Source organism: Schistocerca nitens, chromosome 9 (genome assembly GCF_023898315.1).
Source record: "Schistocerca nitens isolate TAMUIC-IGC-003100 chromosome 9, iqSchNite1.1, whole genome shotgun sequence".
NCBI lineage: Eukaryota > Metazoa > Arthropoda > Insecta > Orthoptera > Acrididae > Schistocerca > Schistocerca nitens.
Genome location: NC_064622.1, coordinates 364,744,487 through 364,888,665, shown reverse-complemented (window position 1 = coordinate 364,888,665; position 144,179 = coordinate 364,744,487).

The window sequence follows — 144,179 nt, the reverse complement described above, 5'->3', positions numbered from 1 at the left end:
TTATTTTCTTCGTAAAGATGTTTAGACATTATTTATTCTGTTTTGTTTTAATGATCATGTGTGAAATTAATGTTTCAAGAACTATTCTCATTATTTTATTTATTTACTTATGTCATAATTCCTGTAACACTGATGTATATGTCTATTTCTATTCTTTTGTAAGGCCTGTATTACTAAAAATGTTATCTGTATTGTTATGTTTTTAATGATGTATTTTGTACCTTTGTAATTGTATTCTTATGTTATAACATTGTAATTGACACCAGTTCATCATACTATTAACTTGTAAGTTCCATTTCACTGCACACGTTTCTGTTGGTCATAGTATATGGACAATATGTGATAAGTAGGGACTGTCAGTGGTCGCACGTGTGTTAATAATTCAGCAAGGGACTGGATAACAGCATTGCTGGTTCTAAGGACAATTCCAGAAACTTTGTGAGTGCACAAGTGGTGGTTTATGGACTTGCTATATTCTCTTCAAGACTCTTCGATGGTGATTGTGCACCTGCACAGTCGCAACAGATGGCTGCTAGCTATCTCTACAAGGACTACAGTGGGTCTACACCTTTGATGACTCACCAACACCACTATTTCTACAAGGACTGCAGTGGGTCTGCACCTCTGGTGGCCCACCAATACCGTAATCTCTAACAAGACTGCAGTGGTCTGTTCTGTGATGACCTACCTACCAATATTCCTCAAAACTTCGACTGACTCTGCAGTGGGTTTGCTCTGTTGTGGCCCATTACCTGTCAGCATGTCAAGAATCAGCACTGTCTTTCCGTTGGAAGGACAACACTACTTCTTCAAGACTGCATGGAAATCCACTACTTCCGTGTGCATTGTCTTTTACTGCTCAGACTTTGAGAAAAGAAACGGCAGTTTTACTGTGATGAATGATCAGGACTGTCTTTAAAGACTGTGAGAAAATTTTCGCTTTTGACCAACATTGTATTAATAAGCGTGTGCATTTGATATCTTTCTTACTGTAATTATGAAAAATTTTTTCAAATATGTATTGGCCAGTGCCCAAAACAATTTGTAAAATTTTTTGTGGGGAGCATGGGGGCTATGTAAGTAGGCTGTTTATGTTTTCTTATTGGCAACGTTACGTAGCGCTCTGTATGAAAATCACTGGCTGTGCTGTGTGCAGTCTGTGGCTAGTTTGCATTGTTGTCTGCCATTGTAGTGTTGGGCAGCGGCAGCTGGATGTGAACAGCACGTAGCGTTGCGCAGTTGGAGGTGAGCCGCCAGCAGTGGTGGATGTGGGGAGAGAGATGGCGGAGTTTTGAAATTTGTAAGGCTGGATGTCATGAACTGCTATATACATTATGACTTTTGAACACTATTGAGGTAAACACACTGTTTGTTCTCTATCAAAATCTTTCATTTGTTAACTATGCCTATTAGTAGTTAGTGCCTTCAGTAGTTTGAATCTTTTATTTAGCTGGCAGTAGTGGCGCTCGCTGTATTGCTGTAGTTTGAGTAACGAAGATTTTTGGTGAGGTAAGTGATTTGTGAAAGGTATAGGTTAATGTTAGTCAGGGCCATTCTTTTGTAGGGATTTTTGACAGACAGATTGCGTTGCGCTTAAAACATTGTGTGTCAGTTTAAGGACAGTCATGTATAATTGTTCTAAGGGGACGTTTCAAGTTCACGTCAAATCAAATTCAGTGCATTCTGTGAACGCAATGGCATACAGCCTCTAACTAGTGCACCGTTCCATCCACAGTCAAACGGCGTAGCGGAATGTATTGTCAGAACCTTCAAGTAGCAGATGCTAGCTGAACATTACGCCGCCCACACTAGGGATCAAGCATTGCAAGTGTTCCTCTTCTCCCACAGTTCGCATCCACGAGACAGACCATCGCCGGAGGAATTGCTTCAAGGCTGCTGCCATCAGACGCTGATACATCTGCTCCACCCTCCTGAGCGTCCGGTCCCGAAAGAAGGCCACATGTATTCCTTCAAGCCGCATGATGATGTGTTTTTCAGGGTTTTTAGCGGCAGCAAATGGTGGGCACGAGGCGAGATCCTTCGTCGACTTCGCGCATTCATGTATCGCATTTCAGGCCCAGGCTTATTGCAAAGGCGATGTCACAATCAATTTCGCCACTGTCATGTGCACGGTGATCCTTCTACATCCGTTCCCCCAGATTCACGGACCCCGAGGACAGCGCGGCCACAGCAGCTCTCATCGGGTGCCATCACAGCACCATGGGACGACTCTGTGGATACGGAGCCTTCGAACCTTTGCCTCCTCTCGTCCAACCGATGGAGCTGGACCCGAACAGGCAGCAGCGGCCGACGCCCTCTACATTTTGGTATGGGCCTCAGGAGGTGGACGCGAACCCCTCTGGGCGCTTTCCATGGGACCTTTTCACCAGAGGGATTGCGGGGTACGACCGGAAGTCTGACGTCCCATGCAGCCACAGATTCACAGCTTTCGGTCCATCAGAACGTCCACGCTCCTGCCTCACCCCCCCCCCCCTCTCCTCCCTCACCCAATTGCGTGTTCCGTATACGACGACGGTTTCTCGCTTTGGAGGAATGTTAGGGCTTAAAGTCAGCGCTGGCGAGCCAGTCGGGAACGACAGACAGCAGAAGGCTGTAAGAATAGGTGAGCCAATCGTACACTGTCGACCTCCCTCAGGACGACAACGCGACAGCAGTGGCCCCTTCGTGAAGACAATATAAGCGCCTTCCGGAATTGTGGCAGCCCACTTCGAGAGCATCTTCAACATTAGCCTCTTCATTAGCCGACCCACCGTAGCCTCGTCATTAGAAATCTCAGTGTAGCTCAGTCAGATATCAGCAGTCACTGCAGTTCAGTTTAGAGGCTTTTGTTAGTAGAGGTCTCTAGGACCAGAAGTTTTACACGTGTTTGTCTTTTCTGAAGAAGACTTTGTATGTCGCCCTTTGCTTGCGACACATATACGTAATTGAACTTGTGGGTGACCATGTATAAAGGACTACAAGAATTTTAAGATCAAAGTTAAGCATTTTCACTTGTCTTGTAATAATAAAACTCACTAATACGAATTCTTTGATTGTTTGTCTAGAAAACCGAGTACGCAAGATTCCTAGACACTAGACAATAGAGATGCTCTGTTAAAGAAACTGGCAACATTGTACTTGCGTAACCCGAATTATAGATTTAGACAACCGGCACTCGAACAAATCTGCGACAGTTTCGCTGTCCGAATCGGTCAGAATAAGAAAGATTACGGAACGTGTCAACGTCCACTGACGACAATTTTTCTCTCTTCATTTACGCGGATGGATTAGGAAACAACATCATCAACTTGTGTATGAAACGCCCACCTTAGTTCACCATAAATTCTCATGAGTGCTATATATGTATACATAGATGGACATTTCAGTCATGTACTCTTATTGAACTAAGTTCATAATCCTACGTGTAAGAAGTGAATTATTAAGTCACGATAGTGCACATAACACTTGCAGTGGCTGCGGTGAACTAATATTTTCTACTAAAGACAACGTATTACACATAAAGACCAGGTAAATATTAGCGTGCATTTGAAAGAAGCCAACCACATGATATTGTTACTTTCGGCAGGGGAACAGCAGTGTTTTGATGTTGTGAATCATGTTCGTTACGTGACCATTTTGTTTTACACTGACCCCAAATCTAAATGAAGTGGTTTTTACCTTCGTTTGACTAAAGCCTGATCCGGATTAACACGAGTATCTGTCGCTCGTAATACGGCGAATCTTCCACGCTAATTGATTATGAGCAGTATCCATCAGCCGATATTGAAACAGAATTATAATTTAATGGCGCAACGTGCGGCAATTAAATTGAGAGATTGGATTACGTTGCCACGCCACAGGATCGTCCGGCTGTCTGTAAAACTTGCTCGTTAAAACGACATACGTTTTTTGCTATTAAACTGTATATTTCAAAATTAGATTTGTAATTGTTCTCGATGCGTAACTTTTAATGGAGTAAACCGGGAAATAATGACTCTCTTCTCGGAAACATTTTTGGCAGTGAAACATATTAACCTATTTCCTGTAACTGTGCACACCACGTCTTCATGTACTGTTAGCAAATTTTATTTTCACATTGAGTTTTATTCATCACTCCAGAATGGCAGCGAATAATAATCAAAACTTCCATATTATTCATATACATATCTATACGGGATGAACGCCAACTCTAGTGACAAAGCTACGAGTGATATTCGGCGATACTACACGAGAGTTCTGGGAGAAGCGACACATGGTGTCCTGTGGCTCTGAATAGCACAGCAGTAGAACAATGAGTTATTTCGTTTATTTATCTAGCTATCTCTACTTCTGTGAAAAAACATTCACACCATTGGAAAGCTATGTATTATACGATTATTAATTCTAGGAATACCATGGGCGTGTGTGTGTGTGTGTGTGTGTGTGTGTGTGTGTGTGTGGAGGGAGGGGGGAGGGGAGGGGGCGTGAGAGGGAGCGCTTTCTGTCCACCTTACGAAAATATTTTGATTTACTCAGCTTATATTTTAAAAATAAAAAATTGTTTATTGTTTTTCGTTAAATATTCTACCAGACGACAAATGTGTTTTAGATTTTGCTTATGTGTTTTAGATTTGCTTAACAAAGAAGTTTAAGTCTCAGTAGCTGATGTCACTTTTTTCTAACTAATGGCGTATTCAGTACTTGCAGGGTTCAGGGGCCTACTTACACATCAATATCACTTTAAAATGTTGGTTTACAGTAAAATTCGACAACAATGAATGAAACTTTCACCTCTAATTCTTTTTTCATGATCACACAGTCGGTAGGACACGTTACTGAAACTGCGTTGATATTGATAAGAATGTGCTACGCGGTATTATCATGTTATAGACCCCATTTATTCATAAGTACCATTTTCAAGAGTATGTTCGTGACAACTCGACTATTGTTAACGAGTTTATTTTCCTGTAATACTTTTTCGGCTGGACATAATGCGCGTTACGGAAAATGCCTTGGTACTGCTGTGGTTAAAGATGTACAACACAAAATACTTACTGCAAAAAACACTCAAACGAAACAAGTACCACGTTATCACAGTGTAATCTATCATTCAGGATGCCGTCTAACGTGATGACGGCGGAGTGTACAGCAACGTTGTCAGAAAAACCATACGGAGACAGAACCGTCTCGGGCCGAAAACGAGTTTGAGGCCCACGAGCAAAGTGATCATAACAGTGGTCAAGAGCAAGTCGCGTGAATCAACGAACAAGTTTATAACCAAATAAGACACACTGAGCATACCGCCGACCGTTTCAGTGTTGTGCAGATACGATAGGTGGGGCAAAACTCATTGCAACTATTTCTTTTTTCTTAAAAATGTACATGCGGATCACGAACTGCAATATGTCGCATGGAAGGTGTATAGGAATTGCTTGTATTTAAATAACAGATGGCTTTGTGATTGCTGGTAGTAGCCCAGAGTGCGCTGCGAAATCAGTTGTTTGGTTAGCGTCATGTGAGATGGAAGTAATTCGTGTTGAGCAGCGCGCACACTTCAAATTAGCCATTCTGCGAGGGGAAGCGCGAGAGAGTGTCACCGTAAATTGGTGGTCCCCTTGGGAATAACACCCTCCCATATCGTACAGAAGCGTGTGTCAGGAATATTTCAGCAAGGACGTGTGGTTACCAATGATCAGCAACGCTCGGAACTACCTGCTCGTGTGTTTACCGACGTGGCAGAACGATTAACCAGCTGAACATGGGAGTTCCGGTCTTCCGCAAATCCTCCACACGCATAAAGCCCTACTCCGACCCATCTTCTGCTATACCAGTGTGGCATGGACCTGCTTCTCCTTCATTGTATCGTGCCCTACAGATCCCCGAACATCATGCTCTACGTCTAGCCTTTCGAATCCACTTACCATCCCCTACTGAAGTCCTCTACCAACTTATAAAATTCCGCTGCCTACTCCTCCATCTTAAATACCTCTGAATGTCCTACGTTACCCGAAAACGGGACACTACCCACCCCTTGTTTCAACCCTGATCATTGGTTCTTGTACTCTTACACGCCTCTATCAGAACATTGCCCCAACACTAAACCTCCGCACCCTCCACATTCTCTCCCAACGAAACGTTAATCGCCTTCCCCTACCCGACCATGAAATCCGCCCTGATATACACCCATCCCAACACATCTAGCTCGCTTAACGAAAACTCCGTACCCAAAGACTGGAAAACTGCACAAGTCACACCAATATTCAAGAAAGGTAGTACAAGTAATCCTCTAAATTACCGGCCCACATCATTAATATCGATATATAGCAGGATCTTGGCGCATACATTGTGTTCGAACACGATGAATGACATCGAAGAGAACGGTTTACTGACACACAGTCAACATGGATTTAGGAAATAACGTTCTTGTGAAACACAACTAGCTCCTTACACAGGAAATGATGAGTCCCATTGACAAGGAATTTCAAATTGATTCCGTATTTCTAGATTTCCAGAAGACATTTTACACTGTACCACACAAGCGGCTTTTAGCGAAATTGCGTGCTTATGGAAAATCGTCTCAGTTATGCGACTGGATTCGTGACTTATTGTCAGAGAGGCCACTGTTCATGGTAATTGACGAATAAACATAGAGTGAAACAGAAATGATTTCTGGCGTTCCCCAAGGTAATGCTATAGGCCCTCTGCTATTCCTTATCTGTATATACAAATTAGGAGACAATCTGAACAGCCGTCTTAGGGTATTTGCAGATGATGCTGTCGTTTATCGTTTCGTAAAGTGATCATAAGATCAAAACAAATTGCAGAACGATTAAGAAGCGACATCTACATGGTGCGAAAATAGGCAATTGACACCAAACAGTGCCAAAGGGAATCCGTTAACGTCGGTTACAGGATGAATCAATCAAATCTAAAGGCCGTAAATTCAACTAAATACCAAGGAATTACAATTATGAACTACTTCAGTTGGTAAGAACACATAGACAAACAGTGCATTTTATTGACAGAACACTTAGAAAATGTAACAGATCTACTCAAGAAACTGCCTACACTACGCTGGTCCGTCCTCTTTTGGAGTACTGCTGCACACTCTGGGATTCTTACCAGATGCGATTAGCGGAGTACATCGAGAAAGCTCAACTAGCATCACGTTTTCTACTATCGCGAGATGGGGGAGGGAGTGTCACTGACTTCGAAGAGGATTTGCAGTACAAATCATTAAAACAATGGCGTTTTTCGTTGGGTCGCTATCTTCTCACCAAATTTCAATCACCAGCTTTCTCCTCCGAATGCGAAAATATTTTGTTGACCCCACCCTACATAAGGAGAAAGGACCTCCATAATAAAATAATGGAAATCAGAGCTCGCACGGAAATATGACTTTCTAGATAGAAGAAAGAATTGAAATTGCGGATGCATACGTGAGAACAGGTTCGATGAAGCAAACTCGTGAGATTTTCGGTGTCAAGTTTCCAGATGGAGGACTACCAGCAAAGAGAGCAGTACAGAGTCCACATAAAAAATGGCGCATCTGCAGACGTGTGCAAAACGTAAAATAACAAACAATTCCTTCAGATTACACACCAGAAGTTACTGCAGACATTTGCCGATGAATTATCCGGGAACATAAAGGTCTACCCGTAAAATGGCCCAACAGGTGCATGTAAGTAAGAGGAGTTTCCAGCGGATTTTGAAAGCTCTTAATTTCAAGCCATATCGTGTAACAGTTGTTCAGCAGTTATAGGAGGATGATAGTCAGGAACCGGTAGAATACTGCACATGGCTTTTGAATAACATCAAGGATGATTTGTTAGAGCCTTCCCATTATAACATGTGTGATGAGCATGGTTTCATTTTTCTGATCATGTGAATACACAGAACATGATGTGCTGGACAACAGAGAACTTTAACACCGTGTGTCAGCAACCACTCCATGACGAAAAAATCGGCGACTGATGCGGTCTAACAGGCACACACACCACTGAACCAATATGTTTTGACACCTCCTCTCTACATCGTTGCATATAAAGAAATGTTTGATACATTTTGTGCAGAACCCACTGAATATGAAAGACAATACTGCACCTTCCAGAAAGATGGGGCAACATATCAGACGTCTGAGACATCCCCGATATGAGTCCATGATATTGTCACTGAGGAATGAACTGTCAACAAACGTTTATGGCTGCCACGTTCGCTGCATCTACCAACATTTGGTGTTTTCCTGTGGCGACACTCGAAGAGCAAGGTCTATGAAACTAATCCACACACAATACAATAACTGAACGGCAACATCGGCTGTGAAGCTTCCGCCATCGATATCTGAACTTTACGCCAGGTATACATGAATATGCTTACAGGGGCAGAATTGTGTATTGATGGTGCAGGGGGTCGCTTTCAACATCTTCTATAGATGTATTTTTCACTGCATTTTTCACTAAATAAGTGGAACGTCCGTTTCAGATCTTCGTTTCTGTAATTTTACTGCATTTCTTATCTGTTTGCTAGGGATACTTTCATCTGTACCTTCCTGTACTTACTAAACTGTATAAAGGTTAAAAAGATACATTTTTATTACTATTGATCCATGGTTGTATGAAAGCAATAATAACATAAGAGTATACACAATGGAACACAATTGATTTATTCACTAATTTACCTGTATTCACACTTGACTGTAGACATAAGAAAGGTGGAAATTGTTATCATGTGATACAAACAATACTAACTGAATGGCGAAACTAATGTCATACTACCCAATAAATTATGTAAAACAAAACTACTTTCGTACAAGGTAAGGAAATAGGAGCCATATAGTATACACGCTGAAGTTCAACAAAACTTAAACTTACTACCACCTATAAGACTCTCTCACAACAGCGAAACTGTTCGCATTTCATCAGGAAGAACCACAATTAACATGATTTCTACCTAGAAAAATGACTATTGCAATCCTGAATACATGATTTTTCTGGTAATGCCTTCTATGCAGAATGTGTTGATATGAAATGTGATACACAAATATCACATACTTCGAAGTGATGTGCCTGTGATATTGCACTCTGAATGCTATTTGATGAGCCTGAAAAATACCTGGATTGATTTTAATTACTGTTAGCACATTATCTTGTAAATTTTTACTCTAGATGAACTACAAGGATACTCGGTGTCAGAACCAAACAATTTAGTTACTGAAATCTACAATTATGGATGAAGGGGTGTGAGGCGAAACGTTAGGGCCCATGTACCAAAATCTCTCATTCCCCGTCACTACCTTATTGGCAGAAATACCTCTGAAATAGGTAGGCCTTTGACAATCGTAATTTCAGTTAATTACATCACAGATTGAGCAAGATACCAGATCTGAATAATAGGACAATAAAAACAGGCAGGCCATTATTAAGAAGAGTTCAGCAATCCCGAATTATGAAACAGCTCTTAACTTAATTAAAATGGAACAGACAGGTCTTCATAATAACAGCTTAAGTCAAGTAAAATTACCAAATAGAAAACAGGCTGGCCTCCAGTAATAACAGTTTCAGTTAAGCAAAATTACCAAATTGGAAACAGGCAGGCCTTCAGGGATAACAGCTTCAGTTAAGCAGAACTACCAAAGAGAAAACAGGAAGTCCTTCAATGATAATAACTTCATTTAAGTAAAATGACCAAATAGAAAGGCAGGCCGCCTTTAACAAAAGCTTCAGTTAAAGGAATTCACCAAACAGAAAACGGGCAGGCCTTCAATGATAAAGCTTCAGTTAAGTAAGACTACCAATTAGAAAACAGGCAGGCCTTCATGAAGTAGTCAAGAGTTTGAATTGCCTTCTCACAAGGGGCGCACCAGAAGGCTTATACGCTGGTGGCACAAAACTACACCAAGCAGGTAGGTCAAGAAAGATTACAGCGAGAGGACTGGCTTTCCAAGGCCCTTTTCATCGCGTGGAGACCCGCAAAAGGAATATTAACACAGCGAGGTTAATTACATGAAAGCAACAATAACTATCCAAACGGTATATCCGCGTTACTGCAAGATACCTCCTCTACAACGACGGCGAAATACCCGTGAGAAAAGTAAGCTGAAATCACAATTACATAACCACAGCAATTGCAAATGTTGAGACGCAGGCAACTCCTAAGCCAATACAATTACCAGAGCGATGACGTCTCAAATGCCCGAAAGTATCCCTAAACCGACAACCGCTCGTATTACAAGAGAAAAGTACTTCTTTGGTGTTCGGAGACGTTTCGTAAGGAGAAAGGCTCACACGCAACCATCTAGGTGTGTATTGTGTATTTAACCGGGGACCTAGAAACGACGGAGGGCTTCGTAACCATGTTGGTACTGTTTGACAACGGGGGACTGGCTACAGCACAGAAGAAACACTATCGTTCCGGCTAAGGAAACACAATCGGGTCACGCAGTTTAAAATATACTCTTAACAAACGACCAAGGCCAAGGAGAGGTGAGACTAGGATAGAGATATTCCAGATACGAGTTTTTGATTGTGTTTCTGAATTCATAGAGTGGAAAAAAAACATGCAAATGGTATTTGTGGAAAAGAAAAACTTGTTAAAAATTTATTTAATGATATACGTATTATGACCACTTTCATGTAGCACATTTTGAAAGAAATTTACACTGCTTGTGTGTGAAATTTTTCATTTATCTCACACAGCCATGATTTCGGATTTATAGCCATTCTCAATTACATGTTCAAGTGTTAAACATGTCTGACCTTTCTATAAGATCACAAATGTTGCAGACAGGTCAGACAGACACTTCAAGACTGTTGGGATGGATGTGGTTATGTACGATATATTACGAACACACCTGTCAAATAGCCCATTACGATATTTACACTTTGTCATGAGAAAAAATTGTTTACAAATAACCTTTAGATATATTGTGGAAAGTAGCCTAAAGGACCTTATTCAATCTCATATTCTGCTTCAGAAATGCTTCACAGACTACTGAGTTATATAGAGGCATCCAACAGGAATACGGCAATGGACAATTGTTGCACAAGCTGTTCCTTGGTTATGTCATTATTAGGAACATGGCGTGCGAGTGTTGGGACAGATAAACGAGGAATTGTAATTATCGTTGCCTAAATAACATCAAAGACCCGATTCCTCGTCCCCCTTTGGCTGTAAGAAGGATGTGACAATGGTTTCATTCATGTCGAAGAAGACAAGGCGATTCTCACGCTGTAAACTATACATGATTCAGGTACTACCGATGAAATTTCTCGAAAGCCATATATTTAGATTAAAATGCCGCGAAGGTGTTCACTGATACAGCCAACTGATTTATGACACATATTCTGTAGCACATATAAAGAGAAGATCGTCTTCAGTAATCTGTTTCACTCTAATGGATATTGCGAGCGTCAACAGCCAGATCCTTTTGTAATGAAATGGAGAAAATCTAGGATTGGAAGGAGTTTACTAAAGAACCTTGCTTATGGTCCCATGATATAACATCTGAAAGAGACAAAATCCCGCGCATATCCAAAGATTTTTTCTTAAAAAACAAGGACTCTGTGTTATTTGTGAAATGGCCAAGAATGTGAACACAACAAAAAATGGTACCCCTGTCAGGGTTTTGTTTGCAAGAAGTATAGGTTACAAATGTGAAAATAAGTGAACATGACTTGTCTGCACACTGGAACCAATCGTGTGTAGTGGGTGAAGCACTAGTTTTCCGTGCCTGTGAAGTATGAATAAGATAGGGTGTCTCCTCTGGGCTGCCAGGGAGGTGTATTTATTGCGTCTCTTTCTTGAGATATTCTTGCGCCAACTTAGCAGGAAGACTGCCTCAGTCATCCAGTCATAAGTTTAGGTTCTTACAGTGCTTATCTCACTGGGCTTTATCTGTGATCGTCGATCGTCAGAGAGCCCTGCAGTGTGGAGATCAGCCTCTGGGCTGTACGATGAAAGGTGGTTACACTGAGTCACAGCGCCAGAGATTGCGCCAAAGAGTTTTATTCTGCCGCCTCCACTGGCAGTGCTTGTTCAGAAGTTGTGGTAGTTAGTGCTTGCTGAGAGGATGTTGATAGCAGTACTAGTTGTGAGCATGTCGTGTGCAGTTTTTCTGATGGGCTAGACAGCCGATGCTGTTCGAATGGGGATGTTGTAATGATCAGAGTGTATTTTTCGTCAATATATATGAAGGTAAAAAAAACAATTTTTTTTTAAATTTCCTAACTAACAATGCCTCTTGGTCACAGGTTCAGTCAACAAAGCATCTGGCTTGTGTCCATATATTAGACAGTAATTCTGGTTTCTATGTGCAATTATAGTATTTCAGTTGTTTTTAATTACTTGAGTGTAAATTGTATTTAAAATATCTTGTCTTATTGAGGAAGAACCGTGCCAGATGTGTACGTTGAATCACACTTCCACACACAGAACAGCTACACTTGTGCCTTGTTGTTTCGTAGCTTTCATAGTTGCTGGGGACTTAATTAATTAATTGTGTTAACGGAAATTTCGTTTCATTCTTTGTTGTTATTCTATGCAGTCAGATTGCGGAATTATACTACTCAGGGCCAACCGGTTACGAGACTGAGTAACCGGACAGACAGCTACTAAAATTAAAAATATTTGCATTATATATAATTAAGCCCCCATGCACGTGGCGACCGCTGCTTCGGATCGTCCCTTGGAATTTTTTTGATAGTAAAAATAGCAGACAGTAGTATTGTTGTAGTAATTTGTAGTTTAGTAATTGTAGACTATATTGCATGTGTAGATTTGGTAATGAATATTTGTAGTTGTCTTGTCTTTCTTCTAATGGTATTTTTGCAGAATTTAATTTTTGATGTCTTGTATACGCGTTTGAAAATTTTGTGCAATTATGAAGATTTCAATTGTTCGTTAATCGTGTTTGTCGGAAAGCATTTCGTGTGAATGGTATTGCTGGAGATAAAGTGTCATTGTGTGTAATTTTCGTATAGTGACGTGTTTTGTATGTTTTGTAAATGATTACGCGATCGATGAAAAAGGCAAAAATGATGGATAGTGAGAATGACGAAATTGTTAACATGGTGAAGTCGCCAACACAGGAGAACAGTATAATGAATAATGAAGTTGAAAACAATTTAATAAGTCGGGAAAATAGTCCGTAACCAATTCAAAATTTTTCACAATTAAAACATTTTCAGAATACGAGATTAACGACAGAAGACTCTGGAATGGTATCGAACACAGATAGCTTTACAGCTTTGACGGACGAAGTTGGTTTTGCGGGAAATGTTAGGGGTGAAAAGAATTTCGAACCAGTTAATATGGAGCAGTTGATGAGTGCAATATTTAATTTGGGATCTGAATTAAAAATAGTGGGATCACAGTTACGATCGGAATTTAAAACAGAGATGGGAACTTTGGCAACACGTTTAGAAACTGATATGGGAACAATGGAAACACGGTTAGACTCACAAATAGGAACAATTAAAACAGAGATGCAAACAATGGAAACAGTTAGACTCACGAATAGGGACATGTTTCAAAAATATGAAAGATGAACTAAAGAAAGAAATTAGAGAAGAAGTACAACCGATTTTGAATGCTCACAATAATAGATTAATTTCAATAGAAATCAGACAAAAGGAACATGATAGAGAACAGGGAGAAAGAGATTGCGTGGTAGTACAAAAATTTTCAGAGTTAAATTTACAACGTGCACACGATAAGGAAGAAATATTTGAAAGAATCGAGGAATCCGTACCAAATGACAGAATAAATAACCTAACACAACAGTATGAACAGTTAACTACTAAATGTGTCAATACTGAACCAGAGTCGCGACACTTACGGAAGACGTAAATAAACAGAATGAACAAATAGGTGACTTATCGGAAAGAGTTGAGAATATTTCGGATAAACTGACAAGTCTTAGTTTAAATGGGGACAGAGATTCAGATGATACAGCTCCATTGCCATTTGCAGAAACCGAAGAGTACCAGAACATAAATAAACAGGTTGAAAATCAGGGAAAATTTAATGAACGCGTTAAAAGGGAATTTGAGGCATTACGAAATTAAGTCAAACAAATTGAAGGCGAAATCGTAGGAAAAGACAGTAGAAGAAATTTAGAATCACAGATAGCAGCGGGCTTTGAAGAAAATAATTTGTTTCATTTACGAGATACAACAAGAGAGGGCAGGGTGCGCGAACTAGACAATAATCGACATTCGGACTGGGACAGACGCGGTAGGTCTTTGTCGCCACGAGGCGAAAACTTCGACTTTAAACACTTTTTAACTGTTCGGAAATTTAAGATCTTTCGCAATTCTAAGACTGACATACATCCATGTTCATGGTTAGATCAATTTATGTACGCACTTCCACCAAATTGGCCACTAAGTCACAAACTGGAATTTATGTGCGGCTATTTATGTCCTCAGGGGATTCGCTACACTAAGTGAATATATGCCGTAGCGTGCACAGGGCCCCGAGCCGTAGTGGTGCTATTTCCCTTTTAGTTTTCTGCACCGCTGCCTACTCTTTTACTATTCTTTGAATCTATCAAAACAACTCATCAACTTTCAATCTATCTAGAGAAGGAGTCAATCACTTTAAGATATGGATTGCACATTACTGTCAGTTGCGTAATTTAAATTTTCATTTGGAACGTAAATACTCCAGTTGCTATAGTATGTTGTTGTCAGGTGCGCTTTGTCTGGTGTTTCGACAGACATTTGTTTAAAGCATAACAAAATTTAGGATTCATTATTACGTATTTTTGCAATAGTTGGCATTACAGTGAACTTGGAAAAATCTGAATTTGGTCGTTCTCAGGTGAAATTTCTTGGTCATATTATTTCTACAGAAGGTATTCTTCCTGATGCAGAGAAACTAGATGCTATTCGTAATTACGCTGTTCCTACTACAAAACGTGATGTTCGTAGTTTCCTTGGTGTCTGTAATTTTCTTAGACGCTTTGTTAGATTGGACGATTTAGCCACACCTCGTTTATGTGAACTATCTGGAAAGAATTCTAATTGGTGTTGGGATGAGGAAGCTCATTCAGAATTTGAACAACTCCGTGATGCTTTAGTTGCTGCTCCACTTCATTCACATCCGGATTTATCTAAAGATTTTTGTTTGGCGACGGACTCATCATACAAAGGCCTAGGTGCACACTTATTTCAGGAGATAGAAGAAAACAGCGTTGTAGTATGGAAAACTATTGCATTCGGAAGTCGTGTTCTCTCTAAATCAGAAAAGAATTATTCGATTACGGAACTTGAAGCTTTGGCTGTTGTATGGGCTTTCACAAAATTTCGCATATTTTTGTATGGCAGACATACTAAGGTTTACACCGATCATCGAGCTCTGGAATTTCTTATGTCAACAAAATTAACTCGTGGAAGATTGTCACGATGGGCGCTGTATCTACAGGAATTTGATTTTAGTATTGTTTACATACAGGGTTCTTCAATTATTATTGCTGATGCTTTATCACGTGCACCTATGGGTTTGAAACTAAGTGCTGAGGAGGACTGCAAAGAAAACAATTATTGTTTGATGTATACTCAAGGTGTTGCGTTTGAAAATTTTATTTCGTCTTCGCTCCAGGACATCGCTAAGGAGCAAAACAAGGATCCAATCTGGAAGGACATTAAGGAGAAGTGGAGGAGAAAGGAAAGCGTAGCGATTAGATAGTATTATTTATTTCGCAATGATACCCTTTTTAAACGAAAATCGGTCGACAACTCTGTTTGGTTAGTTTGTATCCCTGATGAGTGGGTTAATAAATTGATTTGGTATACACATTTCCAGTTATGCACACTTTGGTCCCAGAAAATGCTTTCATAAATTACGAGAAATTTACTACTTCAGTAATATGAAAAAACGTATTCGATCTGTTCTTTCCAAATGCAAATTATGTCAAAAGGCTAAGCCGCCAACTCTTTCTCACAGAGTACCGTTGTTTCCTATCATTCCAGCGAAATTAAAGGAGATGGCTGCAGTCGATTTGTTCGGTCCAGTGGTTCGTTCTACTAATGGTTTTGCGTAGCAGTGGAATTGACATCAAAATATGTGTGTTTTACACCTTTACGCAAAGCAACAGCTCTTGCAGTATTTAATACCTTCATCAAATATTTTCTTAAAGAAGTGGGTCATGTTGATAAGGTTATATCAGATAATGGATCACAGTTTCGCTCTAAAATTTGGCTTCGTACTCTACGGCGTCCTAAGATTAAACCAATATTCATTTCACTTTTTCACCCTCAATCTAACGTTTCAGAGAGATGGATGAAGGAAATCAATAAATTGTGTCGACTTTATTGTCATCAGAATCATAGAACGTGGAATCAGTATCTTCATATTTTTCAAAACATTCTGAATGAACTCCCTAATGATTCAACTTCTTTACCGCCTATTTTGATATTAAAAAATAAAGCACCGACAAATCGCATTTCTGAAATCGTTCCTTTTCAGCCTTCACGGAAACTGCGGCATTCTGAAGTTTTCAACCTGCCTCTACAAAATATTGCGTCTGCGGCTGCTAGAAGAGAGAAATCAGCTAAACGTCCTGGTCGTTTAAAAACCTTGTCAGTTGGTCAAAAGGTGTTAATTAAGTCTCATCGTTTGTCTCACAAAGGAAAGGTCTAGTGTCGCAAATTTTTTCTGCTTTATAACGGTCCATATAGATTTCGCAAAATTATTCATGATAACACTGTCGAAGTAGAAACTCTTAAATCTCGACGCTCTAAGGGAATACATCATATATCGAACGTTAAAATTTGTGTGGAATGACATACTTTTGAGAAACTAACAGTTATACGTAAAGACACGGAGAATGCAAGGATACCGCGCCGTGTTCTGGCGGCGGCACATACTCAAAGCAACTGTCAAGCCTGCGCGCTGCACAAGGCAGTCGTTGACCGCAAACAATTACTTCCTACATCACGCGTACCTACAGCTGATCGAGCGCTCAGTGCGAATGCACTGACAGCCGCAAACAAATACATAGTCTAACTTCTCGGATTAAATTCAGTATAAAGCTATAGTGACTTGATAAATTATGTTATTAACGTTCAGTATTTTTCAGGATACAGTTGTATAAAATATTTAAGAACTTCAGGTAAATTCTGTGTGTCCGACGTTAAGAGGACTTGCTATCGCGAAAATTTCAGGAAGAATGTAATTTCGAAGAAGAAAGTAATAAACTAAAAAGGTAACTATTAATTGAGTTTATTTTTCAGGAAACATATTTCCACTTAGGTACGTACTTTAGACGTAATTTGTTGCTCGCGATTACGTGATTTATACTTTGTGTTAACTGATTTTGAGAACGATTGATTAATGAACAGGGTTGTTACTTGTGTATATTATGCATCGCTTGGCTGCTATGCTTTTTCACTGATGTCATATTTTTTTTATTATGTGTCAGTTGTGCTTATTTATTTAAATTATAATTGTCACCTGATTAATTGTGCTGACTGTGGTTATGTATGTAAGTTATACTTTGTGATTTATCTGCTTGCGCCTTCATGTTTACTTATTAAGATTACATATGAACATTTATTTGCTTACGCTGATGTGATGCTAATGACCTGTTTATTATGTAAGACACATATTTGCTGCTTTGCGTATGGATTGCATATTTATAAATTTCTGTTTGTTGTCATAACTACTCTTTAATTTGGTATATAGAAATGCTGATATGCGGTGTACGAACATGGAGTTTAAGTCAAACTATGGTATTAATTATAAATTGTTTGCTTTGCAGAGCCTCGTTATAGGGATTGTGCTGCATCCACTTGTTGACATTCTGGTCTCTACTGGTATATTTACTCTCTATTGCATGTTTTGCTTACGCTCAGTGCCTTATATTTTAAGGCAAGAAAATGAACTACTATAATGCTACTAACGACATTAGTACAATAAACTTCATTGGAGTCACATGAGCTGGAGATTTTATGAAAGCTGTATAAATTTATGCTAATAGGAAGGAAGCTAACGACATGACATAACAACACTAGGTTTAGACCATTGACAGCTATTACACTGCATTCTACGTGAGCAATTGAAATAGCAAGTGACACTTGACACAAGAAATACTCCACATGTTAGCTTCTGTTTTGCCATAATTCTTGAAGTGGTGTAAAAACTGTGAAATATTATGATCATTCACACTCCGTACTCGTACTTACTTACGGAAAGTTATTCAAACTAAAGGCTGTTAGAGGTCATGTATGCATTTCCTTTATTTAATGATGGACAAGGTAACCAAAATGTATTTTATAATTCATAATGAGTAGAAGATTTGGGTCAGGTGGATTACACAGAGGTTGTGTGTGGACATTGTGTCTTCGGATTGTATGGGATTATGAATTGAAGTTTGCACTAGAATTTTATCTGTACTTGTTCGAGGAGACTGACTAGAGGAATGAGTTGTTATAGAAGTGAAATGATATTGGCGATAAGGTTTATGTGTATCGACATATTGAAGAGGTATTATTGAGGTATTGAGATTGTGTGAAGTTGGTGATTATTGGAGTTTTGGTGGACAAGAGGTAAGGTAAATGATACTGATGATAAGGTTTATATGTATCGACGTAAGAGGTATTATTAAAGTACTGAGATAATGTGATGCTGATGGTTATTGGAGTTTTGGTGGACAAGAGGTAAGGTAAATGATATTGATGATAAGGTTTATATGTATCAATGTAAGAGGTGTTATTGAAGTATTAAGATTATGTGATGCTGATGATTATTGATGGAAGTGAAATGATATTGGCGATAAGGTTTATATGTGTCGACGTATTGAAGAGGTATTATTGAGGTATTGAGATTGTGTGAAGTTGATGATTATTGGAGTTTTGGTGGACAATAGGTAAGGTAAATGATATTGATGATAAGGTTTATACGTATCGACGTAAGAGGTATTATTGAAGTATTAAGATTATGTGATGCTGATGATTATTGGAGTTTTGGTGGACAAGAGGTAAGGTAAATGATATTGATGATAAGGTTTATATGTATCAATGTAAGAGGTATTATTGAAGTATTAAGATTATGTGATGCTGATGATTATTGATGGAAGTGAAATGATATTGGCGATAAGGTTTATATGTGTCGACGTATTGAAGAGGTATTATTGAGGTATTGTAACAACTGAAACAGCTTCTGATACCAAATGTAACAGTTGTGTTACTAAAGGTGACACTTCTGTCACTAAATGTAACTGGGCTTTCTCTTTTGATGCAAGTCAATTGTCAGGATGAGCATTCCAAAGCATTCTGTCAGGGTGAAAATATTAAATAAATTAACTTTTCTCTCTTAACAACATGTGGGCAGGGTGGGTTCTTCCTTGGCTCGGGTATGAGGTCGAATGAAACATCATTTTTACATAAGATAACTTTTATTGAAGATTCGTACAACTGTATCTTACGGGATGTTCTGGTTCGGAGAGCGGCAGCTGTGTCGTTTGTGAAGTCTTCTGCTGCGGCAGAGGCGGCGGCGGCGGCGGCGGCGGCGGCGGCGGCGTCTGATTACGCGTAGCTTTGTGTATCTCGTGTCGCTGTCTCGCCCAGTTGTCGGGAGACGCGCAGCGCGAGGTGGCCGGTTTAATTATTGCGAGCGAAGTCGTGCGTCGGATGATACCTTGGGAGTGGCGTCCCAGTGTTTCTCTTTTCTATGCGGCCGCGTGTGTTGTGCGTCGACCAGCGGAGCGGCGCGGCGGGGGAAGGCCAGTGTCCCGGACTCGAACCACGGACTCCCGCTTGCCAGTCTTCGGCTGTCAGGTCTTCATCCCAGCTCACAGGTGACTACTGATGTGAGGCCGTCTCCTTCCCGTCCTCACGAGTCACCCGGGTATGTAAAAACCAGACTTCAAATACCTTTTAACTTCTGTCTTCTGGCGCTACGGCGGCTGCTTGCTATTCCATTACAGCGGCGGACTTGGTTCGTCTGTGCATGATGCAGACTCTTCTTGCATGACGGTCTTCAGCACCGAAACTGACTGAAAACTACTGCTACTCTTCTTGTCTTCCTTCGTCTCTCGTCTTCGTCTTCGTCTCCGCCCCCGTCTCCGTCTTCGTCTTCGTCTTCGACTTCATCCGACTTCCTCTGACTTCATCTGCCTCTCTCTGGCCCACTGCGTCTCGCGTATTTATTCACTTCAGTTTACTGGAGGTGAACGACTTCACGGTCATTGCCTCGTCTGTCACGTTGGAAAGCTTCTCGAAGAATCTTCTTAACGTCGGTCGTTGGCTCTTGGAATGTAGGTGAGGGCCTTTGATCACATGTGACGACTGAGAAACACGTGAGCCGGTCATTGCCTCTTCTGTCACGTTGAAAAGCTTCTCGAAGAATCTTCTTAACGTCGGTCATTGGCTCTTGGGATGTAGGCGAGGGCCTTTGCTCACATACGACAACTGAGAAACACGTGAGCCGGTCGGGCGATGCCCTGACGGCTGAATCGACAGCGCCCGCTTATGTGGAAGTTGCTGACTTCATGGTCATTGTTTCTTCTGTTCTGCTGTTCGGCCCGCTGCTTGCGAGTATGTAACTCTCTAAACTAAACCAAGTTTTTCATTTATATCCTACTTTCTAGTTCACTTTGATTTCACTGATTTATTTACTTAAGTACCACTCAACATTCCTCCACCCTTCGGAGAAATTCGCCCTCGAATTTACCACTCAACATTCCTCCACTCTTCACACGGCAAAAGCACTAACATAAGCAATGAAAACTCTCGACTTAGAAGATTACACACGCTTCACATTAAGTATGTTGAAAATACTTTATCACTTTACTAAAGCACTGTACGCTCATAAATCACATAGTTCACACATAAATGGTTATAATAAGTGTAAGAAACCTTGATGACAATGAATAAACAAAAATAGATTATTCACTTAGAAAGTTACATAGCAACACCTGTTTAATCAACCCTATACTAATGCAAGAATATCTATTCTACAGTATTGTTCATTTTAACATGAGTCTGTTTAATAAAGAATGAAGTACAATAAACAAAATTAATACAGTAGTGCTCAAAAGTAACCACTGAAGTACACCAGTTAAGAGTGTGGTATCCAGTTAACAGGGATTTGATGAAGTGGTATATTATTATTGGGCTTCTTTTTTCGTCTTAGATAAAAGAAAACTGTACAAAGTAGAAACACCAACACAAAGGTTCCAGATATACCCGTTCCTAGCATTATAATTTTAGTTTTGTGTTCACCTTTTAATTTTAAAACATGTTGCATCATAACATTGGCATCAATTTTGCCTTGCTGTGAGTTTATGAACATATCTAATGACTTCAGAAGGGAACTGTCAAGGGAGTCATTGAGGTAGGACAGGTTTTGTGTAGGAAATGCTTTGCATGGCGTTTTCTGAAAAAAGCAAACAACATGGCTATGAACCTACCAACCTAGTAAAAACAAAAACAAAGAAAAGAAGGAATACATTGTTAACTACAAGATCTACATGTCTCTACGTTCAACTTTTCTTTCTTAAAAAATAAACCATTATAATTTATTAATTATTTACATTTGTGTACTGTCCACAGTCTACTAAGATTCAACTAGGACATTCGCTCTCTTGGTCGAAGATTGTATGGTGCCATGTCTGTATGTTGTGCTGGCGTGGCCACTCTTTTTCCTTTTCGGGTACTTCCTCCACCCTTCGGAAAAACAGACACTATTGTTGAAGGAATTACTTCTGGAGCGCCCTTAAAAGGTTTTAAACGACTTGCATGGACAATGGTAGTTCGGGTGGGCAGTTGCAATTTAACGTTGACTGGTGACGTGATCTCAATAATTTGATAAGGACCTCTGTAGTTTGTTACAAATTTCTTCGTTTTTCCTTTAGCAATGTAAGGAGTCGAAACCATAACCCACTGACCGATTTTGTAATTTGGATATTTAGCTTGGGTATTACCTAATATTTCCTGTCGTTCCAAAGCCTTTGTATTAGATTTTTGAACCTTTTTCCATACATCCTTCATCATTCGACTGAAATCTCTTACTGTTTCTCCGACTTTTCCGTTTTTCTGCCTGAGTACATCAAAAGGGGACGGCATTTTTCTGCCATAGACCACTTCATAAGGTGACATGCCAGTTGCTTCATGCGTTTTGGCGTTGTATACCGACACGATTATTGGTAAATACGTATCCCAATTAGAATGTTGTTCATTAATATAATAACTAAGCATCTTGCCAATTGTCCGATGAACTCTTTCTGTGCGCCCGTTGCACTGAGGGTGTAACGGAGTTGTGCGTAATTTACGTATTTTTAGTAAGTGGCATAGCTGTTTCATTAATTCAGACATAAAATTAGATCCCTGATCTGTGATAATAGCTTCAGGTACGCCAAATTTAAGTATCCAGTTGTTAACTAAAGCTTGGGCAACTGTATTTGCTTGCTGATCTGGGAGACTCACCATAGCTAGATAGCGTGAAAAGTGATCTATAATTGTAAGGACATACTTATTACCAGCCGGTGTTTTATGAAATGGCCCGTAGAGATCCACTCCGCAGATTTGATATGGACATGAAGCCTCGGGGAGCCTCTGTAAGGGTATTTTTGAACGAGAAAGTTCAGCTCGTTGTGCGCACGCAATGCAATTACGAACGTACTGCGCAACATCCTGCTTTCTGGTTTGCCACCAAAATCGCTCTGCTACACGTCTTTCGGTTGTCCGCTGTCCACCGTGTCCTTCAAGGATATGATCGTGGGCCTCTGCCATTATTTCTTGTCTAAGGTGTTGGGGAACAACAACTCGCGGTCCAAGTTTTGTTTTACGGCATAATACCCCATCTTCAAAGCAAAATTGTTTTTGAGTTGCGAATTTTTGCGTTCTGTATCCTGATCTTGTGCCCTTCTCCAGTCCTCAGTATCTCGGCCTGTTGCTTCCAAAAGTGCTATTTTCCGACTTAGGCAATCTGCATTCGTGTGTTTTTTGCCTGGTTTATGGATAACTTCGAAATCCATTTCGGAAAGACATAGGGCCCAACGGGTGAGACGACTAGATGGATCCTTTAATCCAAGCAACCATTTTAAAGCTGCGTGGTCTGTAATGACCTTGAATTTCCTACCATACAAATAGCATTTAAAGTATTTGATACCATAAATAACACTTAACAATTCTTTCTCCGTTGTGGAATAATTTCTTTCTGCCGTTGTTAGTTGTCTCGAAGCGTAGGCTATGGGGTGTTCCGCGCCATTAATATTCTGACTCAAAACAACTCCTACTGAATGACCACTTGCGTCACAGGATAAAATAAATTCTTTATTATAATCTGGGTAGGCTAATACTGGACTGTGTGTTAACTTATCTTTAAGGGTTTGAAATGCTAATTCACAATCTTCAGACCAATGAAATTTTGCACCCTTTTTCAATAATTGGGTTAAGGGTCGGGCAATTTCAGCAAAATTTTGAACATATTTCCGGTAGTACGATGCGAGACCAATGAAACTTTGTACTTCCTTAACGCGTTGTGGTGTTGGGAAGTCCTTAACTGCCGAAATTAATCGAGGATCTGTTTTAATTCCTTTTTCACTAATGACATGCCCTAGGTATGTAACCTCTGTCAATGCAAAACTACATTTTTCCATATTTAATGTTAATTTAGCTTTTCTAAGTCTCTGAAAAACATTACGCAGACGCACAGCATGTTCATTAATGTCTTTGGAGAATACAATAATATCGTCTAGATATACACAACATTGCTGAGTTTTGAGTCCTCGCAATACTCCATCGAGTAGTCTTTGAAAAGTTGCTGGTGCATTTTTCAAACCGAAAGGCATTCTTTTAAATTGCCAGTGGCCTCCAGGGGTAGAAAATGCTGTTTTATGCCTATCTTCAGGTGCAACTTCCAATTGATGATATCCGCTACGTAGATCGATTGTTGAAAAGTATTTACTGTTACCCAAACTGTCAATGATATCTGTAATGTTTGGAAGAGGATAAACATCTGAGATAGTTTGTTTGTTAAGGTGTCTGTAGTCACAACAAAATCTATATCGTTTCGTACCGTCGGGAGACTTCTTTGGAATAATTACAATATTTGAATTATAAGGAGAATCAGAATATTCTATAATTCCATCTTTTAGATGCTGTTCTATAAAATCATCCAGTACTGGCTGTAAGTGATGCGCAACTCTATAAGGCTTCCTATAAACTGGGGGGCTATTTCCTGTTGGGATCCTATGCTGTGTGATATCTGTTGCTGGCAGTGGACCTTCTGCATTAAATAAATCTTGGAACTCAACTAAAACTGCTTCTATCGTGTCTCTATCATTTCCTTTCAAATGCTCAATCTTCTGGCGTAATGCGGTTTTATAGGCGTCTGGTTTCTGACCATCGTTAATATCTGACCAAATGAAATCTTCTTCTTCAAAAGTACTGACTGTAGCTACTAATATTCCCTTATGCAACTCTTTGTCCTCCACTCCGAAATTGTCAATATGTACCGGTACTTGTCTTTCTCCCTCAACGTCTTGAACCCGTACAACACTTCTACGTACAAAACAATGTGATACATCTAATTCCTCATTTTCCTCTAAAGGCTCTATTAGACACACTGTATCTGTAGGTACCTCGGGGTCAACGGTCATCCAGAAAAGTTTTCCTGAGCCAGATGGTATCTGATCCCGCGAATCAACCTTCAAGGACGATGCACGCAGTATAGTTGATTTCGCCTTCCGGTTGGGGAAATATTGCGGCAGAGGCCCTTTGCAGCGGTGTCACCTAGCTGAAACACTATTCCGCTAAGTTCGACAGTTTGCTGTCTGAGGTCGATTTTAGCGTGATGTTTATTCAGGAAATCCAGTCCTAGGATCGCGTCGTACCCGTCAGTTACCTTTGTTACCACTTCTACATCTTCCTGAAATTGTACACCGTGAATATAGAAAATCAGTGATGTACATCCTAATGACTTCACTGTACCTCCTCCTACTCCACTCAATCTATACCTTGGAGGGTCATATTTCTTTTCTCCAATACATTCATTACTTACTATTGATACGTTTGCGCCTGTATCCACTAGTATCCTTGCCTCTTTATCCTGTATGGTAGCAGATAACCAGCATACCGCCTTCACATTCGCCTTAATGGCATGAAATTTTATTGGGAACGCCTGGCGGCGGCTCCGGCATTCCCGTTGGAGTTTAACTGATTTCTATTTCCAAACACTTTCTTAAACCTGCATTCCTTGAATGTGTGACCTATTCTTTGACAATTAGTGCATTGAGGTTGTCTGCAGTTTTTTGCTATATGTCCCTGTCGATCGCACCTAAAACATCGTACTCTTGCTGAAAATACATTTCGCTTCTCCTTGTATCTGGTTGCAATGTCAATTTCTTCAAAAGCCGTCGCCACAGATACAGCTTCTGCTAAATTTTTAGGAAACTCTGCCCTGACACGACGGGAAGTTTCAGGAGGTAACCCACGTAAAAATGTATCCAGAGCTCTATTTTCTGCCTCTTGTAAAATAACTTTATTTGCTTCATCACTACTTGTCAACTGATAGGTGTTAATATTAACTTTTCTAATCCTATCTACAAAGCTTTCTAACGACTCGTTTTGCCTCTGAGTGATAGTGTTTAATTTTTCCCTATAAAATCTACAACTGTTCTGTTTTTGAAAACGTTTAAGCAATCCTTTCTTCAATTCCTCAAATGTTGGGGCATTCCGTAATTCTTCATGGTATAATACGTGTGCTTTAGCCTCTCCTAGCAATCTTAACTTTGTCATTTGTAAGAGCTGTTCATCTGACCATGATCCTAACTTTGAAGCTGCTACTAAATCATCAAAAAAGGCTGTTATGTCTTCGCCAGGTTTACCTGAAAAAGGAGTTACTAAGGCTGCTGCTGAGGAATCTAGGCTGGGAGGGATTGAACTGGTTTGCCTAACCTCACTCAACTGTTTAAATAATGCATTATTATCACTTTTAAGCTGTGCTATCTGATTAACTAAGCTCTGAATAGCTTCATCAGTAGAAACCGCTTGTGGTGCTGACTCTGACTTTGTATGATTTCGTGTCATCATTTTACAACTAGTAGTTACACAATCTTACCACACTGAATAAAAAAGATGTTTAAATATTTTCGACAAACCCTTAAAATCATGAGAGAAAATACACTTCTAAATAAAGAAAATATTACGACTGCTATGCAAACCCCTATTCTTTCACACATTAAATGATACTAACTGTGGACCTTTAGTGACTGTCATTCACACCTCATATTGAGCCAAGGGTTTTTTCTCTGACTCCAAATGTAACAACTGAAACAGCTTCTGATACCAAATGTAACAGTTGTGTTACTAAAGGTGACACTTCTGTCACTAAATGTAACTGGGCTTTCTCTTTTGATGCAAGTCAATTGTCAGGATGAGCATTCCAAAGCATTCTGTCAGGGTGAAAATATTAAATAAATTAACTTTTCTCTCTTAACAACATGTGGGCAGGGTGGGTTCTTCCTTGGCTCGGGTATGAGGTCGAATGAAACATCATTTTTACATAAGATAACTTTTATTGAAGATTCGTACAACTGTATCTTACGGGATGTTCTGGTTCGGAGAGCGGCAGCTGTGTCGTTTGTGAAGTCTTCTGCTGCGGCAGAGGCGGCGGCGGCGGCGGCGGCGGCGGCGGCGGCGGCGGCGTCTGATTACGCGTAGCGGTGTGTATCTCGTGTCGCTGTCTCGCCCAGTTGTCGGGAGACGCGCAGCGCGAGGTGGCCGGTTTAATTACTGCGAGCGAAGTCGTGCGTCGGATGATACCTTGGGAGTGGCGTCCCAGTCTTTCTCTTCTCTATGCGGCCGCGTGTGTTGTGCGTCGACCAGCGGAGCGGCGCGGCGGGGGAAGGCCAGTGTCCCGGACTCGAACCACGGACTCCCGCTTGCCAGTCTTCGGCTGTCAGGTCTTCATCCCAGCTCACAGGTGACTACTGATGTGAGGCCGTCTCCTTCCCGTCCTCACGAGTCACCCGGGTATGTAAAAACCAGACTTCAAATACCTTTTAACTTCTGTCTTCTGGCGCTACGGCGGCTGCTTGCTATTCCATTACAGCGGCGGACTTGGTTCGTCTGTGCATGATGCAGACTCTTCTTGCATGACGGTCTTCAGCACCGAAACTGACTGAAAACTACTGCTACTCTTCTTGTCTTCCTTCGTCTCTCGTCTTCGTCTTCGTCTCCGCCCCCGTCTCCGTCTTCGTCTTCGTCTTCGACTTCATCCGACTTCCTCTGACTTCATCTGCCTCTCTCTGGCCCACTGCGTCTCGCGTATTTATTCACTTCAGTTTACTGGAGGTGAACGACTTCACGGTCATTGCCTCGTCTGTCACGTTGGAAAGCTTCTCGAAGAATCTTCTTAACGTCGGTCGTTGGCTCTTGGAATGTAGGTGAGGGCCTTTGATCACATGTGACGACTGAGAAACACGTGAGCCGGTCATTGCCTCTTCTGTCACGTTGAAAAGCTTCTCGAAGAATCTTCTTAACGTCGGTCATTGGCTCTTGGGATGTAGGCGAGGGCCTTTGCTCACATACGACAACTGAGAAACACGTGAGCCGGTCGGGCGATGCCCTGACGGCTGAATCGACAGCGCCCGCTTATGTGGAAGCTGCTGACTTCATGGTCATTGTTTCTTCTGTTCTGCTGTTCGGCCCGCTGCTTGCGAGTATGTAACTCTCTAAACTAAACCAAGTTTTTCATTTATATCCTACTTTCTAGTTCACTTTGATTTCACTGATTTATTTACTTAAGTACCACTCAACAGTATTGAGATTGTGTGAAGTTGATGATTATTGGAGTTTTGGTGGACAATAGGTAAGGTAAATGATATTGATGATAAGTTTTATATGTATCGACGTAAGAGGTACTATCGAAGTATTAAGATTATGTGATGCTGATGATTATTGGAGTTTTGGTGGATAAGAGGTAAAGTAAGTGAGGAGCATAGTTTTTTGTTGGTTTATATGGAACAAGGAGGATGAAGATGGCAGACTAGAACACTCAAGTAGAAGGAAGATTGTCTGCACACACACTTTGTTAAATCAATAAGCAGTATATACTTTTTTTTCGAGAGAGGAAGTATTTGCATATCTTGGCACACTGACAGTTGTTCAGCAACCGTACATTTTGATTTGGCTTTGCAGACATTGGTCTTGACATGATGACTATGACGTTGACTAACTATTATTGACTGTTATACACTGTTGCCACTACTACTTGATACACATGTCGAACATCAAATCTTTGACAGAATTGCATTTACACAGTTAACACTATTCAATTACACAGTAGTACTTACTGTGGATGAAAGATGAGTGAGTGTGTTTTGTGTGTTTTCCTTTCCTAATCCCAAATAATGGTTCCGACCTATCTCCTAAATATTATTTCACTTGTTTGTTGCAGCTTGCACTGACACAGATAAATATTATAGGTTTACTGATATTTGTGTATTTGTAATATTTAATATGACAATTATCTGATATCATTTGCGTGTTTATTATTATTTTTACATTTAGTGTAAGAGCATTGATGGTAATTTTGTAAAAGCAATTGTGTGTGCATTCAAACTGTTGTTCGTGCTTACACGTATTAACATTGGTGGGTGCCACTTGGAAATGTTTAATTTGTGCTAATGAACTCTGATGAACTGTCTGATATTTCTGCTGATAAAGTCTGATGAACTGTCTGATTAGTGATAGTGACTATTATGGACTGTTACCTGCACTTGTTCAACATGATGGGTGCTACTTGGAAATGTTTAATTTCTGCTGATGAACTCTGACGAGCTGTCTAATTAGTGATAGTGAATATTATGGACTGTTACCTGCACTTGTTCAACATTGCTGGGTGCCACTGATGGAACTGCATCTAATGACATAATGTCACTTGTTGGTGTCTGCACCTGTTCAATATTGCTGGGTGCCACTGATGGAACTGCTTCTACTGAAATGATGTCACTTGTTGGTGTCTGCACCTGTTCAACATTACTGGGTGCCACTGATGGAACTGCTTCTACTGAAATGATGTCACTTGTTGGTGTTTGCCCCTGTCAACATTACTGGGTGCCACTGATGGAACTGCTTCTACTGACATAATGTCACTTGTTGGTGCCTGCACCTGTTCAACATTGCTGGGTGCCACTGATAGAACTGCTTCTACTGGCATAATGTCACTTGTTGGTGTCTGCACCTGTTCAACATTGCTGGGTGCCACTGATGGAACTGCTTCTACTGACATAATGTCACTTGTTGGTGCGTGCACCTGTTCAACATTGCTGGGTACCACTGATGGAACTGCTTCTACTGAAATGATGTCACTTGTTGGTGTCTGCACCTGTTCAACATTGCTGTGTGCTACTAATGGAACCGCTTCTACTAAAATGATGTCACTTGTTGCTGTCTGCACCTGCTCAACATTGCTGGGTGTCACTAATGGAACTGCTTCTACTGAAATGATGTCACTTGTTGGTGTCTGCACCTGTTCAACATTGCTAGGTACCACTGATGGAACTTCTTTCTACTGAAATGATGTCACTTGTTGCTGTCTGCACCTGCTCAACATTGCTGGGTGTCACTAATGGAACTGCTTCTACTGAAATGATGTCACTTGTTGGTGTCTGCACCTGTTCAACATTACTGGGTGCCACTGATGGAACTGCTTCTACTGAAGTGATGTCACTTGTTGGTGTCTGCGCCTGCTCGCCATTTCTGGGTGCCACTGTTGGAGCTGTTTAAATACTGCTGAAGAAATGTTATGAGACTGCTATTTGCACCTGTTGACCATTGCTGGGTGCTACTGTTGGATCTGTGAACTACTCTGAGGAGTGCTACTTGTTTATTGAACTATTGAAAGGATTTTATTTGAGTATTTGTATAAACTGATCTTTTTTTTGTATATTTACTGTTTATGAAATGTTATGAGACTCTTACCTACACCTATTCGTCATAGCTGGTGCCATTGATTGAATGATACTTGTATAAACTATTATGTAAAATCACATGTATGAAAGCATTTGTATTCCTTACTGTATTTTATATATTAGGTTATTGAAGGGTCAGTGCAAAGTCAAAATTTATTTGGTTATGTGATATTTACTTATTAATATTATCTTTTATTTTTGTCTGTATTTTTATTTGGACGAATTTGGTGGTATTTTCACCACCAATGCTGGCAAAAATGCCATCAAATTCTAGCCCGTGGAGGAGGGGCATATGAAAGGTGGCTACACTGAGTCACAGCGCCAGAGATTGCGCCAAAGAGTTTTATTCCGCCGCCTCCACTGGCAGTGCTTGTTCAGAAGTTGTGGTAGTCAGTGTTTGCTGAGAGGATGTTGATAGCAGTACTAGTTGTGAGCACGTCGTGTGCTGTTTTTCTGATGGGCTAGACAGCCGATGCTGTTCGAATGGGGATGTTATAATGATCAGAGTGTATTTTTCGTCAATATATATGAAGGTAAGAAAAACAATTTTTAATTTTTCTTAAATTTCCTAACTAACAATGCCTCTTGGTCACAGGTTCAGTCAACAAAGCATCTGGCTTGTGTTCATGTATTAGACTGTAATTCGGGTTTCTATGTGCAATTATAGTATTTCAGTTTTTTTTAATTACTTGAGTGTTAATGGTATTTAAAATATCTTGTCTTATTGATGAAGAACCGTGCCAGACGTGTACGTTGAATCACACTTCCACACACAGAACAGCTACACTTGTGCCTTGTTGTTTCGTAGCTTTCATAGTTGCTGGGGACTTAATTAATTAATTGTGTTAACGGAAATTTCGTTTCATTCTTTGTTGTTATTCTATGCAGTCAGATTGCGGAGTTATACTACTCAGGGCCAACCGGTTACGAGACTGAGTAACCGGACAGACAGCTACTAAAATTAAAAATATTTGCATTATATTTAATTAAGCCCCCATGCAACGATTGCTGTTACCTGTCTGCATACTGCTTGAGATGTTGGTGGTAAAGTACTTGCAGCACCCGCGTAATAGGGAACTGTAACTCTGACTTCCTCAACAGTGCATGCTCTAGTTTTGGCGCTAAAGTACCCACGATTTTGAGTGTGGATTTTGACAGATGTCTCATTTACGATCGGCATTCTGTTGCACAGTCAAGACTCATTATCACCTTTGATGTTTCACTCACTCATAATAGATCACCATATTCAGTTTTGCAGGGTAGGTTCCTCTTTAAAAATCTGCCGACAATTTATCCTCAACACTATTATTTTGTGCCATTATTCTCTTAAAGCACTGTTCATCAAATTGCATACTTAAATGTTTATGAGATTAAATAAATCTCTTTCTGATATTTAATTTGTTTATCGTTTACTGGTCAAATGATAAATTTCATTTCTTGACGATTTTCTATAACTGTAGAAAACAGAGGCTGATTAGTAACCTTATTAAAGTGTAGCTGATGTGAAACCCTTTTTACTACTCACCTACAGGGTCACTTTATTAATTCCCTTAGCATTCATTTCTCCATTACGCGTAAATTAAGGTGGTATTGAAGGGGGGCTGAGTGAATGTGCCAAATCCAGTTTAATGAAAGCGCTATCCTCACTTTTCCACCCCAGAGCTGGCAACTTAAGTCTTGGGCAGAAATATTTTAAGCTAACAAGGTTAGTAGTCCCTGGGTGCCCGTTGATGCTCGGAATGCTCAAGTCCCTTCACCAGGCTGGATGAAGCGGACTTTGAGCGGCGGAAACTTCCGCGTACTGCCTCCAGAAGGCTGAAACTGTCACGCTAAATCTCTTCCACATTCCTGGCAATAGCTTAGTGTGGATCCTGACATCCACTATGACAATACGAACACCACCAATGGCTATTTTGCAAGCTCAGTATGATTAAGAGAAACTTTGAATGAGAGCAAAACGTTTAGCACCTATATCTAATTGCGCTCTACAAACCCCCTTACAATTATACACCATTTAAATATGCAAGAACATCAAAAGATTTCTCTCCAAAATTGGAAATTCAAAGGTCAACTAATAAGCCAAATCCAAACTGAAATGGTATCTTCATAAACAAATTATTTAAAAAAATATAAAATAGTATCTAAAATACCCAAGGCAGTCTTGGAAACTGTTAAAAAACCTTGAATGAAACCTCCGAAAAGACGAAAATATGTTCTCCAAATACGACCACTAGGTACACAAAAAACAACACAACATATATCAAAATAGCGATGTAAATATCCGCAAGTAACAAACTTAAGCCTGGGTCGCACAGAACAACGCAACGCACAGCACCTGCTATTATCATAGACAGTGCCACACGTTTGCTCAGAATAACAGATCGTCCTCGAGGTCTTAAATAACTACTCTTTTCAACAAATAACGTTCTTAAGTCTGGACCGCACAAAACTGCACCAACTATAACCATCGCCCCAGCTCCGTATAACCACACAAACCAAGCTAAAAATTACGTAGAATAACGGACATCTTGTCGTCCCAGCGGAGTATCCTGCGTCTTATTAAGATTTCCTTCGTATGGCTTTCGTTAGTGGTTGCATGCTGTCGAAAAACCTGAACAAGTGTACACTGCGAGTTAAACATTTTGTAGGCGACCGGATCCAGAGTAGTAACTTCGGTTAACCTATAACAGATTAAGCATCTAACTACAGTGGTGCACTGCTACTAAGTTAGGCAAGGCTTTATGAATTTACTCTCGGTAAGCTACCGCACAGAATATCCGTCACAGAAGACAGAAGAGTTACACGACATTAGATTTTGAAGTCGAACAGACAAGTCGGACGCCACTCAGTAGCGAGAAACCTAGCTCTTTTCAAAACAATATTCCACTCCCGGAATCGGCTGGACATTCAACAAGCTAATTCAGACTTTCAACAAACCTTCCACATTATAAGGTCCACTGACTCGTAATCGAATCGAAATCAAGTGATCACGCTATATCAGGCTTACTTAAATAATCAGTTACATGACAATCCCATTGAGGGTGTCAAAAATACCAATCCTTTTTAGTAGTAAGTGTTCAGAACGCCGTAACATTCAGTTCCATACGTATGCTACGTGAACAAGGAATTAATCCACAGAAGATCTCAGGCGGAACAAATCAAACACAAACTCACTTTCCACTACTCCAATCACTCCAACACGAAACAGCAGTACATAGCGAAATTATACTGCACGGCAGTGTGACCTGCTGCACTTGTTTTCTTGTAATTGTATGTGAAGGTAACTGATTCGTAACACTGGCAACTAATGATCTCCACCGCTGAGCCCCTAAACAACACTGCTGTAGCAATCGCCACAGGCCAGCTACTGAGGCCCTCTCGGTGGCACTTCAAATCTCGTGATCTCTCCGGACGTAGACAGCGACACCCAATAGCACCACACCAATCGCTGCTGGCGGATGGATGATGAAACAAAGAGGGGAACTATTTATATCGATGACTGCTGCGTGACTAAAGAGCCAAGGAAACTGGTGCACCTCCCTAACATCGTGTGGGCCCCCGCTGGGTCACAGAAGTGCCGCAACACGACGTGGCATGTAGTCGACAAATGTCTGAAAGAGTGCTGGAGGGAAATAACTCCATGAATCCTGCAGAGTTGTCCATAAATCCTTAAGAGTACGACGCGGTAGGGATCTCATCTGAGCAGCACGTTGCAAGGCATCCCAGATATGCTGAATAATGTTCATGTCTGGGGATTTTGGTGGCCAGTGGAGTCTTTACACTCAGAAGAGCTTTCCTCCAATTATGGAAGTGTGGGGTGTCGCATTGTCCTGCGCGAAGTACCCAAGGCCGTCAGAATGTGCAATGGACATGAATGGATGCCGGTGAAGAGACAGGATGCTTTCGTACGTGTCACCTGTCAGAGTCGTATCTAGACATATCAGGGGTCCCACATCACTCCAACTGCTCACGCCCCACACCATTACAGAGCCTCCACCAGCTTGAAAAGTCCCCTGCTGACACGCAGGGTCCATGGATTTATGCTGTTGTCTCCTTACACGTACACGTCCATCCGATCGATGCAATTTGAATCGAGACTCCTCAGACAAAGAAACTTGTTTCCACTCATCAACAATCCAATATCGGGCCCAAATGCGGAGTAAGGGTACACGAGTGGGCCTTCGGGCCTTCAGTTCCGAAAGCCCATATCGATGATACTTCGTTGAATGGTACACACGCTGACACTTGCTGCTGTCCCACCGTTGAAATCTGCAGTAAATTGCTAAAGGGTTGCACTTCTGTGACATATAAGGGTTATCTTCAGTCGTCGTTGGTCCAGTTCTTGGAGGATCTTGTTCCGGCCGCAGCGAAGTCGGATATTTGGTGTTTTACCGGATTCTTGATATTCATGGTGCACTCGTGCAATTGCCATCGAAGCAGCAGTAACCGATCTAAAAACTGCGCTAGACACTTATTGTCTTATATAGACGTTGGTGATCGCAGCGTCGTATTCTGCCTGTTTACATATCTCTATATTTGAAAACGTATGCCTATAAGAGTTTCTTTAGTGCTTCAGTGTATATAAATACTGAAAAACATTTTAACAAGAGGGTAACATTTATACACAAGATTACTCCAAGATAATTACAAGAAGTTGCTTCCAAAACCCAGTACTGTGACAACATTAAGGTTGACTGCTCATTCAAAAATTTCACTAGATACAAATACTGCAGCTGACGAATGTAGGGCGTTAGTCCACAGTCCCCAGTGTCCGCTATATGATGCAGTCTACCTGAGCTGCTAGGCCTAACGGACACCTCATTGGATAGGAACTGTAACTCTGAAACACAATTAAAAACAGGAGTTTGACAACTCGGCAAAATAATTGCCCTATTTGTCCCAGTAGGTTTAAATGTTAGTTGGACTCCTTCACAGACACACCAAAAAATATTGAAACAATTACAGCATGCGGTCGAGAAAATGAAGACTTTTTGACTTAGGTTTCTACCACTTCTAAGAGTGTCTTTATCAGAAATAAAACATTTTAAACTGGTATGTCAGGTATAAAATAAATTTGAAGCGATAACGGTTTAGTCACAAAATATTAAAATAGAAAACATAGAAGGCAGCCCTTAGTTGCCTGCCCTTCTTCAACGCTACTTGAGTGGCGACAAGTTGTCCTCGCATGGGAAAAGGGCCCAATAATCTCCCGCTGCGTACCGAAACCCAAACAGCAACTCTGTAAGAATACAGTTGTTTCGCTTCCCGTAAATGGGGGTCTTCTGAACCCCAAAATCGTCAGTTTTGTTCATGCAAGACGCCATTCAGGACGATGTGCGCTTCGTCTGTGAACCTGAGCAGCCGACACAAAATTATTTTTCGTCAGTCATTGTGAGAATCTAGTTCGCAAGTTCAGCCCTTTGTCGCACAGATTGTAGCCGTATGGTTTGATGGCTTTGAATTTTGAGTGTAAACATCTGTAGGCTCTGTCTCAATTTTTTGAGTCCACTGCAGAGCTTCAAAACCAGTAACTACTACCATTCTTCGGTCGGATTTCCTTGGCGTTTGCTGAATAATTTCACAAACATTCGAGACGTCATCATGAGTAACAATATGCCCCACCGGATTAACAGCCACCCTTCCTGTCCCTTGAAATTTGGCGGAGAGCCTGAGAATGGTATCCGCATCGTTAAGTTTTGGAACATGCTGTAGGACTGTGTTCTGACTTGTGGTTCCCAATACCGGAAAAACACATTGTTCAAAGGAATGCATGGTTTCAGCCTCTTCGTTCGGTGGGCTAACGCCCTTTAACTTTTCAACAGTGTAACTGCTCGCTCTGAGCTGCGGCGGCATATTTATAGGCGATTAGTGTGTAATCTGTTAGCACCTTCAGAACAATTTCCAAACTTCCTTATAATATTCTTACAGCTTTCACAATAAACATACCGTTCGTTGCACGCGTCTCTCGATCTTAGTTTCCGCAATATTTAATTTTGCGATGAGGTACTCCTTGGTGAATACCTTGTATACGACGAGCTACAATACGATGTACCGCAGTGAAAGAGTTTTGGGAAAAGTGTTTAATATTTCGACCATTTGTCTGTCATCTTCCTGTTTCTGTGCCATCATCATCACATAGCTTCTGGACGGTTTTCTTCGATTCAAAATGAGACCGAAACTTGTTAGGATTTTCTGTAAAGTCGGCGCATATAATCTTCTCTTATAATATCGAATTATTTGAAGCCTTTCTGCTTGGCTCTTGCGTTGGTCCAATTACGAGACTCTGAGCCAAGCTCCTTGTGCGTTTGGCACACTTGACAGCCTCACAGTGACTTTTACACGGTTTTTCACACTCCAACAGTCGAATTATAGGCAGCTTGCCACATCCACCTCCAAAACACGATACGAGAACTATTTAGGTACGAATAAAACGAGTTCACGCTGTTGTAAGAAAAATACCTATGGCGTACATGACGTTCCTAACTGGCGCTTCAAGCGAACGGAAGGGAAATTTTATCAAAACTAGACATGATTGTCTCAATGGGAATTCCGCGATCGTTCATTAAATAAAATATGGCGTTTCAGTCTTCGATCGCTATTCTTTATTTTCAATTGCCGACAGGTCCAAAATATAAATATCTGCGGTATCCTGGATGGGCGATTGTTTATCATCAGCGGACATAGCTACAGTAGGGTCAAACACCCAAGCGGAAGTAGACCGCTGAAACTCAGTACTTACATATTTGGCGAAAAAGGAAGAGAACAGTCACTAATAAAATCGCCGGCAAAAAAGCAGCTAAGCGGCTTAGTATTTTTCAAGATTAATAGCGTGATCGGTTACGGCTCGCAGCAAGTAGTTCCACATTCGCACCAATTACTGGCGGCGAGCACGGGCGAGGCTGGCGCCGCCGCCAAACTTGCTGTGCACGGGAGGATAACTCGAACGGATTTAATTTCGTTCGCAGCTGAAACGTTAGCCACTCATTAACGAAAATCTATAGCCGGCTTTTATCGCCTACAAAAGGAGCGCGTTTAACTTGGGCGTTTTGTTAAATCCCATTCATTCGCTGGCCAAGTAATTATAAATTCGGCGGACCCAAATGAGGAGCATTGTTCTCCCCCTCCCCGGCTCCGGACTGCGGGTCGCCCCCTCTTCAGCTCTTCAGAGAGAAGCCGCCGATCGCGACCTGCCAGCGGCTTAGCCGTCCGGAATCTTAAGGCGGTTCGCTTCTGTCGAAAGGGCTGCTTTCTCAGCACACGACTAAATAATAAGGCACAGCTAATGTTCAACGCACGTTATTAAATTGTGGCGTCGTATTCATACACACTTTCATACTTTGCACTATGTTCTCTCCCTTACACCTCACACCTCGATCTGTAAGCTCCAACAACACTGAAATACATGGGAGTATCCTTCCGGAACGACCAAAAGTCTAATCCATACATACTATAAAAATTTATGTACGAATGTGTGTATATAGGTATATTCCGCATCTCTTCCCAAATCACTGGGTCAATTTCAACCAAACTTGGTGCACAAAGCACTTATTGTCTGGAACGATTCGCACTGTGGTCAAGAATAGCCTACCTATGAAAGGGGTTGGGATGGTCGTGAAAAAGATTACAGCACATGCCGCGCGAATACCCAGATTCTATTCATCTAGTATTTGAGAATGACAGCACATAGAGACTTGCAACGAACTTTAGACATCATTTCAAATCAAAATGGTTCAAATGGCTCTGAGCACTATGGGACTTAACATCAGAGGTCATCAGTCCCCTAGAACTTAGAACTACTTAAACCTAACTAACCTAAGGACCTCACACACTTCCATGCCCGAGGCAGGATTTGAACCTGCGACCGTGGCAGTCGGGAGATTCCGGACTGAAGCGCCTAGAACCGCTCGTCCACCGCGGCGGGCCATTTCAAAACATTACAATACTTTTTCTCGCTGACTACACCCCACAAATGATGAAAGGAAAAATTTTTATTGCATACTACATTTATGCTGTTAATACAGTAAAACTACAGGATGTAGGATGACGTTTTAATTAATTACTGATCTGCTACTATCTCTATTCGCAAAAAATTTTGCAGACAGTATCAATATACGAAGCTTAATGTACGTACAAAATTATTTTATTGTACGACACATACTTCGTAAACATACAGCTACGGAAAAACGAAACTGCTGGGTGAATTTCGATAGAGATACAAATGAAATATGTACACAAACCGGTACTAAATATGTGAAATATATGTGACATAGCCTCAAATAAACAGATCCCTCGATCGATTTGAACCAAACATGGTACACATAGCAGTAATTATCAGCGAAGAAATATTGTGGGACTAAGAACCAGCAATCACGTATTAAGATGTCGCCGATAATGTTGAGAGAGAACGGAGCGAGAAAGAGATGAGCAGACAGCCAGGGGGAACGAGCAGATTGACATAGATATGGGGAGGAGGAGATAGACAGAGAAAGGAAAGAGGAGGAAATAAACAGAAAGAGGAGGGAGGAAGAGATAGACTGACAAGAGGAGGATGAGGAGATCTAAAGAGAGATGGTAAAGAGGAAACGTTTAAAGCGCCGACTGGCAGGACTCAAGGTCTAACTCAGACAAAAGATCGTACTGTACCAACTTCGAAATGACGCTCATGCATGGCTTCCTGCCACGCAAAATTGCTTGAGTGAACCAATCGGCCCCTACAGCAAGAATTAGGTACATTGAATTGACAGTCGATGTTATGACTGAGGATCGCTATCCCATCACAGAAGATTCCATTAGTAGCCGAGCGCCTGGCAAACACTTGAAGCCTAGCTTCTACAGCAGTTGCACTCTTAGACAACAAAATGGTTCAGATGGCTCTGAGCACTATGGGACTTAACTGCTGAGGTCATCAGTCCCCTAGAACTTAGAACTACTTAAATCAAACTAGCCTAAGGACATCACACACATCCATGCCCGAGGCAGGGTTCGAACCTGCGACCTTAGCGGTCGCGCGGTTACGAACTGTAGCGCCTAGAATCGCTCGACCACTCCGACTGGCTCTTAGACAACAAACTGAGGACAGATCGACCCTCTGGGAATTAGCAACTGCAACAATAATAAACATTGACACGACAGCAGACTCAAATGCTAGATAGCAACAACCAGCATTTTCACTACAAGAAAAGTTCTCGGTCGTACAGCAATGGTACTACACTACAAATAGATACGCTGAAATATCCAAATGACACTGAATGTCGCTATTTACCAGCAATGACGAGACTAGCAGAATACAGCGACAAGACACGTTATCTCTCTATCGTCCAAAACAAGACATCAAAATTACTTCAGTACGATACCTGTTTATATTCTGTTAAGCTAAATTGTAGATCTGTCTGGAACCGCCTCATAAGCTTTTAACAACTTTTAACATTCATCTCAGATATGAAATAAGTGGGAAGACCGATTTATATCAAATTCGTATTTGGACAATGTTTATACCGGGACAAAGATAACTGAAGCAATAATTCTATTTCTTTCTGTGCAGTCTAACGTTGCTACTTAAATAATGATACGTATTCCACAAATTACCCTCTACACCTTTGTGCATATGATCGCTGACTTTTCGTAACAACTTCAGGTAACTTCAATAGAAGAAAACTTGCCTTGATTTGGGCTAGGTATCTCAATACAAGATCAGATCTCGTTAGTGATCGAGTGCCAGCAAAGATTATACACCCCCCCCCCCTCCCCAGAGACAGAAATTCAAGAACAAACAAAAATATCAGCAAGAAACCTAGGCGCCACCACCGCTTTTGACTTAATCTTAATTAACAGTTCAAACAAAACTGAGCCTCTTCAGGCGTTGGCACAACGCGACCCGCTAAAGTTCCCTAAATTAAGTCAGACCACTCGGCACTTCTAATAATCAAGTTTTTTGTTTAGTTACGTGTTGCTTGGTTCCTTTATATTCCTGTCGTTTACCAACTCAATCTACTGGTACAATCTCTCATATCAAGGCGAAACAGTTCGAACATACCAGAGCCATTTCTACATCCGCTGTATGACTGTGGCATCCAAACCACAACAAGAAATGTGATCGAGGCTTTCCCTCCTCGATTCACACCAGTCACTACCAAACCACTCTCAAAAGCAGCCAGCAACCCAATTACCTCTGGACGAGCAGCAACCACTAATCACACAACACTGACAGGATATCGGGTTCTACCGATTCCCTACAAATCATCAAATGCAAATCTCTAACACGGCTCAAGCTGTATGTCACAGCAAAATAACCAGTCCTTCCTCCCAAACTGTCCACAGGACGACTACCAATCGACCGCCCAAAAACACAATTTCGTCAAACCAGTGTCTAATCCGCGACTGCTTCAAAATCCCGGAACCTACATATATTCTGCAGCTCGGCTCTGGGAGGAAAAATACAGTCGCAGCTACGTCTAGCAACCAGAGCCTACACGACAAATTTGCCTCAATGTCTCCGTAAACTCCACAAAATACTACACTGGCTTCACCAGCCAAACTCCTTCACCTCTCCCAAGCCTTAAACACCAATAGCGGTACTGTATCCAACCTGGACCTACCCCAGATTAACTTTGTCGGTAAGAGGTCTACTGCGGAACTAACTACACTCCTGGAAATGGAAAAAAGAACACATTGACACTGGTGTGTCAGACCCACCATACTTGCTCCGGACACTGCGAGAGGGCTGTACAAGCAACGATCACGCGCACGGCACAGCGGACACACCAGGAACCGCGGTGTTGGCCGTCGAATGGCGCTTGCTGCGCAGCATTTGTGCACCGCCGCCGTCAGTGTCAGCCAGTTTGCCGTGGCATACGGAGCTCCATCGCAGTCTTTAACACTGGTAGCATGCCGCGACAGCGTGGACGTGAACCGTATGTGCAGTTGACGGACTTTGAGCGAGGGCGTATAGTGGGCATGCGGGAGGCCGCGTGGACGTACCGCCGAATTGCTCAACACGTGGGGCGTGAGGTCTCCACAGTACATCGATGTTGTCGCCAGTGGTCGGCGGAAGGTGCACGTGCCCGTCGACCTGGGACCGGACCGCAGCGACGCACGGATGCACGCCAAGACCGTAGGATCCTACGCAGTGCCGTAGGGGACCGCACCGCCACTTCCCAGCAAATTAGGGACACTGTTGCTCCTGGGGTATCGGCGAGGACCATTCGCAACCGTCTCCATGAAGCTGGGCGACGGTCCCGCACACCGTTAGGCCGTCTTCCGCTCACGCCCCAACATCGTGCAGCCCGCCTCCAGTGGTGTCGCGACAGGCGTGAATGGAGGGACGAATGGAGACGTGTCGTCTTCAGCGATGAGAGTCGCTTCTGCCTTGGTGCCAATAATGTTGGTATGCGTGTTTGGCGCCGTGCAGGTGAGCGCCACAATCAGGACTGCATACGACCGAGGCACACAGGGCCAACACCCGGCATCATGGTGTGGGGAGCGATCTCCTACACTGGCCGTACACCACTGGTGATCGTCGAGGGGACACTGAATAGTGCACGGTACATCCAAACCGTCATCGAACCCATCGTTCTACCATTGCTAGACCGGCAAGGGAACTTGCTGTTCCAACAGGACAATGCACGTCCGCATGTATCCCGTGCCACCCAACGTGCTCTAGAAGGTGTAAGTCAACTACCCTGGCCAGCAAGATCTCCGGATCTGTCCCCCATTGAGCATGTTTGGGACTGGATGAAGCGTCGTCTCACGCGGTCTGCACGTCCAGCACGACCGCTGGTCCAACTGAGGCGCCAGGTGGAAATGGCATGGCAAGCCGTTCCACAGGACTACATCCAGCATCTCTACGATCGTCTCCATGGGAGAATAGCAGCCTGCATTGCTGCGAAAGGGGAATATACACTGTACTAGTGCCGACATTGTGCATGCTCTGTTGCCTGTGTCTATGTGCCTGTGGTTCTGTCAGTGTGATCATGTGATGTATCTGACCCCAGGAATGGGTCAATAAAGTTTCCCCTTCCTGGGACAATGAATTCACGGTGTTCTTATTTCAATTTCCAGGAGTGTATTTTCTGAAGTCATACAATGGGAACCGTTTACATGAACTAATACGCTACGCCAAGCCAACTTTTGACAGTGAAATTATCATTATTTCGGGCGGCAGGTAAAGTCGATAGCGGCCGTCTGCGTCGCGTCGCTGACGCAGCATCTCTGGAATCAGCGATGGCTTGTTACATCGCTGAAGCCGCGCGTTCACCACCAGTTTTCTCTGCGGCGCACTCGGGACATCTTGAACACGTTTATCGCATTTTAATACATCATACACATATGATTATTGTATTCACCTGGTGTTATTGGCGATTTATCGGATCGGATGATCAGCATTTGTAATGGCGAACGAAATCCGAGCTTTTCACACACCACAAACGGACACAGTAAGGGAACATGAGATGGACAGGAATGGTGAAAGGAAGAGATGGAGTGATAGAGAGTGAGGAGGAGATCTACACCTGCATACAAATCCGGAGGTCATGGCACGGTGCGTGGCGGAGGGAACCCAGTATCACTATTAGTCATTTCCTCTCATGTTCCATTCGCAAACAGAGCGAGGGAAGATCTATTATCTATACGCCTCCGTATGATGACTAATTTCTCGCCGGCCGCGGTGGCCGTGCGGTTCTGGCGCTGCAGTCCGGAACCGCGGGACTGCTACGGTCGCAGGTTCGAATCCTGCCTCGGGCATGGGTGTGTGTGATGTCCTTAGGTTAGTTAGGTTTAAGTAGTTCTAAGTTCTAGGGGACTTATGACCTAAGATGTTGAGTCCCATAGTGCTCAGAGCCATTTTTGACTAATTTCTCGTTCTTTTTTTTGTGGTTCTTACGCTAAATGTATGTTTGTGGCAGCAAACTGGTTCTGCAGCCAGTTTCAAATGCCGGTTCCCTAAATTATCTCATTTATGTTCCTTGAAAATAACGCCGCCTTCTCTCCAGGTGTTCCCATTTGAATGACCTACCGGTAACAAATGTAGCCCGCATCTAAATTGCTTCGATGTCATCCTTGAATCCGACCTGCTCAAACAATCAATCAAATCAAATCGGGGATCGAGGACCCTGTAGCTCACGCATAGGCCTCACAATGCTCCTCCATACATGGCGATCTTGTATACTTTGAATCCAGTTGTCACGGACTCCTAGCTTGCAAAGGGTCTTTCTGTAGCTCATCCTCCCATCGCTTTCTGAGTCTTCCGATTGGTCGGGTACCATCAGGGCTTTCCATAAGTAAGGATTTTGACCGAGAGGTGTCTGGTCACCTAGCAATGTGGCCCTCCAAGCTTATTATCCGCGCTTTCAGTTTTTGAATGATGTTCGGTTGCCTAATCAGCTCATACGGTTCTTGGTTTCTTCTACGTCTCCACGAGCTCCCTTCCTGGACAGGCCTAAAAGTCCTCCTCATAATTTTTCTTTCAAACACCAACAAATTTTCTTCACCCTTCTTTGTTGTGCCTAGGGTTTCTGTCGCATACAAAACTACTGCCATTATCACGGTGTTGTATGCTCTAAGTCTGGTCTTAATTGATGCATTCTTGGATGACATTATCTGCTTTAGACAGATATAAGTTTTAGACCCATTTACAATACGTTGGTTTATTTCCTGTTTTAAATTATTTTGCCTGTTGTTCCATGTACCAAGGTATTTTAAATTTTCCACTTTAGCAAAATTCCATATCCCTACCTGTATTTATTTAATAAAATTGCAGCCAAATAGCTATATACAGTTACTTTGCTTGCCATTTTACATTTACATTTTACATTTTTGCATATTCATTTATGGATTTCACTCCTTTACTGCACAGTTCTATGTGATATGATTCACAGGCTTCGTTACACAGTTCACATACACATGTTGTGGTTGGGTCGTGATAAGTTTTGTTTTTGCAGATTAGATGATGAATGCCGTGAGTAGAAAGTCTAGTTACGACATGTCGCTGTTCGAAGTTTGGTGCTGTCCATGAGCGCTTCGTCATTGCTTCGGTGCCATAGAACATCGTCCATATTTGTTCTCGTTTGTCCTCCATGATCTTCAGTTGCTTTCCGGAAGCCCTGGTGTGTGGCATCATATATAGAAGTCTTCAGTTAGGAATGTTCCTCTCGCTAGCAGGTACACTAGTCTAGATCTTGTTGCCTTTGAGAGACCTAGTGCTCTTTTTAGATAAGTCGATTCTACCTTTTGTAGTGCTTCTAGATTTTTTTCTGTCAGATGGTCCCATATAACCTCCATCTCATAGGCCAGGATTGGCAAGATTTTTGTGTTGAATAATTCATGGCTGTTTCTAGACTGAGTAGGCGGATGTTTTTGATGTCCTGTATTGCTATTATTGCTTGGGCTGCACGTTCTGTTGTATGTTTTGTGAAGCATTTGGCTGTTGGTTGCAATGTCACTCCTAGGTATTTAAAGCCTGATGAGATTTTTATTTTTTTCTCTCTGATGCTGATTTCCGCATTCTTGGGTGTTTGGCCTCCTTTTCAGAAAATTACTATTTCTGTCTTTGTTATGTTTTATGAAACGTCCTCTTAGAAAAAATTAATGAATTACTGTGCTGATGAATCTCTTACATTATTTGATTTTCAAACAGCTGAGCAGAACTGAACGTACTCAGACATTTCGCTCTTTACCTATTCTGATCAACACTAAACTCACATACAATATTTTTATCGCAACTCAATCTGACTTTCAAAAATCCCTACAAAAGAATGGCCCTGACTAACAATAATCTATACCTTTCATCAATCACTTACCTCACAAAAATCTTCGTTACTCGAACTACTGCAATACAGCGAGCGCCAATACTGCCAGCTGATTAAAAGATTCTAACTACGGAAGGCACTAACTACTGATAGGCATAGTTAGCAAATTTTGATAGAGAACAAACAATGTATTTACCTTAAAAGTGTTCAAAAGCAGTTCATGACATCCAGTCTTACAAATTTACTGTGTCTCTGATGGACACACGTCCCGATCATCCGCTCTCAAAACTCCGCCATTTCTCTCCCCACATCCACCACTGCTGGCGGCTCACCTCCAACTGCGCAACGCTACGCGCTGTTAACATCCAGCTGCCCAACACTACAATAGCAAACAACAATGCAAACCAGCCGCAGACTGCACACAGCACAGCCAGTGATTTTCATACAGAGCGCTACGAGGCGTTACCAACATAAAAACCTGAACAGCCTACTTACAGATTATGTGTAGTTTGTGTTCACTGCACCATTTGTCTATTTTCTCAATGATTCTTTGCAGCTTCTGTATATCTGTTGAACCTACGGCTATGTCGTCAGCGTATGCATATACATATACATCTTCTTCATTTTCTCAAATTCGGAGTACTTCTTCAGTGGCATGAATGTACAGCAAATGGCTCCCTACCTGTAATGGGATGTCATTAGGGGCTTCTCTTGATACCTCCATAACCTCAGTCTTTTCCGCATTAATCCGTCACCCGATCTTACTTGCATTATTTGCACAGAATTCACTCATTGCAATCCGACCTGCCACGAATCCGAAACACTCGAGCATTACTCACGAATAGGTCGGACTAGCGTTCTCTATGTGGTCTGCTTTAGAAATGAACCACTCTTTCACAAAAATTCTCACGATGAACCGAAATCGACAATTCGCCTATCCTACCACAATCCTCACATGCTCGCTACATTTCATAACGCTTTGCATCCATAGGCCCATATATTTAAACGAGTGAGTGTGTCAAACAGGATACTCCTAATGCTGTGTCCAAACAATACGGGTTTGTTTTTCCGACTAATCCGCAATAACTTACAGTTTTCTACATTAGAGCTAGGTACCATTCACCACACCAACTAGAAATTTTGTCTAAGCCGTCTTGCGTACTCCTGCAGTCATTCAACATTGACGCCTTCCCGTACACCACAGTTTCTTCAGCAAACAACCGCAGAATGGTGCCTACTCTGTCCGCTTGATAATTTATGTATATAGAAAATAATAGCGGTCCTATCACACTTCTGCGTGGACATTCCTGACAGTTCCATTGTCTCTGATGAACACTTGGCGTCGAGGACAAAATTCTGGGTTCTACCACTTAGAAAGCCTTCTAGCCATTCACGTATCTGGGAACCTATGTCATACTCTCGTGCCTTCGTTAGAAGTGTCCTGTGGGGCCCGTGTCAAATGCTTTACAGAAATCTACAAACGTGGGATCTCCCTGTTGTCCTTCATCCATGGTTCGCAGTATGCCGTGTGAGATAATAGCAAACTGAGTTTGCACGAGTGATGCTTTCTAAAACCATGCTGATTCATGAGAGGACAGAGAGAGGCGTGTGGGGGAAGTGGACAGAGAGAGGAGGGATAAAGGGACAGACAGAGAGAAGGGGAAGAAGGAGATGGGATAACCGATATGGAATATATACATACTCGGGCAACGCCGGATACTCAGCTAATAAGCACATGAAACAAATTAACAAATCGCATAAAAAGTAGATTCCAGTCTGACATTCGCAAGATTTCCATTTTCTACTACGCCTGTTATACAATAACTGTCATTAACCCAATATCAGATGTTTGCTATTTTCAAGTCCTTCCCTCTACAGTCGTAAATTTACACCGTCACGATTTGTGGGTATATATATATATATATATATATATATATATATATATATATATATATATATACGCCTCTCATTTTAAAACGTAACCCTTGTCGTAGTAAACACTAGCGAGAACAACGTTCCATATTTAACGCTTTAAAATACGTAAACATAAAATATACTGGACAGAGCATTGTTCCACCCAGGTTGAAACGACATTCTGCCATTTACTGTAAACAGCTGTTCAAAGATATGCCGACAAACAATGGCCACTGCCCAGATGAAAGCACCTATCGATTTGCGCCGGGAACACGGTGCCGAAGTATTTATACATTGTCGGTGTGTTTAAATTATTATCATGTAGTGTTTCACCTCGGACACGAAAATATTTTCATCGTTACATCATGTCACACACTTATTCCATAAACTGAAAATTAAAAATAAATGCTTTCAAGCATTCGGATTTAAATCTTTCACAAGCTTTACTAGGTTGTAAGTACGGGCTTTCTGGGTATTATTTGGCAACACTTATGCCACTCCATTTCCAAACATACGCTGATAACAGTCTGTATGAATCTTATGCTACGTAATTCCAATTGTTCGCTCAAAATACTGTCACACTTTTTTTAATACTTCCTGAGTGCACCAGAAAACTTTGTTTCTCCCTCGTGTGCAGTATTTGTACTGCTTTGCTGGCCTCTGAGACAGCCTCTTTCAAATATGTTGCCACTGAGGAATTATTTGTGCCGCCCCAGGCCTGAGAATTATATGCAGCGCAGACTGAAACCGTTATTCGGTAGTAAAACCTTGGGATCTAGGTGATTTTTGTTTATTTATTGCAACAGTTAATTTTGCAGACCACAAACCTTGAAAAGTGTCCTACGTCATTGTTTTGTGGCGCGTCATCCTTTTGTTTCTTCCAAGATTTTATAAATATACGGTACCGAGGCCTGCTTGGTTTTCCTCACTACTTCATCTTTGACCAACGTAATTTCCGTGAGAGTTGTCACACTAATTTCCTTTAATCTTTTTGCGCATATTGCAGCTTTTATTTGTGGTTTGAAACTGTTGTTTTGAGATACTTGTCGCAACGTTCTTTATCTAGTAGACAGTTTCTAATGGAATGCTAGTGATCCGGTGTATGCAGTTGAGAGCAGTAGCAAGAATCGTAAAGAAATATTTCATCCACGGAATAAGTGGCTTACACAACATGTCTTCCGCCGATTCAAGTCAGTCTTGGACACTTAACAATTTTTATTTATACATGAAATAGACAAGATCCAACGAAGAGCAGCGCGAGTCGTCATGGGATCTGTTAGTCGTTGTGAGATTATTACGGAAATTATCAACAAACTTCAGTGGCAGACGCAACAAGAGAGGCGTTGTACATGGCGGAGAGGTTTACACTTGAAAGTCTGAGAAAATACGTTCCGGAGAGAGTCAGACAACATATCACTTCGTCCCAGTTACGTCTCGTGAATTACCCACAGCGAGAAAATTCGAAAAATGAGAGCTAATACTGACATTAACCGATAATCATTCTTCCCACGCAGCATTTACAACGAAGGGAGGAAAGATGGGAGCAGCAGATAGTGGTACCAGAGTTACCCTCCACTACACCTCGTTTGGTAGTTTATAATGAACAGACGTAGATGTCGGACTGTGATTACTATGCATGTACGAATGGCACTCAACTCGTAAGGTCTCAGTTTTTTCCCCAGCAGGAGTGGGAGGAAATGGAAACATGCTATTTGGCATAAAATACACGTATTCTCTTTGTGTGTGCGTGATAACTACGACAGTAGTGTATGGCACATATATCTCTAGCGGTCGCAGAGAAAGTGGGGCATGCTTTCCATACCAGACATCGACTGAAGGACAGCGCGAATTGTATGAGTCCTGGAATGGTTGTACAATGAATTTTAAGAATTTTTTCCTGGGTGTGACATGTCAAATAAGGCCTAACGATACAAGACAAAGAACTAAAACAGCCTCAGGCTCGTACCACGCAAAGGGACAACATGATCACACGTTTGGACACGGTTGCTTGGGGAACTATAATCACATGTGACAGCTACCAAGATATTCTGAAGTACAGTCTATTTCCAGTATAGTGATAAAAACAGATGCAAAAGCCTGGCCATATCGTCGTGTATGAAAACAATACTCCAGCGCACCTGGCGAAAACGACATAAAAGTTTATTCGTGAGTATGTTGTAGCCTTTCATCATGCCACTCCGTGGTCTAATGCCTTCCATTCGGGCCCTACTGCAGCATCGATTTTTCATTGGTCGAAAGAGACTCGCAATAAATCATTTGGAATCGACGTGTCGATGTCGCGAAAAGAGTGTACGGTTGCAGGGAGAAATAAAAAAAAAATTAAATTGTTACTTTATGTTTGCTGTAACCTCGCCTTTTGCTTATGGCTCATCCACTAACAACAGAACAATATATAACGGGTAGCAACTCATCCCATATATGCCATCAATAGAACGGCAAATGTTACACCACTGCAGCTGCCGTGGTTGAAGCACTATCAGTCCTTCGAAACACACATCCCACCACCAAGCTTTTTTATCATTCTTTCGCCGTATTCCTTTATAGGATGTTATCTCGACACTCTCTGGAAGCAATAACTAGTGTTCATCCAGGGCTCACAGCTCAGGGCGCTTTGGACTTAACACCGAACTCTACGTGGCCCTTTTCCCAAATTTCCAATCTCCAACCACACAGCACTCTCTGCACGTTATGCTGGCGACATTCGTGACTCATCAGCGGAACCTTGTGCCGTGCACGCCGCGTCCAGTCATCGCGAGTGCATAAGATACGGGCTACGTCCATTACGACAGGCCAGTTGTAAGTAGTAAGTAGTCTGTTTATACGTTTGTATGTTGGCAGCGATATAGACTGTAATTAACAGGCCGGTCATCGTGGCCGAGCGGTTCTAAGCGCTTCAGTCTGGAACCTCACGACCGCTGCGGTCACAGGTACGAATCCTGCCTCGGGCATGGATATGTGTGATGTCCTTAGGTTAGCTAGGTTTAAGTCGTTCTAAGTTCTCAGTTCTAGGAGACTGATGACCTCAGATGGATCAGAGCCATTTGAACCATTTTTTTGTAATTAATATCGGTGACAGCCACTTGCATGAATATCAAGAACTCAGGTGGAAACCCAGTTATAAGCAAAGAAGGGAAAGCAGAAAAGTGGAAGGAGTATATAGAGGGTCTATACAGGGGCGATGTTCTTGAGGACAATATTATGGAAATGGAAGAGGATGTAGATGATGATGAATTGGGAGATATGATACTGCGTGAAGAATTTGACAGAGCACTGAAAGACCTAAGTCGAAACACGGCCCCGGGAGCAGACAACATTCCATTAGAACTACTGACAGCCAATCCTGACAAAACTCTACCATGTGGTGAGCAAGATGTATGAGACAGACGAAATTCCCTCAGACTTCAAGAAGAATATAATAATTCCAATCACAAACAAAGCAAAAGTTGACAGATGTGAAATTTACCGAACTATCAGTTTAATAAGTCACAGCTGCAAAATACTACCGCGAATTCTTTACAGACGAATGGAAGAACTGGTAGAAGCCGACCTCGGGGAAGATCAGTTTGGATTCCGTAGAAATATTGGAACACGTGAGGCAATACTGACCTTACGACTTATCTTAGAAGAAGGACTAAGGAAAGGGAAACCTACATTTCTAGCATTTGTAGACTTAGAGAAAGCTTTTGACAATGTTGACCGGAAAACTCTCTTTCAAATTCTGAAGGTGGCAGAGGTAAAACACAGGGAGCGAAAGGCTATTTACAATTTGTACAGAAAGCAGTCGGCAGTTATAATAGCCGAGGGACGTGAAAGGGAAGCATTGGTTGGGAAGGGAGTGAGACAGGGTTGTAGTCTTTTCCCTATGCTATTCAATCTGTATATTGAGCAAGCAGTAAAGAAAACAAAAGAAAAGTTCGAAGTACGCATTAAAATCCATGGAGAAGAAATGGAAACTTTAAGGTTCGCCGATGACACTGTAATTCTCTCAGAGACAGCAAAGGACTTGAAATAGCAGTTGAATGGAATGGATAGTGTCTTGAAATCGAAGGTATAAGATGAACATCAACAAAAGCAAAACGAGGATAATGGAATGTAGTCGAACTAAGTCGGTGATGCTGAGGTAATTAGATTAGGAAATGAGACACTTAAAGTAGTAAAGGAGTTTTACTATTTGGGGAGCAAAATAACTGATGATGGTCGAAGTAGAGAGGATGTAAAATGTAGACCGGCAATGGAAAGGAAAGCGTTACTGAAGAAGAGAAATTTGTTAACATCGAGTATTGATTTAAGTGTCAGGAAGTCGTTTCTGAAAGTATTTGTATGGAGTGTGGCCATGTATGGAAGTGAAACATGGGCAATAAATAGTTTAGACAAGAAGAAAATAGAAGCTCTCGAAATGTGGTGCTACAGACGAATGCTGAAGATTAGATGGCTGTAGGTCACATAACTAATCAGGAGGTATTGAATAGAATTGGGGAGAAGAGGAGTTTTTTTACTAGAGGAAGGGATCGTTTGGTACGGCATATTCTGATGCATCAAGGGATCACCAATATAGTATTGGAGGGCAGCGTGGAGGGTAAAAATCGTAGAGGGAGACCAAGAGATGAATACACTAAGCAGATTCAGAAGGATGTAGGTTGCAGTAGGTACTGGGAGATGAAGGAGGTTGCACAGGATAGAGTAGCATGGAGAGCTACATCAAACCAGTCTCTGCACAGAAGACCACAACAACAACATCGGTGACAGCGCTCTGCGCCCTCGGTAAGAGACTCTGCGGTTGGATGGTCTAGATGTTAGCAGTTACCGACGGCACGGCTTGGACATGCGTCCTTCGTGGAAACTCGTTATTCGTAGGAAATGCATTCTAAATTGATGATGGATGTAGTTTGTTATGTTTGGATAGTGGAATTGTTGTCAACTGTATAATTTTTGAACTGGATGTTACATGAATAAGGTAAAATCTGCTAACTACTTTGTTTGCTCTTCAACAATATATTTCTTTTGCTAACCAAATTTCTCCTAGTAGTAAGAGCCCATAGTACTTAGAATCTTTTTATTTAGCTGGCTGTAGTTGCTGCTTGATTTAATTGCTGAAGTTGGTGTTATGAAGATTTTCTGTGAGGTTAGTGACTTATGAAAAGTATGGATTGTTGTTAGGATTTCTTCCAATTCAGGCCCATACTTATGGGTTAATAACCTGAAGTCATGTTGTTATTGTAGAGCCGTCAGGTTGGGTGGGGCTTGTATATTGTGGGTAATAAATGCATAGGTTAAGTTTGAGTTGTCACTGTCAGGGAAAATTCCGTAGGTCAGTGCTGAAATGATAAAAATAAGTAATGAGACAGTAGCATCAGTTTCACTCAGCAGTTTCAGTAAACACAAAGAAGTATCACCTGTCGACCCTTAGCCGACGATACTTCACTGGAATCTTCTGATTTCCTTGTAGTTTGAATAATTATCCCATGGTTAGTAATTGTACATATGGAATTTCCTTTGTAGTTGTAGTTTCTTGTTGTTGTAATGTATTAGCCTGAGCAAAGTAGTTGTGGCATGCATGTGGATTTGCACAAAGTATCTCGCTGTCGCTTTTGCAACTAATTAGATATTGTTTATTTTCCGTGCTATTTTAGTGTGCCTTCCTATTTTTGTTTCTCAAATTGTTTATTGTGACTTATTGTGTGAAATAGGGTGATAATTATGGGGAGTGAAAAGCGTAAAAGCAATGTGAGAAATGACAGTGACGAAGAGCGTAGCTTTTTAGCACCACCCAGTAACCAACTGACAAATATTCAAGACAATAATTTGGTAACAGTGCATAGGCAAAATTGAAACGTTCAGTGAACAGGTAACTATTGTTGATCGATCGGTCGGTAACAGTTAGCCACAGGAATGCGAAATATCAGAACAAAATCTTGCAAATACCGTAGATACAGCTTTTGCGTCATTACACTTTTCTCAATTAAGCCAAGACACACACTCTGCTTTTTGAAAATACGAATATTGCCGGTGCAAACGCACTGCCGAAATGCACAAAGGAATATGTTTCAGTCACTCGTACATTGTTACTGCAATTAATCCAAAAATTTGATCAAACGGAGAAACTAACACAGCAACAGCTTCAAAAGTAAGACACAATTGATGAAACACTAGAACAAACACGTTAATATTTAACCGCTGAGACACACAAAATCGAATCGAAGTATCAAAACATTTATGAAGATGTAAAAACACAAATTTGAGAGCATTTTCATACTATTTTGGCCGGCCGAAGTGGCCGTGCGGTTAAAGGCGCTGCAGTCTGGAACCGCAAGACCGCTACGGTCGCAGGTTCGAATCCTGCCTCGGGAATGGATGTTTGTGATGTCCTTAGGTTAGTTAGGTTTAACTAGTTCTAAGTTCTAGGGGACTAATGACCTCAGCCGTTGAGTCCCATAGTGCTCAGAGCCATTTGAACCATACTATTTTTTCACGGCGTGAAAACACATTACAGAATCATGAAGCAGCCATAAAAGAACTGCAGACCATTCTACACGAAAATCACGACACCTTGCAGGCTAAAACCGACTCTGTTGTATCTGCCAATACGGTCCCGCAAATTGTAAAAAAATCAGAAAAACTTTAAGGAAACAGTAGATATGATTACAACACAAATGGACACTCTAAAACTTGGCTCAGAGAAACACACAGAGGAAATCAGACACTATCGGAAAAAGTAGCTGTACTTTCGGATCAATTAACAAATTTATCTACGAAGGCAGATGATGATTTGAATGATACAAGACCGGTAGCCTTTACTAACACAGAGGATTACGAGGGAATTAGGAAATTAAAAAAAATCAGAAATAAATCAATACGCAACACAAAAGAGAAATGCGGGAAGTGTAAGATCAGTTGGCACAGGTGATACAAGAATTACATATTTCAAAGGATACTCGCGCTCTGACGCGGGAAGAGGGATTTAGAAATACGGAAAAGCCACAAAGTAACAACACATGGTATTTCGGAGATTTGGAAAGGAGTCGGAACCGCAAACACGACATAACAATGACAGATTTGCGACTCAGTGTCACGATGACTTTGACTATAAGCTCTTAATTACAAAGTGTAAATTTAAAACATTCAAGAATTCTACTAGTGACATACATCCACAAGCTTGGCTTCATCAATTTTCTCATTGTTTTCCTCCTAATTGGTCATTAGAGCATAGATTACAATTTTTGTATGGCTATTTTGGACATCAACCAGTTGGTAAGAATGCGATCAGATATTCGCGACTGTCACAGTGAAGGAGATTTTTATCATGCCTTCCTTTCTGCATAATGGTCTCAGGCTACTCAAGATCGAGTAAAATACAGATTATAATGGTGAAACACTTCAAACAGTCTGAATTTTCTAGCCCGGTAAAATATTTTGAAGATATGTTACACAAGAATCAGTATTTTGAAACCCGTAGAGCCCCTCGGAACTTATTTGCATTTGCTTAATTAAGTTGCGTGAACAATTAAGACATATTATTGTGGCTGGACGTTGTAAAGATGATATCGAAGCTTTTGAGGGATTTTTGCAAGAATTGGAAATCGACACTGGCAGTCACATGATGCGAAAACAGGATAACAACAATAACTACAGGTCACATCGATCACAATTTTGTGACGACAGAAATAATAATCGGACACACAAGCCTACTCTTATAACGCAAATAATGACCAAAACAGACATCACCTGTGTGACAATCATTGTCAGAATAACGACAGAGAAAGATCACATTTCCGTGGTAATGACGACGACAGAGACAACCGTAGAAATAGACAATATGGGAACCAGAATAATTATTATCAGTGGAGACAAAATAACTTCAGTCGCAACAGTCCACCTCGTAATTACGGTTCCAGGAGAAATTCTTCACCACTTAATCGTCAAGAAAGAAATTAGAGAAATTATCGACAAGACAACAGACGCTATATTCATGACAACAGACCTGAATTTAAGCAGAACTGGTGTGTTCAAATAGGGCAGGACCCCCTCGACAAGCTGATATTGTAGAAATTAGACCTCCAAATCCCAGTAACGATACGCGACTAATAGACAATGACTCACACTGCAGGCAGCCACAAATCGTACTTACAAAACGGACGACGAAGCTTCTGTGACTATCAATTACATGAAAATGGAAGACATTAGGGACATTTTACTCCAGTAACATTACACGAAACAATAAAATGCTGCATATCCTGTAATTAACACCACAACAAATGATATCAAATTTATGGCAGTACCTGAATCCAGCAGTCCTACTTCGGTAATTAGTGAAACAGATTTCAGTAAATGCAACAAATCGAACGATTGCCATACACTTTCCTTACGTAAGATTAGATTAAAAGGTCCAATTTTTCGAAAAAGTGTAGATGCACGCCAACAAAACAACTTAGAATTTTTTGTCAAAGCCACAGATTTATTACGAATTTTCTTATTGTTCCATTGTTGTCGACGGAGGTTATATTAGCTGTGGACTTTTGGAATAAGTCTAAAGCAATTTTAAACTTTCAAGATGCTGAAATAAGTTTAGAGAAAAAAAGGTAAGTCAATAGCTTTGAAATTTGAAGATTGGCTTTCAAAACATGATGAGGAAATCAATCGGCTTTAGCTTTTTTCAGATCACAGTTTGCAACTTCCGAAGGAACTTGACATTGGTAATTACTTTGCAAGTACTGACAGGGATGACATTGATGACGTATTAGATACTAACGTTTTAATTCAGAAAAACATTCACATAATTGAGAACTGTAATGACATTGATAGGCAGGACCTTTTTGACATCTGCAAGCACATTCCACAGTTTTTACTCACAAAACAGGAACAGTTAGAGGATTTCAATACAAATTTCGTGTTCTTGAGCATACTAAATTTTGTGTCAGACCATACGTAATTCCGGCACATTATAAAGACCGTGCTAGAACGGAAATACTCTATACTTCATGAGGGAATTATTGAACAAGCGGTAAGCTCATATAATAATCCATTATATGTTGTTGAGAAAAAAACGGATCGATCAGGCGAGTCTGAGATACCAGACAAATAAATACCATAATCATTCCTGAAACAGACAGACCGCAAACATTGGAAGAACTTCTTCAAAATTTCAATGGCGTAAAAGTGTTGTCTTCTATTGATCTCAGATCCAGCTTTTATCAAACTGAACTTCATCCAGAATGTAGAAAATATACTGCTTTCCTTTCTTTCGGCATTTGTTATTAATTTCGGAAACTTCCTTTTGGTTTGAACATTTCTTCGGCAGCATTCATTCGTGTGTTAAATTCCATATTATCTGAGTTCTTAAAGCGACACATCCCATCATACGTGGACGATATTTTAATAGCATAGGCCTGTTAGACACAACATAGTCGTATCCTGAACAATGTATTACGTGTTTTTGCAAAATCTGGAATTACAGTTAACTTGAAAAGTCTGAATTCGGTAGGTCAATGGTGAAGTTTATGGGACATATTTCTTCTGAAGGCATTTTGCCTGATCCTCAAAAGTTAGAAGCAATCAGAGCCATTCCAGTTCCATCTACAAGAAAAACAAGTCTGCAGTTTTCTAGGTCTCGTAAATTTTTACCGTCGTTTTCTGCATATGCATATTCTAGTTACACCAAAACTTTTCTCTCTCACTGGAAAAAATACTATTTGGAACTGGGACGAACAGGCATAGTTGGAATTTGATTCTTTGGAAGAAGCGCTGCTTAATGTGCCAATGTTAGCTCACCCAGGTCTGTCACAAGATTTCTATATTAGCACAGATTCTTCTAAAGTTGGTGTTCGTGCCCATTTATTTCAAGAAGCTATAGAAAATGACATTAATTTCAGAAAACCATCGCTTTTGCTAACCGTGTGCTAACAGAATCTGAGAAAAATTATTCCGACACTGAATTGGAAGCTTTAGCTATCGTTTGAGCAGTTGACAAATTTCGTTTTTCCTTTCTGGAAAATATGTAAATGCTTATAGTGATAATGGAACATTATAATTTCTTATGTCTTCGACATTAAATCATGACAGGTTGGAACGTTGAGCAATGTTTCTGCAATAACTCCGCTGCACAATAATCTACATTCCTAGCACTATAAACTTTTCTGCGGACGCACTGTCACATGCACCGGCTGGCCTTGACAAAAGCAACACAGACGCTAACCATGAGAAATATTTCCGTATTCTTTAGATTCAAAAAGTAGCCTTTGAAAACTTCGGCACTACATCTTTAAATGACATTACTCATGAGCAAGACAAGGTTCCGATTTGGAAAGATATTAAAAGTAAATGGCATAAAAAGACACACATCTACATCTACATCTACATGATTACTCTGCAATTCACATTTAAGTGCTTGGCTGAGGGTTCATCGAACCACAATCATGCCATCTCTCTACCATACCACTCCCGAACAGGGCGCGGGAAAAACGAACACCTAAGCCTTTCTGTTCGAGCTCTGATATCTCTTATTTTATTTGATGATCATTCCTATGTAGGTTGGGCTCAGCAAAATACTTTCACATTCGAGAGAAAGTTGGTGACTGAAATTTCGTAAATAGATCTCGCCGCGACGATAAGCGTCTTTGCTTTAATGACTTCCATCCCAACTCGCGAATCATATCTGCCACACTCTCTCCCCTATTACGTAATAATACAAAACGAGCTGCCCTTTTTTGCACCCTTTCGATGTCCTCCGTCAATCCCATCTGGTAAGGATCCCACACCGCGCAGCAATATTCTGAGGACGAACGAGTGTAGTGTAAGCTGTCTCTTTAGTGGACTTGTTGCATCTTCTAAGTGTCTTGCCAATGAAACGCAACCTTTGGTTCGCCTTCCCTTCAATATTACCTATCTGGTCTTTCCAACTGAAGTTGTTCGTAATTTTAACACCCAGGTACTTAGTTGAATTGACAGCCTTGAGCATTGTACTATTTATCGAGTAATCGAATTCCAACGGATTTCTTTTGGAACTCATGTGGATCACCTCACACTTTTCTTTATTTAGCGTCAACTGCCACCTGCCAAACCATACAGCAATCTTTTCTAAATCGCTTTGCAACTGATACTGGTCTTCGGATGACCTTACTAGACGGTAAATTACAGCATCATCTGCGAACAACCTAAGAGAACTGCTCAGATTGTCACCCAGGTCATTTATATAGATCAGGAACAGCAGAGGTCCCAGGACGCTTCCCTGGGGAACACCTGACATCACTTCAATTTTACTCGATGATTTGCCGTCTATTACTACGAACTGCGACCTTCCTGACAACCACGAATCCAGCCGCACAACTGGGACGATACCCCATAGGCCCGCAGCTTGATTAGAAGTCGCTTGTGAGGAACGGTATCAAAAGCTTTCCGGAAATCTAGAAATACGGAATCAACTTGAGATCCCCTGTCGATAGCGGCCATTACTTCGTGCGAATAAAGAGCTGCACAAGAACGTTTTTTTCTGAAACCATGCTGATTACGTATGAATAGATCGTTCCCTTCGAGGTGATTCATAATGTCTGAATACAGTATATGCTCCAAAACCCTACTGCAAACCGACGTCAATGATATAGGTCTGTAGTTAGATGGATTACTCCTACTACCCTTCTTAAACACTGGTGCGACCTACGCAATTTTCCAATCTGTAGGTACAGATCTATCGGTGAGCGAGCGGTTGTATATGATTGCTAAGTAGGGAGCTATTGTATCAGCGTAATCTGAAAGGAACCTAACTGGTATACAATCTGGACCTGAAGACTTGCCCGTATTAAGCGATTTGAGTTGCTTCGCAACCCCTAAGGTATCTACTTCTAAGAAACTCATGCTAGCAACTGTTCGTGTTTCAAATTCTGGATTATTCCATTCATCTTCCCTGGTGAAGGAATTTCGGAAAACTACGTTCAATAACCCCTCTTTAGCGGCACAGTCATCGGTAACAGGCCATCGGCACTGCGCAGCGAAGGTATTGACTGCGTCTTGCCGCTTGTCTACTTTTCATACGACCAGAATTTCTTCGGATTTTCTACCAAATTTCGAGACAATGTTTCGTTGTGGAACCTATTAAAGGCATCTCGCATTGAAGTCCGTGCCAAATTTCGCACGTCTGTAAATTTTAGCCAATCTTCGGGATTTCGCGTTCTTCTGAACTTCGCATGGTTTTTCCTTTGCCTCTGCAACAGCACTCGGACTTGTTTTGTGTACCATGGGGGATCAGTTCCATCTCTTACTAATTATTAGGTATGAATCGCTCAATTGCTGTTCCTACTATCTCATTGAATTTGAGCCACATCTCGTCTACATTTGCATAGTCAGTTCGCAAGGAATGCAGATTGTCTCTTAGGAAGGCTTCTAGTGACACTTTATCCGCTTTTTTTAAATAAAATTATTTTGCGTTTGTTTATGGTGGATTTGGAAGAAACTGTATCAGTCATGATGCTCTCTATTAGCTCTAGATTGTTTGTGGCTAAGAGGTCAAGTGTGTATTCGCAACTATTTACAATTCGCGTGGGTTCGTGGACTAACTGCTCGAAATAATTTTCGCAAAAATCATTTAGGACAATCTCGGAAGATGTTTTCTGCCTACCACCGGTTTTGAACAAGTATCTTTGCCAACATATCGAGGGAAGGTTGAAGTCCCCACCAACTATAACCGTATGAGTGGGGTATTTATTTGTTACGAGACTCAAATTTTCTCTGAACTGTTCAGCAACTATATCATCGGAGTCTGCGGGTCGGTAGAAGGAGCCAATTATTAACTTAGTTCGGCTGTTAAGTATAACATCCACCGATACCATTTCGCACGGAGTATCTACTTCGACTTCACTACAAAATATACCACTACTGACAGACACAAACACTCCACCACCAATTCTGCCTAATCTATCTTTCGTGAACACCGTCTGAGACTTCGTTAAAATTTCTGCAGAACTTATTTCAGGCTTTAGCCAGCTTTCTGTACCTATAACGATTTCAGCGTATGTGCTTTCTATTAGCGCTTGAAGCTCAGGGACTTTCCCAGCACAACTACAACAATTTACAACAACAATTCCGGCTGTTCCTTGATCCAAGCACGTCCTGTATTTGCCATGCACCCTTTAAGATTGCAGCCCACCCCGTACTTTCCCGAGGCCTTCTAACCTAAAAAACCGCCCAGTCCACGCCACACAGCCTGCGCTACCCGTGTAGCCGCCAGCTGAGTGTAGTGAACTCCTGACCTATTCAGCGGAACCCGAAACTCCACCACCCTATGGCGCAAGTCAAGTAATCTGCAGCCAACACGGTCGCAAAACCGTCTGAGCCTCTGATTCAAACCCTCCACCCGGTTCTGCACCAAAGGTCCGCAGTCAGTTCTGTCAACGATGCTGCATGGTGAGCTCTGCCTTCATCTCGTAAGCAAAACCGGCAGCCTTCACCAAATCAGATTGCCGCTGGAATCAGACACACGTCATTATTATCTGGTTAGAAACAACATACTCTTCAAAAGTTGCACTGTTGATGACAAGCTGTAGGTAGTTCGTATTCCTGACGATTTTGTTAATAAGCTCATCTGGTATGTTCAGTTCAGCTACGCACATTTCGGTCCACGAAAATGATATCATATCCTTTTTACGACTTGTTATTTTAACAAGATGGAAAAGAGAATCAAGAGAGTCTTGTCTATTTGTAAACTTCGTCAAAAAGCTAAACCAAATACCATCTCACAGCGTGCTCCATTGTTTCCTGTTATTCCTACTAGACTAAAAGAATTAGCTGCTGTTGATCTTCTGGAATCCCTTGTGAAACATTGAATGTATTTTCGTACGTTCTCGTCGCTCTTGAACTTACTTCAAAATTTGTTTCTTTCACACGATTACGCAAAGCAACTGGACGGTCCGTATCCAACGCCTTTGTTAAAAATATCTTTGTGAAATTGGTGACATTGCCAAAATCAATTCAGATAACGGACCACAATTCAGATCCGCTGTTTGGTCACGCATGCTTAGGAATTGTAAAATCAAACCTCTTTTTATTTCATTGTACTCTCCTCTTTGTAACGTACCTGAACGCATTATCAAAGAAATTAATAAGCTTTGCAGACTTTATTGCCCCAGGAAGCATCAGTATTGGGACAGACACCTACACTTATTTCAACATGTACTGAATGAAATGCCTCATGACTCCACTACTTTACCACCTATTCCTGTACTAAGGAATGAGGAACCATCGAACAGAATCAGAGAGCTTGTTCCTTTTATGAGTACACGCAAACTTCGACACAAAGGTATAACTGATTTGGCTATCACAAATATAAATTATGCTGAAGAAAAAAGGAGAACACTACACGGCAAGACAAATGCAAAGAAATTATATATTGGTCAGAAAGTTCTCATTAAAGCTCATTCATTGTTACATAAGAAGAAACATTTGAGTCAAAAATTCCTTCTGATTTACAATAGACCTTACAGGATCCAACGTATACCCTATGATACGAGTAAGTTGAAACTCTGCGTACTAAGAAAAGTAAAATATTACACCACATTTGTCATGTAAAACCGTTTGTTGAGAAATAATTCGCTTGCTAACTTAGTCTTTTCAATAAAATTTATTACTTCAAGCTACTATTACGCTTTGTCACATTTAGCATGTGGCGATGATTCGAAGTGTCTAGTCAAGAATCTATGGAACATATTAAGACAGTAATTTTACGAAAGTTAAACAGTCTTATTGTATGTACATTTTTGCTTGTTAGTTTCACGAATACGTCATGACTATAAGGTTCACATGGTTGGAACATATACTGCCAATGAGGTTTAACCGCAACATTTTGGCTTACTTCAAAATACATTTTTTTACTTAAAGTACCTTCTGAGAGATCACAGATGCTACAGTGTTTGGTTTGTTCGACCACTAGACGATTAAATTACGGCGCTACTAATGAGTGACACAATTTTCATTATTGCTTTTACGGTGTATCTTTTTTATGTCTGCACAGTCTCATATCAAAACGTTACAGTACAGTACTTTTAGCTCACGGGAATGAACGTAATAACTACCACACTTATATGAATAGCACTTTACTTTTGTATATGACAAGGTAAGCACATCGATTTTTGGAGAAATTTGCTTATGAACGGCGATAACTACGACACTTGGCGCATTTTTGTCACTAAGCAATGACAGAAATTTTCTTACAGCAAGAAGTATCGTTTAGCGCTACATGACACGCATTTGAGTGATTACTTTTTGTACTTCGAACATTGTTAGAAATGTATTTAATTGCAATGATACAGAGAAGGTTTTCGGTGATACATTTCATTCCGCAGTTTTAATCTGTAAGATCTGAGGTATAATTACATGGGGGTATGTCTACTTTGTACACCATGCTTGTGGCAAGCGCAAGGAGCCCTAGCTAATACGGTATTTGCTTATAAAGTTTTATACATCGGTACCATATTTCTCTAACACAAAATTACACAGCTGTCTGTCATTTAACAGAGGGAAATAAACATTTTTACTACGTCTCTGACATGTCTAGGTAATTACACTTTAGCATTACTTCGCATTTAGGAAATTGTACTTTGCATTTTGTAAACTGTTCACATTTAATTTATGAACCATTGTGATACTGTGAGAGCTTTGAGTGATGTATATTGTATGTGACCTTTACATAATGGTTTGTTGTGCTGGGCTGCGCGCTAGTCAGTATGAAATACCTTCTGTTGTGTTGCCTTTAATGGTGTCACTTCAGCCACGTTTAAGCTTGCTGCACTCCTGCAAGCCTGCAAGCACTCTCATAGCTGTAGAAATGAGAGACTGTGGACCTTGCTATTGACATTTCTTTGCAGAACACACCACAAACACGACATACACTGTTACCCGTAAACATATGATTACACTGTGGAGTTTGTACTTTGTGCTACTTACTGAAGTGCATATGAATTGATGGGAAGTATTCTTACGTTTACACACCTTATTATGAGAGGTGTCTCTCTACGACAGTTGAAAGAACTTCTACTGCCTTATGAAATCCCACATGGCTGTTGAATGATGTTTTTATCTTTTGCTTTGTATATATTTGTTTATTTTAAGTGATATCAGTTTCTAGCTGTGCTGCAGCATTGGTTTTATAACATAAAATTCAATACATATGCTAATGTGAATACTTTATGTCAACAGATGTATTAAATAATAATTTTATGATCCACTTCCTTGAAAAAAGAGCACTTTGAAGGAAAGAACAATAAGAAGGAGAGTGGGCTCGTAACAGGAATTGCATAAACAATTCCCTCTTCAGGGACTTGGTAATTTTTCGACGGAATAAGTTGTTGTGGTGCACCACTTCAGTGTTAAGATGTGACACAGAATCATTGCATTTCACATGGGAGATAGAATACATCTTGTTCTTTGTGATGGCGGTTTGCATAGTTTTGATAATCACAGATGGACACATACTATTGTAACCTTACACGTATATTTCCCTTATATGCAGTGCTCGATTTACTGTAACATTTTTTCTGCGTGTGCTTTCACATGTTCAGGTGTAATATATTGCATTTGCTGCTGCTATTTGTCAGGCAATATCCTACTGAACTTTACTTTGTATTACTGTGATAAGCCCGTTTTACCACTGATTTATTTTTCTTGTTTGCTGCATATTGCCTTATATTACTTGTAATGAATCATTTACTTTGCTAATTTAGATATTCTGCCGCTTGCTTGGCCTATTTGCATTTTTTGTTCATTTTTTTAGCAGCTGCTTTGCCTCGTTCTTTAATTTATGAATCTTAGCTAAGTAGATCTAAGTTAGCTTAAGAGGGGGTATGCTATGTAACAAAATGAGTTACGATGAGTTGGTAGGAAATGCACTGAAAAGCTACAAGAAAAAGGTCTGGCCAAAAAAAATTGTACAACGAGGAATAATTATTTTGAAAGAGGAAATGAAGTAGTTTTGGTTAAATATAGATAAATAAGATTTTTTTTGTGGAAACAAATGTTGGAGTAACAGAGGTCTGCGAGAATTAAATGAAGTTTAAATTGGTAATGAAGTAGTTCTGGTTGACATTGTAACAGGTTTGAGCGTATGGTAGGTGTAAAATGCTCACCACAAGTACTGCAGTATCAAATGTTACACTTACACTTTTTCACATTTCCACTTGAAACGCATCCCATCCTTTCCTTTTGTGTTATTCCGCTATGTTTATATGTACCCTTGTGTGTCTGTGTTCTTCCTATCTCTGTGTGTTTACCTGATAAGATAAATTTGGTCAAACTTTTCTCCTTCTAATACTAAGGTGCATTCACTATGATGTGGAACACTGTTATCCTCAACTGTAATCTATGTTTTTGTACCATGTTATTTACATTAGGAAGATACTTAGGCATTAATGAATCTGTTTGCTTCTACCGATATTTCCATTTTTCATTTATTTACCCATGTCACAATTCCTGTAATACTCGTACCTGTAATTATTTTTATCCTTTCTGTAAACCCTGTATTACTACAAAGGTCATTTGTATTATCATGTACTTTACTATAATGATGTCTTCTTTACATTTTAATTGAATTTGTATACTGTTAAATTATAATTGTATAGACACCAGTTCTTCAGGCTAGGCAATTAGTAGGGATTCATTTTACTGCACACATTATTTTGTTGGTCATACTGTATGTATCAATTCTCAGAGATTATATGACTGTGTTAGTACTTGCATGTGCGTTGATAATTCAGCAAGGGATTGGTTAACACCGTTGTTGGTTTAAGGATATTGCAAAAAAAGTGACCACATAAGTGGTGGTTCATGGACTTACTACATTATCATCAAGACTCTTCAATTGTGATTGTGCACCTGCAAAGTCGCAATGGATGGCTGCTGGCCACCTCTAAAAGGACTCCAGTGGTCTGCACCTTTGGTGGGTCGTTACTACCATAACCTCTACAAGGAATAGTGTGGGCCTGCTTTGTGGTCAGTGGCGCAGTGGTTAGACACTAGACTCGCATTCGGGAGGACGACGGTTCAATCCCGCGTCCGGCCATCCTGATTTAGGTTTTCCGTGATTTCCCTAAATCGCTCCAGGCAAATGCCGGGATGGTTCCTTTGAAAGGGCACGGCCGACTTCCTTCCCCAATCCGATGAGACCGATGACCTCGCTGTCTGGTCTCCTTCCTCAAACAACCCAACCCTTTGTGGTCACCCACCAATTCTACCAATATTCTTCAACAATTCGACTGATTGTGCTGTGGGTCTGTTCTGTTATGGCCCATTACCAATCTTAAGATATCAACTGAAATCTTCATGTCAAAAGTCGACACTGTGTTTCTGTGGGGAGGACAACACTACTTCAAGACAGCATGGTTGTCCACTAGTTACTTGTGCATTTTCTTTTACTGCTAAGCCTTTGTGCATAGAACTGGGGTAGACTTCTCTTCTTCTTAATTAGAACTGTCTTTAGGGACTGTGACGAGAATCCTTACTTTATTGACCGACAGCATATTGTTTAACCTTTGTGTGCATCTGATTTATTAATATAAACTTTTTAACAACTTTGTCTGTTTATATGTTTGTATGTTGGCAGCGCTATAGACCGTAATTAATATCGGTGACAGCACTCTGAGCCCTCAGTAAGAGACTCTGTGGTTGGGCGGACTACCAGTTAGAAGTCAGCGAGCGGACAGCTTGGACATGTGTCCTTCGTGGAAACTCGTTATTCGTAGGAAATGCATTGTAAATTGATGATGGATGTAGTTGCCAATTTTTTGGTAGTGTAATTATTGACAACTACATAATTTTTGGAACTGGATATCACATGAATAGGATAAAATTTTCTAAATACATTGTTCGCTCTTCAAGAAAATCTTTTCTTTTGCTACCCATATGCCTCCTAGTAGTTAGAGCCTATAGTAGTCACAATCTTCTTATTTAGCTGGCTGAAGTTGCTGCTTGCTTTAATTGCTGTAGTTCGTGTTATGAAGATATTGTATGAGGTAAGTGACTTAAATAAAAAAGTGTGTTATTGTTTGGATTTGTTCCAAATCAAGGCCATTCTTTTGAGTTAATAATTTAAAGTCATGTTGTCATTGTAGAGCAGTCAAATTGCGTTGAGGTTGTATATTGTGGGTAATAAATGAATAGGTTAAGTTTGAGTTGTCATTGTCAGGGAAAATTCCGTCGGTCAGTGTTGAAATGATAAAAATAAGTAACGAGACAGTAGCAGCAGTTTAACTCAGCAGTTTAAGTAAACGCTAAGAAGTTTCAGCTACTCAGTTGTTTCAGTGGACAGACTCAAAGAAGTGTCACAGTAAACTCATGGACAACAGCTAGCATAACCGACGACTCGAGCCTTCTATGAAACAGGTACTGTTGATGTTTCTTTCTCCTATCAGATTCTGACGATCTTTTAATAGGGCTATTGGGTAATTCTGTAGCTGCCATTTGAAGAATATGCTTGATGTGTTGGACACATCCACTCACCAGTAGCGTACAACACCCATATCACTACTTAACAGTGTGCCTGTAGTGTCACTTGCGTGGCTGCGAAACAGTTCTAAGAACCACATGTCTGTGATACAAAGTTGTCATTGCTGGTTCTCTCAAGGATCTTAATAATATTGAAGGAATTTTGCCAACTCTCGGTGCCTTGTTTCGAGCCAGGTCCTTCAGCGCTCTTCAAATCTTTTAAAAAGTCGTAGGAGTGAAAGAAAGAGATAATAAATTGAAGTTAGTCAGGCTTCACGCTCCCGTGGCAGAGACGGCTACATTTCTAAGTCCAGTGAAATACAATTACCTGTGACAACGCAGTGTGCCTGTCTCTTGTTTGCGTTGACGCTATTGTCTCGGAGCGGCGCTGGAATGCAATCAGCTAGCGGCGCCAACCTTCAATTCCCACGATGGGTACCTGGAGCCGTCGCGAAGTGCTCTTTGTAAATTGGACACGACGCCGCGACGAGGAGAACAGGCCACCCGGCGACAACCGCGCGGCCTCCGACGAATTTAAATTGGATTTCTCGGCAAGCGAAGAACGAAGAAAGTTGTGCCTTACTAGGCCCAAGATCGCCGACCCTGTGTTCTTCCTGTGGACTCGTAGAAATTTAAATCAATAATTACAGGTACCAAAAAAATTGTCACACAAACTGATACAGGATTGAAGCTGAAGGTAAATCCTTCTATGTTATCAAGCCATGCGATATTTCTTCTATACGATTGATGTTTCGACCGCTTTGCTGAGTTCTTCTTCAGGATCTTGTAATGTCCGCTGTGGCAGAGTCCATTGTCCCGTTCTCTGATGAAGGATGAGTTCCTCACTCTTATCCTGGAGAAGTAGGATTAATGGGTAAAATTCCTGAGGATGCCATCGGTGAGCCAACATCGTTGGATAGTAAGTGAAGTATTCTTGCACTAATGGCGAAATAGTGGGATTATTTTGCCTACTATTCTTGGGTCATCGTCGTCCCGAGTAGAGTTATTTGTTAAGTGTTCTTTCTGCTGCTATTGCTGGGCCAACGTCATTGGATGGAACCGAAAAAGGTAGAGCAACAGATGTGGAGTGTGTATGAAAAATATTGTTGTCCGTACTGGTGGCCTCCTGGTCGATGTTTGTATTGCTAGCAAAAATAAAAAAAAAAAAAAAAAAGGTTCAAGTGGCTCTGAGCACTATGGGACTTAACATCAATGGTCATCAGTCCCCTAGAACTTAGAACTACTTAAACCTAACCAACCTAAGAACATCACACAACACCCAGTCATCACGAGGCAGAGAAAATCCCTGACCCCACCGGGAATCGAACCCGGGAACCCGGGCTAGCACACCACGGGCGAGTATTCACCTCCTTGGTGGACGACAGCCACGAATATGGAAGCCTACATCCGTCCTCTTATTTGCGTTCTCCGAAATTGCAACCGTTTTCCGGACTTTTCTTCTATCGAATTTGGTCTCTTTAGCCAGAACTCGTACGCTATTGACATCAATGCCCAGCCAACAGTTCTCGTGATGTTCCGCTACCGAAGATTTTGCACTCTACTAGCCGCGAGTGACGTTCGTGTTCCTTTATGCGTTCTTTAACAGATTCCTCGTCCAGACTACATACGCTGTGTCACAGCCTCACGTCATTTCTGCGAAAAATGGTATTCAGAACTCTTCCTTCACTCAAAATAGAAATAGAGTCTTTTCCGATGCAAAAAAGAGATGCATCTGATTACCTCCATACTGAGGGCGCCTATGAAATCACGTACTACTGCGGCAAAATGCATATAGGTGAAACGGAAAGAAATGTTAAAGAACATAGGAACAGGAATGCTATAGGCGGCTAAATCAAAGTGTGAAATATGCGATAGCGGAACATAATGAGAACTGTGGCCTTGACACTGATGTCAATAACAATAAAAGTCCAAGAAGCGATTGAAATTACGAAAGAAGCGTGTAACTTCAGTAGAATGGACGGTTATACGCATCTGCCTTCGAAGCTCCCCGTCATCAAGGAAGTGACTTCGGAGCCGCGGCGTGGTTGCAATACAAACAACGAGCAACATGAGTTCACTTCCGCCTATCGCGGCGTTCGGACGTTCTCGCCAGTGCGCACCGGATGGCAGTGACTTGTTTACGTTTCACGAACGACTGTGGTGCTTCGTACTCTTCGCGTTCTTACTGGTATTTCCCTACTCATATCGTTGTGTTTGAAGGAGAGTCGTTTACGTGCATTACGCTGTATTGCGAGTCTTTTCTTTGTCACACGTTCGCAACGGTAGTTCTATATCGTTCACCGTGAAATGGCCGATCCCCCTGATGGGGATCAGGTCATACAGTCGGCACTAGAAATCCGCCATCAACACGCACCGACATATTTTCCGTTGCCACCGATGTCCGACTCTCCGATGGTGAGATACAACAGCGTGAATAACCACTACCTGATATACAGATTCTCCAACAACAACAATAACAAAAACAGCTCCAACATCAACCCGAACAGCAACTTCAGCACCACCATCAGCTGCAACTTCTGTTTCAGCACAAAAAAAAAAAAAAGGTTCAAATGGCTCTGAGCGCTATGGGACTTCTCAAGTCATCAGTCCCCTATAACTTAGAACTACTTGAACCGATCTAACCTATGGACATCACACACATCCATGCCCGAGGCCGGATTCGAACCTGCGACCGTAGCGGCCGCGCGGTTCCAGACTGCAGCGCCTAGAACCGCTCGGCCAATCCGGTCGGCCGGCAGCAACAACTGGCTCAACAGCAGCAGTTTCAACTATTGCAGCTAAAACTACAGCAACTCTAGCAGTGTCACCCTCACCAACAACAGTTGCAATTAAGTTAGTAAACAATTTAGTCATCCCAGCGAGCCTTCCAGCTTCCCGCTTGACGCCAGTACACCTGCAACTCATCAGCAGGAATATGGTCGCCTTAGTAAACGGCTGTAGCCGACTCACCTCCTGTCCCAGACTGTGATGTGCGTGAGTTACTCGGTTCGGATCCACCTTCTAGTAATGATACACTCCAGTTAGCCGTTGACACCCATTGCTACGGTCGTAATGTCAAGTGCCAACAGTCGGGATAGTCGATCAGATGCTGGCTCCTACATTGTCTTTGTGAAGAGTTTAGATATGAACGTTGGAGGACACCACCCTATGTCGGTAGGCACGTTATTATTTTACTATAATTCTCATCTCAAGCATGACATCGTTGACATTAGACGGTCAGTCAGTAATAGAGCGAAGATAGAAGTGAGAACTGTTGCGGCTGTCAACGCTTTGTCAGAAGTCCCTGTTTTCAAAGATCGTAAATTTAATATTTATATTCCCAACTTCCTGCTCAATACGTATGGCATTATTCGTGATGTTGCATCAGCCTGACAGACAAGGAGATCTTATATGGATATAAGAGTTCCAGTACAGTACTCGTGGCTCCGAGGTCGCGAAGTGGGGCCGAGGCAGTTTCAGATAAGTCTTTACAGGCTGACGATAATTTATGGATTTGTAGTTTTAGCTTGACGATGTCATTGGTAATCTGTGCAACTGAGGCTGTTGATTTTTAAAATTAAAATCATTATATGGATATGGTGTATGTTCTTTCGGACATGTCCAAAAGACCAGACACCATATCCATATAAGTATATACCTCTGTCAATACCGGCCATGACCTTTTTCTTCTGTGCGGATACACTCGTATTACCCGAACTCTTACGGGACTTGGTAAGAATATCTTCCACGATTAATGAGTGTGTTGTGTAGGGACACTACGAATGTAGTGTGTGGACATATAAGGTGAGAATGTGGGTCTCGCGGGAAGCGTGCGGGAGATAGTCCCTGCAGTCGCACTGTCGTCTGTGCCCTCGGTGGCTCAGATGGATAGAGCGTCTGCCATGTAAGCAAGAGATCCCGGCTTCGAGTCCGGGTCTGGCCACACTTTTTCACCTGAGCCCGTGGATACATATCAACACCCGTCAGCAGCTGAAGGTATTAATACATAATTCTAATTTCAACAAGGAGATCGTTCACGCAATGGAGAGCATATATTCTGAATGAGATTTTTCACTCTGCAGCGGAGTATGCGCTGATATGAAACTTCCTGGGAGATTAAAACAGTGTGCCGGATCTTTGCCTTTCGCGGGGGAGTGCTCTACCAACTGAGCTACCTAAGAACGACTCACGCCCCGTCCTCACAGCTTTACTTCTGCCAGTACCTCGTCTCCTACCTTCCAAACTTCACAGAAGCTCTCCTGCGAACCTTGCAGAACTAGCACTCCTGAAAGAAAGGATACTGCGGAGACATGGCTTAGCCACAGCCGGGGGGATGTTTCCAGAATGAGATTTTTCACTCTGCAGCGGAGTCTGCACTGATATGAAACTTCCTGGAAGATTAAAACTGTGTGCCGTACCGAGACTCGAACTCCGGACCTTTGCCTTTCGCGGGCAAGTGCTCTACCAACTGAGCTACCTAAGCACGACCCTCGCCCCGTCCTCCCCGTCCACAGGCTGTGAGGACAGGGCGTGAGTCGTGCTTGGTTCAAATAGTTCCAATGGCTCTGAGCACTATGGGACTTAACATCTATGGTCATCAGTCCCCGAGAACTTAGAACTACTTAAACCTAACTAACCTAAGGACATCACACAACACCCAGCCATCACGAGGCAGAGAAAATCCCTGACCCCGCCGGGAATCGAACCCGGGAACCCGGGCGTAGGAAGCGAGAACGCTACCGCACGACCACGAGATGCGGGCTGAGTTGTGCTTGGGTGGTTCAGTTGGTAGAGCACTTACCCGCGAAAGGCAAAGGTCCCGAGTTCGAGTCTCGGTCCGCCACACTGTTTTAATCTGCCAGGAAGTTTCAGCATATATCCTGTCGCAAATATCAAACGATACACTAAGAAACATCATTCACTTCCTGAAAGAACGGGCCCATTCCATTCTGTCTGGTCGTGTTTCGCTCCCAACCTCTGCCATCACATATTGTTATTGTAGCGTCGCATTGTCCAGTGGAACCGTACGTCGCTCCAGTCATTCATTGTAGAAGTTGTAGGCGTTTTCATCGTCGGGCAAGCCAATGTAGAAGTTATACTGGTTGCAGAAAATGTGGTGGTCCACTCCTAGCGGATTCATGTACGGTGCCGTTTATGAGGTGTTAAAACTTTTCTGCTTCGTGCCCAGTGATAGAAAGTTCATGCGCAGCCTTTCTCCATCAACGAGAGCCCCAACAGGCAAAAGCCTACGCCGTATCGGGGAGGTCTAATTGGTACCCCGTAGCTCTCCGCTGCTCTTCGACAGCCTCCTAGTCCCCAAAATACGTTGGATTTCCCGCCTCTACCTCCAAGTCATTCCCTGCAACCATTCGTGGCATTACAATATTCTTCTACGCGATCAACGCCGTCGCCGGTGGCGCCCAGTTAGGCCCTCTCCCTCAAGGTGCCGCGCATTGTCACCACGACTTCGAGTTGGCAGAAGGATTGACTGTCATCTCTGCCAAGAGAGATACATCGAAATCGCGTGCTCCTAAGCCAATCGGGCGACAGGGATACTCAAACATTCGTGGCGAACATTGTTTGTCTCATGATCATTTCCAAGCCCTGCTACCGCTCGACCGATATCCTACTCAGTACAGCCACCACCACTTTGTAACAACAACGAATATGTCATAGAAAAGATTATCTCGTTTATGATGCACCTCTGAGAAAACATAGTCACCTGGAAATTTAAGATGCAGCCTCTACGACAACTATTGACGACCCTACTTACACCTAGAACTGGCGGGGCTTAGGATCCTCAAATGCAATGCCCGATCTGCGATTGCCAGTAAGGAAATCCTTCAACATGAACTTTGGAAGCGATAAATAGGCTTTGGCTACCATTTCAGAGACGTAGTTTCAACTGGGTTCCGTTGTCTGCTTCCGAGGGTCCAACGTTTATTGCTAATACAGAGATGATGGTCGATGAGATGTCGCACTCTTCGTTAATAATGGCTTGTATCACACCCCAGTAAAGATATCCCAGCCACCCAAGGCGTTATATTCCCCTTGAAGAGTGGTACGCTCTGGTTTGGCAGTTGGAACCTACATTCTTATTTTCTGGGGGTTTTGACGGGCACAATCGACTGTGGCGCTGTGCCTATAATGGCCGGTTGTGTGTCGGGATCCTTGAGATTCTCGATGAGTTCAGTATTATCCTCCTCAATAATGGATTCCCTACGTTACTTCCATTGCTTGGACAGAGACCTAAGGCCGTCGATTTGACTCTGTGTTAGGCCTCACTTTCTTTATTTTCTACATTCACTACTCTTTCCTATTCTATGTGGTTCTACCACTATGCTCTTCTTATGTCGACTTTCACTATAGGCCATATCGTAAATAAAACGTTTTGCAGCCAGACTAGTGATGATATGGCGCACTAATAGATCATCAACTATCGTCATTCTCCATCTTGTCGCCCACGCAAGCAAGGTGCATTATGTTCAGAAATTATATCAATTTGGCAGCACAGCATTCTGTTCTACAGACGAGGACAATGAGTGGGACCAGTCGATCCCCGGTTCCCTTATGCGACCCAGAATATTCGCATCGAGTGGCGCACCGAAGGCTGGCTTCAGTCGTCTTAAAGAACGTATCACCTGGGAGAACTATGTTGACTACAAACTTATGGATGCGTCCGCTAAGCGCTTTCTCAAGGCTGGCAAGAAAGAACAGCGGAGGAAGTACTGCGAACAACTACCTGTGCACACTCCTGTTTGACGTGCTTGATCGGTGGTGAACTCTTTCGAACACAAACCGGTACCTCCAAAGCGGCTGCAGATCTGGATAGACCAGTGCGCCGCCATTGTCGCAAGTCTAGCTGCCATGCCGAAACCCATCGATCTCGCAGCAGTAAGTGCCGCTGCCAATCTGCTAGAGGGTTTCTCTCTTGCCGAGCTCTACATTGCCCTGACATACTTACCAGATATATCGCCCGGCTATGACCAGATCCACTCCATGGTTCTATGTGACTCTACATTTGTCTGACGATGTCAAACGTGTTCTTGTGAATGACATTTGGAAGCCTCAGATATTGGTGCCCATACTGAAGCCTTGGAAAGACCCTGGTCAAGCGACATCGTATATCCCGACTACAGTGTCGTTCTGCCTGTGTAATACATTCAAACTTTTTCTCAAGCTTCGATTAGAATGGTGATTCGAACATGAAAACCTGCTCCCGCGGATGCAAAACGTCTTCCGTAAGGGCAAAATTCTAGGGACGTAGTTACTGGCTATCAGGGAAGCCATTCATTGTGGTGTCCGGAAATTCAAGTTAGTCCCGATAGTTGCGGACTCTCAGTGTATGCTGCCAAAACTGCAACTTCCCTCGTTTGAAAAACAGAAATCTGGCGGCCATAAGAGATTCGCAGACCTTGAGCATTGCCATCCAATTACTCCGGATCAAAGGACATCATGTCATTCTCTATAATGAAACTACTGACCGCCTTGCCAAAAGGAGTGTTATAGAAGTACAGTTACTCCCAACGCCGATTCCGTATATGAATCTCATATTGACGATAAGGAAGGCTGCTTATCGCTCTTGCAAGTGCGAATAGCATGTCTCTCAGCACTTAAAGGGCTGCCATCTTGCGGCCATACAACCGAATATCTCTTCTCGACCATGGTTCGTCTAAGTCCAGCTTGTTAGACTTCATGTGACTTCTATCATTCGCAGGACGCTAAGATACGAGTGTTACACCGCGCACGTATATCGATTGAAGATTAATTCTGGACACTGGGATAGTTACTCAGCGGCGGCAGCGGATAGCAGCCACATCATGTTAAAGTGTTCCAAGTACACAACTGCACAGTCACTCTTGCATTGGCTGCGGGAGGCTACCCCCACCCCACCATTGTTCCTGTTTTACTTCACCATTCTGCTAAATATAGCTTGCTCCTAGACCATTTAATTTATGAGTTGCCGAAGTCTTCATTTTAACATGGCATCACCTCTGTTCGTAAAGGGGTGCCAAATTTGTCCGTCTTCGATAATTCGCTCGTGCATTAGTTGCAGGAACCTCAAACTTCACGACGCTTTAGCTGCTTCTTGTAATAACTGGAATTTATTGATGTTTGATGTTTGTTCTTTTGTAAAGTTTCAGCCGGCCGGAGTGGCCGGGCGGTTCTAGGCGCTACAGTCTGGAGCCAAGCGAGCGCTACGGTCGTAGGTTCGAATCCTGCCTCGGGCATGGATGTGTGTGAGGTCCTTAGGTTAGGTTTAATTAGTTCTGTTCTAGGCGACTGATGACCTCAGAAGTTAAGTCGCATAGTGCTCAGAGCCATTTGAATTTGACAATGTTTTGCGACCCACAGTGTACTATCCTGGAATATTAACTAGAAAAGGGGGCACATTACACTGTCAAAGCTACGCTGATATGCTACACAACTAGCTGAATACTAAATGCGGACGTCAAACTCTTCTTCAGCAAGGTCGTCCATACATTGTGACCCACATCGTCATAAGCGTTCAGAACATGCATTTCTATGTGTTTGAGCACCATGCAAACAGATTTGATCTCTCCCCCATTCCATTCGTTTACTTCACTTTTGCTGGTATAAGGTCTGTAGATTCAGCTATGATTAAAAGTCGAAGCATGCTGCTCAACGAAAAACTTCTTCTCTGAGCCTACTCTACGTTTTCTGAAACAAAGGACCAAGCGTATTAAGGATCAGAGTGACTGTGCAAAAATGGTGCCACTTCTAAATTTTGTGTTGTTCTAATAAATTAGTAATATGTCCGTCATTTCTTCTGTTTTCCGTCTTTCCCTTAGTCTTTGTTGCTTTAAATTCGTGGACGTATGTTCCGTCCATCCAACTAATTGAAGACAGTTTGTTTATTGCCATACACATGTTACATCTTCAGAAAGCCAGCTGACACAGACATAATTATACATGCTTCATTCAGCTACCCCCAAAATCAAAAATTAGCGGCCCTACGGCACATGTTACACACGGCAAGTAACATCCCTTTCAGCAAAGGAAACTCTGAAAAAGAATTACAAGCACAACTAAAGGAAAATCAAAACAAGTAGAGAACACAAACACCAAAGAACCCCACAGACACTACAGAACACACAGAAATATAAAACAATAACACTCATAACATGAATAACAGAAAAAATGGTGTGCTCTTACACACAAACACAAAGCAACACACAAAATAGCAAATATGCCAAAGAAACAGGGATTACATATAGCTTACATAACAAGAAACACAGTTCAGTCACATTTACAAACAACAGACAAACCAGATAAATACCACGAAGAACGCATATAACAGCTAGAGTGCCAAGAATATAAATCAATAAATCTGAGGATGACAGCCAGGAACTTCAAAACTAGATGCAAAGAACACATAAGAAGCTGGAAATAAATAAATAGCCATGCTACCTTGGCCGAACACCTGATCAAACATGGGTATGGACCATCCAACATGGAATGTGACATGACAGCTATCAGAGTGAATAACCACAATAAAATGCTCCTAACATTGTAAGAAAACCTTCAAATACAAAGAGCCATTGCAATGGAAAATAAAATACTCAACGAACGAATCCATCCTTCTTTTGTGGTTAGCACTTTGTGCCCCTCTTCGTCTTTGCATAAGCATCCAAAGATATCTGGTTTCATATTCTTCTCAGCATCTCTTTATTGGTAATTCAATCTCTCCAGCTGATCTTCAACGCGCTAATATAGTTCCAAATCTCCAAGGAGCCTAGCCGTCTTCTCTCCTCTTTTCTTACCACCCAAGTCTCACATCTCTATAGGGCCACACTAAAAACAAAAACTTACTTGATGGCACGTTTGTTTATGAGACCATCACTTACGTGATGGGTTTCCTTGCTTCCCTGCTGTTATTCTTGCTGGTCAGTAAGTGCAATTCTGGGCCGACAGAACCACCTAAAATATTTATTGTCGCTCTTGAAACAGCCTTTGAAGCTCGAGATTGGGTCGACGTTCACGTCACTAACAGCTTCTATTCGTCGGAGAATTCACCACCCCTATGTCACAGTCCAAACAGGGTTGCTTAACCGGAACGTACCTGCGGCCACCACATTCTGCGCCCACCAAGCCGTGCACGCCTTTTATTAAGTCACGCGGTGGCGGCCGGCATTGTTCGACCGGCTTAACAAGTCGGCTGATTATAACAACACGCGGCAAGTTGGAGCCATGTCCGGGGCGGGGGCCGGGGTGCGGGGGATGCGGGGGCGTGTGTACGCTGGCGGCGGCCGTTAGTTATAACTCGCAGTGCGGGCCGGGCCGGCTAATTAACACCAAGTACAGCCCGCTGCCTGCCGCTGCCGGCCTATCGGCGCCCTCTCGCTCGCCCAACAATGTCGGCCAAGTTGGTCCGCGCGCCGGCGCCAGTTTGCCAAGGCGAGTAATTGGATAGCTCCAGCTTCCAAGGGCCGGCGCACCCCTGCCTGCATTCTGACGAGACGAGACGCTCCGGCCAGAGGTTACCGGCGGGTCGCCGCAACTCCCAACTGCCCTCGGCCGACGCTCCGTTCGGCATCTTCCCAGACAGCACCGACGGGGCCGCTGTGGTGGCGCCACCATCATCTGGCCAAGAGCTATCAGACTATACTGCCTTTCATTCAAAAGCCTATATTACACTACTGGTCATTAAAATTGCTACACCAAGAAGAAATGCAGATGATAAACGGGTATTCACTGCACAAATATATCGTACTAGAACTGACATGTGATTACATTTTTATGCAATTTGGGTGCATAGATCATGAGAAATCAATACCCAGAACAGCCACCTCTGGCCGTTATAACGGCCTTGATACGCCTGGGCATTGAGTCAAACAGAGCTTGGATGGCGTGTACAGGTACAGCTGCCCATCCAGCTTCAACACGATACCACGGTTCATCAAGAGTGGTGACCGGCGTTTTGTTACGATCCAGTTGTTCGGCCACCGTTGACCAGACGTCTTCAATTGGTGAGAGATCTGGAGAATGTACTGGCCAGGGCAGCAGCAGAACATTTACTGTATCCATAAAGGCCCGTACAGCATCTGCAACATGCGGTCGTGCATTATCCTGCTGAAGCGTAGGGTTTCGCAGGGATCGAATGAAGGGTAGAGCCACGGGTCGTAACACATCTGAAATGTAACGTCCACTGTTTAAAGTGCCGTCATTGCGAACAAGAGGTGACCAAGACTAGTAACCAATGGAACCCCATACCGTCACGCCGGGTGATACGCCAGTATGGCGATGACGAATACACGCATCCAATGTGCGTTCACCGCGATGTCGCCACACACGGATGCGACCATCATGATGCTGTAAACAGAACCTGGATTCATTCGAAAAAATGACGTTTTGCCATTCGTGCACCAAGGGTCGTCGTTGAGTACACCATCGCAGGCGCTCCGTGATGCAGCGTCAAGGGTAAAAGCAGCCATGGTCTCCGACCTGATAGTCCATGCTGCTGCAAACGTCGTCGAACTATTCGTGCAGATGGTTGTTGTCTTGCAAACGTCCCCATCTGTTGACTGAGGGATCGAGACGTGGCTGCATGATCCGTACAGCCATGCGGATAAGATGCCTGTCATCTCGACTGCTAGTGATACGAGGCCGTTGGGATCCAGCACGGCGTTCCGTATTACCCTTCTGAACCCACCGATTCCATATTCTGCTAACAGTCATTGGATCTCGACCAACGAGAGCAGCAATGTCGCGATACGATAAACTGCAGTCGCGATAGGCTACAATCGGATCTTTATCAAAGTCGGAAACGTGATGATACGCATTTCTCCTCCTTACACGAGGCGTCACAACAACGTTTCACCAGGCAACGCCGGTCAAATGCTGTTTCTGTATGAGGAATCCGTTGGAAACTTTCCTCAAGCACGTTGTAGGTATCACCACTGGCGCTAACCTTGTGTGAATGCTCTGAAAAGCTAATAATTTGCATATCTCAGCATCTTCTTCCTGTCGGTTAAATTTCGCGTCTGCAGGACGTCATCTTCGTTGTGTAGCATTTTTAATGGCCAGTAGTGTAGTTATACTTCAGCCACGACACTGTCCTTCTAAATGGCTCTGAGCACTATGGGACTCAACTGCTGTGGTCATCAGTCCCCTAGAACTTAGAACTACTTAAACCTAACTAACCTAAGGACAGCACACAACACCCAGCCATCACGAGGCAGAGAAAATCTCTGACCCCGCCGGGAATCGAACCCGGGAACCCGGGCGTGGGAAGCGAGAACGCTACCGCACGACCACGAGATGCGGGCACTGTCCTTCTCTGGAAACATAATTGACGGAATGTAGAATGAAGCGTGATCCCTTCTGTTGCAATAAATAAACAAATACCTCCTGAATCACTTCTTTTACTACCGTCTACCGGTTCCAGTCACTGCTGCAGAACATCTCCGGTCAAGTAGAATAAGAAAAACGAAGCCAGACCACTAGAAATTGCAATGTGGTGACAAAAGATCTGAGATACATCCCAATACAACGTCGGACCTCTCTTTGCCCGGCGTAGTGCAGCAAACTCGACGTGGCATGAACTCAAAAAGTCTTTGAAAGTCCCTTGCTGAAATTCTGCCTCTTGCTGCCTCTAAAGCCGTTGATAATTGCAGAAGTTTTGTTGGTGCAGGATTTTGTGCACTAGCAGAACTTTCAATTATTTCACATAAATGTTCTATAGGATTCAGGGCGAGCAATGCGGGTGACCAAATCATTCCAGAATGTTCTTCAAACCAGCCACGAACAACAGTGACCCGGTGAATAGCACACTGTCATCCACAAAAATTGCAAACTCGTTTGGGAACATGAAGTCCTAATCATCTCCAAGTAGCCGAAGATAACAATTTCCAGTCATTGATCAGTTCAAGTGGACCAGAGAACCAAACCCATTGCATGTAAACACATAACAAACCATTATGAACTAAATGGTTCAAATGGCTCTGAGCACTATGGGACTCAACTGCTGAGGTTATTAGTCCCCTAGAACTTAGAACTAGTTAAACCTAACTAACCTAAGGACATCACAAACATCCATGCCCGAGGCAGGATTCGAACCTGCGACCGTAGCGGTCTTGCGGTTCCAGACTGCAGCGCCTTTAACCGCACGGCCACTTCGGCCGGCCATTATGAACTCATCACCAACTTGTGCAGTGCGTTGTTGACAACTTGGGGTCAAGGCTTCGTAGGTCTGCACCACGCTCGAATCCTACCATCAGCCCTCACCAACTGAAATCCAGTCGTCTAGGATACAACAGATATGGTCATGAGCCTAGGAGACGCGGTGTAGGCTATATCGTGCTGTCAGCACTCGTGTCGGTCGTCTGCGGTCGTAGCTGACGAACGCCAATTTTCACTGCCCTGTCGTGATGTTCGTTGTGTGTCCCACATTGCTTTCTACGATTATTTCCGCAGTGTTTCCTGTCTGTTAGTAGTGAAAACTCTACACTAACGCAGAACACAGCTGGCCGTCTGCCACTGCATTGTCCGTGGTGAGAGGTCATGTCTGAACTTCGGTATTCTCGGCAAACTCTTGATCTCGAAATATTGAGTTCCCTAACGATTTCCGAAATTGATCTCTAATGACGCTAGCTCCGACTGTCATTCCGCGTTTAACGTCTGTTGATTCCCGTCGTGTCGCCATAATCACGTCGGAAACTTTTTCACGTGAATCACATGAGTACAAATGACAGCTCCACTAACGCACTGCTCTTTTATACCTTATCTACGCGATACTACCGCTCTCATTGTATTTGCTTATCGCTATCCTATGACTTTAGTCACCTCACCTCCTATGCAGGCGCCTGATTAATGAATCCATACTGTCGGATGTTCATCGGCGACCAAGGTTGGGATCTGCACGGCAGTAACATAATCAGACGCCACTAAGTGGCAGCAGGTGGTCTTTTCAGATGAATCACTCTATCATACTGACGGCCGTTGGCGTCTACGGTGTGAAACGTCTGGAACCAAATGCTCTGCAATAATAATCGGAAGGACCGGGCCAGAGGAGTGGGTGTTAAGGTATTAGAAATATCTTCGAAGCATTCCGTGAGTGACATTGTCATTCTGGAAAGCACAGTGGTTCAACACAATCATGTAGGCTATCCATCCATTCGAACCATTTCCACCTTTACATGCAGGTTTTTCTCCGCATTGTGGCATTTACCACGAGCATAAAGCGACGTGTCACACACCTCGTAGTATACGTGGGAGGTTCGAATGGCACCCGTTTGAGTTTTCTTACTCCCCTGGCCACGAGACTCCACGTACTTAAAACGAGAATTTGTGCGACGATCTCAATAGGGATGTTCTCAAATGGTTCAAATGGCTCTGAGCACTATGGGACTTATCATCTGAGGTCATCAGTCCCCTAGAACTTAGAACTACTTAAACCTAACTAACCTAAGGACATTACACACATCCACGCCCGAGGCAGGATTCGAACCTGCGGCCGTAGCAGTCGCGCGGTTCCGGACTACAGTGCCTAGAACCGCATGGCCGCCGCGGCCGGCAGGGATGTTCTCGCCATGGAACATAGCACAACTATTCGCGTCATTGTAGGACCACCTCGATAGGGTTTTTCTTGCCATAAAACGTAGCGCAGCTATGCACGTGATTGCAGTCGCCACTTTCCCACATCCCTGTCGGTAACTTACAGTACCTGACAGTCTCCTCCTCGCCCTGTCGCATCTGTAAGCGCTGCAAAAGGTGGCTATTCAGAATTTGGACAGGTGGTCGCACCTATGTGGCAGGATATTTTACAATCTAATCAAATTTATGAAACTTCCTGGCAGATTAAAACTGTGTACCCGACCGAGACTCGAACTCGGGACCTTTGCCTTTCGCGGGCAAGTGCTCTACCATCTGAGCTACCGAAGCACGACTCACGCCCGGTACTCACAGCTTTACTTCTGCCAGTATCTCGTGTCCTACCTTCCAAACTTTACAGAAGTTCTCCTGAGAACCTTGCGGAACTAGCACTCCTGAAAGAAAGGATATAGCGGAGACATGGCTTAGCCACAGCCTGGAGGATGTTTCCAGAATGAGATTTTCACTCTGCAGCGGAGTGTGCGCTGATATGAAACTTCCTGGCAGATTAAAACTGTGTGCCCGACCGAGACTCGAACTCGGGACCTTTGCCTTTCGCGAGCAAGTGCTCTACCATCTGAGCTACCGAAGCACGACTCACGCCCGGTACCGGGCGCACACTCCGCTGCAGAGTGAAAATCTCATTCTGGTAATCAAATTTATGTTTGTGGAACGAGGAAGAACATCAGACATTGCGCCCTTATTGGAGAACATGATTGTAAATATTAAATTCTGGAAAATGAATTTTCTTAGTTAAGATTCTGGCAGGTTCTTTTCTTTTGACAATATGAATGTCAAATTCTTGAAGTACGTGAAGCCACGCGGGATTAGCCGAGCGGTCTAGGGCGCTGCAGTCATAGACTGTGCGGCTGGTCCCGCGGGAGTTTCGAGTCCTCCCTCGGGCATGGGTGTGTGTGTTTGTCCTTAGGATAATTTAGGTTACGTAGTGTGTAAATTGAGGGACTGATGACGTTAGTAGCTGAGTCCCATAATATTTCACACACATTTGAACATTTTTTTGTTCTATGCAATATAACCATGTCATTGCCAGTACTAGTGATTTCATGTTTATGTGCTGCTAAATGTCTAACGTAAATTTACCTTGTGTACGCGCATGTTCATTAAAGCTAGTTTTAAAAATTCAATCCGTCTACTCAAAATAAAATGGTTCAAATGGCTCTGAGCACTGTGGGACTCAACTGCTGTGGTCATAAGTCCCCTATAACTTAGAACTACTTAAACCTAACTAACCTAAGGACATCACACACATCCATGCCCGAGGCAGGATTCGAACCTGCGACCGTAGCAGTCGCACGGTTCCGGACTGCGCGCCTAGAACCGCGAGACCACCGCGGCCGGCCCGTCTACTCAATGTAGTTCTTTTGAGAGGTATCATACGTAATCTTATAAACACCGGAGTGCTATTCCCTCTTTTTCCTTTTCCAACTAGAACCCTAGATGATGTGCTGCGCACATTGAAACCGGTAGTCGGCAATAAATGAAGTGATCCCGACGATGTTTGTTCATTTATTACGTCATTCAAATGCCACTATTATTTAGACCTTTGCTAGACTTTGCATTTGGGAAACAAAAAAACAAATTTCGCTGACATGGGCTCCAATAGACGTGTATAATGTACTAAACTGGTGCCTTATATAATAATGTATCTAAAACAACGCATCCTTCAATCTAAACTGTTTTCATGGTTCGCTGTAAACAGAAACAGAAAAGTTTAGAAAAATCCAGAATCGAGAAAGAATTGTTATCACGGGAAATTTAGATAAAAATTATATAGAAGAAGGAACAAACGGACTAAGAGAAAATAAATAAACTGAAAACTGTAGCTACACTTACACTGGTGCGACAAAACGTAGAGTAAAATAATACAGTCATATGAAAATAATATTGTATGGAAGTCACAAAAAATTTAAAATTGCAAAAATCGATCGAAGCTGTGAGAGAAGACGGGAAGGAAGCAGCAATAACACAACTTGACATACTGGACAGTAAAGAAATGTAGGCAGAAAATGCACGACTATGTAATTGACCTGACAGATAAAGGCAAGAGCACCTATAGAAATTAGTCTGACAAGCAGAAAACCGCCAATTTGAAAGAAGGAACGTAATTTGAATGCAAGGTAAAGTTAGGATAAGACTGAAAACGCCGCTGGGTACGGTAGGGTCCAAACGTATACAATAATAATAATACAGTGCTACACGACTCCTTTCTTCGTAGCACGACGCATTTCAGGAATTCATACCAGTTCGAATATATTGTGCTGAATGTGATACCTTTCTGTTGATTGTTCTTTCACTGCTGTCGTCTCAAAGCCACTATGCCCTCTGCATCATGCAAAAATGGACACACGATTTTGTAGACAGGGCTTCATCAAGAATTGTGGGCACAGACAAAGGAAATGAAAGAAAGGATCTGTAATGTAAATGATGTACTAGATATTTCATAGCAAGACAATAAAATTGGAAACAGTGAAGAATGAAAACATCAAGTAAGTGATTAAAATGTAGAGAGAGAGTCAGGAAAAAACGTACACACTTCCATAGATGATAGAACTTGTGATTCTTAAAAAAAAGTATTCATATGGACATATGCCTTATTTCAAATGGTTAATGAGATAGAAGACATTTGATGTACATTGTTGTTTATTTTCTGTACTATTCAGACCAGACGGCAGCCACGAAAGGAAAGAAGTGGTTGAAGAGAGAGTGAGACAGAGCTACCTCGATGTCATTCAGTCTATACACTGAGCAAGCAGTAAAGGAAACAACAATAATTTTGGGAAAGAATTAAAATTCAGGGAGAAGAAATTTAAAAAATGAGGTTTGACAATGAGACTGTATTTCTGTCAGAGGCACCAGAGATCTTGGAAATCAGTTGAAGAGAATGGACAGAATCTTGAAAGGGGGATATAAGATGAACATCAACAAAAGCAAAACGAAGGTAATAGACTGTCGTCGAATTAAGTGTGATGAATCTGAGCGAATAATATCAGAAAAATTGAAACGTAGTAGATAAATTTTCTACTTGGGCAGCAAAATAACTAATGATGGTCGAAGTAGGGAGGATATAAAATGTAGACTGGCAATGGTAAGAAAAGCGTTTCTGAAGCAGAGAGATTTGTTAACAGTGAATATAGGCATAAATGTTAGGAAGTCTTTACTGAAGATATTTGTCTGCATTGTAGCTACGTATGGAAGTGAAACGTGGCCGCGAAATAGCTTAGACAAGTTGAGATTAGAAGCTTTTGAAATGTGGTGCTGCAGAAGAATTTTGAAAGCTGCATTGGTAAATTGCGTAACTAGTGAGGAGCTATTGAATAGAATGGGGGAGATAAGAAATCTGTGACACAACTTAACTAAACGAAGGGATCGGTTCATAGGACACGTTCTGAGACATCAAGGGTTCAGCAGTTTAGCGTTGGAGGGAAGTGTAGGAGGTAAAAATTGTAAAGGGAGACCAAGAGATGAATACAGCAGGCAGATTTCGAAATATGTAGGTTGCAGTACTTATTTGGGGATAAAGAGGGCTGTAATGGATGGACTAGCATAAAGTGCTGCTTCAGATCAGTCTTTAGTTTGAAAACCGCAACAAGAACAACAACAACATTATGCAGACACTGGCATTGCTTACAATGTACTGGACTAGTATAGAGAAAGCTGAAAAGAACGATTTTATGCAGCGCATACGTGTAGCACGAGATTTTCAGTATTCTCACGCCCTCTTCCAGCAATCCTTTAGTCCTGGAGAAAAAATTAATTGCAGTTTCTCGTTAATTTAATTTAATGTTGTTCCGCAACAAGTTTTCGGTGGACGGTGCGTTTTCAAATCATTCGACAGAAACTTACAAAAGTGATATTGACTACAGAAGATGAATGCCACAAGAGATCACTAGAGAACACTTGTTTTAAAGAAATGAGTTCTAATATATATCAACACCACGGTAGTGCAAATACTAGGACACGCGTCATTAACGATGAGACAGTCCTTAACGTTTGTAAACTCAATTTTATTACAGGAAGTGACGTTTCAAAATCACTATCACACTCTTTAGAACTTGCTCTGCCACATAAGTCATTCCCCAGCAATCTGTAGGAAAAATTAAATGTTATTTTTGATGAAGATGTTTTGAGAAAATATGTAGACTCCTAAAGTTTGACAGTTCAAAGTATTTTTGATATTTAAAAGGCTTCCCCACACATGCGAAGAGTTATACAAGTGGTACGTCATATGCTGTATGTTGAACTAACCAGTTAAAATAAAGGCGATTAACAGCGGCGAGCGCTCTATCGAAACCTCAAAATTAACATCGTACCACCAGTAATTTATTTGTCCTCATGACTGAGCAATTATTTGTGCACATGTTTGAATTTTAAACGACATGATGTACTTTCTTGTTTTTAATTTGCATTGAAACCTACAACAATTGTAAATAAGCAAAGAATATATATCTGACTGAGACACGATTACTGCAAAGTTTCTCATCGGTGGTTAGGCATAAAGAGTCATGAAATATCAAAGTTTTCGCCAGCATCAGTCAGCAAACCTGTTTATAATCATGTGAAGACCCCTACCTCTTAATACAATTTCAGATAACAAAGTTTGCACAAGTTTAAAAGAAAGTTCTATGATGTAAGGTTTTGTGGTGGGACTCGAACGCAGCAAGTGACTGTTAACCAAGTAAAACCAGATGTCAAATATTGAAGTTTTTTCACCATCTGCGAGATATTTGAATTTGAAATGAGGATACACTATTTTGCCTGACCGAGAATCGAGCTCAGTACCTACCGCTGTTGTTTCCTACCCAAGAATTGTTTACTGGCCAGTGTGAGATATGTGCCTGTCTGGCTAGAAATAACGGCACCTGCGGTGATTGTTGACAACACATGAAGAGACATTAATAATAAAAATTGTTTGTTATTACCAGTTCCGAGTGCACATGCTAGGCGTTGAAATGAAACCATAATATTTTTGTGCTGGAGTGGGATTTGAAACCACGTATGTGCCTTCCGTGGAGACCTAGAAGAGTTAGCAATCTTTGGGAAAACGCGGATTATGAACTACGGTGCAACCTGATGTTCTTCACTTTGCATTACCAGAGGTAAAGGAGACGGTGTTCGTGTGTGTTTAAAATATATGCCATAAGTGCGAATCGAATCCACAGATCGCAGTTAAAAGAACTAGGATCACTAACACCCATACATTCTGCAATCATTATTGTGTTCAACGCGCTTAGCTTGAAAATCACACAGCGTGAGAAATATTTATTTCACTATTACCTTATTAACTGCACAGCTCCACAAAAAAATTTTTCTTATTGCCAGGAAAATTTGAACGTGTACTGGGTATATTTGATATGCTGAACCTGAATCTGAAAACGGATTTCGCAATTGGCTCTAGTTTCATAGATACAGGCTATCTCTGACGTATTAGGTTTAATCGTCAAATTATCAGTATATCGCTCGTGAATTGCATAATTCTGTATGCCTATTCGTTTTATATTTTGTGATTGCGTATGTACAAATGTAATATCTTATACGTTACATGTTATAGAGGAGAAGGTGAGATTATGGGACGTGGTAGTAGTTTGAGACAGCTTTTTGTGTCTCACAATTTCAAGGAGAGTCAATTGGTCACACTGCTGCATTGAAGGTCAGCATCCCTCACCCCCTTGTTTGTGCTCACAGCGGCATTCGACCGAGGAACGAGCATGTGAGAGGATGCTATTTGTGTAATATCTGTTAAAAGTCTTTGTTAGTGAAGAATTTATCGTTGATTGTATCAAGAAAAAGGTATGTCACGATTAGTTACTACATTACTGTTAGTTAAATGTAGGTTATAGATCACATTGTAATGTACTTTGTTTTATCAGTTTCACCTTATCATATTTGTAATAAAGTATTTTTGCAATCGAAATTTTTATTTTATTTTATTTTATTCTTTTCATAGATAAACATGGATTCTTCGAGTAGAGGTTGTTTCAATTTTCCTGATGTGTGCTGCTATATTTGTAGAGAATACACTCTGCAAGAACAGCAGAAGAACATCACTGACTTTGTGATACAGGCCTATCTTGCGTACTTTGGGATTAAACTGGGAGACCAAGATAAACATTGAGTTCGTCATAAAGTTTGCAAAAGCTGTGTCGGGTCTTTACGACTGTGGACCGGTGGTAAACGAAGGCGTTTAAACTTTGGAGTATCAATGGTGTGGCGAGAGCCAAACAACCCCCATAGGGATTGTTATTTTTACATTGTCAATGTAAAAGGTTTCAATCGATACAAAAATCATAAGTGGGAACATACCCAGTAAGAATCTGCAAAGCAACATGTGCCAGTGTAAAATTCCTTTACCAGTGTTCACCACTCTGCCAAAACTACTTCCTTCAGATGTGATGATTTGCAGAATTTGAAACTGAATACGAAGGAAGTTCCACAAGACATCAGCTCTTCAGTCAGGAAGAGCTTAACGATTTGATAAGAGACCTCGATCTTTCTAAACAGTCTTCTGAACTCATGAATCTAGACTAAATGAGAAGAATTGTCTACAAGTAGGAACTAAAATCTCAATTTACCAGACAAGAGAGAAAGATCCACTCCCATACTTCAGTTAATATGATGGACTTGTTTACTGTAACGACATCCCTGGTTTTTTACTATAAATGGGACTACCAAAATATCAACTTGAGGACTGGAGGCTTTTTGGCGATTGCTCAACCAGAACCCTAAAATGTGTGTTGTTGCACAACGGTAACTGCTATGCATCCATTCCAATTGGTCACTCGACGAAACCTCATAACGAATACGGAAATATTCAGATGGTTTTCCAGAAACTTCGTTATTGTCAACACCAATTGCCTATCTGTCTACATTTAAAAATGGTTAACTTTTTGCTTGGACAGCAAAGTGGATACACAAAATTCCCTTGTTTTCTTTGCATGTGGGACGGCAGAGTAAAGCATGATCACTGGGAAAAAGTGTCATGGCCATGAAGAGATAGCTTTATTGTAGGAGCAGCTAGTATTCTAAAAGAGCCATTAGTTAACAGAGTAAAATCATTCTTCTACCACTTCATATCAAGCTTGGTCTAATGAAGCAATTTGTGAAAGCACTGGACAAAATTAGTGACTATTACAAATATATATGCAAATCATTCCCTGTATTCAGTAATGAAAAATTGAAAGGTGGTATATTTGTTGGTCCCAAATTCGGAAGCTTATACATGATTTGGAATTTATTAAAGTTATGAATTGCGTTGAAACGTCTGCATGTCTCTGTTGTCGACAATTTCTTGGGTAATCACAAAGGACATAATTATGAGGAACTGGTGCAAAACATGATCAGAAACTTGAAAAGATTGAGGGCTAATATGAGCATTAAGATTCACTACCTCGACAGCCATCTTCATCGACTACAGCGAGGACCAAGGTGAAAGATTCCATCAAGTTTTTCAGCTGATGGGAGAACGATATCAATGTAGATAGGACAAGCACATTATGGCAGACTAATGCTGGAATCCTGAGCGTGACTGTCCTGACAAGTGACACAAGAGAAAATCACACTGGCGGATATTTTCAATATGCTAATTGTAATGTTTTTAAAAGACTGTATGTGTTTTCCTTTCTTCTTCTATTACATACTGAATCAACAATGAAACTTCATCTTTGTAAAACATTTCATATGTTTTTTCTCATTTTCATTTGACTGTGTGCACAATCTATTTCAGTTAATGTTTTGAATTTTTGTTTGTTGGTTTATCTACATACTGTACGTTACCACAATATATCTGGCAAAACGAGTGACATATTCGAATTCAGGGCCATAAAGTTACCCTAAATTCACTATCAATTACTTGACAACAATATAATTGTTGACCAGTTTTATCAACAGGCTTCTGACGCGAAAATTATACTAGTCTCATATATGTTGATGTAGAGACCGTTTTAGACATCATAGCCTGGATTAGAAGCCAGTTTGAGATTTTCACTATTTCAAGAAATTTCTTAAATAGAGAATTACCATTGCACTGCGTATGGAGTTACCAAATACTTCGGTTATTGCTTCCATTATCGCTATTAACTTCTTCGTTCTGCTGCGTGCCCGAAGGAACCATTTAACGCTTGTTAGTCATTTCTGGCAGCAGTAGCCCAGAAACAAGTAAATATTTAGTTGTCAGCAAATGGTTGCGACGTTCTGTGGCAGACAGACCGTAGCAAATAGTTATTTAGTTCTTTCCATATGTAGGGAATAATTCTGATGTTAATATCTGACATCTCCAATTATTCGTAGGTTACTTTAAAACTACAACATCTCGTAAAGGCGTAGCTTTACAACAACAATTCCGTTGCATTACTTCATTTATAAGGGGCGTTCAAAAAGAAACGAGCCAAAGTCTGGGATGGCCAACCCGTGGCGTGTGTAACTAGTGGAATTTCACAGCCCGTCGCTAGAGGGCACGCGTTCACGTCACGTGACTATACAGAGCAGCGTGCACCAATCGTCCGTCGCTGCCAGTCGCATTGTAAACAGTGAAATGGATGCGTCAAGAGAAGGACAAAGATGTTTTGTTCGTTTTCTGACAGCGGAAGGAGTAGGAGGAATGGACATTCATCGACGAATGTCACAAGTGTACGGCGAACACTGCATGTTCCTTTGCAAGGGTCAAGGTATGTCACAAGCGCTTCAGGGAAGGACGGGTGTCGTTAGCCGATGATGCACGGTCTGGAGCACCGTACTGCATTACCGATGATATCGTCAAGCTGGTGGATGCACTCGTTACTCAGGACCGCCGAAGGACAGTGAAAGCCATAGCGGTCATGACCGGGTTGAGCGTCGGAAGTTTTCACATCATCGTGAAGAAACGACTGCACTTGCGCAAAGTGTGTGCCCAATAGGTGCCCCACAGTCTTCAACCACACCAAGAAGCATGTCGAATGGCACAATGTCTTGCTCATCTGCAGCGCTATGCTCTGGAAGGGAATGCGTTCCTGGCACAAGTGGTGGCTGGAGATAAGTCATGATGTCATCACTTCGAACAAGAATCAAAACGGCAAAGTCTCCAGTGGAAGCATCCAGGGTTACCACCACCAAAAAAATCCTAGGCCATCCACACCAGTTCAGGAAAGGTTATGCTGACGTTCTTCTTTGGCCAAGATGGCCCCTTCTCATTCACTTCCTGCAGCATGGGTCAACAGTGAACGCCTAGCGTCACTCGCAAACCTTGACTACCCTCCGCCAAGTGATCAAAACGACAAGGCAATCTCACCCCTGGGGTCATTCTGCTGCACGACAATGCAAAGCCTCATAAGGCCAACACAATCGTGACACTCCTGCAGAAATTCAAATGGGAGGTTCTCGGCCACCCTCCATACAATCTGGACCTCTCACCCTGTAATTACGTCATTTTCGGTACCCTTAAAAAGGCTCCGAAGCGCAAACGATTCACCAAGGACGTCGACGTCCAGCTGTACGTGCCGAACTGGTTAACATCGCAGCCCCGGGAATTTTATGAGACAGCCATTCACCGCCTTGTGTCACAGTGGGACAAGTGTCTCAACAGCCAGGGTCAATACTTCTAACATACAGGTACTGGTTTCTGTTATCACGCCTCCAGCTTGTTTCTTTTTGAACGCCCCTTATACTTGCGCTTAGCAAAGACTCCTGTAAAGTGCGACAACTGACAGTAAACAAAACTTCAAAAGCCTGAGGATGTTAAGGTCTTCCGTTAAATGTCATTATTATTCAGATGACTTGGTCAACGTCACCTAGTTCAAGTAATGCGAGCAAGAAAATACTGCAGAAGGCGAATTGTTTTCCGTTGAAGTAGACGCATGCTACGTGGTCCAAGTTCACATTTTGAAGTAATTACTCTACCTGCGGTATCCAATTCAACAATATTGAAGAATACTTCGGTGTTGCAAGACTCACGTCTCACTTGGAGGCCTTACATTTAGTAGCCAAACAGAAGTTCTAACTCTGTGGGACACCAATTCCTGTAAACTGACTCAGCAAAGACTGTTTACTCTTTCTCATCGGAAAATACGCTGTTGACTTACTGGGGTCTATGATTACAGTACAAAAGGAATTCCGTGTGCGAGCTGTGAATACGAATTGCAGGATTTGATTGTGCCGTGGCTTCCATTGTTATAAATTCCAGACCCAAGCTAGCGCTGCCTCATTTAAGGCAGTAGGTAGTGCGACGCCATACTGACACTAACAATGTGATCATATTGCCATCTTCATTGTTCGTTTCACTTTGTTTTGTAGTCACTGAAACAAAAGTCGCATAACCTCCCAACATGACAGGATACTTTCATTCCTTCTTTCCTTCTGGAACATTCGTTTTCTGGTTAGTAAACGTTTTCCCATGTAGACACGAAATGCGGTAAAATGCGGACAGTAATGGCTTCAAAAACTGCTTTTCAGTGCTGTTGAAAGGTTTCCTTTAACGTTGTCTTAGGTGAAGTAATTTGGATTAATGTTAAAACCCTTAAGCAGCGACGTTCACAAATTTATCGAGGAAGTAAAACTTATAGCCCAGGTATGTAAAGATTTAAAAACAACCACTGTACAATGTAGGCCGGATAGATCATTTCGTCTAAAAGCACTGCGTTATAGTTTGCCTAATATGTGTCACTCGTAGCGTAACTATAGCTGTGGAAATCATTACTTGAAACTAAATTTAACACCTAAGGGTACATTGCTGCTAAAAATACGAAACGATTAACAAACGAAGGCTAAGTTCATCCTCAAACTGGCTTGTATTTATAATAGGGAAACCAGAGCTAACTGTTTGTCCTTGTTTTCCTCCAACTAGTACTCGAAGTACACAAAACAATTTAAAATACTATTAGTGACTTGAACGTTACAATTGACATTGTGCTCCTAACCTAACAAATCTTTATTACGAATTAAAATTTATGGAAGTGGCAGTATTCTAACCTAATAATAAGTCGTTACAATCATATCGCTTTACCTTATACACGACCTTAGCACATGAATAAAACACTGCCACAAACTTTTGAGATGTAATACGTGAGGTAACACAGTTGACTAAAATACGATAACCGGAGAAACATGAGCTGCATCACAACGTGAAACTAAAATCTACTTTTTGCCTGTAAAGGCAGTCTCATTATTATTACTACGTATGGTATATGAAGACATTATACACATTCACGACATTCTAAGCAATACTCATAATGAACTCATTTATTAAATCCTTTTTCTCAAAGCATGTAATAGGGAACGAATTTGGATGCCTGAGGCGAAGGAAGTGCTCTCCACCTTGTATCGCACTTCGTACCCTTCTACCTTGTCGGTAGTTTCTTACGTGCGAAATGTCACAGCTCAAGGAATATGAAAAAAGTCACGTTCTTGCACTTTATCAATATGGACATTGTATCAGCGCCATTTCCCGTGCCCAGAATGAACTCTGTCCGTGCTTGGTGTAAATGAGATAGCTTTTACATATTTTAGATTACGAGTTTTTGGTTCAATTAGTTGCTTGTTCTTGGGGTTAACATGAGATATCAGAACAGATGTTTATATTCACACATCAATGGATAGTGTAATCTAACTTGGGGGTCAGAATGATAATCAGAGATGCTGACTGTAAGGTGCGACAGCGGCACCATTCCGTCTCGGGTAAGTAGCGTTAGATTAATTGCACAAACACTAATATCGCTCAGAACAGGTGACCGCGTACCACCACCACATTCCATGACACCCAACAGCTGTTACTGTCATATACTCGTAATGGTTACAATGTAATTGCAGCTGATGCTTTGCCAAGAAAAGTGAAAACCGCCTTTTACAGTACGCCGCGTGTTCTTGTAGCCTGATCTTAATTATTGAGTGATAGCGTGACACATTACCCGATCCTTTCGACTATCAGAATATTCCTTTTGTCTTTTGTAATGCATTGGATGGAAACTGAATTGTTGTTTTCGGGGTTCCGTACCTCAATCTGTGCACTTCTAAAGCATCGACTGCACACCGACCAGCGCAGCGCCGCGAAAGGATCGAGAAGGCGAGGACCCACACGCCAATGGAATAAGGAGGCAGCGCCACACCTCCAGGAAAACAGAGTCAAGCGCCCCTTGTCCACGCTGACTCAATCAGCGGCCCATTGCTTCTAAGTAGCCCATTTCGAGGGCATCAGTGCTGAGTAACAGGAAGACGATACTCACTCTGCGTTCTGCGAGGAGCAACTGTGTATACAGGGTGTTACAAAAAGGTACGGCCAAACTTTCCGGAAACATTCCTCACTCACAAATAAAGAAGAGATGTTATGTGGACATGTGTCCGGAAACGCTTAATTTCCATGTTAGAGTTCATTTTAGTTTCGTCAGTATGTACTGTACAACGTGATCAAATTGTAAATTTTCACAATCAACATGTGTGGGCTGAAGAGAAACCGCACGCAATTGTGCAATCACGTCATCAACACAGATTTTCTGTGAACATTTTGGCAGGCATTGTTGGTGATGTCTTGATTGGGCCCCATGTCCTTCCATCTACGCTCAATGGAGCACGTTATCATGATTTCATACGGGATTACCTGTGCTGCTAGAACATGTGCCTTTACAAGTACGACACATGTGGTTCATGAACGATGGAGCTCCTGCACATTTCAGTCGAAGTGTTCGTACGCTTCTCAACAACAGATTCGGTAACCGATGGATTGGTAGAGGCGGACCAATTCCATGGCCTCCACGCCCTCCTGACCTCAACCCTCTTGACAACCATTTATGGGGGCATTTGAAAGCTCTTGTCTACGCAAGGTAGAGACTGTAGGTGCTCGTATTGTGGACGGCTGTGATACAATACGCCATTCTCCAGGGCTGCATCAGCGCACCAGGGATTCCATGCGACGGAGGACGGATGCATGTAACCTCGCTAACGGAGGACATTTTGAACATTTCCTGTAACAAAGTGTTTGAAGTCACGCTGGTACGTTCTGTTGCTGTGTGTTTCCATTCCATGATTAATGTGATTTGAAGAGAAGTAATACAATGAGCTCTAACATGGAAAGTAAGCGTTTCCGGACACATGTCCACATAACATATTTTCTTTCTGTGTGTGAGGAATGTTTCCTGCAAGTTTGGCCGTACCTTTTTGTAACACCCTGTATAAGTAATCGCATGTGGGAGGCACGGGAGCCTTAGGAAGCTACCTCCTAACGAGAATTTAAGTTATGCTTCTTTTCTGTATAGAAATAAAGCGTCCAATTAATTAGAAACTTAACTGAAAAGATCCGTTTGGTTTTCTGCCATCGGCCATTGAAAATTCTCTCCGACCTTGTTTGTGTCTGAGCTGACTCCCTCAGTGGCCGACGGTTCTAGGCGCTACAGTCTGGAACCGCGCTAACGCCACGGTCGCAGGTTCGAATCCTGCCTCGAGCATGGATGTGTTTGATGTCCTTAGGTTAGTTAGGTTTAAGTAGTTCTAAGTTCTAGGGGACTGATGACCTCAGAAGATAAGTCCCATACTGCTGCCACTCTGACTCCCTCAATAGCTGACACAACACAGACGTAAAGAAAAGTTATCGGATAACTTTGTTGCCCGTTTGTCAGTCTTGGTATGAAAATTTCTGTGACTAGTTCATACGAACTCATTTCTACAACAATATTTTAAAAGTTTTCATTAAAATCGTTCGTCGTCGTGCCGATGATGAGGTCTTCCACCGTGTCGAGTCTCGAGAAAGTGGGCAGCTGGGGCTGCATCGAAGTCTGGATCTGTTGCTGGACCAGATGTTGCACTGGAACAGGTCAGGATTGTCACCTCCCATTACCTGCTCGTTAACGAAGGGTTCATAAAAGTAGAAATTTATTGTTAGTATACATGTCATACATCGGTGGTCCTCTACAAAAGAACGGTTAGATTTGGGTTCGCTTTCAAATGCACAGATTCACTCGATATACAATTCAGTATATGACCTGGAGTCATAACACTGTCCTCTCATTTCAAAGTAGTGATCCACTATTTATTTATAATATTTTGTAAACGACACAGCAACGGTTACTTTTTTCGTCACCCCCCATGAACCATGGACCTTGCCGTTGGTGGGGAGGCTTGCATGCCTCAGCGATACAGATGGCCGTACCGTAGGTGCAACCACAACGGAGGGGTATCTGTTGAGAGGCCAGACAAACGTGTGGTTGCTGAAGAGGGGCAGTAGCCTTTTTAGTAGTTGTAGGGGCTACAGTCTGGATGATTGACCGATCTGGCTTTGTAACACTAACCAAAACGGCCTTGCTGTGCTGGTACTGCGAACGGCTGAAAGCAAGGGGAAACTACAGCCGTAATTTTTCCCGAGGGCATGCAGCTTTACTGTATGGTTAAATGATGATGGCGTCCTCTCGGAAAAAATATTCCGGAGGTAAAATAGTCCCCCATTCAGATCTCCGGGCGGGGACTACTCAAGAGGACGTCGTTATCAGGAGAAAGAAAACTGGCGTTCTACGGATCGGAGCGTGGAATGTCAGATAGGTTAATCGGGCAGGTAGGTTAGAAAATTTAAAAAGGGAAATGGATAGGTTAACGTTATATGTAATGGGAATCAGTGAAGTTCGGTGGCAGGAGGAATAAGACTTTTGGTCAGGTGAATACAGGGTTATAAATACAAAATCAAATAGGGGTAATGCAGGAGAAGGTTTAATAATGAATAAAAAAATAGGAGTGCGCGTAATTACTACAAACAGCATAGTGAACGCATTGTTGTGGCCAAAATAGACACGAAGCCCATACCTACTACAGTAGTACAAGTTTATATGCCAACTAGCTCAGCAGATGACGAAGAAATTGATGAAATGTATGATGAGATAAAAGATATTATTCAGATAGTGAAGGGGGCCGAAAATTTAATAGTCATGGGTGACTGGAATTTGGTAGCAGGAAAAGGAAGAGAAGGACACGTAGTCGGTGAACATGGTTTGGGGGTAAGAAATGAAAGAGGAAGCTGCCTAGTAGAATTTTGCAAAGTGCAAAATTTAATCACAGCTAACACTTGGTTCAAGAATCATAAAAGAAGGTTGTATACATGGAAGAAGATTATATAATAGTAAGACAAAGATTTAGGAACCAGGTATTAAATTGTAAGACATTTCCAGGGGCAGATGAGGACTCTGACCACAATCTATTGGTTATAAACTGTAGATTAAAACTGAAGAAGCTGCAAAAAGGTGGGAATTTAAGGAGGTGGGACCTGGATAAACTGACTAAACCTGAGGTTGTACAAAGTTTCAGGGAGAGAATAAGGGAACAGTTGTCAGGAACGTGGGAAAGAAATACAGTCGAAGAAGAATGGGTAGCTCTGAGGGATGAAGTCGTGAAGGCAGCTGAGGATCAAGTAGGTAAACAGACGAGGGCTAGTAGAAATCCTTGGGTAACTGAAGAAATATTGAATTTAATTGATGAAAGGCAAAAATATAAAAATGCAGGAAATGAAGCAAGCAAAAAGGAATAAAAACCTCTGAGATCGACAGGAAGTGGAAAATGGCTAAGCAGGGTTGGCTAGAGGACAAATGTAAGGATGTAGAGGCTTATCTCACTAGGGGTAAGATAGATACTGCCTACAGGAAAATTAAAGAGACCTTTGGAGAAAAGAGAACCACTTTATGAATATCAAGAGCTCAGATGGAAACGCAGTTCTAAGCAAAGAAGGGAAAGCAGGAAGGTGGAAGGAGTATGTAGAGGGTCTATACAAGGGCGATGCACTTGAGGACAATATTATGGATATGGAAGAGGATGTAGATGAAGATGATATGGGAGATACGATACTGCGTGAAGAGTTTGACAGTTCTCTGAAAGGCCTGAGTCGAAACAAGGCCCCGGGAGTAGACAACATTCCATTAGAACTACTGACAGCCCTGGGAGAGCCAGTCCTGACAAAACTCTACCATCACCCGACTTAATTCGACTACATTCCATTATACTCGTTTTGCTTTTGTTGATGTTCAGTGATAACAGGACAAGTGTGTTCCAATGACATTTAACCCATTTTGGGAGTGACACAACTGAAGGGAGTTTAGTTCCCAACTTTATTCTACTACGATGTTTGTTGCTTTGCCATCTGCATGTTTAGTAACAACTTCCGCAACTTGTTCCATTGCCTGGTCGGTCTGAGATTATACGTCTTGGGCCCAGTCGTGTTTATATTCCATCCTGTTATGTCCATGTGGAGTGCCAGTTTCTCTTCTACCGTCGGTTCCTCCCTGACCTGGCATCAACATCACCACTTCCGTGTCCTGTTCCACTGTAGGGTTGAATGTCTTTTTCGCTTATTGCGGGAACCAGACTCTCTGCCGCCTGGTGTGCGCGTTTTCGTTTCTTATTTCTGTGAGATTTTATGGGAGATGGAGAAGGCGATGCCTTCGGCGATCTCGAGGGCGAGATCATCAGCGACTGTTTCCTATCCATCCTGCGTGACGTGACATCATCATCTCGCGTCACTTATCCCCGTTCAGAAATGTCCACACTCTTCATACTTGTATTGATTTCCTCGCTATGGGTAGTCTTCGCCATTTCCCACACCCCTCCGTTCCCTTTCCTTTGTTTCCTCACATATCGTGCGGGGATCGAATAATTTCTCCTTCACTTTGTGCCACCACTAAGATCGGTTCGACTGCATTTCCGGAGATGCCCTCCTCACGGGATAGCTTGTTTGCGGTAATCTTTTCTTACGAATATTGCTAAGTCTGATGATCACCAGATATCGATGTATTACTGTCCCTATCGATAACGGATGAAGCGCGGCTCACATTAAAGTTCATGGGAAGCACTATCTGCTTCTTCTGGACAGAAGTTAATCTTTCATTCTTATTCGACTCCCTTTACGTCCAGCATTCTGCCGCCTGTCAACACAGTTCCTGTTCACGGAGATCGCAAACGGCCGTGTCATCAGTGTAGGACGGCTCGTTCGCAAGGCTTGGCGCCTCTGGATTTTTTTCTTGTGGGGATTCGTAAAACACATTATCTACGAGGGCTATTCGGAAAGTAAGGTCCAATCAACCGCGAACTGGAGGTAACAGTGAAAATGAAAAATGTTTTCTTTGCAATAGTTAGCTACACCTTACAGCTGCTTATCTACATAGTCGCCGACCAGACTTAGACATTTGTCATAGGGTTGTGCCAACTTTCTAATACCTTCATCACAGAAGGCAGCCGCCTGTGCTTTCTGCCAATTCTCTACACTGGTCTACAGTTCATTGCCTGTGCCAAAACGTTGTCTTCATTGGCAGCGGTTCATGTGAACTTAGATAAAACCCAGGGGGAGCCGTTTACGGCCTGTATTGTGCATGATCAAACACTTCCCATCGAAAAAACTGCATGAGCATCTTCATTGCCCCTGCAGAATGCGGCTGAGAATTATCTTGAAGAAGGATACACATGAAAGTGGTGTTATGTGGGCTACATAGCTTTAGACAAAATTTCTCACCAGACCCTCGTACATGGCGGGGGACACTATTTTCTAGGCATCTTATGAAACGTCCCCTTTTGAAAAATTATACATGACTGTGCTTAAACTGACACACAATATTTTTTTTAGCGCAACGCAATCTGACTTTAAATAATCTCTACAAGAGAATGGCCCTGACTAACATTAACCTGTACTTTTCACAAATCACTTACCTCACAAAAATCTTGGTTACTCCCACTACTGCTATACAAAAAAGCGCCACTACTGCCAGCTAAATAAAATATTCAAACTATGGAAGCCACTAACTACTGATAGGGATAGTTAGCAAATGAAAGATATTAATAGAGAACAAACAATGTATTTACCTTGATAGTCATATTATATATAGCAGTTCATGACAGTCTTACAAATTTCAAAACTCCGCCATCTCTCTCCCCACATCCATCGCTGCTGGCGGCTCACCTCCAACTGCGCTACGCGCTGTTAACAGCCCAGCTGCCCAACACTACAATGGCGAGTATTACAACAATGCAAAGCAGCCACAGACTACACACAACACAGCCAGTGATTTTCATACAGAGGTGGCGTTACCAATAAAAAAACCTAAACAGCCTACTTACATAGCCCCCATGCTCCCCACAAAAAAATTTTACAAATTTTTTTGGGCACTGGCCAATACATATTTGTTAAAATTTTTCATAATCGTAATTACAATAACAAAGAAATCAAAGGCACACACTTATTGATACAATGTTGGTCAAAAGCTAAACTTTCTCACAGTCCATAAAGACAGTCCTAATCGTTCATCACAGTAAAATATCAGTGTTTTTCTCAAAGTCTGAGCAGTAAAAGAAAATGCACACGGAAGTAGTGGATTTCCATGCAGTCTTGAAGAAGTAGCGTTGTCCTTCCAACGGAAAGACACTGCTGACTCTCGACATGCAGACAAGTCATGGGCCACAACAGAGCAAACCCACAGCGGAGTCAGTCGAAGTTTTGAAGAGTATTGGTGGGTAGGTCATCACAGAGCAGAGACACTGTAGTCCTGGTAGAGATTACGGTATTGGTGGGCCACCAGAGGTGCAGACCCACTGCAGTCCTTGTAGAAATAATGGTATTGATGGATCATCAAAGATGTAGACCCACTGTAGTCCTTGTAGAGATAATGGCACTGGTGGGTCATCAAAGATGCAGACCCACTGTAGTCCTTGTGGAGATGGCCAGCAGCCATCTGTTGTGACTATGCAGGTGCACAATCACCATTGAAGAGTCTTGCAGATAATAGAGCAAGTCCATAACCACCACATGTGCACTCACAAAGTTTTTGAATTGTCCTGAGAACCAGCAAAGCTGTTAACCAGTCCCTTGCTGAATTATTAAAAAACGTGCAAACACTAACAGTCCCTACTTCTCACATATTGTCCATATACTATGACCAATAGAAACGTGTGCAGTGAAATGTAAGTTACAAGTTACTTAATTTGATGACCTGGTGTCAATTACAATTTTATAACATAAGAATACAATTACAAAGGTATAAAATACATCAATAAAGAACGTAACAATACAGATAACATTTGTAGTACAGGTTTTACAATAGAATAGAAATAAACATATACATCAGTGTTACAAAAATAATGACATAAGTACATACATAAAGATCAGAATAACTTTTGAAACATCACCTTCACATATGAGCATTAAAACAAAACAGAATAAATAATGTGTAAAGCATATTTACAAGGTAAATAACATATTATTAATTCCAATTATATTTGAGGATAACAGTATTCCTCAGCATAGTGAATGTAGCTTAGTATTAGAAGAAGAAAAAATTCTATGAAACCACACAGAGACAGGAAGAAAACAAATACACAAGGGTACACAAACACATAGCAAAATAATACAAGGAAAGGACAGGGTTTGTTTTACTGCAGTATTTTGCAAACAAAACTTTCTTTACTTCTTGCAGATCTCCCTTCATTCATCATCATTCCCAAAAAGTCCTATCTAAACCTCCTTCCTGTATTCTATTCATATTTCTTTCAAAATAATTATCTCTCATTGTACAATACTCATTTTTGCCAAATCTGTTTCTTATATAGTCTAACCCCTCTTAAGCTAACTTAAATCTACTGAGCTCAGATGCTAAACTAAGAGACGAGGCAATGCAGCAGCACAAAACAATTAATACAAATAGCAATGAAAAAAAAATGGAAATTGTCAAAGCAAGCAGCAATATTACAACTAATATAAGGCAATGAGCAGCAAACAAGAAAAATAAATCTGGCTTAGCAGAGTAACACAAATGAAAATTCAGTAGCACTATGCCTGGCAACCAGCAGCAGAAAATGAAATAATTTATACCTAAACATGACAAAGCTCAAGCAGAAAAAATAGTACACTAAAGACAACAATGCATATAAGGGAAATGTCTATTTACATCTTAATGACTATGTAATTAAAGTGGTGCACCACAACAACTTATTGTAAAAAAAAATTACCATATACTTGAAAAGAAAATTATGTGTGCAGTTACTGTTACTAGTCCCTTCTTATTGTTCTTTCCTTTCCAAGTGCTCCTTTTTTTAAGAATGTGGATTACAAAATTATTATTTAATAGATCTGTTGACAGAAAGTGTTCACATTAGCAAATGCATTTTATTTTATAAAAGCAATGCTGCAACACAGCTCGAAACTAGATATCAAATGAAATAAGCAACTATGAAAAGCGAAGCATAAAAAATATCATTCAATAGTCATGTGACATTTCATAAGATAGTAGAAATTCTCTCAATTCTCGTAGAAAGATGCTTGTCATAATCAGGTGTGCAGATGTAAAATATTTCTCGTCATTTCATTAGGCATTTCAGTAAATATCGTAAATTAAGAGCTCCACAGTGTCAACATATGTTTTCAAGTTCGACCATGTCGTTTTTGCGATGCTCTCTACAAAGAAACGTCAATAGCGAGGATAATGGCCTCCCTTTTTTTTTCTACCTGTGCCGCTGAAAAGGGCTCGCAATAATGGCTTTTTCTCAAGGCGTCTGACACACCTGGCCGCTCAGCTGGGTGCCCACGACGCATTACGTGCAGGTGGTCACTGAACTTTCTTACTGAAATATTTATGACACCAGTTTCCGCTACAGTGACAGTCTCAAATAGAAATATTTCACAGGTCAAGAATTTGGGTTACAAATCTGTAGAAACAAAATCCTATAAATATAAAAGCATCCAAAAAAATTTTCGTCGGCATTGTGATACATTCACGCATTTACACACATTACATAACTCTTAAACTACGATTCTTGGTTTCCAACATCCTTTTCCACACTCATTTTTCCTTACCTTATTCGTCGACACTTCTACAATATTTCATCGTAACAGATATGTAGCATAATCAAATAACTCGTATAGCATCAGCTTACTGATCATAAACATACCGCAACAGCATAATACACATCGTCGTCGTAAAAATAACATCATAACACCTCAGTCAACTCTCAAAATCGTCGTAGCTTCCTAAAAAAAATTCTCTGCTCATGTCAAAAGTGTCATCTGCCTCAAACGTACTTTAAAAATCGTGATCCCATACCAAATATATCATTCAAAGCTCTCATAGTATCACAATGGTTCCAAAAAAATATGAACAGTTCACAAAGTACAAACAACATACAATTTCGTAAGTGTGAAATTATCCAACTGTGTAATTACGTAAACATCTGTCACTGACGTAGTAAAAAAAATGTTTCTTTCTCTGTTAAATGATCAGGTAGCTGTGTAATTTGTGTGTTAGAGAAATATGGTACCGACGTGTAAAGTTGTATAAGCAAATACCATATTAGCTAGGGCTCCTTGTGCTTGCCAAACACTTGGTACACAAAGTAAGCGTGTACCCCCCTGAGGATTAATATAATTATACCCTCAGGTGTTACAGATTATTGCAATGGAATAAAATGTATCACGGAAAACTTTCTTTGTAATTCAAAAACCTTTAAAAATAAATGTTTTAAGTATAAAATTAATCACTCAAATGCATGTACTGTAGCGCTAAACTGTGCGTCTTGTTGTAAGATAATCTCTGTGGAAGTGTCGTAGTTATCATCCTATGAAAGCTAAGTTCTGCAGAAGTCAATGTACTTACCTCACGATACACAAAAATGAAATGCTTTGCGAATAGATATCTTAGTTATTACGCTTATTGTTGTGATGAAGAAAGTACTGTACTGTAACGTATTGTTGTGCCACGAAAAAGGCTGTCTCATTGTTGCTATACCACAAAAGTTACTACTAAAACATGTTTTTCTTTCCAAAAGAATTCAGAAAACTGTGCAGATATAAAACAGATACACCGCAAAAGCAACATTGTAAATTGTCACTCATTAGTAGCGTCGTGATAAAAATCGTGTAGCTGTCACATAAACTAACCACTGTGTCATCTAGTATCTCTCAGAAAGCACTTTAAATTCAGAATGTATTTTCAAATAAACGAAAATGTTGCATTAAAATCTCATTAGCAGTACTAGTAAATGTTCTAAGTATGTGAGCCTTATAGTCGTTACGTAATCGTGCGACAAACAAGCAAGAATGCAAACACACAATAACACTGTGTCGTCTGTTCACAATAACAATGCATTCGTAATTACTGTCTAAATAAGTTCTCTTGGTTCTTGACTGAATATTTAACTTCAAACAGTGTTGCATGTTAATAGATTCTAAGTCTGACAAAGCATACTAGTAATGTGAAGTGAAAAGTTTTACGGCAAAGACAAATTTAAAAAGCAGATTGTCTTTCAATAAACGGTTTTACATGTGAAGTGTGGTGCAATCCTTTACTCTTCATAGTACTCAGAGTTTGAACTTGAATGCAATTATCATGCGGTATACGTCGGTAAAGAATACTGGAATTTTTCTCAGGGTTATTTTTCTCGGAGCCAGCGGGCGCACGCGGCTGCCTGCTTGTGCGAGTCATTGTCTGTCTCTTTGTTGGCGCGCGCGGTTACTGGGATTAGGAGACCTAACTTCTACAAATTCACGTTGTCGAAAGTGCCCTGCTCTGTTTGAATCCCGCCAGTTCTGATGAAATTCAGGTCTGTCGTTATGATTATCTCGTCTGTCTTCATGTCGGTAGATTTCATAATTTCTTTCTTGTCCGTCACGTTGTGGAGGATTTCTCCCTGATTCGTAACTGTGCGCCGAACTGTTGCGTCTGAAGTTATTCTGTCTCCCTTGATAATGATTGTTTTGGTTCCCATATTGTCTGTTTATGTGGTTATCTCTGTCATATTCATTACTACGGAAATGCGATCTTTCTCTGTAACTATTATTCTGCCAACGGTTGTCATACGGGTGATGTCTGTTTTGGTCACGATTTGCGTTGTAAGAATAGCCTTGTCGTGTCCAGATATTGTTTCTGTCGTCACGGAATTGTGACGTATGTGACCTGTAGTGTTTGTTTTCCTGTTTTCGCATCCGGCGACTGTCTGTGTCAATTTCTAATTCTTGTAGGAGTCCCTGGAAAGCTTCAATGTCGTATTTGCAACGTCCTGCTAAAATAATATGTCGTAAATGTTCAGGCAATTAGAGTAAGCAAATGCAGATGAGTTCTGAGGGGCTGTATGGGTTTGAAAGATACTGATTCTTATGCAACATGTCTTCAAAATATTTCATAAGACTGGAAAATTCAGATTGTTCGAAACGTTTCATCATTATGATGCTATGTTTTACTCGGTCTTGTGTAGCTCGAGACCAATACGCTGAGAGGAAGGCATGATATAATTCTCCTTCACTGTGACAATCGTGAATGACCGAACGCATTCTTACAGCTGGTTCATTCTCCAAGTAGCCACACATGAATTCTAACCTGTGCTCCAATGACCAGTTGGGGGGAAAACAATGAGAGAATTGATGGAGCCACGCTTGTGGATGAATGTCGTTGGCAGAATTCTTAAACGTTTTGAATTTACGTGTAGTAATGAACAGCTTATAGTCAAAATCATCATGTCGGCGAGTCGCATATCGGTCATAGTTATGTCGTGTCGGCCGTTCCATCTCAAAATTCGGTGCACATTGCCAATTTCTTTCATAACTTCCGAAATGCCCTGTGTTATTATTTTGCGGCTTTTCCGTATTTCTAAGTCCCTCTTCCCGTGTTGGAGCGCGAGTGTCCTCTGAAATACGTAATTCTTGTATTACCTGTGTCAGCTGATCTTGTACTTCCCGGATTTCTCTTTGGTGTTGCGTATTAATTTGATTCATATTTTGTTTCAGTTTCCTAATTTGTTCGCTCTCTTCTGTGTCATTAAAGACTACAGATTTTGTGTCGTTCAGATTATCATCTACCTTCGTAGATAAGTTAGTGAACTGATCCGAAAGTTCGGCTACTTTCTCCGATAGTGTACTTATTTCCTCAGTGTGTTCTTCTGAACCAAGTTTCAGAGTATTTACTGTGTCCTTTAAATTTTCCTGAGTTTTTGCAAGTTGCGTAACCGAATCGGTAGATGCAACTGAGTCAAATTTAGCTTGCAAGGTCTCATGATTTTCATGAACAGTAGTTTGCAGTTCTTTTATGGCTGCTTCGTGATTCTGTAGTGCATTTTAATGACGCGAAAAAATAGGTTGGAAATGCTCACAAATTTGGGTTTTTACGTCGTTACAGCCTTTTTGACATTTCGATTCAATGTGATGTAACTCAGTAGTTAAATCCTCACGTGTTTGTTCAAGAGTTTGCTCCAATGAGTCTAACTTTTGAAGCTGTTGCTGTGTTTGTCTCTGATTTTGTTCCATTGTGTCTAACTTTCGAAGATTTTGTTCCATTGTGTCTAACTTTTGAAGCTTTTGTTGTGTTTGTCCCATTTGTTGTATTAATTGTAATAACAATGCACTGGTGTCTGGAACATGTTCCTCAGTGCTTTTCGGCAGTGAATTTGCACCGGCAACATTCACATTTTGACAAGTGGAAAATGTGTTTTGACTCATTTGAGAAAACGGTGAGGACCCAAAACCTGAATCTACAGTATTTGCAAGATTGTGTCCTGTCATTTCGGATTCCTGAGGTGAGCTGTTGCCGACCGATCGATCGATAATGCTTCCCTCTTCACTAATTGTTTCACTGTCCACGCCATTGTTTGCCGCCCGCTCCATTTCCCTATGCACAATTACCAAATTACTACTTTGAACATCAGTTAATTCATTACTCGGTGGCGCTAACACACTGCTTTCGTTTTCACTGTCATTTCTCAGTTTACTTTGGAGCCTAGTATTACATTTTTCACATGCCATTATTGTCACAGTATTTCACACGACAACACAGAAAAACATAATTTGAAGAGCAAAAATAAGAGAACACATTAACATAACACTGAAAATAATATCTAGTTAATTGCAGCTGCGAAATACTTGGTGCAAATCTACATGCATGCCACAACTGTTTTACTGTACAACAATGAAAAACTACAACTACAAAGGAAATTCTCTCTATGATTACGCGCTAGCAATAAACAATAGCTACACTAATTACACAAACTAAAAGAAAAAAAAATCAGAAGATTCCAGTGAGGTATCCTAGGCTAAGGGTCGACATATGAAACGTCCCCTTAGAAAAATTATACATGACTGTGCTTAAACTGACACACAATATTTTTTTTAGCGCAACGCAATCTGACTTTAAATAATCTCTACAAGAGAATGGCCCTGACTAACATTAACCTGTACTTTTCACAAATCACTTACCTCACAAAAATCTTGGTTACTCCCACTACTGCTATACAAAAAAGCGCCACTACTGCCAGCTAAATAAAATATTCAAACTATGGAAGGCACTAACTACTGATAGGGATAGTTAGCAAATGAAAGATATTAATAGAGAACAAACAATGTATTTACCTTGATAGTCATATTATATATAGCAGTTCATGACAGTCTTACAAATTTCAAAACTCCGCCATCTCTCTCCCCACATCCATCGCTGCTGGCGGCTCACCTCCAACTGCGCTACGCGCTGTTAACAGCCCAGTTGCCCAACACTACAATGGCGAGTATTACAACAATGCAAAGCAGCCACAGACTGCACACAACACAGCCAGTGATTTTCATACAGAGGTGGCGTTACCAATAAAAAAACCTAAACAGCCTACTTACAATCTTTACACTCTCACTGTGCGCTCAGAATAGAAAATAGCGACGTGATGCGATCGACGAGCATACTAGAGATACAACCCAACACATCTGTGCAGAGCTTCATTGGATTTTTACAGTGGTGTTCATTTCGTTCTCGTATAAAGACGTTCCAATTACAGCTGAAGACATACAAGAGAGAATTTCACAGCATGTGCTTCGATAAGTGCCGAAGGGATAAGGAATACCACTCAATCCATGATAAGAAGATTGCAGGGCTACATTTATACCAATGGTCATCACTTCGAACACCTTCCGTGAATCGACGTTCATGCGCCATTCTGACCTTCGTTGACCTTCGAAGTTCTTACTCTTACACATCACTGGATTCGTCTCGATAGCCGCTATCAGAAAATAAGTACCAAACTATAGCATCCCATTTAAAGAAAAAAAGACGACCTTCATATCTTTGACGTGACCTCACCTAGCAACAAAAAACCACCGTCACAATATGGCCGCCGTTGTCCCATGCAACTTTTGTCCCACAAACGTTTCAGCTCCTATCATACTTTCGGATTTATTCTTGGTGGCAAAAGTTAGTGACTCACCCTTTATAGAAAGACCGTCTATACGTTTCAGTGAGTGAGTTTCCGAGTATCAAAGTATTTGAAAGGAACCAGCTTATTTCTTGGCATAAACATAAAGTAGATACATTTATCCGTTCCTGACAAAAAGGAGTCGGAAGAGGCAGACGTCGAATTTACCCTATAATGGTTCCGTTTTTACCGTAATGAGGTACGGAATCCTGAAACCGCATCACGTAAATCGTTAAAAGGTGGCGTTGTATGAAGTGACTTCATTGAGACGTAGGTCAAAATGTTTCACATTCATCTGCTTGATCGCTGGGTTGCCCACAGTTTTTGTCAATAGCTTACGCCAAAAAGCAAGTATGGTCCCAGTACAAATAACATGACTGCCATCCTTGGAGACCCCACTATGGGCACTTACTTTACATTTGTAGGAACTAAAACTTCATACAGAAGCCTGTGGCATCTCTGAACCATTCATTAGCATTTACTTGTCAAGTGGTTTGTTTGCAGATCTGTGTTTACGGGAATGTTGTTACTTCTATTATCGTATACTGTCGCCAGTATCAGCTTTCGTTATTTATTACGATAGACCATGCAAGTTTGTCAGTTATTTCGTGTAGGAGGCGACGTCTCCAGTAGTCGAATCTTAAGTAGCAGCAAGAAAGTAAATTACGCAGCCTCCTTCCTGCAACTAGTGTCTCTACAGCCACAGACATTCGTCAAAAGAGCACTAATGAACACTTGTGACAGAGGCGCCCAGAGAAGAGTCCTTCGCTATCTGGGTCACGTCTCTAGGTTGAGACGATCGGGAGAAGCGGAGCGCTCCGGTGTTCTGATGAGGCCACTGGATGATCAAATTTTTCCACGGGATGATGCGGGCTGCATGCGCTGGCTGTTTGGTTCTACTTGACATGCATACGCCGCTCGAGGCGTTCGCCTCATCCGGACAAGCGCTTTTAGTTAGGCTGATGGCAGCCAGGGCAGCACTTTTAAAGAGGGCTTGTCCCGGAGTTAATTTGATGTTGTTCCAGGGCTTGGTGTGCAATCTTGTAAGCAGGTCACACAACAAGACTAGGAAAGACGATGTGAAACGGCACAATTGTGAGATGCACCGCACTACTTTCTAAGGCGATGAATAATGCTGAGGAAACAGTTAACCTATTTAAGATTCAGGAAACGAACGTTACCGACATAACGGCAACACTAAACGATCGGAGATGAATTATTAGAGAACTGAAATACTTTGAAATCAATTGCTAAATCAGTTCATTCTTGTAGATACGTACTGTAATCTTTCTCCTCCTCATCAAATACAGGGCGATCAGAAGTAGCCCAAAAATCTTTAAAGTGTGTTGTTGACTAGGCTATGCTGAGAAATAACTGTCCAAAAAAAATTTATACGTTGCACTGTTTCCGAGTTAACCAGGACTGAATTTAGCGCCGTTGTGGCCGCAAATTCGCGCGGCCCGCCAGATACGATTATGAGTAACTGTCCGTTGTTCTCACAGGGTAGATGACTGTGCACCAGACTGCCCAGACTCTAGCTCGAGTTCGATCCTTACTATCATTCCACATCTAGTTTTTGCTTCGCTCTCTTGTTCGGTTCTAGGTAACCAAACAAAGAACAGGTTTTGCGACACCATCTCCTACGGGCCGCTAGAATTTGGGAGCGAAACGGCCTGACTATTTAACTTCAATGCTAATTAACTCGTAAACGACACGACCTATCAAATTTTTCCTTAACACTGGTTTCTCAGCATAATTAACTCTGCAACACCCCTACAAGGTTTTCAGGGAGTTTCTGGCCACCCTGTAGACCAAGTTGTTTAAATTAATGGATATTGGCCATGGCGGTCTGCCCACGTTGACTTTAACTGAAGTATTAGGAATGGAAAAATTATCTGCAAAATGGGTACCGCTATTCTTGACGCGCGCCCGCACACGTGTGCCGTCGCCATGCCAAAATTACACGAACTGAGGTATGAATTGTTGACACACCGGCCTTATTCACCTAATATGGCTACGCCAGACTTCTAGCTCTTCTCAAAACTGAAAATTTTTCTTCGTGGACAAAGATTCACTTCAAACGGAGAACTGATAGCTGGAGTTGACACCTATTTTGCAGGTCTGGAGGAAATTCATTTTCGAGATGGGATCAATGCACTGGGGCATCGTTGGACCAATTGCATTAATCTACAATGAAACTACATTCAAAAATAAACCACACTCGTAGTTTCACAACAGCTTCTCACTGATGGAGGCAAAAGTATCTAACAATACTTTTTTCTAAGGAAACCGGACCACTTAAAACTAACTGCGCAGTGTGACGCCATGAGTCTTGGTACACCAACAAACACGACTGGATTTGAGCTACATTTGTGCAGCACTACTAGGCTGAGTGTTACGAGGGGTACCCAGAAAGACACAATTGCTTTGGAGTAAAAAATTAACAACACAAAAAAAAAAACTTTTATTATACAAGGTGGCCCATTGATAGTGAAGGGCCAAATAGCTCACGAAATAAGCACCAAACGAAAAAACTACAAAGAACGAAACTCGTCTAGCTTGAAGGGGGAAACCAGATGGCACTATGGCTGGCCCGCTAGATGGCGCTGCCATAGGTCAAACGGATATCAACTGCGTTTTTTAAAATAGGAACTCCCATTTTTATTACATATTATTGTAGTACGTAAAGAAATATGAATGTTTTAGTTCGACCACTTTCTTCGCTTTGTGAAGTCACAAACGTATCAGTACGTGGTATCACGTAACATTCCGCCAGTGCGGACGGTATTTGCTTTGTGATACATTACCCGTGTTAAATGGACCGTTTACCAATTGCGGGCCGGCCGAAGTGGCCGTGCGGTTAAAGGCGCTGCAGTCTGGAACCGCAAGACCGCTACGGTCGAAGGTTCGAATCCTGCCTCGGGCATGGATGTTTGTGATGTCCTTAGATTAGTTAGGTTTAACTAGTTCTAAGTTCTAGGGGACTAATGACCTCAGCAGTTGAGTCCCATAGTGCTCAGAGCCATTTGAACCATTTTGAACCAATTGCGGAAAAGGTCGATATCGTGTTGATGTATGGCTATTGTGATCAAAATGCCCAAGAGGCGTGTGCTATGTATGCTGCTCGGTATCCTGGACAACATCATCCAAGTCTCCGGACCGTTCGCCGGATAGTTACGTTATTTAAGGAACCAGGACGTGTTCAGCCACATGTGAAACGTCAACCACGACCTGCAACAAATGATGATGCCCAAGTACGTGTTTTATCTGCTGTCGTGGCTAATCTGCACGTCAGTAGCAGACAAACTGCGCGAGAATCGGGAATCTCAAAAACGTCGGTGTTGGGAATGCTACATCAACATCTATTGCACCCTTACCATATTTCTGTGCACCAGGAATTGCATGGCGACGACTCTGAAAGTCGTGTACAGTTCTGCCACTGGACACAAAGAAATTACGGGGCGATGACAGATTTTTTACACGCGTTCTATTTAGCGACAAAGCGTCATTCACCAACAGCGGTTATGTAAACCGGCATAATATGCACTATTGGGCAACGGAAAATCCACGATGGCTGCGACAAGTGGAACATCAGCGACCTTGGCGGGTTAATGTATGGTACGGCATTATGGGAGGCAATTGGCCCCCATTTTATCGATGGCAATCTAAATGGTTCAATGTATGCTGATTTCCTACGTAATGTTCTACCTACGTTACTACAAGATGTTTCACTGCATGACAGAATGGCGATGTAGATACATGATGAATGTCCGGCACATAGCTCGCGTGGTCGTCGAAGCACCATACCATGGCCCGCACGTTTACCGGATCTGACGTCCCCGGATTTCTTTCTGTGGGGAACGTTGAAGGATATTTGCCATCGTGATCCACCGACAACGCCTGACAACATGCGTCAGCGCATTGTCAATGCATGTGCGAACATTACGGAAGACGAACCACTCGCTGTTGAGAGGAATGTCGTTACACGTATTGCCAAATGCACTGGGGTTGACGGACATCACTTTGAGCATTTATTGCATTAATATGGTATTTACAGGTAACCACGCTGTAACAGCATGCTTTCTTAGAAATGCTAAGTTCACAAGGGTACATGTATCACATTGGAACAACCGAAATAAAATGTTCAAACTTACCAACGTTCTGTATTTTAATTTAAAAAAACTTACCTGTTACCAACTGTTCGTCTAAAATTGTGAGCCATATGTTTGTGACTATTACAGCGCCATCTATTACAAAGCGAAAAAAGTGGTCGAACTAAATTACTCATATTTCTTTACGTACTACACGAACATGTAATAAAAATGGGGGTTCCTATTTAAAAAAAAACGCAGTTGATATCCGTTTGACCTACGGCAGCACCATCTAGCGGGCCAACCATAGCGCCATCAAGCTAGACAAGTTTCGTTCTTTGTAGTTTTTTAGTTTGACTCTTATTTCGAGAGATATTTGACCCGGTCACGATCAGTGGACCACCCTGTATACATTTTAAAGGTGAACGCTTAAGCTATTTTGCTACACAATCGTCATTGAAAATGCACTTATCATCGTGGCACAAGTTTTCCAGTACCGTCTCTGTAGAAATGTGCTGCCCGCCTTTGCAACCGCTAGTTTATAGTGGCATGCAGTTCGGCGTCAGTATCAAAGCGTTGTGTAACGAGACCTGGGGAGAGCTGGTAGTCACTCGGCACCAAATCCAGGCTGTATGGCGGATGGTGTAACACCTACTATACAAAACCCCACAGGAGCTTTCTTGTACGCGTGGCCGCGTATGGACGTGCATGTCAAGAGAAACAAAAATTTTACCCTAAGCTTTACCCGATGCTTGTTTTGCTTGGCCCGCCTGAACGTTGTCACTGTTATACCACTTTCAAGGAAATAAACGAGAATTACTAGACGAGAGTCCTAACACACAGTATTGATAATTTTTCTTGCTGGCAGAGTTTGCAAACGCTCCCTTCCTTTCTTATGAGAATTTGTGTGTCCACATTCCACCGACTACCTTTTTGTTTCGCAACTGGCATGCTGCACCCAAGTCTCGTCCCCAGTTACGATACGATCGATAACTTTCTTACAATTTTCTCGTTATCTTCGAGGAAGGTCAGTGTTGCAGAATGTCCGTGTTTTTTGTGGAACGCAAGTAGTACAATTTCATGCGCAAAAACTCGGTGAAATTTGGGAAAATTTTGCCCAAATTCCGTAATCGTGAAACGACGATTTTCACAAATGTTGTCGTTACTTTTCATCACCGGTTCGTCAGTTACAAGGCTATACCTACCAGTGCGGCACTCACGGCGAACATTGGTACGGCCATTTTTGAAATCAGTTCACCACTGACTCAATCACCTTCACTCATTATTCCCTCTCAGTAGACATCACAATGGTCGCGATGAATGTCAACCGGTTTTCGATTTTTGGCATCAAAAACTAACCACAGAATGTCCCTCACAAGCGGTGGTATTTTCTATTGCAACGCACACTTTAACACGGCAAAGAAAGAAAAGTAACGGAGACACAGTCCACGAGCTACCACTGCTAGTTTACGTCATTAACATGGCGGCTGTAGGTCCGCCCATCACCACCGATAAACCAAAACGTGTATTAGTTTCTGGACAGCTCTCGTATATTCATGCATTTCTTGCCAGTACATGCAACACGAAGAGTAACTCAACATCAACATCATTTCCGCCCTTTATATTACTCCTGAAAAACACACATTCTAATTTGTTCCACCATACGACGAGGCTTGCAGAGGTGGTGGTCCTGATTGCTGTACACATCGGTACCTCTCATACCAAGTAGCACGTACTCTTGCATTGATGCAGGCTTGTATTCGTCGTGGCATACTACCCACAAGTATATCAAGGCACTGTTGCCCCAGATAGTCCCACACCTCAAAGGCGATCCGGCGTAGATCCCTCAGAGTGGTTGATGGGTCACGTCGTCCATAAACAGCCCTTTTCAATCCATCCCAGGTCTGTCGTTTGGGTTCATGTCTGGAGAAAATGCTGGCGATTCTAGTCGAACGATGTCGTTATCCTGAAGGACGTCATTCAAAAGATGTGCACGATTGGGGTGCGAATTGTCGTCCATGAAGACAATTGCCTCGCCAATATGCTGCCGATGTGGTTGCACTATCGGTCGGAGGATGGCATTCACGTATCGTGCAGGCGTTACGGCGCCTTCCATGGCTACCACCGGCGTACGTCGGCTCCACATAATGCCACCCCAAAGCAGCAGGGAACCTCCACCTTGCTGCACCCGTTGGATAAAGCATCTAAGGCGTCCAGCCTGACCGGGTTGCCTTCAAACACATGTGCGACGATTGTCTGGTAGAAGGCATATGCGACACTCATCGGTGAAGAGAACATGATACCAATACTGAGCGGTCCATTCGACATGTTGTTTTGCCCATCTGCAACACGCTGCATGGTGTCGTGTTTGCAAAGATGTATCCCGCCATGGGCGTCGGGAGTGAAGTTGTGCATCCAAACCGCCTCTTCCTGCATTATTACAAGCAACGAAAGCAACAGTTAGTCATCCGTTACCCAAACTAGAGGAAGAAGAAACTTTCATTAAAGAAAAATTTAACCTCGCACCACAAAATAAAGTAGGTCCATTAATAAGAACAAATTGAGTAGTTTTACCAACTCCTCTTACTTCGTTCTTTTTACCCTTCGCAGAAGATGTCGAAGCACCAAGAGTGCCGTCCACATTCGCCGGCTTCGTTGTTGTACTTTTTTCCATTGTTGTGGGACTTAGAATTTTTCTCCGTCTATTATTTTACTTGTCTGTTTGTTGCTGGAAAACTCACTTCCGGTTGCGCAACCTCGCTGATAAGGATTTCCTGTACAGCGTTAGCAGTCATTTCTTAAAATAGACATTATGTAATCCTATTTTCTGCAGCAACAAGAGACCTAGTGTTACTAGGACCTTGTTGCAGAATAATTCCTTTTAGGTTGTTTTTCATTAGGGTAGATTTGTTTTACCTCAATAGAATAAATAAATTTATTAATAAAGACTACACATTGATCTTGCCAAAAGCCGAGAAGCGATTCTTCTTAGTGTCGCACAGTTTGAGTCGTAACACGACGTCCTATGGCTGCACGAAAAGCATTATTCAACAGGGAGGCATTGCTGTCAGGGTTCCTCCGAGCCGTAGTCCGTAGGTAGTGGTCATCCACTGCAGTAGCAACCCTTGGGCAGCCTGAGCGAGGCATGTCATGGACAGTTGCTGTCTCTCTGTATCTCCTCCATGTCCGAACAACATCGCTTTGGTGCAGTCCGAGACGCCCGGACACTTGTTGAGAGCCCTTCCTGGCACAAATTAAGAATGAGGACGTGATCAGACAGCGGTACTGACTGTCTTGGCATGGTTGAACTACAAACAACACAAGCCGTGTACGTCCTTCCTGGTAGAATGACTGGAATTGATCGGCTGTCGCACACCCTCTGTCTAAAAGGCGCTGCCCATGCGAGATTGTTTACATCTTTGGGTTCGGTTTAGTGACATCTCTGAACAGTCAAAGGGACAGTGTCTGTGATACAGTATCCACAGTGAACGTGTATCTTCAGGAGTTCTGGGAACCGTGGTGATGCAAAACTTTTTTTGATGTGTGTATAAAACTCATCATGCATGTTTTAAAAGTCATTCACAAGTTTCCTGCCAATGTTTCTTCTTTTTTTTCCTTTTTATATTTCAAAATTAGTCCAGCTTCTCGTGGAAAATCAATAAATTAGTGAACACTTCTTATTGCGGTATGGTGGCAGAGCGGTTCTAGGCGTCACAGTCTGGAACCGCGCGACAGCTACCACCACAGGTTCGAATCCTGCCTCGGGCATGGATGTGTGTGATGTCCTCAGGTTAGTTAGTTTTAAGTAGTTCTAAGTTCTAGGGGACTGATGACCTCAGAACTAAGTCCAATAGTGCTCAGAGCCATTTGAACCATTAATGCGTTACGTAACCCGAAGACATAGGTTAAGGTACTGTAAAGACCAGCGCAGGAAATTATAAATGGAGAGTTTATGTAGCTTGTTGGTGGGTTTCACCTACATATATATCTATACTCCTCAAACCACCATACTGAGTGAGGCAGTAACTGCTTTATCTCAAACGTCACTTCCACATTTTCCCATTCCATTCGTGTGTGGTTAGCAGAAAGAACGATTGATGGTAATCCTTCGTATGGTCTCGAAATATTTAGTTATACATTCATGGCTCTTTGGCGATATGTTTGACGGACGGAGTAATATACTGGTTCAGTCTTCTACTAATGTACGATCTCGCATGTTTAACAATAAAACATACGACGCTTTCGTGATTACCAATTGTAACAAAATGCGTCGCTCTTCTTTTGATATTCTCCGTTTCCTGTATCAGTCACATCGGGTATGGATCCCAGGCTGACGAGCAATAATCACGTAGTTTATAGTCTACATACTTTGAGGGTGATTTACATTTTGTGCAATTCTTGCAATGAATTCAGCTTGGTCTCTGTCTTACGTGCGAGTAGTTTTAGATGTTTGTTGCGCTTTAAATTCTCCTGTACACGTACTCCGAAATTACGGATGTAACTGCTTCCATTGGGGTCGGTAGAAATTTTAAAATGGCTATTAACTGTGATAAATCTCAATTCACAAAGGGTTTCTCAGATTCAGCACCGTATTTCCTGATCTTTGTAATATCTTCGCATTAGCACTGTCATACAGCAGAGTGTCCTCTGGTGGGTCTCTTGTGTTTAGCATTTCGCACACTCAAACGAATAGAACTATTAGAGATTAGACAATCTGTGTTGTGGCATGTAGACTGCACGTAAAAAAGGCGGAATGCAGTTCAGGTCGTTCTATTACTTTTCAGCGGGACAGTGCCTCGTGATGTACGGTACCTTACTCACAGAAGAAAGGTTATAGTACCACAAAAACTGAAAACAAATAATCGTATGAGTGAGAATAGGATGTAAATATTAGAGAAACAAGCCTCTTTCCGGTTTCTCATCCATTAAACCAAAATTTGTATCTAGCAGTGAATTACATGATAAGAGTAAATCAAATTTAAAATACATCCCTCTTCGACTGCCTTCCTCATTTAATATCTATTTCATAACTTTCAATGACGAATCTTCTGCAACATTTGATAAATAAACAAAAATTATCTGGGTCATAACATTTATTTACCAACTACTGGTTTCAGTCTGCAAAGCTGATCAGGTCGGGCGCCGCAGAGTGTAGTTCGTCAACTGTTTTACAGAAGTGTTGACGAACTGCACTTTGCGGCGTCATACATGAAACTGATCTGCAAGACAGGTTGAAATACGTGGTCGGTAAATTAAAAGTGGTGTAACAGACGGTGTTTGTTTACTTATTACAACAGAAGGGTCACGGTTCCTAAGACATGACGTTAATTATAATTCAACACCTACCTGTATTATAACCTCAATCCCAACTTCATTTGTGACTGCAACAGTCAGTTGTAACCTGCTGATAGACGAAGACGCTGGTAACCAATAAGCAAATATAACTCATTCCAGAACGCCAACGCTTTCTTCAGTATATACACAGAAGAGCCAAATAAACTGGTAACCTGCCTAATATCGGGTAGGACCCCCGCTAGTACCCAGAAGTGGCGCAACACGACATGGCATGCACTCGAATAATGTCTGAAGTAGTGCTGGAGGGAACTGATATCATGAATCCTTCAGGGTTGTCCATAAATCCGTAAGATTACGAAGGGGTTGGAGATCTCTTCTAAACAGCACTTTGCAAGACTTCCGAGATATGCTCAATAACGTTCATATCTGAGGAGTCTGGTGGCAAGCGGAAGCGTTTAAGCTCTGAAAGGCATTCCTGTGGCCGCTCCGTAGCAATTATGGACGTGTGGGGTGTCGCATTGTACTGCTGGAATTGCCCAAGTCCGTCTGAAAGCACGATGGACATGAATGGATGCAGATGATCAGACAAGATGCTTACGTACGTGACATTTGGCAGAGTCGTATCTAGACGTATCAGGAGTCCCATATGCTCCAACCGCACACGCCCCGCATCATTACAGAGCCTCCATCAGCTTGAACAATCCCCTGCTGACATGCAGGGATTCATGAGGTTTTCTCTATAGCCGTGCACGTCCATCAGCTCGATACAATTTGAAACGAGATTCGTCCGACGAGGCAATGCGTTTCAAGTCATCAGTAGTCCAGTGTCGGTGTTGACGGGCCCAGGCGAGGCATAAAGCTTTGTGTCATGCAGTCATGAATGGTACTGGAGTGGGCCTTCGGCTCCGAAAGCACATATCGATGGTGTTTCGATGAATGGTTCGCACGCAGTTTGATATTTTATCGGATTCCTGCTATTAACGATACACTTGTCAAATGGTCGAACGGGAAAATCCACTTCATCGCTATCTCGGAGACTCTGTATATCATCACTCGTGCGCCGACTATAACACCACGTTCAGATTCACTTCAGTTCTGGTAACCTGCCATTGTAGCAGCAGTAACCGATCTAACAACTGCACCAGACACATGTCGTATATAGGCGTTGCTGACCACAGCGCATTATTCTGCCTGTTTAGATATCTTTGTATTTGAATACGCATGCCTATACCAGTTTCTTTGGCACTTCAGTGTATTTATATACAAACCAAGACTTCATCTAAAACGCTTCTAAAGCTACTGCCCTATTTAATTAGAAAGTTTCTTTTCTACTTTTGTATGCTTATGTGGTAAACCCCCACACATTTTTATCCATTCGTATTTTATCCATACTAGAGACATTGTCACTAGGTGAGATATCAATTTAACGTCATATGCTGAAAATTGTCTGTGGAAGACAAGATACGAGAAGGCAATGTTAGAGCGAAATTTATTATTGACAGAAAGTTGTTTTCAGTTCCTAACACGACTAACGGGGAAGTATGACTTGGAAATACTGACTGCCAGACCGTTAGTACAGGCGCACCTGCTATTTCCTCTTTTCTGCTGTTTCACAGGTAGTCATACCTTTGTCCATTGGCATTAATTTCTTTCTCGCCGGTCACATTTCCGAGTTGGCGAATGGAAAATGAACCTCGCACTCGTTGGAAATTTGTGCTGTGCTACGCTCATTAATCTGACAATGAGCGCTCGTGATCTGTTACAGCTTTCGCCTAGTCGTGTTACGTGTGTCGCTCATGGTTTGAAAACTGCCGCCCTGCGGAACAACTCCACTTTGCTGATCGCCGTATATTTCGATTAAAACAAAACTTATTTACAACAAATTGGGTTATTTCTGTCTCGACGAAATGGACTCAGTAAATTTTCCATGAACAGCTTTACGACACCACCGCTAAGGGACTTTGCGGCTGTTCACTCGCAGGAAAAAGGAACTAGATTGTGTTGGCAGTGTTCCTGGTATTAGCGCTAAATTAACGTGGCCTGCGCCGATGTAGAGCTTTGCACAGTGGGGCGAGTCATATAATTTTCATAATTCACATTAGTAACGAGAGCTCCCTATTTCCAGGAAATTGAGCCCGTAAGCCTACTAGCAGTTTAATCGAGAATGGCACGCAGCGACCCCCATTTGTGCCGGGAATTGCACAGTGACGCTCTGTTATTGGCACCTGTCCCTTCCGAAGCACTTTAAAACATCGCTGTCAGTGAGCAGAGAGACACATTAACATTAGGAAGTTATACTGGCTAGGAACTTTGAAATAGAAAAAGTCATTTATGCTGTATAAGTTGTGCCATAGTCACGAAAATGTTTCCACCGATCCAGGAAAATATTTGCTTTATTTTAATTCCAGTCTTCGATCATAATCTTTCTTTGTAAGCAAGTTATTAATTTCTGACGATAATGATCATCTTTAGGCGTATAAAATATAAGCGCATAGTGGCAGCCTAATTTACAAAGCACGCCTAACCATACTAATGTAGTGCTCAAAACAGCCATATAACAACGAGTTTGTTTGCGTTGCCATTCTCTGCAGCAGGCGCAGAAATATTTCTTTTTCTAATAAAAACCGCCTTTTCTTGCTTGCACTGTATTTATTTCTCGCAGACACTTACCGCCCTTTTCACTTTAAGGAATCATCAATTGGTTAAATGCGTTTTAAACAGGTCTCTTTCTTTACGTAAACTGTCATATAATCCACAAATAAAATAAAATCTGTATCAATCTAGATCCCACTGATTATGCTTTAAAGTTAAAAACGTGAAACGCGTCTGGGAGCAATGACATAGTGCAGGCAGCAAAGCCTTTTTTTATTTTCTGAACACATATAACTACAAAACAGCTCTACAGAATATTCTTACCTACTGTGGCATTACTCATATGACGCTGTTACAGGTGATAGTGTGTCAGAATCATTATACATTTCGGCTTCGTCATGAAAATAAAACGGCGGTTTTTATTTATAGAACACATATAACTATAAAACAGCTCTACAGAATATTCTTACCTACGTTGTTGCAGGTGTGACAGTGTGGTGAAAATTATACATTTGGGCTTCATCAAAAAAGTAAAATTATGGTATGTAAAGAACACCATTGAAGGGTACATACTGCACATGAATAAACAGTCGCAAGAAAACATTCCCAGTTGTTAATAAACGATTATGATGAAACTTGATGAGTATGTAGAGGGAACAACATAGTGTAATACTTTTTATTTTGTTTGTGCCCAATTTCACTTTTAAGGGGTAAAACACAATCCGACTTCTAATTAGACATTACGCAATATCTCCGAAACGATGATATACAAAAAATTTTCCTCTTATAAGAGTGATATTTCATCAATATTCTTGAAAGTTGTACAGTGATGTTTTTTAGTAATCTGATATTTTGCCAAATACCGCATCACCATTAATTAATTTTGAAAAATGAAAACTTTCGTTAGCACAGAAATTGAAGAATCTTTCAAAGCACATTGATCTCTGTGTAATAAAGCTGGTTTCTGTCATAGCATCTTTGCTAAATAGAGTATACACATCGTGTCGTCGGAGTATTTTTAACACACCTAATTAAAATATCTAAGCATGCACTACTATTCTAATTATTTATTTTATTTGTTTATGTCTTACGTTTTAGACAACTGTTTTACGTTTTACATTCGTGGTTTTTTTGTTTTTAGTTTACTGTTTCACATACATGTGTTATTTCAGTTGAAAATAATAAATAACTCGTTATTATGATAGAAAATATGTATAATAACGATAATCGATAAGGAAATACTTACACCATAACGTTCGTTAACACCGTGCACATAAGACGAACGAATTTTCTTCATGTAATATACGTGATTGAATAGTTAATATACAACAAAATTCAGAAGGAGTTCAGAATATCCTGAGTTACGCCAGGCACATTTCAGTACATTGGTAACTTTGGCGAAGATAACTGATAATCTACTAGTGGCTGCTGCTTGATTTTTTTGTTTCTCAATTGGTGATTCACATCATATTCATTGAACAGAAATCTGATCTGAAAATTTCCTCACAAAGTTCTTCCATCATCGAAAGCCGTATACGTTCCACGGATGTATCTGTGCCGTCGAGACCTTTAGGATCACCAGATGTTCCTTGTCCTCAGGTGCGATGCTGAAAACTTTTTTTAATGTTTTGTATTTGATTTTTTTTTCCACACTGACCACACGCATTCTCATAGTTTTAAAAGAAACTAAATTGGAGTTTGGACCCAGGATTATAGGATCTCTTTTTAAAGCCCCAAATGTCTTGTGACAGCATCAAAGTCTGGTAAACAAATGCAAGTCCAGGTCAAAAGATATGTGAGGGACTGCCGTAACCAGCGAGACACAACCGATTAGAGCATCGTTCTTGAGGACTAATTCCTAAGAGCTCGATGGCATACGTATAGCCGTGGAACATATACACATTCCGACGTTAGAAGAACTTTGTGAGATTACTTTCAGATCTAGTTCTCTTCAATGATTATTCAATTACATTCATTATATTTATTTACCAAAGCTTTTTCCTTGTGCCTGAGTATTCTGCATAGATTTGAAAATGTGTAATACGCTAAAATAATGCTTTTAGATCTCATACGCCTACCAGTTTCTTCGGGTATCTCATACCTCTGACAAGTTTTTTGGATATTTCACCCAGATATGGTATTCTACAAAGAAACAGAGTGTTCCTTTGTCTGCTAGACTGGACTGAGCGTTATAAAATCTGCCGCTAATCCTCTATCGGAAGAAAGATTTCTCCCTTTCAATATACTTCTATTAATTGCGTTAACAAATTGTGGACCCTACACGCTGTATACCATATACACTCAAGTGGCAGAATACGACGTTATACAGTATACAGCGTATCAAAGCGGTTACGAATGGTTCAAATGGCTCTGAGCACTATGGGACTCAACTGCTGAGGTCATTAGTCCCCTAGAACTTAGAACTAGTTAAACCTAACTAACCTAAGGACATCACAAACATCCATGCCCGAGGCAGGATTCGAACCTGCGACCGTAGCGGTCTTGCGGTTCCAGACTGCAGCGCCTTTAACCGCACGGCCACTTCGGCCGGCAGCGGTTACGATACGGAATTTGTTAACGCAATTAACACAAGTATATTGGAAAAGAAAAAGCTTGCTTCCCATAGCGAATTAGAGGCAGATTTTATAACGCTTAGACCAGCAGAGCAGACAAAGGAACGCTCTATTTTTTGTAAAATACAATACCTGGGTGCAATATCCAAAAAAATTGGTAGAAGTATGAGGCCCAAAAACATTGTTCTTCCAGAATGAGATTCTCACTCTGCAGCGGAGTGTGCAATGATATGAAACTTCCTGGCAGATTAAAACTGTGTGCCCGACCGAGACTCGAACTCGGGACCTTTGCCTTTCGCGGGCAAGTGCTCTACCATCAGAGCTACCGAAGCACGACTCACGCCCGGTACTCACAGCTTTACGTCTGCCAGTATCTCGTCTCCTACCTCCCAAACTTTACAGAAGCTCTCCTGAGAACCTTGCAGGGTTCTGCAAGGTTCGCAGGAGAGCTTCTGTAAAGTTTGGAAGGTAGGAGACGAGATACTGGCAGACGTAAAGCTGTGAGTACCGGGCGTGAGTCGTGCTTCGGTAGCTCTGATGGTAGAGCACTTGCCCGCGAAAGGCAAAGGTCCCGAATTCGAGTCTCGGTCGGGCACACAGTTTTAATCTGCCAGGAAGTTTCAAGCTTCAACATTGTTCTTGTTCCAGAGAACTTTACATTTTCAGATCTAGACAGGAAACTTATGCAGAAGGAAAAAACTGTGGTGAATAAGTATAATGAAGCGGGTGTATAGTGCATTACATGCAATCATTGCCCTAAGAAATGTATAGTACATACCTGGAGGTCATTTCCAATACGATTTCAGGAACACTTTAACTTAAATAATCTCCGCTCTGCATTAAGAGCGTAATACGCGAAGAGGGGTACAGCATCACAAAGCCCCTGAGTAAATTTAAAAAATAGTTCACAGAAAAGAAAAATCCATGTTTTGAATATATTAGGGGAAGTAACAAAAGTTTTTTGAGATAAAAAATAAAACGTACGATTAACGTTGAATAGCCAGTTGGAATTAAAGCATTATAGCATTCTGGCTGATTCTGACTGTTTGTATGATTAGGTGCTAGTATGCAATAAAGTTCTGCAAGATTCTCGCTTGTAAAGATAGCGACCCAGCCTTACCAGTCATAAGCATATGACGTCACACTGTCCACATGGATAGCTTCCGTTCCCTCAGCCAGCTAGACTCTCTTCGTCGTTCGTGCGTACCGCTTTTGCCTTGCTCTGCATTGAGCTGCCCTGCTGTCATACTGGTAAGACACTGCCACCTGACTCTTTCCACATTGTAATTTACGTGTGTTACGACTAATCGTGTTAGCAGTCACAATTCTTGATATCAAATCCGGCCGATTTTTTTGAAAAAATAATTTTGCATCCGCTCATTATGAAATATTTTCTTTTTTTCTTTTTTGATGCAGTCAAATTTTAAGGAATGGGACACTTCTTTACCATTCGTTCGCCATAATATTGACGATAGTATCTGAGTAGTAACTTTTGACCAGGAGCAATGAGTATGCCTAAGACCTTTTGGTGTTGTGAATATATTTTAAACATTCGCTTACTAATTTCAATACATCCGCAAAAAGTGGAGACACTGTACTTTGCTTTTTACCACACAGGTTCACCTGGTGATGCGGGCTAAAGCCGCGAAGACGGATGTGTTTTAATAAACAGAAATTTTACCAGCTGTGAGCGGAGTTCTTCCTAACATCATACCTTTCAACAGCAGCGGTTGCCCAGAATATAAGGCCACCATTACTGTTGACAGTGAGTTTGACACAGGAAATTTGTTCCGTTATACTTTAGCAAAAGCTTTTCTGAGTTTCAGTCGTCTGTTATACTAATAGTGTTACCTCATATATATTTAGAGTAATACTTTTCTACTATATCAATGTCTCAACGAAGTCTTTTGGACTAAAAATGTAGTTCCTTGTTGTTTGTTTCTGTTTGGTAGTTTCATATGTGAATTACTAATGCCGGCGTGGTTTGCGATCGGGAAAAGTGACCACATTACTTGTCGGGAAAAGTGGTCAAGTTATTTACCCTGGTAAGGGCTAGTTACTTCCATATATCACGCATAGTACATCAGGCCAGATTTACTTCGAACCCATTTTATATAAAAAGCTATTGCCTATCATTCTACAGTACCTCCTAAATAAATTTATATTATTTTAAATCGTCTCCGTTCCATAACATATACACCAAAATCCGACTGAATACGATCTGGTCAAGGTGTTTGGCATTGTTTGAGGCACTGGGACATCAAGGTGCCTAAAAATTATATCCGAAAATCAGAACAAGACACAAGTGATCCTACTGCGATGATACTGACATTCCCCTCCCCCCCTCCCAGCCCCAGGTAAGGGAAATTGGTCACTTCGTAAGCCTATAGAAAAATACACACAGCTCCTGTACATTATTTTCGTTTTCACTTACAAATAATTGGTTTGATACCTTGTAATATGAAAATTCAAAAAGTGTAGTCGGTAAGATTCTATCGATTGTGATAGTTTGGTGAAAATCCAATTCCCTTAGAGTGACCATTTTAAACCACCTTCCCCTACATGCCTTTATTATTTGATGATGTGTATGTTTACACTTCACTTGAAATGCACAGTTTTACTGTTTCCTACTCAACATACGTTTAATTACAATTTTTGTTACTCATTTTACACACATTCTCCATTATCTTTCTCAATCCTCAACCTGTCATTCCCATCACCAGAATAGCTCCTCTTTCTAACAGAGTGAGTTATGTTCATCGCACACAAGTACGTAAAAGTTTTCATTCAGAGTCTGAGGTACGTTTGTCGCTGTAGTAGCCTACGAGATGTGGTAGATGTGCACAGAGAGCCTCCACTGCGTAAATTATTGACGAATAGCGTTGATTCATCTCAGTGCTTAACCAATACTTAAAGCACGTTAGTTGTGGAGCAACACCCACTAAAATAATAGTATCCACTTACAGTAACAGGGATTGCTAAATGCTAGTAGTAAAGTAATTGCAAAATCACGAAAGTTACAAGACTTTTATTAATTATCTCTGTAGCAAAGTTTTGGAACAGGAGGACAGGTGGTTGTATAGTTTTAATTAGCATCTCGAAATACTGAAGTTACGCTTGACAATGGAAAACAAAAAAGCTCAGCTCATATATAAAATTATTTTCTTTTCTGTTTTTCAGTGTGTGGTAGTAATATAAATACCCTAATGCATAGGGTTCGAGACCTTAGAATTTAATCATGTCTCCAATATCTGCTACGTCATCGATTACAGTTAGGTTCATCAGATTATTGTAGTGCTTCTTTACACGAAATTTTCTCCAACTTGCTTGTCTTACTGATGTACTGTCAACAATGTTAATGCAGATGGACTCTTTAGCTGATCACCCCAACACAGTAAATCATTAATGGATATTTGCAGAAAATTCAGAAACAAACAAACAGACACCGTCCGAACAGGCCTTTAAGGCCAAACGGTACCGTCCGGCCGCCGTGTCATCATCAGCGTCACCGGATGCAGATGAGGATGGGCATGTGGTCTACTCACCACTCTCCCGGCCATTGTCAGTTTCTCGTTCCCAGTGCCGCTACTTCTCAATCAAGTAGCTCCTCAATTAGCCTCGCAAGGGCTGAGTGCACCCCACTTACCAACAGCAGTCGTTAGAGCCAGACGGAGACCCATCCAAGTGTTAACCAAGCCCGACAGGAGTTAACGTCGTTGATCTGATAGGAACCCGTGTTACCACTGCGGCTACGCCGTAGGAAGCAGAAAATTCACCGCTGGAATATTCTATGCAGCTACGAGCGGCCAGGAATGTGTGTTACAACATATTTGAAAGATGTCTCGGTATCACACTGATGGCACAAGACTTAAAAACTAGTTGCCTTCTTTTTAACACGCCACCGATTTCTAAATAGAAGTTCGTCTATGGAAATGGACTGTCCTGGAGAACTGATTTTAGGTTGGAATTATAACTTATTTTGCTGTCTCACACTTTATGGTTTGAGCAAAATATGAAAAATTTTTCATGTTGTATGCTGAACCCATTTCTGAGAAACATAACTTTAATATGGGTAATAACGGTATTTTTTTCCAATAGTCTTGAAGGTATGGGTATCATTACTCGTCTCAAATTGTGATGGATTATCAACGACAAATTTCATTAGCGAACATAGGTGTCGGGATACTTAAAATACCTAGCTCATTGAAGAGACACTTACGTGGCATCCACGGGTGAACAATACTTATCATCATTATCTCCCGCTTTTGTGGAAACAGTATTTCCTCTCCAAGTGATGGGTTGTCCAAGGACATTATTCCATAAGCCATTACTGAGTGGAAACATGCTAAATATGTCAGAAGGTTGATTCCTTTGATCCAAGAGTAGCAATAATAGAAGAGCAAAAGTATGTGAACTTAACTCTTTGAGAAATTCGGTAGTGTGCTTCTTCCAGTTCAAGTTTACATCAGTATGTGCATCCAGTAAATTTGGAGAATTTTGCCATGTTTCCTGACTCCTGCTAATGCGCTACATCAAATGTTGACATGACTCCATTAGTTGAACAGAGCTGAATATAGCGTGTTTTGTGAAAATTTTGAGGTAGTTCAGTTTCAGAGGACCGGTTAATAATTCTATGTCTATCGCTTGAGCCTTGTGCCACAGTTACGCAGGGTCAGCCATCGTTAATCGGATATGGCATGATAATGTTTAAGGGGTGGCCGGATGCCTTCCTGCAGCCACCCCGTACCCCACGGGACGGAATTAGTGTACCTCTGCTGTCTGCGTCGAAGGTAATCCATGGAATAGTGCGAATGTATTCAGACGTCTGCGAGCCGTGTAACTGAGGCGGAACATGGGGACCAGCCCGGTATTCACCTAGTGGCATGTGGAAAACCGCCTAAAAACCACATCCAGTCTGACCAGCACACCGGCCCTCGTCGTTAATCCGCCAGGAGGATTCGATCCGTGGCTGGCGAGCCTACACGAATCCAGGAAGCAACGCGTTAGCATTCTCGGCTATCCTGGCGGGTGATTAATAATTATAACATCAATAATAAGCTCTTCTGTAGATTTTTCTCTAACTATATTTATTACAACACTAGAATAGACTGCAAAAACTGCCAGTTACGGTTTGGAATGTTAACTGGAATGTCGTCTGTAACTATAATAAGACAAGTCGCTGTTAAACGTTCTTATTAAACATTTAAGAATGTACGTGATCGATGCACTTCAAGTTTTACACTGTACTCTAACGAACATTCAGACATAAACGAGCTGTATAGTTTTTAATTATATGATATGTAAAAATAAATGTAATATATCAAAGGGAAATGTTGTTTTCAAAAACCTCGAAAAGTCTTGACCGATTTACTTCAAATTTTTACACTATACCCTGATGAACATTCGGGTGGACATGGACTAAATTCTTTTGGAATATATATAATACATAAGTATATATGACATATAAAAAGGGGAAAAGTTGTAACTAAAGTCTCGGAAAGTTAACCGATTTACTTCACTAATAATCATTCAGACTGAAATAAGCTATATATATGTTAAACGACAATGTACAGGCTATCTGCTAAAATTGCTGCAAGAAAAAAATACTGTGCTGTGAAAATGTAGCTTTTCGTTTCCTTTCTTGCAATCGGCTTCAACTGCGATAGCAGAGCTTGTATACCGTTTGAAAAATTGTTTCTCGTATAATTTCCAACAAAAATTGTATACACAACAATTTTCATGGTGTTTTCTTCTTTGTTCCCGGTCTTAGACAAAACAGGAAAGGTATATTTTTTGGCTTACTGGCTTATGATTATAATACTGCTACAGAAACTGAAACATCTGAAACTTCCTAATCCAACCCATATCCAATACATTCCTAGTTTAAAACTATACAAAATATTACCACTGAAGCTACCTATCCCTCCAGAACCAACAGTTGCAGAGATCTCTCTCATATCCCGAATAATAACGATCTCAGCCAAAAAACCCATTCATTTTAAACGACTTCAACGACTTCAATTCCCAATAAGGTATCGTTTGCTGTAACAATAATGAAGGCTCAAGATAAGAGATATGTGTAATAGGACAGAGCGAGAGGTTTCGGAGGAAATGGATGTAGCGAGGGAAGAGATGGAGGGAGGGAGGGGGAGGATTCACAGAGAGAGGGATGAGATGAGCAAAGTATGCACAAAGGAAGTGGGGAAGAGGAGATGGGCAGAGAGAGGGTGCGGAAGAAGTTTAAGATGTATATCCATTTTCCATGCATATCTGACCAATGCAAAGGATTTCTGGGTTTACTACACTCCTGGAAATTGAAATGAGAACACCGTGAATTCATTGTCCCAGGAAGGGGAAACTTTATTGACACATTCCTGGGGTCAGATACATCACATGATCACACTGACAGAACCACAGGCACATAGACACAGGCAACAGAGCATGCACAATGTCGGCACTAGTACAGTGTATATCCACCTTTCGCAGCAATGCAGGCTGCTATTCTCCCATGGAGACGATCGTAGAGATGCTGGATGTAGTCCTGTGGAACGGCTTGCCATGCCATTTCCACCTGGCGCCTCAGTTGGACCAGCGTTCGTACTGGACGTGTAGACCGCGTGAGACGACGCTTCATCCAGTCCCAAACATGCTCAATGGGGGACAGATCCGGAGATCTTGCTGGCCACGGTAGTTGACTTACACCTTCTAGAGCACGTTGGGTGGCACGGGATACATGCGGACGTGCATTGTCCTGTTGGAACAGCAAGTTCCCTTGCCGGTCTAGGAATGGTAGAACGATGGGTTCGATGGCGGTTTGGATGTACCGTGCACTATTCAGTGTCCCCTCGACGATCACCAGTGGTGTACGGCCAGTGTAGGAGATCGCTCCCCACACCATGATGCCGGGTGTTGGCCCTGTGTGCCTCGGTCGTATGCAGTCCTGATTGTGGCGCTCACCTGCACGGCGCCAAACACGCATACGACCATCATTGGCACCAAGGCAGAAGCGACTCTCATCGCTGAAGACGACACGTCTCCATTCGTCCCTCCATTCACGCCTGTCGCGACACCACTGGAGGCGGGCTGCACGATGTTGGGGCGTGAGCGGAAGACGGCCTAACGGTGTGCGGGACCGTAGCCCAGCTTCATGGAGACGGTTGCGAATGGTCCTCGCCGATACCCCAGGAGCAACAGTGTCCCTAATTTGCTGGGAAGTGGCGGTGCGGTCCCCTACGGCACTGCGTAGGATCCTACGGTCTTGGCGTGCATCCGTGCGTCGCTGCGGTCCGGTCCCAGGTCGACGGGCACGTGCACCTTCCGCCGACCACTGGCGACAACATCGATGTACTGTGGAGACCTCACGCCCCACGTGTTGAGCAATTCGGCGGTACGTCCACCCGGCCTCCCGCATGCCCACTATACACCCTCGGTCAAAGTCCGTCAACTGCACATACGGTTCACGTCCACGCTGTCGCGGCATGCTACCAGTGTTAAAGACTGCGATGGAGCTCCGTATGCCACGGCAAACTGGCTGACACTGACGGCGGCGGTGCACAAATGCTGCGCAGCTAGCGCCATTCGACGGCCAACACCGCGGTTCCTGGTGTGTCCGCTGTGCTGTGCGTGTGATCATTGCTTGTACAGCCCTCTCGCAGTGTCCGGTGCAAGTATGGTGGGTCTGACACTCCGGTGTCAATGTGTTCTTTTTTCCATTTCCAGGAGTGTATTTCACATTTAAAAGGAAAAGAGGTGGACGAAAAATTTACCGCTGCAGGATTCCCTTTGTGATTTCCGCTCATAACTAAATTTTTTCTAACTTTCAAAAATTGCTTCTGTTATTGAGGGTTCTGTTTACCAAGTACTGGTATAATAGAAAAGAGATGAGTGTAAAGCTATCAGTTCCATCAAACTTAAGTTTTTATTAGAATGTGCTATAAAGTATACAATGAAATGCCTCGGAAAGACGACGAAAAATAGCAACTGGCGATATCTTATTATTGAAGGCTTTTAAAATATTTGGTGGATGAACGTGTAGAAAGCATTCCCGGTTGAGTATCCCATCTGGAATCCTAACGTCCCTACTTCGATGTCAGACTATTCTTGAGTTCATTACATCTTCGAATATTTTGCCAAGAAAGTCAGTAGGGAAACAGGACGACAATAATTTAAGTCTTAACTTATCCCCCTAGTTACAAAGACGTTTAACAGCTGCGTTTCGAAAAAAACCCTTGTGACATTGATGCAATACTTCCGTTACTAAGGATATTACTGATTAAGTTAGAACAGCTTCTTAGAATTTGTTTGAAATTCCGTGAACGCCATAAGATCCCTCGTTTTCTAGAGTTTGTGTGATCCTAATGTTAATGAAGGACGTTAGTCCTACTTTTAGAACTCAAGATTTTATGGAAGACATTTTTAATATGTTCTCTTGCGACTTCGGCGGAACCAATTTCGCTGCTACGTGTAAAAATTGATCGCTAAAATTGTTTCCAGCTTGTGAACTACCATTCACAACAATATATATAGGAGTCATCGTCTAGCAACAGAGTGTACGTCCGCCCCCGGTAGCTGAGTGGACGGTCAGAGGGTAATGTGCCCTCTGTAATAAAAAAACTGAGTTAACAGATCAACAACGAACTTAAATGGATGTCTTACGACGTCCGCTCCGAGCAGATTAAACGAACTAAAGCGAACAAAATGAACAGCCGGCACGGTAGCTCAGTGTGTTCCGTCAGAGAGCCGGTTGGCCTCTGTAATAAAAAAAACTAAGTGGAACGATCAACCACCGAACTTGAACAGGATGTCTTGCGACGTCCGCAACGACCAAACTCAACGATCAGTATCGAACAAAATGCAAAAAAAAAAGTGGTCAGCGTGACAGACTGTCAATCCAAAGGGCCCGGGTTCGATTCCCGACTGGGTCGGAGATTTTCTCCGCTCTGGGACTGGGTGTTGTGTTGTCCTAATCATCATCATTTCACCCCATCGACGCGCAAGTCGACGAAGTGGCGTCAAATCGACAGACTTGGACCAGGCGAACGGTCTACCCGACGGGAGGTCCTCGTCACACGACATTTCATTTTTCAACAGAGTGTACGAAATTTTCAAAGGGATATTTTACACCACTTTTACTATTTTTGCCCTTTTATCGCGAGGTTGATTGGTGAGAGATGTGGAGGTGTGGATGGGGAAGATACGGAAGTTGTATCCGTCGAGGTAGAGGGAGGCGTTGTTGCTGCTTTCGATGTCATTCACTCTGTGCTAGGTTTCATGCATTACTGCAAGATCTCATTATGTGGGGAAGTGGAGACAGACACAGTTACACACACAAACATACGTGCACTCAAGTGTTAGCTTCAAATTCTTCCGTTAGCTGAGATGTAAACGTCAATATTTGTGCACGTGCATACACACGCAACACACGCACGCACACAAACATACACACACACACACACACACACACACACACACACACACACACAGACAGGCACTCACAAAATGGTTCAAATGGCTCTGAGCACTATGGGACTCAACTGCTGAGGTCATTAGTCCCCTAGAACTTAGAACTAGTTAAACCTAACTAACCTAAGGACATCACAAACATCCATGCCCGAGGCAGGATTCGAACCTGCGACCGTAGCGGTCTTGCGGTTCCAGACTGCAGCGCCTTTAACCGCACGGCCACTTCGGCCGGCTCAGGCACTCACACGCAGACATGAACGTCAATATAACATCTAGGTCCATAAGTTTTCCACGTTGTAATTCCTAGAATTTCTTGAACACTTGATGCTTTTAGACACATTATAAGTAATTAATAATCAAATCAGAGAGAATAAACGTAATTAAGAAAGACAACAAATTACATGAGGTATTCATTTATTAGCCATCTTAGAAACATCGTCCTGCTATAGGTTCCTTAGCTGTTACTCTGCAAGTAACATCACCACAGGAGCAGGGACTATATTAAAAAATTACTTTGGAAAAAAAAGGATTATCGCGACTCTTCAATGCTTTACCTCTTGGTGTATGAATGAAGCTCGCACACATATGATGCCTTGAGTTCATCGCACCCGTAGGGGGAGAGTACTGTCCTTTTCTTTCAGACTTTTGCCTTTGGCAGCTCTTTAATGGAAACTTGATATATTTTCATTTTATTTTTAAAAGATGGCCGTCACTTTTTCCGTGTTGCAGTCTTCTTCTGAAAATGCAAAACTAGTACGGAAAATTATGGTTCTTCCATACTTGAAAACATTTTCCAAACTACAACATTATCTTATACCTAGGAACAAATAACGGACTGAAATTTAACATTGTTGAATCGAGAAAATACCGACAGTACGATAATTAATGGTTTATCTGTTGTACTATTACTGTACTCTGCTATACATCTGTAATCAGTAAGTGGAATCAGATTAAACAGAATCATGATTAGAAACCAGTTGCGGTAAATACGTTTCGATATAGAATCTGTTGGAGAATAACACAGATTTCCATTCTCAAGACAGGTCACTTTATTAACTCATAAAGAAACTCAGTTCATTTGCAAGTATCACATGTTCCAAGCTAAAAGACCAATTTCTGTTCATGGGCAAATACGTTGAATGACCACCGAGGTATAGCTTAACTATGGATTTACATAGTAGGTTGGTCACAAAAATCGTAGACGGGTTTTGGCCATGCAAGTGAGGTTCCTTTATGTTTCTCGGTCCATGTAGTCTTCTCCAGCAAATCTCATCTTATAAAAATGCTCACTGATCCCGTCAGTCCATACCGAATCCGATGCTACTCCTTGGGGTTTCATAACAATTGCTTTTTTATGGTGTGGGGGAGCTGGCCTCACGCGCAACCCGCAGTCTGGATGACGGTGTCTCCCATTTAGTCTTGAACACCACTTTCGATCTATCCGGTTTTAGAGCCCCTACCAGTAGCAAAACTACAATCGTCATAGCTCTCAGGATCATTTGACCACGCAAGCCCCACCACCATGACAAGGTAACGATAACAATGTACACGTTACGTACAATGCCAACAGTTGTAAAAAATATATCGCATTTCACTGATCATTAAAACTGTACCTGAGGAATTAACAATATATCACAAAGAGTTTTAATATTTTAAATTTATGTATTTAATGGGAAGAAAGTGAAATATTTAAAATGTTGCGAAAACCGAACCTCATGTCTAACAGCAACAAAAACTCTAGAAAGTGGAGGAATCTGCTTATGGCGGTCTCTAGTGTACATTCTGTCACGTAATCTACAATCGGTCACTACGCTGAAGTATGGACCAGATAACGCAGTGTTCTTTCGTACATTACCATCTTGATACAAAAATTTCCGCTACTCCCATCGAATGGCTGGAGAACAAGCTGGGATACTTCAGTTTTAAAGATTTATCGCGTTCATGAGAAGAGCTGCAATTGCAAACAACTGTCACACGTCATGTTATAAATGGTATTCAACCATTTACGAAAATGTCGCGTCCAACACTAAAATCGACTCTTCATGTGATGTATGCGTAGAAAACGTTCTTGAGGATGTAGAGAACGAAAGAAAAATACGAAATACGAAGTAGCGGCGCATGTGTTGCTAATAGGTTCAATACAATATTCCTTTAGACATTCATGCAAGTCTGAGGGAACATTTCTTAATAAAACTGACACTAATATTGCGTTTTTTATTCGCCAATACCGGACCATCGACGCTCTATAAATGTGTCCTTACTTGACTGAATATACGTAATCGACGAGGGCAGGTTGCGACATGTTGACGATGACGTATGGAAGTTTGGGTGTCACGGTGATTCATGCTCGGATGACCGAAGTGGTTAAGGCGACCGCTCGCGTAAAAAATAAGATCTGTGATCGAACCCCGGTCTGGAAGAAATTTTCATTGCCGTCATCCCAACATACAGCCGAAGGTTCTTTATATTCGCAAATTTGAATATATTTCCTGTTTTCTACTAAACAATTACAGTTCTGATTCTGTTATACTGAGAGGACACCACTACTAAAAATCTAAAATATGATTCCTCCGATTTAGCAAAACATAGTCAACTGAAGACAGGAATTTGGGGAATTTCTACCATATTATAATTGTATAAACAAATAACGAATATTACGCAACAGCTAAACTGCTAAAAATTTGTACTTTACCGTGCAAATTGAACGAGCACACGGAATATTTGGGAGATCGTCAACTTACATGCCACCAAAGGAAATTTATCTTAATCTGTTTTTCGTTTTCTATTTTTATCAGTACTCAGATTGGTTCAATGCGCTGTGCCAACTATTTCTCTTCTGCACCATCCACCTCATACTACTTCTTACACTCTTGCTTCAATATTGTTGGATGTATTTCAAACCCTACCTTCCCCTGCAGATTGTACCCATTACAGCTGCGTCTAGAAACATGGAATTTGTTCCTGCTGGATTACACATGTCCTGTTACCCTTTTCCGCATATTTCTTCCTCGTGTACTCAGCTGAGAACCTCCAAATTTCCTATTTTATCAGTAATCTAGAAAAAATGTTATTTACTTTAACTGTAATAAGCCTCAATACCGATTACTTAAGTATCTAGTATGTCTTATCAATATGGAAGACGTGCAGTAAATTGGAAACTGCGAACGCTGGAAAGCGTAAGAATATCACAACACAGCATTTATTGTTCACGCAACGTTTTATGGGGATTCGTATCAACTCAATATGGCCAATGTTTCACCAGCAAAAATTGTTTAGCTTGCGTCATTCCAGCACATTTTCAGATTTGATTTATGACATTAAATATCCGCATTTCCCAACATTGCCGTATTATCTGCTCGAAAGTGGATAACACAGTAATTAATTACCAGTGGCGCCCAAAAGCATATTGTTACTGCCAGCATAAAAATCTCAACAAATCTAATTCTTTGATGTGCATATAATCGTGACACGAATCGTTCGAAAAATCACGAAATTGGCCAATTCACTCCATGCAATAATTACCTAACATTGTTCTCAAGAGCGTTCGATAACCACGATATGTTAATCGTAATCATAGAAATATGTGATGCGTTACTAAAGAAATATCGCAGTGCATTAACAACGAGGGTGTGCTGAAAAGTAATGACTGTTTTGTGTGAAAACTGTTAACGCTTTTTTAAATGAAGCAAACGTTATTACCATTCTACATCTTTAATCTTCATATCTACATATTTCTCAACATAGTCATCCTGGCGACGAACATATTTCAGACAGTGAGAGACCATTTGGTGGGTACGGCACTGTAGAATATTTGACTTTGTTAACGAAGCCACAACCTCATCTCAGCTTACACCTCATCACTATCAAAGTGAAGTCCTCCAGGGTGGAAACAGATGAGAATCAGAGAGCGCCAAGTCGGGACTGTATCAAGAGTGATCGACGACAGTGAATCCAAGTCATCGGATTGTTGCAAATGTCGCAGTGCTCATGTGTCGCCTGGCATTCTCATGCTGAGGGAGAAGGTGCTCCAAGTATAGACGAGCCCTTCGAATTCGGATGCCGGAAACGGAATGATGTTTCTGACGCACCAATATTGAGACCTAAAATACCAGCTCGTTGCACGCTACAATTCGGAGGCCTTTAGCGGTACTGGGCTGTAAATACGTACACATGAAAGTAAAGCTGTAGAACGTTGATAACATTTGTTTTATTTAAAATTCCTTAAGAGATATCACATAAAAAAAACACGGCATTACTCTTGACAGCGCCATCGTATATTGCAGGTAATAGCACTGGATGGTATAACGATATAGTTGTTTTTATTTTCTTCACGTATGACTACAACTTTTCTCAGAAATAATAATCCTTTTTAGTATACCAGATTGCAGTACCTACACATCTCCAAAATCCGATTAGAATGTAAATATCCGCAAATATATCCGCTGATAATCAAGGTAATAAATACTTTGCGGACATAACACGGCACGAACGCCAATATCGGACGATGTGCCTGCGGAATGTTGCAGTAGTAACTACATTGTGATTAAAACATAATGGAAATGCGGTTCTGGAACAAATGCTATGAGATCGATGTGGAGAGCTGTGTGAATGGACTGACGTTTGTCGGAAGGCTGCCTGAAACCTTGCTGTCAGCAGGAATTCTTGGAAATCTTAGAAGCCTCTGGTGCAGTGAAAGTCTCTTTCCGTGTCTATACTGCAACTCTGAACTGCGCGCGTTGACTTTAGAGAGGAAATGCTGTTTCCACAAAAGCAGGCGCTAATAATCGTAAGTACTGTTCACCCGTGGATGGCACATAAGTGTCTCTTCAATGACGTTAAGACTAAAAAATGTCTTCATTAATGTTAACACTAATCATGCTTTTTACGATTTACATAAACGATCTGGTTGGTGGTATTGACAGCGGCCTTAGACTGTTTGCCGAGCATGCTGTAGTCTACAGGAAAGTAGTATCACACGAAAGTTGTGAACAAGTCAATGAGGATTTGCAGAAAATAAACGCGTGGTGTAATGACTGGCAGTTACCTCTCAATATTAGTATGTGTAACCTACTGCGTATAACAAGGCGAAAATCCCCATTAATGTATGAGTACAAAATAAACGATCAGTCTTTGGAAGCGGTAACATCAGTCAAGTAACTGGGTGTGACTAATCGAAATGATCTCAAATGGAATGGTCAGATTACACAATTAACGGGTAAGGCGAACTCTAGATTGTGGTTTATTGGTAGAATCCTGAAGCGATGCAGTCCTTCAACAAAGGAAATAGCTTACAATACGTTAGTTCGTCCAGTCTTAGAGTATTGTTCGTCTGTATGGGATCCTTACCAGTTGGGTCTGATTGAAGAGATTGAGAAGGTCGAAAAAAGAGCGGCAAGATTCGTGACTGGCACATTTAGCCATCGTGACAGCGTTACAAATGTCATAGAAAGTTTGAAGTGGGACACAGTTGAAGGTAGACGACGCGCTAAATAGAAGGGGCTGGCCACTAAATTCCGAAATCATGTCTTCACTGAGGATGTAGGGCATATATTATTACCACCAACTTTCAAACCGCGTAATGATCGTCATTCAAAGATAAGGGAAATAAGAGCTCGTACTGAGGCGTTCAGACAGTCGTTTTTCCCTCACGCGATGCGCGAGTGGAACAGAGCAGGGAGAATATGACTTTGGCGCGAATTGTGCCCTCCGCCACACACCGCTTGGTGGCTAGCGGAGTATATATGTATATGTAGATGTAGATATTACGTACACCCGGAAACTGGCTCACTCCACATCATTTCGGTAAAATCGTTAAATTAACTGTGGAACTAAGCAGGTAACTAACTATAGCTTTCGTTGCACATCAGACTAGTTAAATCACTCAAGTATTTCTAACCGTAACGGAAACGAAAGTACTGTTCGGTATGACTCGCAATATTAATGTTTCGATAAGTAATGGTGCTGTAGCATTGTGCGTTACGTAAGAAACTAACTATATGAATCTACACTGTTAATATCGACGCGATGAGATGATACTGGAACGTGACTGTAGAACCAGACTTCGACGCTTCTGGTACCACACAGAGCAAATTGTGTTCCTGTGCAAGTACATTAACCCAGTTTTGTAACGGGCTATCCGGCAACGGTCAGCAGAAGCAATGCCAATAGAATTTGCGTTAGCAGATGTGAACGATGGATGAGGCATGTGCCCCGCCCGTCGACACGTTGTCCTCATGTCGCACGGCTGTCTGTTGGAAATCACTGTAGCCGTACGTTGAAGGCTTGCCAAACGATGTTAGAGTGAGTCTGTAGAAGATGACTCCCTCTGTTCCATCTGTCATTGAAGATTATCCGTTAATCGAATTTTGATAGCAGTTTGTGGAATACTGCCTGCACCAAAATAAATTTAACACACCGCCAAATGACTGTTATGAATGGAGAAAGCTATACTGTATCAGTCAGTTCTGTTAATCAGAAAACCTGATTGAAAAGCTGCTCCTAAATTGCTCGACACAACATCAAAGCAAGAGTTTAGACTGGCAGTTTCTTCTCATGAAAAGCATTTCTGGCATTAAAAGATTTCGTTTCTCTACTTAAAATTCTTCTCTCTACTGTATATAGCATGATTACGCAAAAATGAATTTTTTCTCCACTGTCTACCACTATCTTGTTGAATGTTCTGTGGCAGCGATTTATCTACCTGGTGTTCAATACAATCTAAAAGATTCATCACTCTAATTAATTCTTTTCTCTATTCGGTACATTTAACGTATGGAAAATGAATTATGTAACAGCAAGAAGACACAACTGTAACGCACGTGTAATAAGCTATAAAGTAGCGAAGGCTACGAATGAGGCGGATTATATTAAAGCAGGTAGACCAAAACATAGCTCCGCACTACCTGCTACCTATGAAGAAATTTGTTGTAAGTATTCAGTTCCAGGTTTTGATTTATATCGATATTCCTCAGTTAAGTAGTGGATGCTAAAATAAATTAAGTAAACAGCAGACGAGCCTACGAATGAGATACTTTGTAGAGGGTGTCCATAATTAAAGCTCCTGATTCAAAACGCTTTAGAAAGAGAGGCAATGCTAAGAATGACGTCAAATTTGAACAGCGTATCATTGACACAGGGGGGAACGTTATTGACCGAAACAAAATTTAAAAAGTTAACGAGCATTCGACCAATAGATGGCGCAGTAAGCGTTAGAAATATCCAACATGACGTTCTCCATGAAGGATCGGGCGCTGTTGTTAATGCTCTTTTACAAGAACGACGACCTTGCGCCAACATCTCTGCAGAAGTTCCAGACCCTAATAGGCATGAATAAAGGTGTTGGTCCCTTGTCTGCAAGGAGTCTGGAAAAAATGATTACAAAAAAAACCAACAAAGGCACACAAATAGGTCTAACCATACAAAAGCCTGAAAAGTCGGCTTTTGAACAATGTCTCCCTATTATCTATTTTTGAATTTTAAATTAGTCAGTTTGAGAGATAACCAACAACATATCTTGTTCGTGAAACGTACTAACTTTTGCATCCACAGTTTAAAGTGATAAATCAGTAATTCAAAGCTCTTAATATTTACTTGCATTTTGAGACTATTTCTTGGTGGGGCATTATCTTTCCACTGGAAGAAATGTATGCTTCACCCCTTGAAGGTACTTACTTAACAGCATTTCTTTCACATGCTTCATTTCCCACAACACCCTTCTTCATTTTCTTAACATAAACATCAAGCACAGCCTCGTTTTCCGCCATTTTACAGTTCTGTGAATGTTTTGGTGATACTAGCGCTAACGCATGAGAAAGCAGAAAACTTGAATATTTTGGCAATACTAGAACTCACGCGTGGGAAAGTAGGAAAAATCCCAAGTCAGTACCTTCGGAACATTTCTGCAGTGCAGCTTATTTTCGCATCAGATTTGAAACAGACACATTTCTGTTTAAAATTTGTGTCTTTGTGCATAGATACCGAAAATGATTATTTCTCAATTCCCCCCAAAAGTGGCTTTGGCACCTTTCTGCAGTGACACGTTCAATTAGAAACAACGTCATTTACTTTTTATGCGGTTTTTGGTCTCGGGACCATTAAAATTCCAGTTTTTCCATCCGACGTGGTACGACCTTGCAGTGGTGGATAGGCTTACCTTACAAACAGTGCCACAACTGTTGACTGCCAGACTTCTGCAGTCATGCACAATGAACAGCGCGGATGCTGTAATGTGCAACTCAAACCACAGCTGTCGTACTGCGATTCATATCTTATTCGTAGCAGACGCCACTAACGAGAAGGAACTTACAGCGCTATATGTTGGCAAAATTATTGTTAAATTCTTTTCTGTTAAATGGCGTTTTCTCCTCTGACAGTTATACGCTGTTCAAATTTGACGTTATTCTGACGAGTTGTTCTTTCTCTACAGCAGGCTGTTCCAACCGAGCTCCAGGGAGCCGGAGCGCTCCGGAGCGCTCACTGCGGCAGCTCGGAGCCCGCGTGGAGGGGGAAAGCAAACTCTCTGTCCCCTGGCCGCATGCAGCCGCAACTGACGCAATAATCCGTGTTCAACGACAGCTATCACTAGCCGCGGGAGCCCTGTACCTCTATTGAAGGATACCTTTCTATTCATTGAGAGGGGTGGTCGTCCGCAGTGTTTTGTATATCATAAAGTATTTAATTCTGCGAAGAGGTACAATATACGACGATATTATACACGTCTTCACGCAGCGCACTACGATCAGGTAGAAGGCGTTGCACACAGAGAACTGCTAGCCAGGCTTAAGAACGACATACCAGAAGATGTATCTTTAAAAACGGTTTCGGAATACGGAGGGTATCAAAACATGCAACATAGTTCGTGTTCTGTAATGCGTTTATAATTTTCAGGTGAAATTCGAGCAAGCTACAGGGTCGCTCACATCGTTGCGACGAGTGGCAAGCCGTTTTCTGTGGGACCATGGTAGCAGTTGCAGAATGTTTGTTTCCAAGGGAGGTGCAGGTATTTGAAGGGGTTTGCCTGTCGAAGCAAACAATGTCTCGTCGAATCCTGGACATGGCAGAGGATTTAGAGACACAGCTCAGGAAAAAGGCGGAGAGCTTTGTTGCATTTTCGCTAGCGCTTGGCGAACGCACTGACATATCGGACTGTGCTCAGCTCGCAGTCATTGTGCGTGGTGTCGACATGGATCGGCAAGTAACTGAAGAACTCTTGGATGTGGTACCACTCGATTACGCCGCAACAGGACGTGACATTTTTGAAGCTGTTTGTGAATCAGTGTACAATATGAATTTGCCGTGAGATAAGCTCCATTCTGTAGCGACAGACAGTGCACCACAAATGATCGGGCATCACCAAGGTTTTGTTTCTCGTTTGAAAAATAAACTCAGGGACTAATTCGGGAAAGACATTTTGACTCTTCATTTTTTTACTACCGAGAGGCACTGTGTGCTGAAACAGTAGAGCTAGGTGGCATAATGAAAGATGTCGTGAAGTGTGTGAATTTTGTACGGCGTCATGGTATGAATCATCGCCAATTCAAAGGATTCGTGAAAGGTATGGAAGTGGAATACGGGGATATACCTTACCACAGTAGTTCGTTGGCTGAGTTGGGGAAAAGTTCTTGATGTTTTATTTGCCATTCGTGAGGAAATATCTCTTTTTCTCGAAATGAAAGGGGAAGAAATGCGTTGTCTGAAAGATATAAAATGGATATCAGACCTGACGTTCCTAGCTGACGTAACTATACATCTGAATAATTTAAATCTCTCATTGCAGGGCAAAGGGCAGCTAATCGTTGACATACACGACCAGATCAACGCGTTCATGGAAAAGTTACGTTTATTTGAGAGGCAGATGAGTAATGGACATTTGACATTCTTCAATCGTCTTGCTTCGTTAAAACTACCTGAAGGTACTCCTTTCGGCGATTACCAAGCATGGTTAAAGCAGCTCATCACGTCGTTTGAAACACGATTCCGAGGCCTTACTAGCTTGGAAATTGAACTTAAGGTGTTCAGCACTCCTTTTTCAGTTTCCCCCGAGACTTGTCATCGTCACTTCAATTTTAGATAATTGATTTGCAAAATTCAACTTTGTTGAAAGAGATGTACTACAACACGTTGGATTTGTCACGATGGTATCGTTCATTACAGCAAAAAATATTTCCCAAGCTTCACAACAATGCCGCTCAGATCATGTGCATGCTTGGATCTACGCATTGTTGTGATCAGCTTTTCACAGCAATGAAAAGAGTAAAAAGTAAGGAACGATCGTTTCTTCAGGATGCAACAATGAAGGCCATCCTCCGCATTAACGCTGCGAACACTTTGCCGCCTGATATTTCCGATCTGGTAATGAAAAGAAAATGTCAAGCTACAGAGGCCCAACAAATTTAGTATGCATTTCTTGGGAAACAGTTGTTTCTTATTTACTTCCTGAACATCGTATTTCCTGGTGTAGCATGTCACCACGTCTTAGCAACTAAGAGTACGCGGTTGTCGATCTTGTAAGACGCAGCTGGCACATCAAAACGCTTGCCTTGCCGCTTGCCTCAGCCAGCCGTGCGACGTGCCGGCGTGCCGACCCACTTGAATGGTCACAGCGAGTGACGCGGCTCCCTGGAGCAGGGAGCGCTCCGCGGCTCACAACGGAGCCGACGAGTTGGAACAGCCTGCTCTACAGCGTTTTGAAACTGGAATTTTAATTGTGGACACCCTCTATTTAAGCAGTTAGGGATCCCAAATGTTGCTTCCATATATGAAAAAAATTGTTGTAAACATTCAGTTGCAGGTTTTCATTTATATCGATATTCTTCACGTCAATAGTAGTCGCGTGAATAATTTTAGTATCAGCAGGCTTAACTAAGGCAGAGTGCGTAACGACGCAGTACAGTAGGTGATTCTAGAGTGAACTGTGGCACCGTCTTGAGAATGCTGCATGTGTTTCGTGATTCTCGTTCAAGTTAGTGTCACCTAAGTATTTATCGGGCGTTAAACACGGACGATTTCTAGGCAATAATCTTGATCAGGACCTGGTCTCAAATTCCAGATCTGCACTTTAAGATGTCATTTTAGTATTGGTGATCGCAATTTCAGACCTAATGACGATGTAAACATCCACAATACTCACAATTAGTCAAGGAAACCCTCACTGGTTACTGATCAACCAGTACACCGGGAGTATAAATATTCAGTATGGATACAAATGGCTCTGAGCACTATGGGACTTAACATCTTAGGTCATCAGTCCCCTAGAACTTAGAACTACTTAAACCTAACTAACATAAGGAGATCACACACATCCATGCCCGAGGCTGGATTCGAACCTGCGACCGTAGCAGTCACGTGGTTCCGGACTGCAGCGCCTAGAACTGCACGGCCAGCGCGGCCGGCTAGTATGAATACATCCGTGGAGCTGTTTTGAAACCTTATTTTATTTAAAGACCAGTTAAGCGGCAAATGCTACAACAAATTTCTTCCGCATTTACTGAACATATGTATATGAAGTTTGTAGATGATGTTTCGCTATTAACACGACTATTAATGCGGTTGCTACACATTTGACCCAGAATAATAAAAAGTATGATGTCACATACATGATTGCTGAAAGGAATCTATCAGACTTCTGTTACACGATAAAATAGTAAAATATGAAGTCCTTAAATTCAACTACTTGCCTAGGAATTACAATTGCGAATAATTTAAATTGGAAGAACACGTAGAAAATTTTTTGGATAAGGCAAACCATAGGCTGGACTTTATTGGCAGAACACTCACAAAATGTAACAGATCTACTAAAGAGACTGCCTACACTACGGTTGTCCGTCCTCTTTCGGAGTACTGCTGCGCAGTCTGGTCTCGGTTTTGCATAAGATTAACGGAGTACATTCAGATAGTTCAATGAAGAGCAGCACGATTTGTATTACAGCGAAGTAGGGGACAGAGCGTCACTGACGTGATACAGGATTAGGCGTGGACTACATTAAAACGAAGATGTTTTTCCGTTGCGGCGGAATATTCTCACGAAATTACAATCACCAACTTTCTCCTCCGAATGCGAAAATATTTGGCTGACGCCAACCTGCATTGGGAGAAACTATCATCCTAACAAAATAAGGGAAATCAGAGCTCGCACGGGAAGATATAGGTGTTCCTTTTTCCGTTCGCTGTTCGAGATTGGGATAATAGAGAATTATTGCGAAAGTGGTTCGATGAACCCTCTGCCATTAACTTAAGTGCCATTTTCAAACTGTCCATGTAAATGTATAAAGGGAGAGGAGCACATTTTTCTTTGGTGGCTAGTTCTACATGAAATAAGGCCGGCCGGTGTGGCTGAGCGGTTCTAGGCGCTACAGTCTGGAACCGCGCGACCGCTACGGTCGCAGGTTCGAATCATGCCTCGGGCATGGATATGTGTGATGTCCTTAGGTTAGTTAAGTTTAAGTAGTTCTAAGTTATAGGGGATTGATGACCTCAGCAGTTAAGTCCAATAGTGCTCAGAGCCATTTGAAGCCATTTCTACATGAAATAAACTTTTTCGAGTTATAGTACTGTGAAGGCTCATTTAAGGTACCTAGTTTCGGTTGTTGAATGTTACGTGGGAAGTCATTCACAAATATATAAGATTTTTTAGTGGACCCCAAACTGAACACTGTGGGACTCCCTTTTGTAATTTCTGCACACACTGTAAATTTCTCTACTCTTCCAACATTGTTTAAATTATTCAATACTGCCTTCTGCATTCTGTTTGCCAATAATAATTGAGATCAGCTATGCTTAAAGCCATCAACACCTCTAATAGAGTAACGTGATCTACGCAGTCAAATGCCTAGTAATGATCACATAAAATACCAACTGGTCATATTTTATAATTTAATGCTTTCAGTATTTGGTAGGTGAATGTGTAAAAAGCATTCTCAGTTGAGTAACCCTTCTGAAATTCAAACTATGATGTGGTAAATAAATTGTTTCGATTTCAGTGTGAGACTACTCTAGAGTACATTATTTTTCGAATATTTTGGAAAAAGATGTCAATTACATATGTTAACCTGTCTCGAAAAATATTCTGTACCAGTGATGCATTGTTTATATCAGTGCTGAGGTCATCGATCCCTAGGCTTACGCATTACTTAATCTACATTAAACTAATTTACGCTAAGGACAACGCACACACCAATGCCCGAAGGAGGACTCGAACTACTGACGAGAGGAGCCGCACGAACCGTGTCAAGACGCCTCACACGGCACGGCTACCCCGCGCGGCAAACAATTTATACTTGCTTTGGCAAGCTTGATATACAGTTCCATCCAAATTTTACAATTTGGTGAAAGCTGTCCCTATAAAACAGATAAATGAATAATTTTATTACTGAGATCT